The 144,179-nt window shown below is 38.7% G+C and overlaps 1 protein-coding gene across 1 annotated transcript; it reads right to left on the bottom strand.

Moving 5' to 3' along the window:
- Positions 1-39,345: 39,345 nt before the first annotated feature.
- On the bottom strand, positions 39,346-136,462 carry PDS5B (PDS5 cohesin associated factor B). Its single transcript, XM_081326784.1, has 35 exons — positions 136,279-136,462; positions 113,457-113,579; positions 111,833-112,036; positions 108,652-108,738; positions 108,357-108,454; positions 107,676-107,802; positions 106,370-106,450; positions 104,612-104,752; positions 103,857-103,972; positions 101,605-101,699; positions 99,686-99,831; positions 95,798-95,949; positions 94,417-94,530; positions 92,374-92,455; positions 68,884-68,932; positions 67,844-67,983; positions 67,647-67,762; positions 63,018-63,123; positions 59,724-59,884; positions 57,902-58,025; positions 57,609-57,767; positions 54,382-54,450; positions 53,023-53,159; positions 51,665-51,788; positions 51,306-51,510; positions 49,863-49,977; positions 49,561-49,693; positions 48,972-49,091; positions 48,443-48,505; positions 46,405-46,550; positions 43,865-43,964; positions 43,093-43,562; positions 42,914-43,015; positions 42,568-42,706; positions 39,346-41,920 (listed from the first exon to the last, which is right to left on the bottom strand). The coding sequence occupies exons 2-35, from the start codon at positions 113,562-113,564 to the stop codon at positions 41,885-41,887; spliced, it is 4,365 nt and encodes a 1,454-aa protein (XP_081182910.1). The 5' UTR covers positions 113,565-113,579; positions 136,279-136,462; the 3' UTR covers positions 39,346-41,884.
- Between the last annotated feature and the right edge of the window lie 7,717 nt (positions 136,463-144,179).

Genomic DNA, 144,179 nt, shown 5'->3' with positions numbered 1-144,179 from the left:
TCCCACAAACGCTGTCCTAAATCACATTCCCCAATTAATGCAAGACCCGGGCTTTTCTCACCGGCCCCTCAGCCCGCCAAAACCTTATCAGACCATGTCCTTGAGTTCCCACACTTGTACAATGACAGTCCTTTGAGTGTAACTCCACATTTTCATTTTCAGCCCATTTCCATCAGGGGTTCGCCAGGTAATCCTGTAGTAAGCTTTGATGCAGGCTCTAAAGAGATGTCTGATTATATTGGCTTTTCTTTGAGCTATATTTTGGGCTTCTAGTTTAATTATAATCGTTGGCAATTACTGTTTTACCATTTCCTTGTATTCTTCCTTTATGATGATGCACACCATGGCGTCACTCTTGATCAGAAATAGTTATAAGTAAGCAGAAATGCAAATAAACCCAACACAGAATCTGTTTGGGATTTTGGCTCAGTGGGTTAGGATGCTGAGCTTGTCGATCAGAAGGTCGGGATTTTGGCGGGTCGAATCCCAAGTGCCACGTAACAGAGTGAGTGCCTGTTACTCGTCCCAGCTTCTGCCAACCTAGCAGTTTGAAAGCACGTAAAAAGGCAAGTAGAAAAATAGGGACCACTACGGTGGGAAGGTAACAGCGTTCCGTGCACCTTTGGCATCTAGTCATGCCGGCCACATGACCACGGAGACGTCCTCGGTCAAATGCTGGCTCTTTGGCTTTGAAACGGAGATGAGCACCGGCCCCTAGAGTCGGAAATGACTAGCACGCATCTGCGGGGGAACCTTTACCTTTACCTTTTTATATATGGGTAATGAGTTGTGATTTGAAAAAGGACACATGGCATGGACATATTCTTTTAGAGAAAGGGGGATGTCCTCAGAATGATTTTCAAGTAAGTACCATCTGGTCATTGTCTATTTTTAGCAACCATATAGATTTTCCTCATGACCTGGTCTTTCATGTCTTCCAACTGTGCACTCATTTGCTACACTACAACAACAACTTTATTGATTAGCCCTTGGTCCATATCAAAGTGCAAAGTTCCAGCAACAAACCGTCACCAAAACTTGATAAAAGCAATCCAAAATGGAATTTGATAAAATACAATTTAAAATGGAATTAAAATAAAATACAATTTAAAATGAAATAGTAATGAAATACAGATTTAAGATATAGATAAAATATGATAACATTATATTTTGGAGTCACCCTTGCAATCTACCCCAATCAGTCTCACATATGCATATCTTAACCGGATCATTTTGTTTAAATACTGTGCTACGTTAAATGTTATTTTCAAGTTCTGACCGGACATAAGATAAGTTATTTTGATATGGGGATCCCAATGGGTCATTCATTTGGTATATAGACCAAGATACCTGTCTCTCACCCTCTTATACAGACAACAGTTAAATAGGATGTGAGCCAGGTCCTCTACCTCTGCCGCTCCGCAAATGCAGAGACGCTCATTGTACGGTATAGCATGAAATCTCCCATATCTGACCATTGTATCAAGCTGTTCGAATCTCGCTCTCGTAAATATCTCCCTAAGATGTTTTGGGAGTTGTAACTTCAAATAACTGTCCACTTGAAAAGTACATTTGTATTTACTCAGCCATTTCAAGTTACCCACCTTACTAAGGATAGCTATATCAGTTTGTGCTTCTATATCCTTAATTCTTTGGGCAACTCTTTTTTTAGATTGTTCTCCTGATACGCAAGAAACAGGAAGGCCACAGCTTCTTACAAAATTTGTTAGTTTGGTGATCCAGGAGATTTGTGACTGTAGTTTTATTTGTTCTAGTAGGCATAATTTGGGGAGTCTATCAGTCTCCATTTCATTAACTTTGCACCAGTAGTTATAAGCTCTAATTTTAGATAATGCCTGAATTGTATGAATTCCCAATTCAGCTCTAACTGCTGCAGCAGATGTTCTTGGATCTACACCCAAAATACATCTCAGATGCTGGGACTGTGTTTGTTCTAAAACTGTGGTTGAATAAAGACCCCAAATTTCTGCTCCATACAAGAGGGGGGGGTGGCGGGGGGAGGAGGGAGGGGGAAGGGGGGTTTTTTAAAGGAAAACTGTATTTTAAAACTTTTCAATAAAAAAAAGAGCATTGTCGTAACCTTAGCCTTATAAACCTTGAGTAATGGAGCTAGGGACCCTGGGTAACTATGGTTCTTTAGTTTGAGCAATAAGTTCAAACGGGCTTTTGCTCTAAATGTACTCTGTTGATGATGGCAGGCCCAAGATCCAGTCTTGGAAAAAGTTACTCCCAAATATACAAAGGTATTAACCTGCTCAATTGGTTCACCATCTAATTTATTTATTTATTTATTTATTTTAATTCCATTTATATCCCGCCCTTCTCCAAAGACTCAGGGCGGCTTACAAGCTTACAAGCTAATTGCCACTTATGTCTCTGATGGTTTCTTCCAAACACCATTATTTTCGATTTGGATTTGCTAATGATTAGGGAGTTATCCTGGCAATAAGAGCTGAATCTTCTTAATAGCCTACGTAATCCTACTTGTGAGTATGATAATAAAATCATATCATCAGCATAAAGCAAGCTGTTACAGTAAGTGTTTAGGATCATCGGCTTGTGTACCATGGTATCCTTCATTAACCCTGGCAAGTCATTGATGTATAAATTAAATAATAATGGGGCCAGGATACACCCTTGCCTTATCCCTTTATTTGTGTGAATCCTGTTAGTCAGGGCCCCATTAACCCCATACCGCACCCTCAAACAGGTACTTGTGTAAAGAGCTTTAATCAAGGCCAGGAGTCTGGGTTCTATTTTAAGAGATGTCAATTTACTCCATAGTACGTCTCTATTTACCATATCAAATGCTGCTGTAAGGTCTATAAAAGCAGCAAACAGGGGTCTCCTCTTATAAGCATATTTGGCAATTAGATGGTTCAAGACAAAGCAGTTATCAATAGTAGATCTGTTTTGTCTAAAACCTGCTTATTCTTCTGTGAGGATGTTGTTTTCCTCTACCCAGATTTCAATTCTGTTCAAAAGGTACCTAGCATATATTTTTGCTACAATGTCAATCAGGCTGATAGGCCTATAATTACTAGGATCCTTTTTATTCCCTTTTTTATATATGGGGACAACTATTGCCATCTTCCACCCATCTGGTATATGGCAGGTGTTATTTATGTCTGTAAAAAGACCTGCTAATACAGGGCCCCACCAGTTGGGAAATTTCTTAAATAATTCTGCTGGTAAAAAGTCCTCGCCTGGGGCTTTATTGCTCTTTAAGCTTTTAATGATGGACTGTATCTCCTTTTCTGAGACTGGTGGTCAAGGGGGGAGAGTTCTAGGATTTACCAAATCACTGTTTAAAAATAATTTCTTTACCGGTTCGGTGGGGGAAAACAAGCACTGATAATAATTCTCCCAGTCCGCAGCAGAGATTGGTATGTCAAATGCAAATCTCTGTTCCTTCAGGATACCTGCTACAGAGTGCCAAAATAATACTGAATTATGACTTCTGGCAGCCAACTCAAGTTCTGACCAGATTGAAATGGCAAAACATTTTTTCTTTAATGTTATAGTTTTTTTATATTCCCTTCTTGTGTGCAGCATCTTAGCTTGTATATGGGCAGTAGGATTCCTCTGGGCAAGCCTCATGGCTGCCTTCAATTTCTTTTTCTGTCACTGGCAATCAGGATCAAACCAGCGAGGTCTACCCACTTGGGCTCTTTTTGTAGTAGGTTTAGCTATTAGGTGTTTCTTCAGTATGTTACAAAGATTGGAGAATGCATTGAAGGCTGACATCCAGTCAGTAGTAGATGACTGTATTGTTCTAGCCCACTTGGTAGCATTCTCTGTTTTAAGGCATTCTAATATTGCCTTAGTATCAACTTTGGCCCAAATTAACCTTTTATTTTGGGTCACCTCTACCTTTTTGGTGAGCCATCTGTCAGCCATGTTATATGGTCTTAAATCTGAGCGGCCTCGCAATGTCACACTTACAGGCTGATGGTCGCTATTGTCGCTAAGGTGTTCTGTGACCTCTGAGAAGAGGTCAGCCTTATCTCTAGACACACAAAAGAGATCCAGTACACTACTTGAATTGGCTGAGTGGTATGTATAAGGGTATGTATAATTCTTGCCTTACCTCCCAAAATTTGGAGATTACCCTTAAAAATTAAGGAGACTAGGAGCAGGCCAGCGGCATTACTTTTACAGTCTCTCAAGAGCCACTGAGGAAGGTTATCAAAGAATTCCCCTGGGATTCCCTTCTTCTGGGCAAGCTTATACAGAGAGGGACCCAGTCTAGCGTTCAGATCTCCTAATAATACCACTATGGACTGAGGGTACAGTATAGATATATCTTCTAAGATAACTTCCAAGCCCATCCAATATTCCAAATTATAGTGCTGGGATGTGCTTGGAGGAATGTACACATTTACCAATATTAACTCAAACTGGTCATATTCAAATTTGACAGCTAGAAAGTACGGATACTTATCTTCGTTATATAATTTCTCTCCCTGCCATTGCAACTCTTGCTTTATAAGAATGCATAGCCCACCAGAGGGTCTCCCTTTGTTCTTTGTTTTTAGGGCTGGGGAGGCCCATCCCTGAAAGCCTGGCAATTGTACTGGTTCATCCACTTAGGTTAGCCAGGTTTCTTGAAAGGCTATTACGTCAAATCTAGAGAGAAAGCTCATTAGTCCACTATCAACCATCCCTTTCCAGCCAGCTATGTTCCAGGTCATCAACTGTATGGGGTTCTCAGAGGCAAGGTGGTCTGACTTGGTTGATTGGTTAGATGGTAGAAATGCCAGATGTCAACTTGACATTGGAGCTGGGTCAATATCATCTAAGCTTCCCATATAAACACAGTTGTTGTGAGGATCGATATTTATCCTCATGGGTTGCAGAACTTGCTGTTGCTCCTCTACATCTCGGCTGCCAGCGTGCCTCCGCTCTTGCTCCAAGAATGATCCTTTTTCCAATGGGCAGGTGCTCTGGCTTAAGTCTATAAATGTAGATTTATGTCCATTTTTGGAGGGGCATGGCTGAGGGTTCATCTTGTGGAAAGATGTTGTGGGAACTTCTAAATCAAATGAGGATGTAAGCTGGATTATGTCCTTAGTGTTTGCCAGCTTAGGGGGCACTGTGTTATGAAGCCCTTTGTCTTTCAGTTGTTTCTCAGAGGCTGGGTCAGTCAGTGCAGTTACTCCACTCTTAGCCTGTGTGACAACACCTTTTTTTACTGTTGAGGTAAAGGCAGATTGTTGATTAAATATCTTGTCACAAGGTTGCGTGGTTAGTGGAGCCAAATTAAATAGAGGCTTTGCTGTAGATTGAGTTGTTGTCAGTTCCTCTTTTAGGTCATCCAATCTTTGAATGATGTTAACTTGCTCAGGTTCTGGCAATGCACTGAATAGGTCAATCAACATTTCCTCTGGCACATCCTCAGCAGTTCCTGCAGCTGTGGGTAACACAGTTCGTATATTGCTTCTTTGCTTTCTCAGGGTCAGTTCAGTTGCAGCAGCCTCAGGCTTAGTAGTGTGAGGGCTGTTGCAGCCTAGATTTAAAGCGACAGTTCCCTCTTGATGACGCTGTTTCAGGAGTGGGCACACTTTTTCTGAACAAAAGACCCTTATTGGAAATATTGAGAAAATGCTCAGAAAGGGTTTCATTCTGAAGAGCATGGAGGGAATTGTGGGCTGCTTGAACGATAGGAGAATTCTTATACATTGTGTTCTTGCTGGCAGCCACTCTGCATGTAGTAGATCTATCAGAGTGAATTCACAGCGGAGCAGCTGGCTCAGGGACAGCCTAATAGCTTTTCTATTGCTTCAACGCCCTCTATTTACTCTCTTGTCATAAATTTGCAAAGTAATCTGGTTAGTTTGCAGACTGTAGTTATATTGGTCATCTCTTAGACCTTTGCCTGATTGAGTGTTTTCTCTGTAGGTGTTCAAATTTTTGGGAGGAGAACAAGGTCCTTCTCTACTTTCATTTTCTGAGTTAGCCATCCCATGTCTGTCCATGGTTATCCTCCCAAGTCCTTCTACAGTATTTGGGTGGCTCCTAGCAAACTTTGCAAAAGATTCTTTCAGGCAGTCGACCTTATTTATGGCAATTGACAAGAGATCATATATTGAGTTTACAGTTTGAGCTGTAAGCAAACATTGTCTAGAGAGGAAGTCTGTCACATTTTCCCCCTTCAAATTTGCTACATCTCCCTCCTGTGTAAAAAAGGCTGTTGCCGGATTCCAAGGAGGGGAGCCATTCTCCGAGAGGGAGGAGGACAACTCCACACGCTGTCTGCTCTCCAGTTCGGTTTGTAAGTCCCATTCCAATGAGTCACATAAATTAAATTTATCTGATAAGGTGCCTGAGAATGAGTTACTTACTGGAGCAGACTGTCTGTTTGCAATATAATCCTCCATTTTCTGCTGCTTCAAAGGCTTGGATATACTTTCTGCTGCAGAGTGCTGTCTCTTCCTTCTTTTCCCCATTCATGTTTGTTAAAACAGGTTTTTTAAAAAAGTTTAAAACTATGGTTTAAAAGGTTAAAATGGGTTAAAAAGGGGTTTAAAAAGTTTAAAAGGGGTAGGTTAAAATACAATATTAAAAGAGGTTAAAAAGTTAAAATAAAAATGAAGTAAAATAAAATAAAACTTTTACTTTTGGAGGAGCTCTTTACAGCCTTTGCTGCCTCTCCACCATCTTCTCATTGCTACACTAAATAAGTCTATCCACTGTTCCACTGGTCATCCTCTTCTCTTTCCTTCCGCTCCTCTTTCTCAGCATTAAAGCATTCTTCAGAGAGTGGGCCTTTGCATAATGTGTCTGGAGTAGAATAATTTGAACCCCTCCATTTGTGCCTCATGTGAGAATTCTGGTTTGATTTGTTCAATGATCCATTTGTTTGTTTTCTTATCTGTCCACAGTATTCTGAGGAATCTTCTCCAACACCAAAGTCCAAAAACATCAATATTCTTCCTATTTTGCTTCTTCAAGTTCCAATTTTCATTTACAGAAAGTGTCACAGAGAATACCATGGCTTGCACAGTTCTGATCTTTGTAGGTACAGACACATCCCAGCATCTGACTATCTTTTCCAAGGTCTTTATGCCTACCCTACCAAGTGCTAGTCTGAGGGGGCTTTCTTGACTGCTTCTTCCTTTACTGACAAGGTTTGATCCTAAAAGGCAGAGGCTAACCACATCTTTGATATTTTCATTGCCAGCTATGAGGCTGATTGTTTTACCTGTTGTGCTTAATTTGGTTTTCTTTATATTTAACTTTAGTCCTATTTTTTCATTGTGTGCTCCTTTACTTTTATCACTAGGTTTGCAGTTCCTTTGCATTTTCAGCTAAAAGTAAAGAAATCTGAGAAGTTAAGATCCTATGATAGAAATCTGAGCTACAAGGGAAAGGGAGATAAAATGAAGACAAGAAGACAAGAAAATGAGGGCAAGAGACAGATAAGGGTTAGAAATCCAGCATTTCTTCTTTGGGAACAAAGCTCTTTGAACTGAAACATCTGATTAAACAGACACTAAATCAGAAGATTTTGATTTGGTCATTAAATTTTGTGTTCAGCTATTGAATTAATTACACATAATAGAAGAATTTTATTAATTATATTTTAAGATAGAAATATGCAGCTGGCTAAAGTTAAGAAAGGTACAAGAAATATACATGGAAAGAAGAAACAAAGAAATCAAATGTAAAATATTTCTATAAAGCTCTGGTTTTGCAGTTGTCAGTTTGCATTCTTGTCAGTCCTGAAGATAGAAATTCCAGAGAATATGAGAAATTACCGGTATGCTATAAAATCAATTACTTTTATACCTTGTATTTAGCTCTGGGAAGTCGGGGATGGGGAGGGGGGAAGGGGAGGGGGGAGGGTTAGGGAGGGTGAGGAAGGGTTGGGTGGGGGGCGGGGGGGAGGGATTGTTAAAGATAAAATGTATTGAAAAACTTTTCAATAAAAAAAATCAATTATTTGTGAAGGAGGAAACCAAAGAGGGTTATTTTATCAGGGATTTTTATTGATTTTCATTAATAGAATAAATAAAATGACACCTGCAGAAATTTGAATTAAAGCAATAAAAAAGATGCAGTGGAAATTTGATGTACTGTAGACTCTTAATGGGACACCTCTCATGCTGTTTCTTGAAGCAGAACTTTTTTAGAAATTGAAAAGAAGAATTGGAAAAGAGTACATATTTTGGGGGAGATGGTTAATGCAAAACGTTTCAGCAATGCCATTAATTTACAGTGCAAGAATAACAAATCTTTTAGCATTACAGTTCCTCTTCACTGGTAGAAAGAATTCAGGCTAAGAGTTTCTTAAAGATTACAACAGATCTAGTCCTTATTTCATTTACCAGACAATTAAAAAAAAGAACACTAATGTAACACTATTTGTTCAACCATTGAAAAGTATGCGTTGAAAATTCTTTTACATAGATAATTCTAAATGCATTTGGTGCATGTAAAGATCTTTAATTTACTCAGGATTATTTAGATTGTTTTAAAACATTTTGATGTGTCTTTTATTCTAAATGTTTGCATACTTTTTCCTTATTATTGTAAACCAATTATTCCCAATGCAATAAGTATTTGAGGTTAATAAGCAATGAAACTTGGACAAGACATAGAGCATTAGGGTTATTTTAAGTTTTATTCGTAGCATCATCCTAAATGTGTTTGTTCTTTTGTTATTTTTCTAAATCTTTTGCTTGCAATGCATATAGAAAAGAGACAGGTGCAGTTTGATGTTTTTGGACCCTCAGTTCTCTTTAGGTGCAATGTCAAGAGGTGAAACTGTTAGGAGACCTAGATGGATTAAAAAAAATAAGAGTTAACACCTATCTATGCTAGATCTTCCATGCCATGTTTCAAAGCTTACAAATGGTATTAGTCACTCTTGATCTCTGCCCTTTTGATTTTAAAAATCTTTTTATTACAGGATTCTAAAGTAGAATTATATTTTTATTCCTTGCTCTATTTTATCTATAATTTACTTTGCCAATCTGTGCAAACCAGCAAGTAACACAAAGCTGCTTGCAACATTTTGATATCAAAAGTATTTAACAACTGCTATAATCATAGAAGTTTCACCAGTTACATGCTTCAGTTTTTATAGTACATTCAAACTCTCTGCAATCAAATCATTTTGCAACAATAGGAAACAGCAAACAGGAAGGTTGATTGCATCAAGCAATTTAAACTACATATTTCAAAAATCCATGATTTAGCAGCAAATATAATCATTCATCTTCCAAAAATGTTGCCATATTATAAAAAAACCCTACAAAATTAGCATCATGAGGCGTTAATAATGTTGCTAGGCAACAACTCTCTGCATCATTTCCAGGCTGGCCTGCTCATATTAATTCTGTATGACTTTGATTTTCTCCCTTGATTGCCTGTTAACATTAAAGCTTGTAATTGCTTGCCCCTGTCCTCTTTTTCTAAAACAGCTTCATCTTGTCTGAACTTGCCTTGTAACTGGAGGGACAGGATAACAGACAATTTAGATCCATGTTAACATGTTTCATTATAATTTTTTTCACTTTGATTCCACTTACAGTGGTAAGTGGCTACAAAGTATTGTAGTTCTTTTTAATAGCAATAAAATTATATGTGTGTCAGAATTGTGACAGAACTTTCTTTGTTTATCTTACAATAAGTAATACATCTGGATAAAAGTAAGAAAACTATATATCATATATCCAGTGCTTTTTTTGTAAAAGAAAAAGGTGCCGGAACTCACATATGTCATACAACCCACCTTGCCTTCCCTACAAGGTTCCATCCAAAAAAGGTGCCGGAACTCCGTTCTGAGCGTTCTATGAGAAAAAAAGCCCTGCATATATCTATATATGATAGTTTCTTCCATTGAAAAACAGTCTCCTCTTGAACTAAAACTGCGTACATGTCAGCAAACTCCTAAAAATCAAGATGTGTTTTCATGTTTTTGTTGATTTGTTTCTGTGGGATTTACATCTGGTTTTGAACTAGTAAATTTATTAAATGTACTGTATTAAAAAGGGACACGGTGGCTCAGTGGGTTAGGATGCTGAGCTTGTTGATCAGATGGTCGGCAGTTTGGCAGGTCGAATCCCGAGTGCCGCGTAACAGAGTAAGTGTGTTAGTCGTCCCAGCTTCTGCCAACCTAGCAGTTCGAAGGCACGTAAAAATGCAAGTAGAAAAATAGGGACCACTACGGTGGAAGGGTAACAGCGTTCCGTGTGCCTTTGGCGTCTAGTCATGCCGGCCACATGACCACGGAGACGTCCTCGGACAAGCGCTGGCTCTTCGGCTTTGAAACGGAGATGAGCACCGGCCCCTAGAGTTGGAAACGACTAGCACGCATGTGCGGGGGAACCTTTACCTTTACCTTTACTGTATTAAAAGCATTTTCTTAACTATTCTTAATTTCAAGCAGCATTCAAAGAGTCATAAACAGTGAGCTTCAGACATGTTTTTCTTGCAATGACCCCTGGCAGGCAGGGCGGAAAGAAAGTGGCTGGCCTATAGCCTCACTATGAGTTTATGTGCCTAAGATCTGATAACCCAGCTTGAACAAAATTTTGAACCAGAAATTTCTGAGAATAAGCTGATCCCACAATTTTTTTAATGATGTAAAATTCTGGGAGAAAGCGATTTGGAAGAATTTTTTTCTTTCACTTTTCTTCCAATGATTGATTTGAGTGTTTCATATTTCCTAGGAGTTCCACACTTGGCATATCTACTAACAACATTTTTGCTACTCTGGAACCCAATGGTCTCCTCTACTTCTTTCTGAAGAATTGATTACATCTATTCCTATTGTGAAGATGGAGAACAGGACCAGGCTAGCGATAAAACATGCTTTTAATACATATACAGTTCCAATGTCAGAATAACAGAATAACAAGAGTTGAAATTTCAGTTGAACCTGTTATGAATATGCAGTTATGATAATGATAACTCTATTGTCACTTTGAATGTACACCAATCGGCATACATCAAAATGAAAGTTCGTTGCATACAGCTCTCAAAGGGTCACCACCTCCGATATATACTTCTTGTTCGTGGCCCGCTCAAATTTCACATTGTCCATTTTAGTCTCTAGGGAGTGAACGATGGCACACAGGACAGATGGAAATGGGGCTCCATGTGGATTAGCCCTCAAATTCGCTTGTATTCTGACAACCTCGCCTTCTTTCCTTTTTCTGATCCTGACTCTTCCACCTTTTCCTTAAAGAGGCCTTGCTTCTTTTCGCCCCTGGAACACGCTGCCGCCGCCACCAACTCCTCCAAAAGCCTCTCTCTCTTCCTCTGGGCCTGCCGACAGCCTTATCCAGTTCCTTTGTTCCATAAGCTCCAGGTCCTCTCCTCCTCTGCCTCCTCTGGAAACAGCCCTGATTTGCAATACAATCCATCACTGGGCCAGCAGTCAGATCTTGCTGCTGGTAGAACAAATTCAAATATGATTATATTCAGATTCTCTGTCTATGGAGTTCCGTTGAAAATATCAGTCCTTTCCCCAGCTACAGACACCATTACAGTATTTAAGGCTTTTATCCAACATAAGCAAATTAACACAACAAAAGCATTTTTGAAAATATTTGTTCAGTGGCTGCTTGAGGTGACCTGAGCTCCCTGTGGTCTGGCTTGCACAACATATTAAGCTCTAATATTGTTTGTCTGATTTTTGCGTTAGAATGAACCTTGTCACTGCAAGTTGTAAACCACAGATGACCCACTTCCACAAGCTCTCAAGGCAGTTTTCCATCAGAGACCAATAAAAGCAATAGTCCATTAGCCTACTCTAACTAAATCAAGGTACCAGAACAACCCTTTTCAAGGTATTGTTAAAGGCCAGGAGGTGGGTGGTGCTTCTAATCTCAAGAAGCAAATGTTCCAAAAAGCAATGCCATTGCTAAGAAGCCATGTCAAAGCCTCCAATGCTGGTGAGATAAGAATCCTTGGGATATCTTCCCTCAAAAATTATGTGAGATATGCTGAATCTGAGTGGGAAAGACAGTCATAGAAGTACCCAAGTACCATGTACAGCATTAAAAAATGTTTAACTTCAAAAATTAAAAGCACTTAGAATTGGACTCAGTGACTGCTGCACAGTGGGTCTACAGTTACATAAGTGTGGTTACATTTTTAAACCATCCATCAGTCCATTCCATTCATGGGTTTCGTCCCACCAGGTTTCTGTAATGCCAACTATGTCATACCCACCCTCGTGTACTATTGCTTTGGGTATCTGCTTTTCATTAATTACATCTTGAGATATTCCTTTTTCTATCCCAGCCCCAGTGTTCTTACAGTATGGTTTCCTATGTTGTAGAAATCCAATTGAGATTTTTTTTCAGCAAAGCATGGTTCAGCACATGTGTGAACACACAGTTAAGACAGCAGAGAAAGGGCTTTGGCCTCAATTTTGCTGAAGTATAACTCTAACAGAATAACAGAGTTGGAAGGGTCCTTGGAGGTCTTCTAGTCCAACCCCCTACTTGGGCAGGAAACCCTGTATCATTTCAGACAAAGGGTTGTCCAATCTTGTCTTAAAAACTTCCAGGGTTGGACCATCCACTTCTGGAGGCAAGTCATTCCATTGATTAATTGTCCTAACTCTCGGGAAATTTCTCCTTCATTCTAGATTGGTTCTCTTCTTGATTAGTTTCCATCCATTGCTTCTTCTCCTGCCTTCAGGTGCTTTGGAGAATAGGTTGACCCCGTCTTCTTTGTGGCAACCCCTTAGATATTGGAACACTGCTACCATGTCACCTTCTTGTCATTAAACTAGACATATCCAATTCCTGCAATCATTATTTATATGCTTTAGCCTCCAATCCCCTAATCATCTTTGTGATCCTTCTCCATTGGTGAGTTTAGTTAGGGGTCTGGTAATTATGCTTTGGCAATATCTGGAGAAGTCTAGGTTTCTCATCTTGCATAAGAAGTCATAGCCCACCTGCTTCTCAACTTAAGAGCAGAACCATAATAATATCCCATGGCACTGTAATAATTCAGAAATCCAGTTATGAGGGCGTCAGCATAAATTTAATACAAGATTGGTTTTAGTACTCTTCTGCATTCCTGAGCCTGAAAAAGAGAATGATTTCCAAAGCTCACTGACTCAATACAAATATTTCAGCTATCCTATGTTTCTACATTAGCTGTTAGACATAATGCATCATGCTGCAGAGGTAATGTTGCTTAGAAACAGTTCTTTTTTTCTGCAACAGCTAGGTAACACATTAATACATACTGAACATGATACTGAAGCAGAAAGCACATTACAGAAATGTGAGGAAATATTTCTTGATTTTCAAATGTTTTTTAATCTTTAATTCAGAATAAAGTGGGAGGAGAATCAACCTGAAATATATAGAGGTTTAGTTTTATATTTCTTATAAGAATGTTCATGCTTATGTAGCAATAACAGGGATACTGACTAAAGAAAGAGAGAGTACTAAATTCTTGATATAATGTCAATATTGCAGAAATAAAGTGACATGTTTTTTAAAAAAAACTGTAATGGGCTAACAATGTTCAATGGCAGCTGAGCAGGATTAGTGATTATGGATAAATTTCAGAAGGAAAAGAACAAAAGATCAGGCACAGGAAATAAAATAGAACATATTGCAAGAGAGCATGGCTCGTGGCTGGCATTCTGAATAGGGGCACATCACGTTCCTTCATTTTCTTCCATATTCGTTTTGTGCAGTTCTATTATTAGCTTGCAAAAATACAGTTATGGAACTCTGTGGTGATGTTATTTGAAAGTCTTGGTATACAACCCTGAAGCTAAAATTAAAGAACTCCCTTAATAGTGAAAGATAAACCAAGCCAGCATATAACAACTGTAACTTCTTCCTTGTCTGAATATCTGCAAATAGCCCAAACCTGCAGAGATGAAGTCAGAAAAACTAAGGCTCAAAATGAACTAAGGAATAACAAAATAACAGAGTTGGAAGAGATCTTTGAAGAGATCTTTGGAAGAGATCTTCTCTCTAGACCAGCCCCCAATACCATTTCAGCAAATGGTTATCCAGTCTCCTCTTAAAATCTTCCAGTGATGGAGCACCCACTTCTGAAGGCAAGCTGTTTCACTGATTAATTGTTCTAATTGTCAGAAAAGGTCTCCTTATTTCTGGGGTGGTTTTCTCTTTGATTAGTTTCCATCCATTGTTTCTAGTTCTGCCTTCAGGAGCTTTGAAGAATAGGTTGCCCCCCCCCTCTTCTTTGTGGCAGCTCCTTAGATATTGGAACACTGCTTTCATGTCAACCCAGTCTTTCTTTTGATTAAATTAAATAATAATACGAGATTGGACCACTATTTATCTGAAATGGTATAGGGTTTCCTGCTTGAGCAGGGGTTGGACTAAAAAACCTCCAATGTCCCTTCCAACTCTGTTATTCTGTTATCCTGTTGTCCTGTTTTGGTTACCTTCCTTCTTGATATGTAGAGTTTTGAAACCATGTGGTCTTTCGGATAATCTGAAGAGAATTTTCTCATTTCTTTTCCTAGAAAATCCTTCAGGGTTTGTACTTTACTGATGTGGTTTCATCACATCCAAAAATTCCCTTCAAACAACTGGAATAAAATAAATAAGTTAAAGACATTTCTGCAACCATCTCATTCTACTTTCTATCCATTGTAAAATCTATTTAGTATTTTTATATTTTATCAGATTTTGTCTTGTATACCAATTTTTAATAGTTGGAATATTTACAGCAGCACCCAAAATTTCAGCATTCCTGGAATTGTACGTTTTGGTGAATCCCGAAATAAACAGAAACTGACATAACCTTTACATGCTACAAATTTAAACGTTACATATTTTAACAAATGGCAATAAATGCAATTTAGATTCAGAGGTTTATTTTTGTATTTTGACCCAAAATACAAAAATGATGAATATGGCTAGCACTAAATTTGCAATTAGGATGGTGATGAAAAAGTAACAGTGTGACCAATCCTCACTTTTACCTAAGTCATTGTGAGTCTTTGGGACTCATTTAAATGCCTAAATTGATTGGCATTTGATTGACCAAGTATACTACTGAGATTGTTTCTCCTTTGTACCTTCTGACTTAATTGTTCTGTAAAAACAGAACTTTAATGTTAAATCAAGAGTTCAGGACAAGCAAAAGTAAGTGTCAGTAGTCTAACCTATATCAGTACTCGGGCAACTGAAAATGTCTCCAGTTTAAGTCTTTAAATGCAATCCTAGATAAAACACACTACAGCAATTAGGAATTGATGTCACTCACATAGCTAACAGTAGCAAACCTGTTCAGTCAAGGAAGAACAGCAATTGTTTCTAGGAACCAGTTGTGTCTTGGATTTCTGCAGTTAGTACTGATTTTTTTTAAGTAGTGGTAAAACAAGTCATGGCTTATCCTTAGCCCAGAGGTCCCCAACCTTTTGGGCACCAGGGACCAATGCCATGGATAAATGTTTTTCTGTGGACCAGAAGGGGTATGGTTTTGAATACTGCCTGCATCCTGAGGGTGGAGCTTTGCTTGTTTGTGCGGCCCATTTGCTGGCATGCTGTGGACCGGTGCCAGTCCACAGACTGGGGGTTGGGAACCCCTGCCTTAGCCTTTTTTAGATTGTGAGTGCCCCAAGCACAAAATATCAGCTCATTTACTTATTCATTAAACTGCTTGTCAATGTCAGTCGATTTCAGAAGCCAGCAGGCAGTAAACACGGGTCTATTGTAAAAATTTTAAAAACTGAAATAATACAAATCATTCTGGAGATAATATATTTGAATGAGAAACACTCCTCTGTCCGACCATTTTAAGTATCAAATTTTTGTATGTGGAGACTGGAGCTATTGCCCCAGTCTAGAAAACTGCAAGTGTAGCTCAAGGTATGACCTCAGTCTTAATAGGAAGTGTAATGTATTGGGCTTTGTCTTACCAAAGAGTATCACGTGGGGTTAATTTCTGGAAGGTTGCTTAAGCAGGGAAGATGGCTAACAGCTCCCAGCTCCTCAGACAACCCGTCTCTAGCGCCGCCATTGGCTGCTTCTAGGGCGGCAATAGGTTGCTTTAAACCTATTGGCCGCCATCTAGGGGCCAGGGTATAAATAGCTGCATTCGCAGCCCTGTTTCTCAGTTCAGTTCCTGTAAGCAAATAAAGAATGATTCTTGCTGAACTCACTCGCCTCGTCTCTTCAATCAAGCACAAAATCCAGTATATAACACTGGTGACGAAGGTGGGATCCTGCTCCTCCAGAAGAGCTGAGAGTCACTAGGGGAGAGGCCGGAATGTGCCTGGCAGGAAAAAGCAATCCCCCTCTCTATGGTCACTCTAGCACAGCCACACTAGCGACCACATGCCCAGAGGACCAGTCCCTGGGCATTCCGACTAGAAGAGGTACCGGGGCCGCGGGGCAGTATAGCATAGGGTTTTGCTCCAGCTGCAGAAGCATTTGCTGCACGGGAGCTCGCCGCCCTATTAAGCTGAAGTTTAGACTTCAGGTGGAGCTCCAAGGGGTCCCTTGAAAGATGGAGCTGGACACGGGCTCAGCCGTCTCCATTATATCACTTGAGACATTTAATTTCATCTGCAATTGCAGCAAGAGATGGGCCAAGTTTAGGCCATCTGACATTATACTGACCGACTTCCAGAATGCCAGAGTCGCAGTCAAAGGTGAGGCCACACTGGCCATCAAATTTAAGGGGTTTTCTTGGCACCTGGACGTTGTCGTAGTAAGGGGTCACCGAACGAGCCTGATTGGGTTCGATTGGTTTGATGCACTAGGCATCCAAGTAACCGGAATCAACCGGACGCAAATCACAAGTCTAGCAACAGTATGCGAGGAATTTGCAGATGTGTTTGACTCAGGTCTGGGGATGTACACAGGCCCGCCAATAACATTTAAACTAGATCCTACTGTAGTATCGGTCAGGATTAAACCTCGTAGAGTGCCATTTGCTCTTAAACACATGATAGACACTGAGTTAGATAAACTCGTAGAACAGAGGGTACTTCAGCCCGTAGATGGGGGAGAATGGGAGACCCCAATCATCACGCCACTAAAAGCCAACAGGTAGGTCAGAATCTGTGCTGATTACAAATGCACAATTAATCTTGCACTCAAACAGCATGCGTACCCGGTACCAGGAGTAAGCCACATCCTGGCATCCTTGCAAGTGGTGCAATTTTTGCAAAATTTGGCTCAGGCCTACCAACAGCTTCCTGTGGACGAGGCCACAGCCGCAGCACAGACAATAGTAGCCTACACGGGGGCATTTAAATTAAAACGCCTGCATTTTGGGGTCAGCGTAGCCCCTGGCATTTTTCAGGGCATTATGGAGCAAATGCTCAAGGGCATTCTGGGGGTTTGCTCCTATTTTGATGACGTGCTCATTGCCGGTGTGTTCACTGAGGTGCTCGCAAGGAGGCTTAGAGCTGTCCTTCAAAGGCGAAGCAAGCCTTAAGCTTAAGAACAATTAAGTGTAGTAATGAAGTCCCTTCAACTGAGTTCTTGGGTTTCTGTATCGATGCCGACAGCATCCACCCTGCTGAGTCAAAAGTGAAAGCCATTCAGATGGCACCCAACCCCAAAATGATGGGAGAGCTTCAGGCATTCCTTGGCCTCCTAAATTTTTACCATGCGTTCCTTCCTAATAAGGCCGCAGTGGCAGAGCCGTTACACCAGCTCTTGGACAAAAATACTGCATGGAAGTGGACTAGTGTTCACGAAAGCAGCTTTAGGAATTGAAGGCTCTACTGTCCGTCAGTTCTACGATCACTCACTTTAAGGAATCGATGCTGGTATGCCTTGTATGTGATGCATCCCCATACGGGGTGGGGGCTGTCCTAAGTCACTTGGAGAGCAATGGGACTCAAGTCCCGATTGCTTTTTATTCCAGGACACTGTCCTCCGCAGAGCGTAATTACGCACAGATTGATAAAGAGGCATTGGCCATAGTAGCTGGAGTAAAAAAATTCCGCAACTACTTGTATGGCAGGGTCTTCACGGTCTTCACAGACCATAAACCGCTATTGGGGTTGTTCACTACAGACAGACACCCCACATCTTATCCCCTAGAATGTTAAGATGGTCCATTTTTTTATCGGCATACAGCTTTAAGCTAATTCACAAACCCGGCAAGGATATGGGCCATGCAGATGGCCTGAGCAGGCTTCCACTGCCTCAAATCAAGCCAGATCCGGCCCCAGTGGCCCACGTTTTGTCCATTCAGGACTTGCCGGAGTTTCCCCTCCACGCGGGGGACATAGCCGCAGAAATGGTGGCAGACAAGACTCTAAGCAGAGTGCTATCTTGGGTGCACACGGGGTGGCTAGAAAAAAGCCCTGGACCTGAGTTCCAGAGCTACTTCACATGGAGACACGAGCTCTCAGCTCATAAGGGTTGTATTCTATGGGGGAACAGGGTAATTGTTCCCACCTCAATGAGGGACAGGGTATTGCAATTGCTTCATGAAGGTCACTCAGGTATTGTTTGCATGAAAGCTTTGGCACGAAGCTATTTATGGTGGCCACGATTAGATAAAGCCATTGGAGCTGAAGTACACAGGTATTACACATGTCAGCAGTCTAGGTCTGAAATGCCGCACGCTCTGATTCATAGATGGGAGGAAACATAAACACCCTGGTTGAGGATTCATATAGACTTCGCTGGGCCCTTTCAGGGACAGCTATTTCTTATAGTGGTCGACAGCCACTCTAAATGGCTGGAAGTTATACCAATCGCAACTATGACTACTGCTAGGACCATCTAGGTCAGGGGTCAGCAACCTGAAACAGTGAAAGAGCCACTCGGAACCAGTTCCCTCACAAAAGGAAAAACTGGGAGCCGCAAAAAATGTGTCCGCATGTGCAGAACAGGGTTTGACTGAAGAGTGGAGCCAAGGCGAGATATGCACCTACCCTGCATATTTGAATTGATTGGTTGAACTTTTTTAGTCCCACTTTTTTTTTTTTTGGACTGCACATGGCAGAGGACTGGGAGCCGCAGGAGACGGCTGAAAGAGCCGCATGCGGCTCCGGAGCCGCGGGTTGCAGACCTGTGGTCTAGGTGCTTAGGAAACCCTTTGCAATGCACGGGCTACCGGACGTCGTAGTGTCCGATAATGGGGCCCAATTCACTGCAGCAGAATTTCAGGATTTCCTGAGGACAAACCTCATTAGGCATGTGACATCGGCTCCATTTCACCCATCTAGTAATGGGCAAGCCAAATGAATGGTGCGCACCGCAAAAGAATCACTGAAGCACATGGTGACTGGGGACTGGCACCACAGACTGGCTGACTTTTTGCTTTGCCAACATTCCACACCATGCACGGCAACGGGCAAAAGCCCAGCAGAGCTGCGCTTGGGGAGGCGACTAATCATGAAACTGGACAGGTTGCACCCAGACCGGATGGCAGCAGAGGCCTCTCGCCCAAGACCCCTGAGCGGGTTGCAAGTGGGTGATGGGGTGTGGGCCCGGAACTATGGGCATTGGAATTTGTGGATGCCAGGGAAAATCACCAAAACGTCAGGCCCTCTCTCATATGAAGTGGGCCTAGAGGGTGGGCGAGTCGTTCATCGCCATACAAATAAAATTATTATTATTATTATTATTATTATTATTATTATTATTATTATTATTATTATTATTATTTGGATCAGCTTAGGAAGCATTTTCCAGAACAGCCACAAAACGAGGACTTCGTCCCAGGTCCCATCCACGGACCTCAAACCGGCAGCCAGGCTGAACAATCCACATGCTCTGAGGTCCCAAGCAGTCAGAGCAACGGGGAGGTGGTTGTAGAGGGGCAAAACCCGGGAGTGCAACATGGGGCCCCTGATGGAGAAAGTCAACCAGAACACTACAGCTGCTGTGCTAACTCTGCAGAAGGATTAGACTCTGGGGTGGGCTGACCTGGAATGGCCGGCCAGAGAATTCCGAGTCAGCCAGACTCGCTCGAACTCATGGACCCTGGTCTATCCAGCCCGATGGGCAAGCTGGTAGACCAGGGAATACCCGGCTCTCCCAGGCATTCCATGAGGGTTCACAAGCCTCCTGCGTATTTACAGGATTTTGTTCCAAAATAACTGAGCTATAATGTTGTATGTGTCATTGAATTGCTGCTAGCCGGGAGAGTCTCTGTATTAGCAAAATACGGAACGTGTACTTTTGCATACTACTTTTGTATTTCTGTTAACTCTGTAATTGCTGTAATCATTCCTTTTGTTACTACAATGTGTGTACATTCTAGGGGGGAGGGGTGTAATGTATTGGGCTTTGTCTTACCAAAGAGTATCACGTGGGGTTAATTGCTGGAAGGTTGCTTAAGCAGGGAAGCTGGCTAAGGGCTCCCAGCTCCTCAGACAACCCGTCTCCAGCGTGCCATCAGCTGCTTCTAGGGTGGCAATAGGTTGCTTTAAACCTATTGGCTGCCACCTAGGGGCCAGGGTATAAATAGCTGCATTCGCAGCCCTGTTTCTCAGTTCAGTTCCTGTAAGCAAATAAAGAATGATTCTTGCTGAACTCACTCGCCTCGTCTCTTCAATCAAGCACAAAATCCAGTATATAACAGGAAGCACATAAAAAGAGTTTTTCCATTTCACGCCTGAGGCTGCCATTTTGATTTTTTGACTGCATCCTGCAAACAACCCTGCTGAGAAACGATCCCACTTAAGTGTTTCATGTATCCTGAAGTAAATAGGTGGTTATGTAATAAATCAATATTTTTAATTGAAAGAGGCTAGGATTTTAGTGAACCATGTCAGGGAAAATTAAGGATTAAACTAAAGATTGTTTGAAAGGACAAACATTAATAAGTTGCTTTAAGTGAATACAAAAAATCATACACTGTGTACTTGAAAGCTAGCAGAAATATAATGAAGGATTAAATACCTAAAATAAATACAAGCGCGATTAATAAACCACACAATAATCCCTTCTCTGACTTATTTATATTCATATTCCTTACTTTCTTTTCCCCCCAGCTATTTCTCCTAAAGTGCTCATTTGTTAACTTCATGAAAAGCTTAAGAGAAACTGTGCCAATAGCTGTCAAGGAGATACTGCAATTACAACTGATGCCAGCACTTCACGTTATTTTAACAATACGTTTCTGTAGACTGTAGTAAAGGTTATTTCTTTTCCTTTTATTTTGTTCCCCTCTTCCCCCAAATTACCAAAAAGAAATTATGCAAAAGACTCAGGACACCATCTGTCAGCAGGATAATTCTGTGAAAATTAAACAGAATGGGGCCAAACTTGGTGTGGCTGTAGGAGCCAGCAGAAGAATGATCAAATCTCAAAATGGGCTGGATCAGAAAGCATTTGAGCAGGATATACACTTTTAAATTATTATTCTTCAGATATTCTTCCAATACCCTTTTTCTTCTTCAGCCATTTGATGAACTTGCAGCAGTCCATACTTACCTATTTTCCTTGGTTATAGTCTGTCAACATCACTGTGAGCATGAAAGGCAAGATTCATTATCATTATTTTTCTGGTCTTCCTATTTGGGGCTTTTAGTGCATGAGTCCAGGCCATTATTCCAGCTGTGTATCCAATAACTGGAATTGCTCAGTATTAATTGCCTTGACACTATTTCTGCCACACAATTTGGACTTTAAAATCTTGTTCACTCTTGTGAGTTATTAACTTCCAGCCTTTCTTCTTGACTTCAGTCTGCTTGATGTCACCTGAAGGATGCTGAAGTAATTGACTGATTGACTTCATCCAGACTCTTGATGTTATTTCTGTAGGATATCTTGATTTTTTCAGTTTTGTTTTCCCGTTGATGGTAAGGGTGTCACATTTGTCAAGTCCATTGCAGTATCATGGCTGTATATAGTGTTGAGCAGTGATGCTACTTTATATGGTATTTTTCTATATAGCTTCAGATGGTCCCTGTAAAGGAGGTGTGAAAGCCTGACAGATTTTTTAAAAATGTTTGATAGCCATGATCTGACTTGTTCAAAATTGTTGAGATGAAATCAGTGCAATGAAAACAGTAGTGGTTATAGTTGAGTGTCCTTGAAAGATTCTTGTCTTGAGATTAAACTATCCCAGTATATCATCATTAATGAACAACGGTGATATTACTAATGCAGGATGGGAAAATTGAGACTACTCAAATATTGAACTATTTTTACCATGGCAGTTCAGGCAGAATAACTCATAGTGAGGGAGCAATAGTAAAATAGCTAAAGCTTATCTTATTTCTGCTTTAATAAAGCAGTATAAATGCAAATATTATAACAATTAATTTGTTAAACAATTGTTATTAAACAATTTAATTAACATTAAAATGCAATTGAAGCTTTGAGTTTCCAGTATTTGATATATCCAAACCTTGGTGTTGCCTGATTTTCTTTTGACAGCATTTCATTAGGGTGATGCAGCAGCATTTCTTCATTACTATTTACTTCAAATGTGGCATCTGTACTGATGCCCCAATCTTGTGTTAGTTTACTAGTTTTCTAGTTAACATTTTGCTGAACAGTAGTGTCTCTCAACATCTTTTAGCTCTCTTTGCTTAACTTCCTTAATACAAACAGCTTTCTCATTTCTATTATATAGTCCAATGCTGCTAGAGGAAAAGATCGAGTCAAGACAAGAGATGAGGATATTTTTAAAACTTTGTGTCCAGTGGATAATTACCAATTCAAATTCACAAATCTCATGAAGTCAATGGGAACAAATTACCCACACCATTTCAAGAGCCATTGCTTGTTTTTCTGCAATAAGTGTAGGGTTAAAACTCAATTATACACATAGGAATTCTGATAATTAGTTGTTTGAAAACCAACTGCTAGGGGTCAACAACGTAAGAAGGCTACACCCTTTCAGTCCATGTTCATGAATTCCCTGAATGCGTCTGGATGTCACCTGTGGGACCCAGAAGGCTGGACAAGATGGGCTCTTGGTCCCAGCCAGCAGGGCTCCCTTAAAGATATCTGGAGTGGAAAGTAAAATTCTAAGTAGCTGCTGCTGCTAAATATTTCTTCAATAATAAACAATCACTTTAAATTCAATAAGCATCTCAAGACTTCTTCTGAAAACATCTCTTTCATAAAAAAGTTAAATTGTTTTCAGAACAAAACAATCAGTCCTAGTATTTTTCTATGTAGCATTTCAGTCTTTATCCTTTTATTTTTCATCCTATGTTTATTTTGACTACATTAAAGTTTTTGCTGGCTTTGGGAAGATCACTTATTTATTAAATGGCACAATCAGTACTATTAGCTTCCACTACTAGAACTGTAAAATGTACAAGTAGCTATTTATTAGTTTTCTTAATTCAGTGTAAGATTCCAGACTCCACTAAGGTACAACAAACTGAAAATCAGAGAAGCACATGTATCTCAGTGTAGATCAATATTTGAATAATACAGAAGAAATTTACTATGGTTTTCTTCTGGAATGTTATTTTCAACCAGCTAATCCCTGCAATTTTCTGGTAGTCTCCCATTCACGTACTAATGAAGTGGAGCATTCCTTAGCTTTTGGGCCAAGGTCAAAAAATCTAACTAGATGTTGCCATTCTAAGTTTTTAGAAAATGCAATGTAGTTCTTTTAAAGTTTTATTCCAGGTCTAACAGCTTAGACCTCATTTAAGAGGATTGTGTAAACAGCCCCCCTTTTCCCCATTGTCAAGCCTGCAGCTTTTCTAAGTTGCTTTTGATTTACAAAAGCCAAAAACATGCCACCTATCATTTCAATTTCTATTTCCATATTTCAAGTGCATGACAGTTTGCTCTTTTTTCTGAGTTAAAAAGCAAATAACCGTTGCTGATTGATGTTATCACTCTAAAAACCAGTAACAGCTTCATCCTGTGTCCTTCACTTCATCATCACAAAGAAAAACAGCATCACTAGTGCTGAACAATTCACATCCATTGTTGACCTAGTTTCAATCACTCTTTTAAGACTGTGGGAAGTTAATATAATCAGCATGTCACTTGACAAGACATAAAGTAACAATTGCACAAAGTTGTTATGACAAGAGAAGGACAGAACTTAGGGTTAGGGTGTCAATGGGTGCCAGTGTGTTTGGAGATTTGATGCCTGTTAAAATTCTTTACTTGCTCTTGATTTTTTAAAAACAGAAAAATGCATGCTTCATATCAGAATATTGAGATCCCTTCAAACTTTATTACCAGGAAAGCTTTTGGAATTATGAGATGCTAGAGTTTCATCCTCAAGCATAGCTGAAAAAGGGGTTAGTTGGAAGCAGTGAGAAAGGAAAGCTTTATTTATTCTTGTGCAATGCTAAAGTAAGGGATGATGAGAACTGCTATTGAAGAATATCTGGAGAAGCACAGATCACACACTTCTGTTTTGAACCAAAGAGAAGGAATTTCATACTTGGATAAATCAGGTCACATGCAAAAACAGCTATCTTAGGCTGTCCAGAGAGTATTCAGAAAACTCCTGGTATCTCCTGCTAGCTGTGTACATCAATAGAAAGGAAATCATCTGAGTATGCACATAGCAGCTCCCTTAGTGACACAATTCACAGGTTCTTATGAAGATAAAAGGAGAGATTGTTCCATCCACTTCTTCACAAATATCTTCACAAATGAAGAGTATAATAATTAGCCCAGGGTTACAGCTGGGTGTCAGGTATATTAGATTTGTGCAGTGGTGGGATTCAAATATGTAAACAACCAGTTCTCTGTGTGGATGCCACTTCCGGAAGTCCACTCTGGGCCTGGGCAACAAAAAATTAGCTACCGGTTCAGCCGAAGTGATGCGAACTGGCTGAATCCCACCACTGGATTTGTGCCTGTATGATTTTTGCAATTTGTATCAGCTCCAGGGTTGGGGAGGGTGAGAATTTAATGGAGAATCAGAGTGGAGGGAAAGTCTTTTTATGAATATATCAATATAGGAAGTCCACTCTAAAGTAAAAGACTTTTATAGGGGAAAAAGCCACTGGGAATTCCTAGCCATAGAAGTCTAGCAAAGTAATTTTAACTGGACTGTGCTCTCATATTTGAGAAAAGGCAAAGGAGATGTAGTTAGGTCAGTTTCAAAAATGTTTTTGTGATAGTATTCCTCTATAAAATATTTGAAACCCAGCTTCAGAAATTCCCTGTATTTTGAATCCTATTTTCTGCTTATAGAAAAACAACAAATTAAAAACTACACCACCAATAATTCCAAGGTGGGTAGCCATTTATTCTTGTAGTAAAAACAGTACAAAAATTTTGCGTCACCTAACAAATGTATTATCACAAGCTTGTACTGTGTTCAGCCCATCTCATAGATGTCCAGGCCTCCAAAACCCATTCTGAGAGCTGAAATTTAACATCAAATTAGCAAGGCTGACATCCCATAGAGCTTTAGCTGTCAAACAGTTTAAGTAATGAGGAGAGAAAGAATGAAAAATAGAAAGAAAAACCACTGTTAAAAGGTTTACAATGATAAAGCCATTCTACACAATGAATGAGAGAGATACCTGAAAACAAACAAAAAGATTTTAATTATTGGGTCCAACCAGAACTTCTAGGATCTATTTTTGGGCAATGACACAATCTGAAAAGTGATAAATTAGCTCCTAAATATGTTTTTGCTCTAGACTGATAATGTTAAGATTAAAATAATTCATGTTAGTCTGTTCTCTGGCATTGTAGTGTTGGATAAAAATGATTTTTAAAGTTTCTTTTCTTTTCTCTGAGACCTGGACCTGGCATGAAGCTGGGGTGGGGGAGATGGGCAGGACAAACAGCAATCATTCCATTGGTGTGAATGATAACATCAGTGTTAAATGAAGGTCAGAAAATACAGAACTGATTAAAGGGAAAATAATTCAGACTCAAGTTTGCAATTAAGATGATAATAGCCTTGATAAAGAACATTGTGAAGGTATTTGGAACTTTTAACAGTGGTAATAACAAATTTAAACAGAAATATACTTACATCTCTTGTTAAATGAGAGTAATTACATTCACATTATAATTTCAGTGGCAAAATATAAAAAGTATTGTTGCTTGGGAAAAACAATAGTTTGGGGACTACTAGATTTTGCTTCTAGAAGTTCATGTTTTAAACCATATCAGAGGTATAATGTTATAATTTCTTCTCACCCTGGTACCTTCCCAATGAGTTAGACATTTAACTATTGCATTTTTTTAAAGTTCATAGAGAAATTACCAGTACACCCAGTCATAGTCAGCTGGGTTTGCAATTTTTCATTGCACAAATAGTTTGGACCTAGAATTGGGATGAGTCACACATTCACTTGCATTCAAGACATTTCTCTATGACTGTAGGGAAGTTATATATTCTTTTTTGAGTAATACTGGAAATTATAAAAGAATATTCAAATAAAACAGCACAAAATATTTACAGGGTAAAATAAAATAAGGTTTTGTAAAGTCACCTTGTAATGGAGATGAGTGGCATAGAAATTAAATGCATACATATATACATACATACATGCACGCACAGGTAAAATGAAGAGAATAGGCATTTTGCAACATCATTTTAAAGGGATGGTCTTTGAAGTCCCTCTGGCCTATAGGGCCCCAGACGTATCTGCAACATGACAACACTGAGCCAAAATATTTGAGGTTGAAAATTCACTGGTCCCTGCATTAGATTTAAGCAAGATGTAATGTACATAAAATTCTTCCATAAAGAATCAAGTTTAACTTGAATGAACTTCACCTTTACTCTGTTTACCAGTATCAGTAGTGCATTCACTTTGAAGTACAGAATTTACAACAGTGCATGAGTTGTAATGCATTGATTATAGATATACATTAAACAGCATCAGTACACATTTAATAGGATCACAAATTGAGCATAAACCATGAGTTGGGCGTTCAATGAACTCTGCAAGAAATCTTGCTTAAACTGATGTCACCACTTTTGCCTTCAGAAAAACCTGGAATTGGTTTTCATCATCACTTCAACGTACCACCACCATTCCAAAAGGAATGTTTTCAGACCTTTACCTGAAGTTTTGGTTCTGAAAAATATGGAAATTTGCTCCAAGACAAAGCTTTTGTTCACTTCAAAGTTTCTTTTCAAATTTTTACTGAAACTATTTTGTTTCATACTCATTTTTTCCATGAACAGAAATACCATTTTTAGAAAAGACAGAAATGTCATTTGATAGCTTGTTCCTTTTAAATATCTGCTTTAGAATATTTACATGTTTCTCTATATTTACCACTATATTTCTTACTTTCCTCCGCTAAATAAATAATAAACTAGAAAGATGCAGATGAGAGAGAGCACAGCTGAACATCTACCAAAATCATTCTGCTTATGAGTCCTATATCCTGTGTTTGCTTACTCTGTTAATTTAGTTTCTGATGACATGCTAGATAAGATCTGGCTTCTTTTTGCTCAGCAAAATATCAGTGGTCAAGGTCATCTTTTTGAGAATAAAGAAATGAAACAAGATCTTTGTCAAATTATTTTCTCTCCAAGGACATTTATGCTCTTTCACCATTTCTGAAAGATTCTTCTTGGACAGTAGTAGGAATTGATCATATGATTTCCTCCCATGGAACACTAGACACTGTATAACAATTTTTCCAAATCTTTATGAAACCTCAGTTTAGGCTTGTGGTTGCCGTCACTTTCTCTCAACCTTAATGACTCAATAGTGATATTGTTGAGCATGTGGATCAGGCTAATTCTCAGACATGTAAATTATGAACAGTGTCCAGAAAAAGGAGATTGTGAGATTACCCACTTGCACTCCAGATAGCTGCTTCTCATGAGTAAACTGCAGGAACCAAAGTTTTTGCAGTTGATTCACAAATTGAGCAAGGGATTCCAACTAAACTCACAGCAGTAATGTGTTTGCCAGACTTCATTTCTTAATCACTTTCAGAAAATGCTTCTTAATTTCTTTTTAACTATTAGAATCCTTCACAACAGCAAGTTTCAGAGCACTGGATGAGTTTCATTCAATTCTTCTTGAAAGAAGTTTTAAATAAGCTTTAACGATTATTATTTTTTTAAAAAAAACTTTTCTAGTGAAATGAACAGCAAAAATGTGATCAAAATGTTGATTTTGGAAAGTTACAAATGCATTGAGGGTCCAGATGGATTTGAAATTTTGAAATTAAGAATCCTTCCCCCCATGGGAAAATGCTGTTGTTCTGAATTCTCACAAAATGATAGGATAGGACTTTGAAGGCTGAACATTAAAGGAAACGAGGGAATTTACAACTAAAGGACAGGAACACTTACATTAGACTTACTAATACAGAATGGAGCAAAATATTTTAACATTGGATACACTGAAAGGTATCTATGAACAATGGACCCAGACATTAATTTTAAAAAAATCTCTGCCATTATAGATGGACTGTGTTTAAAAGATGTTTTGGAACAGGAACCTGTTTCACTGAACAAGATTGGATTGAAAATGGATTTAAAGTAACAGGCTACAAGAATGATACAGAAAAAAATGCTATACTGGATATACCAATGAAACTGGCTATTTCTTAATAATTAAAAGGGATATATACATAATAAAAAAGTTATTTAGATAACTTTCTGATATTGGATTTACAAAACAGTCATTAAAGTTTAGAAGGACTTTGTGAGAAGGGACAAAGAAAAAAATGAAAATCCAAGTTCTAGGACAGTATTTGAAGGGATTAAAGATCAAGATAGTTAAAAGGAAGGAATATAAAGTTGGTTTATTAGATCAAGTTTAAAACAGATGTTTTTATCTAAGGTAACTCTTGATGAACTTTTGCTGACCAGGATTGATTTGCAAGGCTTTAGAGATTTGTTACAGATAAGAGCTAAGATATGGAAAGAGAGCATTTACTTTAAAAGCAGGTGATAAATTACTAAAAATGTTTATACTCTTTTTCATTACTATATACTTAATTTTTCTTTCTTTTCTATTTTTTTTCCTTTCCGGTTTTTCTATATTATTGTTTTTTAGCTTGTATTAATTCTTAGCTTACAATTGCAATATTTATTGTTTAATTACATTATTTTAGAAGGCATAAATTGTGCTGAACTGCTTGCTGCGTGACCCTCACATATATCAAGGAAAAATCAAAAGTACAAGTACAGATTGGGAAAGACCTGGCTTAAAAACAGTAACTGTGAGAGGAAACTTGGAGTCCTAGTGGACAATCACTTGACTATAAGCCAGCAGTGTGCAGCAGCAGCCAAAAAAGCTAATACAATCCTGGGTTGTATAAGCAGAGGCATAGAATCAAGATCATGTGAGGTATTAGTACCGCTTTATAAAACCATAGTAAGACCACACTTGGAATACTGCAGCCAATTTTGGTCACCATATCACAAAAAAGATGTTGAGAGTTTGGAAAAAATTCAAAGAGCAACTTAAGATGATCAAAGGCCCAAAGACTAAAACATACGAGGAATGGCTGCAGGACTTGAGTTTAGCTAGTCTAGAGCAGGGCTTTTCAACCTTTTCATATTGTACTACTTTTGTTGTTGTTGTTAGTAGTAAAGTCCTGTCCAACCCATCGTGACCCGATGGACAACGTTCCTCCAGGCCTTCCTATCCTCTACCATCTTCTGGAGTCCATTTAGGCTCATGCCTACTGCTTCAGTGACTCCATCCACCCACCTCATTCTCTGTCATCCCCTTCTTCTATTGCCCTCAATCTTTCCCAGCATTAGGCTCTTCTCCAGTAGAGTCCTTCCTTCTCATTAGGTGACCAAAGTATTTGAGTTTCAACTTCAGGATCTGGCCTTCTAAAGAGCAGTCAGGGTTGATCTCCTCTAGGACTGACCGGTTTGATCGCCTTGCAGTCCAGGAGTCTTCTCCAGCACCATAGCTCAAAGGCCTCAATTCTTTGGTGCTCAGCCTTTCTTATGGTCCAACTTTCACAGCCATACATTGCAACTGGGAAAACCATGCCCTTGACTATACACACTTTTGTTGGCAGGGTGACATTTCTGCTTTTTAGTATGCTGTCTAGATTTGCTATAGCTTTCCTCCCCAAGAGCAAGTGTCTTTTAATTTCTTGGCTGCAGTCCCCATCTGTGGTGATCTTGGAGCCCAGGAAAATAAAATCTGTCACTACCTCCATTTCTTCCCCATCCATTTGTCAGGAATTGAGAGGGCTGGATGCCATGATCTTGGTTTTCTTAATGTTGAGTTTCAAGCCCACTTTTGCACTCTCCTTCTTCACCCGCATCAAGAGGCTCTTTAGTTCCTCTTCACTTTCTGCCATTAGAGTGGTATCATCTGCATATCTTAGGTTGTTGATATTTCTCCCGGCAATCTTAATTCCAACTTTTGATTCATCTAACCCTGCCTTCCTCATGATGTGCTCTGCATGTAAGTTAAATAGGCAGGGCGACAGTATGCAGCCTTGCCAGACTCCTTTCCCAATTTTGAACCAATCAGTGTCCAGTTCTCACTGTTGCTTCTTGCCCTGCATATAGGTTTCTCAAGAGATGGTACTCCCATCTCTTTAAGAACTTGCCACAGTTTGTTGTGATCCACACAATCAAATGCTTTAGCATAGTCAATGAAGCAGAAGTAGATGTTTTTCTGGAACTCCCTAGCTTTCTCCATGATCCAGCATATGTTGGCAGTTTGTAGTTCCTCTGCCTCTTCAAAATCCTGCCTGTACTTCTGGAAGTTCTCAATCCACATACTGCTGGAGTCTAGCTTGTAGGATTTTAAGCATAACTTTATTAGCATGTGAAATGAGTGCAATGGTGCGATAGCTTGAACATTCTTTGGCATTGCCTTTCTTTGGAATTGGAATGTAAACTGACCTTTTCCAATCCTGTGGCCACTGTTGAGTTTTCCAAATTTGCTGGCAAATTGAGTGTAGCACTTTTACTGCATCGTCTTTTAAGATTTTGAATAGCTCAGCTGGAATACTGTCACTTCCACTAGCTTTGTTGTTGCTTAGATTTCCTAAGGCCCATTTCATTTCACATTCTAGGATGTCTGCCTCGAGGTCCGTGACCACCCCATCGTGGTTATCAGGGACGTTAAGCTCGTTCTTGTATAGTTCTTCTGTGTCATTTTGCCATCTCTTCTTAATCTGTTCTGCCTCCGTTAGGTCCCTGCCATTTTGGTCCTTTATCATGCCCATCTTTGCATGAAACGTTCCCTTCATATCTCCAATTTTCTTGAAAAGATCTCTGGTCCTCCCTATTCTATTGTTTTCTTCTATTTCTTTGCACTGTTCATTTAAGAGGGCATTCTTATCTATTCTAGCTATTCTCTGGAATTCTGCATTCAATTGAGTGTATCTTTCTCTTTCTTGAAGGGACGCGGTGGCTCAGTGGGTTAGGACGCTGAGCTTGTCGATCAGAAGGTCGGCAGTTTGGCGGGTCGAATCCCGAGTGCCGCGTAACAGAGTGAGCGCCTGTTACTCGTCCCAGCTTCTGCCAACCTAGCAGTTCGAAAGCACGTAAAAATGCAAGTAGAAAAATAGGGACCGCTCCGGTGGGAAGGTAACAGCGTTCCGTGCGCCTTTGGTGTCTAGTCATGCCGGCCACATGACCACGGAGATGTCCTCGGACAAGCGCTGGCTCTTCGGCTTTGAAACGGAGATGAGCACCGGCCCCTAGAGTCGGAAACGACTAGCACGCATGTGCGGGGGAACCTTTACCTTTACCTTTACCTTCTCTTTCTCCCTTGCCTTTTGCTTCCCTTCTTTCCTCAGCTATTTTTAAAGCTTTCTTGCATTTCTTTTTCTTTGGGATGGTTTTAGTTGCTATCTCTTGTACAATGTTGCAAAACTCTGTCCACAGTTCTTCAGGCACCCTTTCAGATCTAATTCCTTAAATCTATTTGTCACCTCTACTGTATATTCAACAGGGATATGATTTAATTCATACCTGAGTGGCCTACTGTTTTTCCCTACTTTCTTCAATTTAAGCCTAAATTTTGCAACGAGAAGCTCATGATCTGAGCCACAGTCAGCTCCTGGTCTTGTTTTTAGTGACTGTATAGAGTTTCTCCATCTTTGGCTGCAGAGCACATAGTCAATCTGATTTCTGTGTTGACCGTCTAGTGATGTCCATGTGTAGAGCCGTCTCTTGGGTTGTTGGAAAAGAGTGCTTGCTATGACCATCATATTCTCTTGAAAAAATTCTATCAGCCTGTGCCCTGCTTCATTTTGTACTCCAAGGCCAAAATTGCCTGTTATTCTGGTTATCTTTTGGCTTCCTTCTTTATTTTATTTTATTTTATTTTAATTCCATTTATATCCCGCCCTTCTCCGAAGACTCAGGGCGGCTTACAAGCTTAGCAGTAGCCTTCATTCTATGTATATGCCTGCTTGTTAGGGCTTTCACACACACCCCAAGCGGCATTATTACAAAGTCAGCTTAATTGCCCCCAACAATCTGGGTCCTCATTTTACCTACCTCGGAAGGATGGAAGGCTGAGTCAACCTTGAGCCTGGTGGGATGCGAACCTGCACTAATTGCAGGCAGCTGGTGTTACTTAAGGAGGCATTAGCCCACTGCTCCACCAAGGCTCTTTAGCATTCCAATCCCCCATGAGGATAAGGACATCATTTTTTGGTGTTGCTTCTATATGCTGTAGGGCTTCATAGAACCAGTCAATTTCATCCTCTTCAGCACTGGTGGTTGGGGCATAGACTTGGACTACTGTGATATTGAATGGTTTGCCTTGGATTTGCACTGAGATCATTTTGGAGATTGTATCCCAGTACTACTTTTCCTACTCTTTTTTTGTCTATGAAGGCTACTCCATTTCTTCTGAGGGATTCTTGACCGCAGTAGTATACCTGATGGTCATCTGAATTAAATTCACCCATTCCTGTCCATTTTAGTTCGCTGATTCCTAAGATGTCGATGTTCAGTCTTGACATCTCTGGGTTGACCACATCCAGCTTTTATGTGTGTGTGTGTGTGATGTTTTCCATACAAGTGCTAAAATTAGTTCAACAGAATTCAATTAAACAAATTAAGCAAATATTTGTTCATTTCTTGAGAAAAATGATTCAAAGCTACATATTTTATCATTTGTCAGTTTCTGAGTTTTCTACACAAGAGTCCTGACAGCTTGATACCACATTTATTTCTTCTCAAATTTGGTATTTCAACCATTATACAGCTGTATTGAAATTTATTTCTATTCATGAAAGATCAATAGCCAATACTATAAGTTCTTGATGTAGTCAGATATGGTGTAACCGTAAACAGATTCCTTCAAAATATGTTTATCCTGATACAAACAATACTGAAACAACATAAACATGACAAAAAGTATAATCATGATTTTTAATTCAAATACTATTATTTGCAACTACTCAGCTTTCTAACTGACCCAAACTTCTCACTGTACCTTCCTATATAGTCACTTGAAAAAGTATCATTGAATTTTTAAAACTTTTTCAACATACAAAGATTTGGTTTAAATTTCTATAATACTGCTAGATAGGGAATATAACAATTATAACATAGTTTGAGCCCATGGAACCTGAGGAAGTAGACAAGGCCCTCTCAACTATTAGTTTGGCTACTTGTATATTAGATCCATATCTTTCCTTGCTTATTAAATCTATGCAGGAGGGAACATGGGATTGGGTCTGAATGGTAGTTAGCTCCTCCTTGAAAGTGTGTCCCATCAGCTCTTAAAATTCCCCTCCTCAAAGGATCTTGTCTCAACCCAAGTTGGAGTGTTTTTGCCTAGTTTTCCTTAAGCGTTGATCACACTCATGGATGACCTCTGGCGGGAGCAGGATGTAGTAGTGAATCCATCCTGGGTTTTCTTGACCTCTGAGTGGCATTTGATACCATTGGTCATGGTATCCTTTGGGACTGGCTCCAGGAATTGGGGCTGAGCGGCACTGTGTTGTGCTGGTTCTTCTCCTTCCTCCAGTGTCAATTTCAATCATTCTTGATAAAACAGGAGAGATCCAGGCCACAGCCCCTATTTTGTGGGATGTATCAGAGCTGTTGTCTCTCCTCTCCTACTTAAAATCTACATGAGACCACCGAGTTTAGTTCAGTTCAGTGTGAGATATTAATATGTGGATAACATTCAGGTTTATCTCTGTACTCCAGGCCCTTTGAGTCATGCTGTGCACATCCTATTCCAGTGTCTGGACGCTGTTTGGGCCTGGATGGGGCAAAATGGGCTCCAATTCAATCCCAGTAAGACAGAGCGGCTGTGAGTATTTGGATCTTCCAGACATAAGATTCTTCCATCTCTAGTTCTGGATGGGATGACACTAACCCAGACAGAGCCAATGTGAAATCTGGGGATTCACAATGTGGTTAGGAGCGCCTTTGCATACCTTTGGGTACTGCACTAGTTACATCCATTCCTGGACTGGGAAGCCCTGCTCACTATCACCCATGGTCTTGTAACTGTCTGCTTAGTTTACTGCAATGTGCTCTGTATAAGGCTGCCCTTGAAGAGCATTCAGAAACTTTTAATAAATGATGCCAGCTACATGGCACACGTAACGCCATTACTCTGTGAGTTGTACCGGCTGCCAGTGTGTTTCCGGTGCAATTAAAGGCTTTTCATCTTTAAAGCCCCAAATGATTGAGACTGGGTTACCTGGGGGACTGTCTTTTTTCCAAGAGTTTCTACCTGTACAGTCCAATCCAATAGACTGGACATTCTGCAGATCCCATTAAGAGTATCAACTGGCATGAACTAGATGGATATTTTTTGCTGCAGCCAGCCTTATGAAATATTCTTCCCTCACGAGATTAGAATGGCCACAATCCTAATGGCTTTTCACAGCTTTAAAAACTTGCGTATATTATACCTGGGCTTGGAGCATAAAATATGTTAAGGGCTCTGTTACTTGGCTTTATTATTAGTTGATTAATCATGGTTCACATAATCAAGGAGCTCACATGATAGCAACTTCTGGGTTTCTGCCAGTTTCCCTATTTATTTGTTTATGGAAAGCTAGCAGAGGTGGTTACAAATCACAATCATATGACTGCAAGTATGCTGTGATGATCTGGTTGCAACTACCACTTGTTCAGCTCTGTCTTAAGTTTGAATAGCATGCTGCTCACCTTCTAAATAATCTTGTACTGTTGTCTTTTACTTGGACATGCAGAAAACTGTGAATGTGACACTGACAGTGACTCCTCTGGAAGCTCCACATCAGCAATATTCAAGGAATCCAGACAATTCCAAGTAGCTGATACCAAAAAGAAACTGCCTTGTGGGTCCTTGGTGTTCTCTGAACTTGGTTGTTTTCTTGCAGACGTTTCACTACCAAACTAGATAACATCAGTGTTTACTCTTTTTCTATACCAGTGGATTGCCCTGTCAATATTGGTGGGAGTGGTCTTGGTGTTCCTTGATCCACTCTAATGTTGATCTTGGATGATCACTATTTCCCAGTTGAAACTATGATTAAGTCTCTCCATGTATTGTGAAATTAAGTTTTCATCATGCAGCAGTAACAGCCACTGTGTAGGACAAACCAACAGACTAGCAAAGCACATGCATGAACACCAAATAGCAGTCAGAAGACAAAATGAAAATTTCACAATACGCGACTAGATGAGCTAAATTACTTTATTGTAAGGCTACATCAACAGAAGCCTGCCAAATCTGAAAATAAAAACTTACCTCAATTTTTAACCCCTTGATCCATTAGGGCAGATCTTTTTTTCTCTGATTGACTGTGGGGTCCTGGCTCTTGATTTTGTTTTTTCCTAGACAGCATTTTTTTCTCCCCTTTCCTCAGTCACCCATAGATTCCATCACACCCTCAATGAACAGCACAAGTGTCTCTCTCCCAACTGAATTCCTCACCCATTGCTCAAACTATCAGAAATCGAACCTACACAAGGTCTCTGGCTGTGTAGTCCTGGAAAGTGACCATCCAGCTGAATTCACCTACCAATCGTGCTTCAGAATGATTAATAATGACTGATTCTAGGTACCTACTATTTTTTCCCCCAAATTTAGAGGTTATGTCTAAATTTGATAGCGATAACTTCCTAAGCCTGTTCCAATTAAATCTCCTCACTCAAGAGACATGTACTGAGAGCTGCTATCAATCTTTAATAACGCCAGCAGGAATAACTTACTGTTTATCCAAGTTGACCCTCGGCCTAAATCAAGTGATAATTGAGTTCCTCCCCTTAGATCACCTACAATGCCTTTAATCTGCCCAGACATCAGCTAAGTCACCTGATGCACTCTTACCAGGATTATAACAATCTTGCCCAAGTGCTCCACCAGGATCCAACCTGTAATAATAGCGTCCCCTGAGTCAACAATTGTACTACTCCAAAGACTGTACTAAAACTAAAAGATATGTTCCTGCCAGTTACTGGGCTTATGTATCCAATAATAAACCAAAACTCTGGATCTCCTCCAGCATAAGAGATGCTATAAAGAAAGGTGTCATTCTTAACTAAACTTAAAGCATCTAAACAAGAGAATGGTCTTTACCTTGGCACAATATCATGCCCTCCCCTCAATTGTCCTTGAAAGCTAATACAGCAGCGGTCTCCAAACTTTCCAGCTTGGCAACCTTGGGGGTGGGGGGGAGAGATGGTTCTGTGTGAGTGGCATGCATGCGAGTATCCACTGCTCATGCAAGTGGAGTTGTGTATGCATGCTTGCCCACCAGTTACGTGGCCCAGTTCTTGGGGATCCTTGTAAGGCAGAAAGATTCCTTGCCTAGAAAGATATCGCCACTGTGATTTTGGAGACACCAAAACAACAGAGCATATGCTTCTCCAATGCCTATGCTACAGAGACATTTGTACTAGCCTCATCTCACTATTACAGCATAACCATCCTGTTGCTTTCAGATACATTCCTGCTATAACATACAGGTTCTATGCAGCAATGCTGAAAATTCATTGAATGATGATCTGTACTGTAAACAAGATTTAATGAGCACCTACTTCTCTACATTAGAGTTCCTTGTACCTTGATAATAGTCCTCCACGTATTAACCTTTTATGTTTCCCTATACCCATCTAATGCTTCTACCTTTGCTTTATGTTAGCTTTTTCTTTGTGTTCCTTTGCTGCCAGTTTTTTATTCAGGCAAGGACTGCCTGAACAAATTCTTGCAATTGCCTTGGCAAGGTTTTACAAAAGTGATTTGCCATTGCCTGCTTTCTAAGGTTGAAAGAAAACAACTGCCCAAAAGTCACCCAGCTAGGTTCGTGCCTAAGATGGGACTAGAATTCACTGTCTCTTGGTTTCCATTCTGATGTCTTAACCACTACACCAAACTGGCTTAAATTCTTTTAGATTCTTCCTTTTTATATATACATTTTTTAAATTCATATATCTCTTTATCTTGTAGTTTTTCCATTTTAAGATTTAGATTTTTATTTTTACTCTTGATGTATGTATCCTTTTTTAAAGAGTGTACCTCATCTTTATTATGCTGGTCTATAACCATAATAAAAATTTGATTTAATGTAGCAAAAGCAGCCTGGGAATGAAAACAGCCTCGTTCCGAGATGGCTTATATTTTTGGATCTTTTGCATGAAAGCATAAGAGCTCTACAACTTCTGAAAGCAACATTAGGCTGAGTGAAGTAAAAACTGTAAAGATGCAGTAACAGTGGAACAGAAATATCTCCTGTAATTGTCTCACCTGCAGCTTTCCTTTTCTACCAAAGTGCAAGGAAGTTTAGCAATTTGTTTTGTGAAACCTCCAAGAAAATGGGGAGGATGTTTAAATAAAAAAAAGCGTACTTGTTCTTCTAGACAATATACAAATGTTCAATCTTTCTAGAGATACAGTAGGTTCAAATGAAGATTATCTTTTCCAACAGAAAATATATGCAGCTCACAACTGAACTGTTGGGTTCTTCATACTGAGCTTGTTTTCTTGCAGACCTTTCATTACCAGGCTTCATAACATCATCAATTAGAGGGAGAGTGGGGTTTGCTGGCCTTGTCAGTCTTAATGCTGAGTGGTTCCTCTTTCATGAGGGCACAGCCAACATAGGCGGCTGCAAGATCATATATGAAACAATAAGAATATAATCCTGGAATACAACAAATTGGCAGGAGATCTACAGCAGAAATAAATAGTAGACAAAGTAGAGAAAGCTGAATTTGCACAAATGTGACTAACACCTTCTGATGTAAATGATATTTTTTTTAAAAAAAATCCCATTTATATCCCGCCCTTCTCCGAAGACTCAGGGCGGCTTACAATCTAAAGCACAAATCAATGTGCTTAGCAATAGCCTTCATTCTATGTATATGCCTGCTTATTAGGGCTTTTGCCCCCCCCCCCAAGCGGCATTATTACAAAGTCAGCTTATTGCCTGCAACAATCTGGGTCCTCATTTTACCTACCTCGGAAAGATGGAAGGTTGAGTCAACCTTGAGCCTGGTGGGACTCGAACCTGCACTAATTGCAGGCAGCTGGTGTTACTTAAGGAGGCATTAGCCCACTGCTCCACCAAGGCACTGTTGAAAACAGTGAGAGGAGCCAGTGAAGAAATGGCCATCAGAGCAACTGAGTAAAGTGCTTATATCAAACAATTTCAAGACATAAGCACAAAGTATTTTTAAATGTTCTATATTTCAACAGGAGACAGTGTTCCCATTTCCGATTCTCACTTCTCTGAATTTTCAAGACCTTAAACTCAATTTATTTTCTAATGTTTTCTGCTGGAAAATCGCAGAAGAGTCTTAGCACTTCCTCAATAAACCCACTAAATAAAATAGAAGAGCACAACATTCTTTTTTTCAGCAGAAGTAAAAGCTTATCATTCTACCGCAATGGTATGAAAATAAAACAAGAGAAATCCAGCCCATACCTATGACAAGAAATATTTAAGGAATAAACTATTAAAACTACCAAGTAGGCAATAAACACATACCTGAAAAAATCAGGACTGACTGTTCAATATGTGTTCAGAAATCTCAAAGCTCTGTAATGCTCCTACAGTATGAACTGCTCAGTGAAAACCTGTACAATAGGAAACAATAAAACCATACTAAAGAAATGAGAATTACTAATAGATCTCAAGGTTGAGTATCATCAGATTACTGTAATCTGTTACCACAATAAATTGATATATTCTTTTATCACTGTGGCTGTGTGTGACTTGTACAATTTAACGGGACATCATCACCACAATCAAGTGGCCCATACTAAATACAAGGTTCAAACTGATGACAAATATGCTGTTCATCACAGGCATAACTTTAGGAAGATCTAATAGTAAGAAAATGTTTGCACTACCAAACATTGTATTTAAACAAACTATGATGGTTTTCGTCTGAGCATCTTCCAGTCTTCTCACTAAAGTACTTTTTTTTAAATTTCCTTACAAAAAGAGCATTAGAATCTAAACACTTGTCAAACATATTCATATCTTTTGAAACTGATGCAAAGAAAAATATTAGAAAAACAAGCTAACTTTATAAATTAAGCCACTCAAAGAAAACAGCCAATTTAAAAATAAAGTAATTTATATGTACAAATATGAAGGCTGCAGTTTGCAGCAAGATAACTTACTGTAATATTATAAGAATTTCATGCTTGAATTTAACAGTGAGCTCAAGTTTTGTTTAATGTAATACATACCAAAAAATGAACATAATGAAGAATACTGACTGAATCTTAGCATCCAGTCTCTTTATGTATTATTTTACTTCATTTACTGTATTAAAATTCCAAAGTGTTAGTACATAACATATGCATTATATTTGAGAATAAAACCTAAAAAGTTTAACATATCCCATCTGCACCTATTTTCCTAAGTACACATTATATTCCAAGAAATAAACATTTCAAATGTCAAATTATATATTTAATTTACATTAACATCTTATGATTAACTGATTTCAGCAATATTAAGGAAATGTGATCAAACTATGTTCATGCAAATAAATCTTCAAAAGTGAACAGTTTTTAATGTTTCATACTTCATATAAAATGGTTTAGATATACTCTGCAAAATTATGTCAGTGAAATGTTATCAGTGAAGATAATATCATACATTATGTTTTTATTTTGTAGATATAAAAACTCTAATTTGCACTGCTAAATTCTATGAACCACTGAGGTTACATTGTGTGGGCAATTTTCTAGGCTTCAGAACCACCTCTCGCTAATATTTTTTTGACTGTTGTTACCCAAAATTATGGGCATAAAAATACAATATAGGTCAAGAACAATAATTACTAGCTAAAAGAGCTACTAGAAAAGCACTTAAGTAGAACAGCTTGATAAACACAAACTGTTTGCCTTTGTCTATTGCTGTGGCTTAAAAAAAATCAATACAAATTATAATAAAAAAGCTTAGAAAAAAGTTGGTTTTCCTCTAAAAAATATACTTGCAAACATGTTTTCAAATCATGGTATCTTTTCATCTTTTCCCAGGATATATATATTCCCTTGGAATTATAACATAGATGTCTTTGTTAATTTATGACAATGCTCCATTATTTCATGAGATACAACATTAATAAGTTAAACTTGAATTCCTCACATACACTGCTACTGAACAGGAGGAAAACAGCATAGGAAACCATAAAATGTGCATGGCTAACCATCAATAGTAACCTATACATTTTGGTTCAAACACAGTTTGGAAAACTGCATACATGACAATGTCTTAAAATAGATTCTCCTCTATTTTCTGTAATTCTACCAAAGAAACAAAGTTCAATCACTTCAATGTAAAACATATACTGAAATGTCATACAAATTTTTGAATACCCTGACTGAAATATTTTGCAACTGATCATTCAAATGCAAACACATTTCTTATTATTTCAATCTTCCAACTGTCCATGCTTAGACCCAAGCACACAAACATAAAAATATTGGCTAACCCAAAAAAGGTACAATGGACTCTTGGCAAAAGTTTTTCTCATGAGGCAATGTAGCATCTTCTAGATAAGAATTTAAAAATTACATTGCAATTCCATTACATTTCTTTCGCAAACATGCAACTTACTGTGATATATAAAACACTTGGCTCTGAAGAAAAAACAGCTTTATAAAGACAGACTGCATCAATAAAATTTTCTGATTTACATGGTAATAAAACCTGTATTTTCACTAAAGCTCAGATATTAGGTCTCATATTATAACATAATAATTTGACGAACATAATGTTCAGGAGGGAATATACACATTGACATACTAGACTATTAAAAATTCAGTTACAGAATTTTATTGATACAGCAGATTAACAAAAAACTAATAAGGGAAAATATGAGGATCAGCTTTCGTTACATTATTTAATAACACATTTTAAAAATTAAAATAGTAAATTCTTTTAAATGCTCAATGCCACAAGAATTCCAGAGAAATCTGTTATCAATACTGAGGTGCATTAAAAGACTATTCTTTCACACATCTGCAGTTGGATATACTGTTTTATCCCACATTGTTTAAAAGCAATTTGGCACCTCCAAAGACAGACAACTGCCAAAGGTAAACACTGAATTAGATACTTAAAGAGAATGTATTTTCTTTTATTTTCTAACAAATAGTGTCAGAGCAGGTGTCACTATTTTGTCAAAGTGATTTTTTCACAGTTAAATGCCAAGAAAAATAAGAATACAGACACTGACAAATATTGCTTGATACCCATTCTTACTTTTTTTTGTCTTTTTTTCCAAATCAATAGCTCTACCAAACAGTCTGGTAGTGTTGTGTAAAGCCATGATAAAAGCTATACAAGCACTTTAAAGTCAGAAATATTTTTTTAAAAAAAGGATTATTTACAGACAGGTTTTTTTTAGTTCTTTTGTCTATATAGCCAGCATACGTTACATTTCACAAAACCCCATAGTTAATGATATAAACATATGTGTGGATTATGCTCATGACCTAGGAGCTTCAAAAAGCAGGGGCAGGAAATAAAGAGAGATTTAATTTCTTCAGCAATCCCATTGTGAGTATCAACAATTCTCTTCAGCCTAAAAGTTTGCAAATGATAAGAGTGACATCATTTAAAAATGGCAGGAACATGACTCTTCATCGCCTCTCCCTTTTAGATGTTCTCCGACGAACCTGAGAAAGCCAAAAATCAAGAATTAGAAGCCTCAAGTATGGTTTTCTGCGTTCATAAGTTCCACAAACACGACATTGGGTGCAACATCAAGAATTTAAAAATCTGCATAGTGTTGATATTTATCTAGCTGTTTTGCTCTGCTTTCAGTGGAAAATGCATTTCAATCGGCATTAATTGATTCATCAAGGAAATGCATCCATTAACTGGAACATCATTTAGATGAAGCATTCCATATGACCAGACAAAAAGGATTAGGCAGAAAAGCTTGCCCCACTAATTGCTAAGTTTAATTGCATTTAGATGCACAGTTGAATTCAATCAGCTTAAGCACAGTCTAGTATATGATGATCGTACTGATGGTTTAAAAATAATTTTCCATTTTCTCTGTATCTGGATAAAGGCTAAGATTTAAAATAAGCACAAGTAATGCATACTTCCCCTCCCCCACACACAACACACACATTTTGTTGTATTACATGAAATGGAATTGCCTATTTCTTCCCAAATGAAAATTGTCTCACTTTTAAAACAGGGAACTGATAATTCTGCTTCACTATATTTAGTAATGTCAAAGAACAAACTTTAAGTTTCAACAGTATGAAATGCATAGCCATTCAAATGAATCTATGTCCATAAGCATATTTACTCTGATTGAGGACACTTCTTCTTCCTCCATTGTTACTTCTTGAGAAATATCGTGAACGGGAGAACTACTTTGAAATATGTCCATCTCTTCGCTAGATTCATTTTCTTTGCTTGCTGTTTGTTTTGATCGTCCAGCTCCTCTAAAATAGCCACAAACCAAGGGATCACTAAAAACATTTCTTAAGTTTAAGCAATGAAGAAAGATTTGGGGAAAGGATTAGACTATCTTAACATCTAAGCAATATTATTTTTTGTGAATCTTATTGTACTCACAGGATCTTCTAAGCTATGGAACATTTTTTAAATTAATTTAATGAACCCCTTGTTAGATTGATATCACATCATACCCTTTCTTCTGCTGAGTAGGTGGAACTTTTGGTGGTCTTCCTCGTCTTTTTTGTGGTGTAGACTGGTTGGACTCAGCTGTACTTATTTCTGATGATTCAGATCTGTTTTGGAAAGATATGCAACTGTCACCTTGTCAATTTAAATTTAAAAACAGCAGACAACTGCACAAAGGACTTACCTTTGTTGTGATTTTTTGGGTGCTTTATACTGTCGACCTTTTGACTTCTGTTCTATGCTGTCTATTTGCCTTTCTTCCTCCTCCTCCTCCTCCTCCTCTTCTTCCTCCTCTTCTTCCTCCTCCTCCATAGGTTTAACTGGTGCAGCTTTTTTTCTCCCTCTTTTAGATGTTTTTACTGTTGATTCTTCTTTTTGTATGCTTCCTGTAGCTGCCTTTGGAGGTCGCCCTCTTCTTCCCTTCTTTGGTGGGCTGTTTTGTTCATCTTCACTTTCTAAGATACTCTCTTTTAGCCTCTTTTCCTCTGGCCACTGGGGTTCCTCAGACTCTGAAATAACTGCGGCTCTTTTTCTGCCTCGCTGACTACTTCTAAGCTTTGATTCTTGTCCTAATTTGCTCAGGTCATCCATAACCAACTTTTCTTCAGGATCTGTAATCGTTTTCTTTCTACTTCTGGGCTTTTCCAGCTCTGACTGAGGAAGAAAGAGAACACTACTTCATCCATCAAATATGTCTAGATCTTACATAAGAAAATACAAACTCATTCTACAAATAAGCTGAAACCCTCCATATTTCTATACTCAAGAATTGTATTTTTCCTCTATGACATAACAATATAAAAACTGACCAGAACGGCAGAATACGTTTTTAAGGCATCTTCCTAAACCTTGCTTTCAGATGAATACTCAACAGGCACATCTCTGATTGCTCACATTTTTAATTATTTTTTTAAAAGTGTTACAATTAATTGAAAAGCAATGCTATTAATTCTTACAATTTCAGAATCATCTCTTTTATCATTCTTCTTTCCTGGCAGAGATGACGTCATTGTATAGTCTTCATTTTCACTGTGGTCTAGTTCAGTGCTATCAAGCCTATTATAATTAAAATATGCAAAATTATTAAAATATATAATTTATAGCTGCTTGTATTTTGAAAATTGACAAAAGCTTCAGGGTAAAATACAAAGCAAAAAATGAAATAATACAATTATATTTTCATCTATATAAATTCTGCCTCAAAAATATCCCTATCATCATGAAAAGAAACAGGGCTGCCAAGGTCAGTGCAGTTACTTTATGTATTCTTACACTGTATTTTCACTGATAAACTATTGTCATTGTGGAGTGCTTTTTGCAGCTTGGTTGATTGCGTGTAGACATTTCATTACCTGAAAGGGAGCGAAATGATGGGAGGAAACCCCACGCTCACTAGCACTGATGTTACTTAGGAGGATAATAAAATGTCTGCAAGCAAACAACCAAGTTCAGAGAGCAAAAGGACTCCACAATTCAACTGAGCTACAAATATTCTCTCCTGTTAGAACTATACTGTTATTATTAAAATGGTAGTCACTCATCTATAAAAAATAAGGAAATGTGAGATAGTTTGGTGTAGTGGTTAAGGCATCAGACTAGAAACCAAGAGGCCATGAATTCCAACCCTGCCTTTGGCACAAAGCTAGCTGAGTGATCTTGGTCTAGTCACTTTGTCTCAGCCCTAGGAAGGAGGCAATGGCAAACCATCTTTCAAAGCCCTTCTCAAGAAAACTACAGGGCCTTGTCCAGGCAGTCTCTGAGAATTGGACACAACCGAACAGAAGAAAAGGAAAATGATCACCTTTTACAACCTTCTGACAAGCAACATCAATGGGAAAGCCAGATTCAGTTACTAACTTAACAGCTGCAGTGATTCACTTAACAACTGTGGCAAGAAAGATTGTAAAATGGGGCAAAATTCACTTAGCAAATGTCTCACTTAGCAACAGAATTTTGAGGCTCAGTTGTAGTCATAAGTCATGGACTACCTGTATTTTATTTCAGCATCAGCTTACAGTAAACTACTGCTATAGAGCCAGGCTGGTGTAATTGTTACGATACCAGCCTAGAAAATGGGAAACTGAATTCTAGTTCCACTTTAGGCCCAAAGCCAGATGGGTGATTTTGGGCCCGTCACTCTGTCTCAACCCTAGAAAGGAGGCAATGGCAAACCATTTCCAAAATCTTGCCAAGAAAATTGCAATGACTTGTCCAGGAAGTCACCAGGAGTCAACAACTTCATATTATAGAATATCTTACTACTACATCTCAAAACAGAATAATTATACTTTGTTCCTGAACTGTTCTTAGTCTCTTTTAAACATCACAGGAATATTGGATTATCATGTGAATCAATGTGATTTTACAACTTTTTTGTTGTACTGGTTAAGCAAATGCCGCAGTTGTAGAATGAACCAATGGTTCACTATGGTGCAATTCTGCTGAAAACTAGAAGTGTTGCTTTCTGTCAAAAATTGTTGTAAAATACAGTAACGTCACAGCAGGACACTGTTAATGGCTATAAATGCAACCTGGATGCTAAGTGCCCAAAGTGTGGTCATGTGACTGGCGAATGAGGTCTGACCGTCAGAACTTTGAATCCAGGTCACAAGTCCCCTTTTTCAGGCCAGTTCAAATTTCAAATGGTTACTAAGCAACCATTCGTAACTCAAGGACTATCTGTAAATGAACAACAAACTATTACCTTATGGTATTTAATTAACTAAATGCCAGCCAAATATTGTTAAATGTTGTATTCTTCTACCCAGCAGATTTGGGGCTCAGAAATGTTGTTGCTGTTTCATATAAATTCTGCTATTTCTTTCTTGATTTAAACAAAGTTTTTATACTGTTGCAGTTCATATCCTGGTTAGCTAAAAAAAACAAGCCTGCAATCATAATTTAGCAGTTTTAGAGCTAAAAAAATTTCCATTCAAAAGAAAGGCAGAAGAGGAAAAAGTATACAAACCCATTTTGTAATTAACAAAATATGTAATTAGTAAGATGCAATCCAAATCAATTTAAGCTAGTCAAAATACAAAACTATTTTCTATCAATTAATACAGCATTTTCTCCTTCAAAGAACTGTTTTTCATTTAGCAGGTTAATCTGGGGAAAAACAGTTTTCAAGGCAACCTATTAAAGCTTATGGAGAAATAGCTATCTGAATCCATGTAAAAATACAATAATACTATCATTAAAACAAGCTAACTATTCATGCTTATAATTCTTCAACATGGTTTTCTCAGTGTGAACTAAAGGATATCTGTTACATTAATTCATTCATTTTATTTATTGAACAAATGTTGAAATGAAAATCATGTAAGAAACAAACACAGAATTATATAAAAACAACATTCTATCATACTGCAAAGTATACAAATTACAGGATGGTGTGTAGGGAAAAAGACAATTACGGTAACCACTTGTACTATTTCAGATATCATTTTTATTTCTTGTTTATCTAAAAGCTATTAGTGACCTTTGTATTACTTGCCTTCCTTTGATTCTTCCAGGTGAGCTTGGGTTTGAATTGCTACTAGCATTGCTTACAGTTTCCATCCGAGAAGATTTAGATTGAGATTGCTTGCCTGCTGATGAAAGGGGCTTATTAACTGCCCCAAGAACATTGGCTGCTTTGGGCTGTAAAAGATAACCCAAAATAGTTATCCATTTAATCTATATATTCTATATTATGAGTATATTTTCTGAAATAAAGACAAAGCCTCAAAATCTAAGTTTGCAAACTCTTCAGAATATCTTAACATAATTTGAAAAAAGTTTTCAATTACAGTTAGTCAATAGCCTATAAATTAACGTTGGTCAACAAAAGATGAAATAGGGTTCTTCAATTAAATCAAATGTTATGTTAGAGTAATTACCTCCTTAAAATTCATTTTTATATTTAAAATTATACTGTGTATGTCACATTTCTAGCTATAAAATTATGAATGTATCAATTTTTTTGTAGTTAAGAATGCTTAAGCAAGATATTCCCTTAAAATGCTGATTAGAATGGCTTATTTCTAAGATGACAGCGCCTGGATCGGCTGCGGCTCCATTGGCTCTCAAAGATGAAAATTTTTTGGGAGGGATATAAGAGATATAGGCCACATGATCGGGAAGGTTTTAATGTGTTTGAGCAACGTGGGGGGACTAAGGTAACATACAACCAACAATCTTTGCTGGTATGGCGAGTTTTTAGCTGTTTTGGAACTGATGGTGAGACCGTTAAAAGTTGTTTGAGCTGTTTGAAATTGTTCTTCCAGCAGCAAGATCTGACTGCTGGCACAGCGACGGATTCTATTGCAAATCAGGCTGTTTCCAAAGGAGGCAGAGGAGGAGAGATCCCGGGTCTTATGGAGCAAAGGAACTGGATGAGGCTCTCGGCAGGCCCAGAGGAAAAGAGATAGGCATTTGGAGGAGTTGGAAGCAGCGGCAGAATGCTCCAGGGGCGAAAAGGAGAGAGGCCCCTTTAAGGAAAAGGTGGAAGAGACTGGATCAGAAAAAGGAAAGGAAGAGAGGTTGTTGTGCAGGTATACAAGCTAATTTGAGCGCTAATTTGTTCGCTCCCTAGAGATTAAAATGGACGTTCTGAAACTTGAGCTGGCCACAAACAAAGAGTGTATATCGGAGGTGGTAACTCTTTGAGAGCTGTATGCAACGGAATTTCATTTTGAGGTATGCTGATTGGTGTACATTCAAAGTGACAATAAAGTTGTTGTTGCTTTTGTTTCAGAACTCAAATTACATGTAATCCATGGAGCAAACGAGTAGTCAAGAACTCCAAGTGTTTCCACATTATTTAAATGTACTTATGTGCATCAACATATACATGTACAGTGTTAGAAGATCAGCAGTCCAGCAAGACACTACTGAATTTAAGCAGTATATATATATATATATATATATATATATATATATATATATATATATATATATATATATATATATATATATATATATATATATATATATATATATATTCCTGCAATATACAGTACTTTACTGTTAAGAGGCTTTCTTGAAGATCTGGCTAATTTCCTAAACATGTGTTTGATATTTAATAATGCCTTGTAGTTTAATTCCTGTCAATATACCCATATACCATGTATGAAACCAGCTTCAGTTCCACTAGATCTTTACTACGTGGAATAGTGCAAATGATCAATCCTGGAGTATACTAATCAGAATATTAATGGAGTATCCAAAATTCTGTCCTCGCTATTTCTTGAAAATCAATCAACCTGCTCTTAGGCTCCATCACTTAACGTTCTCAATTCTTCTATTATTTGAAGACTTTCCAGCACCTAAAGATTGATGGTCTTGCTTTGTTAAACCATGCCATGTAATCTCTGCAATGCAGTATATGTGGAACTGCCTTTGAGATAGTAGCTAAATTAGTAAATGGGAATTAACATAAAACATCAACAATCCACATTCTAATAGATAATTCCAAAGCAACTTTTTATTTTAAGAATTTTATTTTGGTTAGAATTATTCTGTACAGGTTCTAAAAATATACAAATGCCCACCTTTCCTGGAGTGAAAAATGATTTCATTTCTGGAGGCAGATAGTTTTTGGTATTACTGAAATTCTGCAAGTAAAGGAAAAATGTAGGTAAGATCCCAGTCTTAAAGATTAAACAAATTGCATAATTGATACTCTGCTGCATAACTGACTATAAAACTAGTATGAAATTATGCACAATTTGGTGTATAAGTTTGGTGCAAAAAGGAAACAGGACACCATTATCTCTAGTTCTCCTTCAGGCATAAAAGCCAGTTAGGTGATTTTGGGCTAGTAACTCTTTTTCAGCCCAACCCATCTTGTAGGATCTCTGTTGCAGAGAATATAGGAAGTTTTAGCACTGGCTATATATGCTGTTTTGAGTTGACTCCGAAGAAAAGTGGGATAAAAATAAAATAAACCACACAATACATTTCATATTGAATTCATAATCCTTTGGGTTACCTGGCTATATTTTGCATAATATTTACTTAAAACACAGTTTTTAACACATAATTCCAATGAAATTTCTAAGAAAAAAAAAAACACATTACTTTGTCAGGTTGAGTGAAATATCGAGCAGGTAATACAGGGTCTTTGGGAGATTCCAAACTATATGTTGTGCTCTTTGACATTATGATGTTCATTGCTATGTCACATACTGTATAAAGTTTCTGAAAGAGAAAGTGTGATTTTGTATCATGTCAGAAAACACTACTAATAAAAAGACCTGGAAAAAGCAAAAGGAATCTACCCTATGTTTGTATAAAAATTCTACAGTAATACCAAATAAAATAAACATCAATTTCCTATTTTAGAAGTATGTTATACTATACCAAATAAAAATGCTTTACAGTTGTTTGGAGAATTAAAGTATATATAAACAGTATACAATTACACAGCAACTTAGACAATTTCTACTAGTTATCATAGAATAGAATATAACACCTTTCATAGGAACTATCACAGACGTATTATACTAAATTCTGTTTTATATCTTGTATTCTTGGAGAGGACAGATTATGCAGAAGCCCAAATTTTTGAAAGCAAGAGAACTGATTATTTATATGCAACCAATTTCATTGACCTAGATAAAAATTAACTATTTCTATAAAGACATCAGCAATACTCAATACAACTTACTTCATTCATTTTTGTGTCTTCAGGTCCTTGAGCATCTTTAGTCTGTTTAATATTCTCTACCATTTTTCTGATAAATGCATGACTATTATTTTCATTTTTAGCCATTAATATTTCCAGTATGAACCACAGACATCTGATGAAACATAAAATATAGTTGTCAAATAACCAGTTGATTTTTCTGGAGAATAAATTAGGTACTGAATCTTGAAGAAACATTATCATAGTTGTGCTGATTTTTTAATAAAAATATAGATCAGTATGTTAATATACATTGACATATTTCATTTTAAATACATTCTTACTCTTTAATATCTTTTAATTGTTCAATGTCTTGGATTTTGACATAATCAGGATCATGTGCCAGAAGATGGATAGTATATGGAACAACATACTCTGGTAGAAGTGACAAAAGTTTCTCTGAAAGTGTAAATTGAAGAAAAAATTGTAACACTTGGATGTATCATTATAATAGTAATCAAAGAAATGAAATGTTTACATTAAATATATATTAGATTATAAATTATCTTCAACTGCATAAAATAAAGAGACAGTCATTTAAAGTTCAAGAAAAAATAGTCTGATGGATATATAGTTTCAATGCACAATCAACATGTACTGAAATTTACATGTTTTAATTTAAATAATTTCTTGGTTTGAAATTTTATGCCATGAATTTTCTAGAAGGATGGTTGTATTTATTTAAGCCACTCAATTGCAATCAACTGAATCTGATGAAAACAGCTTGAAAACAAGCTACAGAAAATAAAATTGTAATGTATCACACACCAAGATTCTATGAATTTGTCTTAGGCAAATCTGCAATGTATTTTTTTAAATGTGACTAGGCTTACAACATGCTCAGGCATTAAGAGAAGCAAGCCTTAGAGCAGGGTAGAAAGCATGCTCACATTACTAAACAAGCATATTTGACCTCAGAACTGCTTAATATCAAATATATTGTTTTTACAGTTACTGAATAGTAGAAGAAAACCATTTTAAGTAAAACTATAGATAGGAGACAGGAGAGGTTTGCCCTGGTTGTGGGAAGTTGCATTAAGAAATGAAATGGTGGAGCAGACATGCATATATGCTGTAAAAAGGCATAGAATGCACAGTCATGATGAGAACTAAATTTAAAATAATGCAATTCATGTTTATTCATAAAATGTATTTTTCCTAAATCAAGGCATGCAGCATAATTTTAATGTAAAAACAAAATATTTAAATAAGAAATCAGTTATAGTTACAGCACCAAAACAAGAACAAAGATCAAATAGCAGCAAGATCACAATAAACAAAAAACTAGATAGAATATTCAGTTATTTGGCGCTGCTTGCTATCTGATATCACACAATAGCTTTGATCATTTTTCATAAAAGCAGAATCATAATCCAGGTGCTTCTCACCGATAAGGGTGCTTTATGCATCTTACAAGATAATGGGATGCAGAAAAGAACAAATGCTACTACTAATACTAGGAATGCTCATGGAAGAGAAGACTGCTATCATAAACCTAAAGAAAGCTTAGCTTTAAAAATAATAATCAGCAGTGTGAATTGGGTTTAAAAGCAAATCAAGACTCAATGCAATCAGTATAATCTTGCTATTTCATAACCACATTCTTCCACTTCAGAAAAGCTTTTAAGGCAAACTGTATTGGTACAGAAAATGAATTTAAATACCATGAGGACATGGTGTTAATGTTGCACTTTCAATTATTCTGCTAGTGTTCCAAGATTTCTTACCACTAACCGCTGCGTGCTGCTTCAGATATTCTCTTCTCACATTTATGTTTTTTACTAGGCACTGTCTGGCATGAGCTCTTCTCTCCTTTACTGGGTCTTTTGCACACAATGCGCAAATAGCCATATATTCCAGTGGTAACCTGAGTCTTGATAGACCTTTATGAACTTTCTGAGCAAATGCTTGTCTAACTTGGTAACACTCATCCTAAAAAGAAGAAAAGAAATTTTATATAATAATGACTCTTCAATATATGTTTAGGAAATATAAAGCCAAACTGTTTGCCACAGAAATTTGAAATGTATATATAATAAGCATATAGAGCTAATGCTAATTAACACCATTCCTTCAATTTTCTTACATTGATGGCTAATGCACAAAGTTGGTACTGTTCTAATGTGATGATTTCATGATAACAAGGTTCCTGTGCCAATTTGACAATAGCACTAGCAGCAGCTAGCCTTAGACGAGACATATCAGGTTTGCTGAAAAATAAATAGAAAATATGGACTAGTTAGTATATGGATAATTTATTGAAGGCATTTTGGCTTATTTTTTTGTTGCCATCACAAAGTATACTGAAGATAGTGATCATTTCTATCTTTGAGCATACATAATATTTAAGATGGTAATGAGTTTAGAAGATATCTCATCTTGTTTAACTGAAATATAAACAATGGTTTTGCCTATCTATCTTCTCTGCATTTACTAAGATGAATCAAAAAGTTTCCCATCAATCACAATATCTAGTTTCATCTCCTTTAAAATAAATTGCTTTTGAGGTTATGATGGCAATTAAGACTAGAATTTCCATTGTTAAGCAATATGATTGTAAAGTGTGACATCATGTGATTGCATCACTTAGCAACAGCAATCCCAGCAGTCATCGTAACCTGCCATTGTAACCTCATAATCACACAGGTAGTTAAGTGAGGAACTAATGCGACCACCACATGGGAAGAAGTGAGAATCTCAGCCAAGCAGGCCAATGTGAAAGAGCTGTAGGTAGGCAGGCAGGTGCCATGGGGCAGGTTCTATGGAATGCAGGCAAGTGGGTGCCATAGGTGGGCAGGCACAAAAATGCATGAGTGGGTATGTGCTATGGAAAGGGGATAGATGCTCCAGGCTAATGCTACAGATCATGGGTGGGTACTATGAGCGCACAGTATAGAGCACAGGGGGTGCCATGGATGAGCACTATGGAGCATGAGCAAGCCGGCAAAAAAGTGATGGGAGTGGGAATGATTTGCAATCCCTGCCAGCTTTCCCATTGACTTTTGTTTGTGGGAAGATGGCAGGGTAAGTTGCAAATAGTGATCATATGATGGGATGTTGCAATTGTCATAACAGTGAGCTAGATGCCACATGCCCAAATTGCAATCTTATGGCCTTGGGAAGACTGCGACAGCCATAACTTTAAGGACTGGTCATAAGTCACTCTCATTCAGCACTATTGTAATTGAACAATCTCTGGTCATAATCCAAGGACTACTTGTGCTTACATATTAAAGCTACCACATTCTGTGGGAAATATTCTCATTTTCCTCCTTTATTTACTACTATTTCTAAAACAGCAAGACTTTCTGTTGAAACTGGAAGCTAGAGCTACTAGATTCGTCAATATAAGGCAGAGTATTCTGCTCAGAATGGCTCAGAAATATATTTTCATTTCCTGTATTATTTGAAAAAATGTTTGTAATATTGCTTTAAAAGTATTACCTAATTTTCCCCTGTTCAGTTAGATCTCCATCACTGTGCAAGATTGTTGTTAACAGTCTTAATGTAGATGTTCCTGATTTACTGTGGTTATTCTTCATGCCTAGTAACCATCGAACCATCATTTTAATTGCCTGAATCTGAAATAAATGTTAACAAATAATCAAGCCAAAATTTATCACACTTAGTAGATCATTATAACATCTCAAGAAATTTCATCTTGAACAGAGATTTTTTCCCCCCAAAGGCATTGTAAGAAAAATATAACTTTGGCAAGTGAGAAAGTTTCAAATTTATATTTTCCTTAAACCAAATTAGAAATTCATGCACACTGTTCTCCTTTAAAGGAACTGTTAACATTGTACAGGGAGGGTGCTCTACTTTATCACTGGAGAAAGATCCTCATCATCAGGGAAAGACCTGGAGAGCCTTAAAGACCTGGTTCTTCCCCTGTCTTTGCACTGTTGGGTGTATGATACCTCTTTTATGGTCAGTTTCGTCATCTGTTTGCCATTTTATGTAGATTGTTATTTTTTTATACTGGCTTTTATTGTGAACCACCCATTCAGTCTTCAGTAGGGTAACACATAAATTGAATAAATAAATGAAATTTATGAATTTTAATTATTTGGTGTTATTACTAATGCAGCAAGTATTGCTGTTATCATCAAAATACAACACAAGTTTGAAAAAATCAGAAGACTGTTTTTGACTCTGACTCTATTGTAGTATCTGTCTTTACCAGAAGGGCTATGCAATTGTTCCTGTTTAATTTGGAAGAGTGTTACAGATTCAGTTTTTAAAAAAATGCTCTGGAACTTAATGAAATTTCAAATTGTATAATAACTATTAATATTTGGCACTTTTGTAAATAAGGCAGGGTTGTAGTATTAGTTCATAAACTGCTAGTGAGAACAATTGTAGTTTTCTGTACCTGTAAATTCCATTGTTATTATAAGAATCAGCAGATAAAGGCTAAGTCAGTCCACAACTACAGGACAAAAATTACATTACTCCATATTATACTTCTAGACCTACACTTTTAAGTGTGAGCCATCTAACTGTAAAAGGGATGTCTAGAATTGTTCTCCTTAACAATAACTATATAAAAATAAAATAGATTACTGCAAAGATTATTTAAATTAGAAAAGCATGCAAATGTCAAATTAATCTCAATAGACTATCAATAATATGTAATTTTATCATTATTCTATTATATACAGTTACTTCATTTTTAGCCCAAAAAGTAAATGAAAATGTGCTACTGTAGTTACATCATGTTTTGAAAATAAGATTAAAAATAGCACTTTGGATAGGTAAAATCAAAGTAATTATGAAAATGTAAGTTTTTAACTAGTGTACCTTTACAAGAGTCTCAGGAGAAACTTCTTCATCTGGGACCCATAGCTTAGTTGTTTTTTTTCCTGGCACCTGAAACAAATTATATCAGTTGTTGCTTTAGTATCATAAATAATATTTATACATTCTCCCTTGAAAAATGCATAGCAATTTTTAAAGATAATTCAAGCTTTTTTCAAAGCCTAAGAACTGTTCACACATCTCCATAATATGTAAGCAGTCTCAAGCAAAGCTGTTTTAGAAGGTGAGTATTTTAAGGTCAAAAAATTCTACTTTCTTCAGCTGTTTTGGCAGTCCTACTGTTACAGCTCATAGACCTACAATAATTGTTATTGATTATAATTAATAACCATTATTAATTGTTTTGCAGTATTGCAGTATTATTCTGTATTTCATTTTGTAGCACAGCTTTAATATTGATACATTATGGTCTCTAATATAGACAGAAATGAAAGTATTAAGGTATTTGGTATGAATATCTGCCCTTAAACAGCTTAGCTTTTTGGTTGGAGCAAAACAGTAAACACTTTAAAGCAGAGGTGACAAACGCACATCATGTGACGTGCCATGATGTATCGCAACTTTTTTGCCATTGCCGGCAATTGGGTAGGCGCGGTTTCGCTATGATGCATCCACCTGCAGGCTGGCAGTTTGATATCCCTGCTTTAAAGACACTGAAACATTGCTAGGCTTTTTACTTTGATGATGAAAATGAGGTTTATTTTATGAAATTAAAGATATTTGCATTTGATTTTTTGGAATACATTTTGAAGAGATTAATCTTTAAAAGGCTAATCCTCACTTCCTCCTAAAGTAGAAGCAAGTCACAGAAGCAGCCGAATATTAATTCCGTATTATGTTTTATAAGAAAACAGTGAATGGTGAAGAGATGGAGCTTGCTGGGATGGAGAAACTCACAACTTTAATAAAGAACAGACAATGACTGGTTTTAATGGAAAAATGAAATTATGATATATGATTTTGATGATTAGAAAAAAAGAAAAAAATGAAAGTTGTGTTGTCACCTTAGAATAAGAGGGCAGTGTGACTTTATACTTATAACTGATGTAAAAAAATCAGAAGTCATTTCTTTATATTTCTTTTCTCATTCTTTTTAACTGCACTTCTGGTTTTGCTCTTTGTTTCTTTACTTTTTCTCTTTCTGTAATTATTAGTTACTGTTAGTTTTTATCTTGTTTAAACAATTAATATAATTATCATACAAATAAGAATACAGTATGTGAGATAATATTTAGAGAATCTTAACCAATCTTTGCCCTCCAGATAGCCTATAAGGAGTAACAGACATGGCCGAAAGAATTGGTACTCCTCTATTTTTAACCAACAAATTCAAACTTGTCATGGTATAAGTTGAAAGTAATACAAGTAAATGGCATCTACCATACTTTATTCCACAGTTCATACAACAAGCTTTTGATATATGACTAGATATTTTGCCTTGTAAACCGCCCTGAGTCCTTTGGGAATAGGGCGGTATATAAACCGAATAAATAAAATAAATAAATAAATATTCTTAAAAATTGAGGCAATAATTGCAAGCAGGCACTTTCTGAAACTCTGAATAAGATTTATAGTTCTCAGTCAACAATATGTTCCATTCTTGTCCCACCTGTAAACTGTTCCTATTGTCTTAGATTTAATGGCTTCTCTCAGTTGTGAGTTTCAGCTCTTTCCAAACGCATTCAGATCAGGACTCATAGCAGGACACTTTGGAACACTCCAATGTCTACTTTTCAACTTCTTGGATTGTATTACATGTATATTTTGGGTCAGAATCCTGTTGGAGAAACTATGACTGCAAACATAGCTTCCCAACACTGGGCATTATGTTTCACTCCAAAATGCAGTGATAATCTTCATTGTACCCTGAAGATTCAAGGCACCCGGTGCTGGGGGCAACAAAGCAACTGATAACATTATGGAGCTTCCTCCAAATTTCACAGTAGGGATGGTATTCTTTTCTTTAAAACCATTGTTTTCCCTTCTATGAACATAAAGCTGCTGTGACTTAAAAACACTAATTTTGTTTCATCTGTCCAAAGGACATCGTTCTAGGACCGTGGGTTGTCAACATCATTTTAATGAATTCCAGTCTGGAGTGGGATTTAAAAGTGGGGCTTTCCCGGGTCTGCTATAATGGAAGCATGTTCACTTAGATAGTGATGGTTGTTGTAACTTGCTGCATAGTTCTTGATCTTAGAGGTGAAATAGCTTCTGTTCTGAAGTTTTCCTTTGTTCTTACTCCATCATTCAAACTACCCTTCTGTTCTATCGGGGATCAATTTTCTTCTGATGGCCCTATCTAAGGAGGCAGATTACTATCTAAAACCTCTTAATAACATTAATACCTGTGGTCAAAGGAACAAGGAAGCTCTTTGAAAACAGTTTTGTACTCTTTAACTTTACTATGCTTACTATTATCTTCTTCCTTTCCTCCTCAGATAACTGTTTTCCTTTCTCTTGTCGATGTTCATTCACTGTACTGCACACAATGACAAAAAATATCTGAGTACTTTTCCCCATTCAAACAGGCTGAGTGACTGATTATGAGATTGAAGATACCCATGACTGTAATTAAAGAGTCTGTTAAGATATCATTAAAACCCAATAAAGTCTTTTGATTTCTAAGAGTGCCAATAATTTAATCATGTTCATATTATTTTCATTTATTATTTCCAATAATATGTTAAGTTTTATATCCAAAACAAAATGTACACTCATGGCATAAACATACACATAGCTGTGGCAGTTTAAATTTACTTCATAGGAAATTGGGATTCTTTGGGAGCAAGTGGAAGGTACCGATATTTTTGGCCATGTCTGTATGTGAATCCAAAACAACATGAAGAAAACAGGTGAGGGACAGCTAGATTACAATAGATACTATTATGAGTTCACATTATTTAATATAATAGTTCGTATACAAAATGTGTACATCTATTTTTCTAGAAAAAGGAAAGAAATTGAATAAACAGGAGGAAAAATTCAATTTGATATTTCTCAAGGAACTTATTACATTCTTGGTTTGTCTTCATTATTCTTCATAAGTTTACATTTTATGATTATTCAGCTCAGTATGCTGGACTTACTAAGAACTGTACAGCTATTGTCTCTTCTTAAATGAACACAATATAATGTACAATATACTATTGTATATTATTATTTTTCTCTTTGATTTTTTTTTACTGCAAAAAGCAAAACATTCTTACCCTGTCACTCATTAACAAATCTTTCACTATAAATGTAGCCACCAAAGATTTCAGCGGGGCAGCAAACTGATCAGGTGCCAACAAGGCTATGTGGCCAATGGAAACCAGCGGTGTAATCAGATGTTCCAGATTACTTGGATCGAGACTCTTATGTAGCGGCTAAAATATATAAATGATGATAAATGTTAAAGAGTAGTTAGCTGCAATCATTTAAAAGTATTTTAACCTTTTCAAAATTAAAATTCTTCAGAATTTTCTATGAATGCACTATAAATATAAAATTAAAAAAATACCTCAAATATCTGTGCAAATTGTGTTTCTTTACTGGAGAATATTGCATGGATGCAGTGAATGGCATATTTGGCCTGTCGAGGAGGACCTTTTTTAGCTTTATGTTGCAAAACTGGAAGCAAAGCTCTAGAGTAAAAAAAAATATAGTATATATATAAATGTAATCACATCACATGTTATGTTTGCCATGGCCGAATCTATTAAACATGTAGTAATTTCCAGATGTGTTAAGACAATAGGATGACAGCCATACACAAAGATTTAAGTTTCATTTCAGTACAGGTAATTCTTGGTTTAAGAATGAGTTCAATTCCCAAAGCCTGCCCTGAAATCAAATTTGTATACAAGCTGAAACAGTATTATTGTCAGAATCCATTTATATCACATTCATAAATGTATGTTTAAAACATTATCCCCCCTCCTATGGATTCTGCCATCTCCCGAGGAAGGAGAAGCATATGTGGATTCAGCTTGCCTTAGGTTATTTCAAAGGCCAAGGGAACCTTTTGAACTGGGGGGAACAAAAGGGAGGGTTAGAGAAGAAGGCATCTGGCTTGTTTCTTCTTTTAATTCTGGAGAGGAAGAAAGCAATAACCATAAAGATTCGAAGTTCCTTTTTCCCCCCACAAAAGGGATGACACGAAGTAGAAGGATGGGGGCTGACCAAATGGGGTTGAGGGAAGGGGGGTTGAACCGGGTACCCTTTATAAAATTTCAATTTGTAAAACAATACTAAGTCCTGTCTTGTATTCCCACAACCAAGCATGTCCTAGTAAAGATTCCTTTTGGACTAGAACTGACTCCAAGAGTTTTTGTTTTCCTAAGACGTGGATTGGGGTGGGTCCTGACAATTATTGTATAATACTGTATAGGTAATTTTGTTTAATGAACTTGAACCACTGTATATTTAACTTTAATCCTTGTGTATTTAATTACACTTTTGCTATGATATGCTCTGTTCCTAACTATGGGTCTTCCTTAAATAGGTGCATTCTTAACCTGGGACTTGCCATATTTGTGACCCACCATGCAACCCAAAACTTCAAAAATCATCCCATGATTTATATACATATGTAATATAATTCACTTCAGTTTATACGCCTTTCCAATCTCAATGACTCTGAATCCAATATTGCACTTGCACATGGGCAGCACCTGTCTTCCTGATTCAGTGCAAGCCATACCAAATGTGGCTATTTTAACAAATCTGAGGTGCTCAGGGTCCAAACTTTTTCTTCTAAATCATTTTTGAACCATCTACAATCCTGGTCTACAAAAAGCTTGTATAAGCATCAATGCGCTAACTTTTTAAGTACAATTTCTAAAATCTGTGACAACATATCTAATTCCTAAAGATAACTTTATACACACAGAGGGAAAGATTTCATTCTTTTTAATCATTATCATTCCTCAGCATTAAAGACAATGTAAATTCCAGTAACAGAAGCCTCAAGGGAAGCAGCTAAAAATATAACAGTAAAGTGAAATCTTTAGGGCACTGATCTTGCTAGGCAAACATACAGGAATGCTACTTAAATATACATAAGTATACTTTAAATATACTTATTTGCTTAGCCTTCATCTAGGGGGTAATGTGCTGGCCTAAAAAACAGGAACCCGCTCTAGTCCAGTCCCCTGCCTTAGGCATGAAAGTCTGCTGGGTGACCTTGGGCCAGTCAATCTCTCTCAGCCAACCCACCTCACACGGTAGTTGTTGTAGGGAAAATAGGAAGGAAAATATTATGTATGTTCACTGCCCTGAGTTATTTATAAAAAAATAAGATTGGGTGAAATTCTAATAAATAGAGTATAGAATGAACTCACGATCGTATGTGTAGAAAATTCTCCTCAATTTTGCTTCCTGTGTTCTTAAAAATCTGTAATGCAGCTTCGGCTACTTTTTCATCATCCATTTTTAAACAGGCCAGGAGTGACTCAAATGTTTCAGCTGAATGGAATGAGATAGGGTGGGTAAACGAAAGAACCTGCAAGAATAAGGATTAAAGGGGTTTTTTAAAATCATTCTTATGTTAACTTATGCTTACTGAATAAATTTCATTGACTCAATCTTGACAAATCTTTATGGATCTATGGGTAAACACCAAACACCCTAGTTCCAAGGGTCTATCTAAAAGGCTTATGTACTAATTTAATGAGCTACAAATAATCCTCATATAGTGACTGACTCACTTAGCGACCATTTGCATTTACACCAATTATGATAAAGTAACTTCACATTATGAAGGTCTGAAATAAGATAATAAGCACAGTTGTGGTATCACTTAGCAACTGCTTTGCTTAACAAATGAGTTACCAAACCCAATTCTGATCACTGAACAAGGATTACCGGTAGTATATTCTATAGCCGGTACAAAGATAGCTCCTGTACCAACAGAAGAAAATATTAGCAGCTAAGGGTTGAATTATAGAATCCTTGGAGCTCTCTGAGCTTGGTTATTTTTTTGCAGACATTTCATTATACAACTAGGTAACATCAGCAGCACTCAGAGCACCAAGGATCTCATAGCTATTGTGTTGATCCACTGCATTTCTGACACTTCGATTGAGAATTGAAAACAGTATTGTTTTAGTTAATTTAATATAAGACAATTAAATCATTTGAGATCAGACTAAGACTACTGCATCAAATGTGCTAATGAACATACTTGAACTATAGCTGCTTCTGTCCATAACATGTTCTTAAATATTAGAAATGTGCAATCTTTTTCAAATCAGAATATACTTGGAAACTGAATTTAATTAATTTTAATTTAAAATATGTATTATTTATTTGTGTATTTAAATATAGGACGTCCTCAACTTACAACCACAATTGGGACTGGAATTTTAGTCGCTAAGCTATGCAGTCAACACATGACTATACCTGACTTTAGGACCATTTTTACTGTGGTCATTAAGCAACTCACCTAGTTAAGTGAATCATGCAGTCGTTAAGGAAACCTGGCTTCCCTAATTTACTTTGCTTGTCAGAAGTTGGCTGGGAAGGTTACAAATTGAGATCACATGATCACAAGATGTTGCAACTGTCATAAATTAAAACCATTGCCAAGTGCCTAATTGTAAACACGTGACTACAGTGGTGATGCAATGGTCATAATTTTGAGGACAGGTCGTAAATTACTTTTTCTGAAGCTGTTGTAACTTTGAATCATTGTTAAATGAACCGTTTTAAATCAGAGACTACCTGTACCTGTTTTCTATCCATGGAATATACAGATACTAAATTACTCATGTAATATATTAAAAAAAAACCTTAGTAATATCTAGACTGATTCTGATACAGAGTGGCTCTGGCTAGTTGAACTCTGGCAAAACTGAATGGCTCTAGATTTTGGGGTCCACTGGTTCCAGGACTATGCCTTCTTTGGTGCTGGATGGGTTATACTGCCCCAAATAGACCCAGTGCACAACCTGGGGTCCTCCTAGACCACAGGTCTGCAACCCGCGGCTCCCAGTCCTCTGCCATGTGCAGTCAAAAAAAAAAGTGGGACTAAAAAAGTTCAACCAATCAATTCAAATATGCAGGGTAGGTGCATATCTCGCCTTGGCTCCACTCTTCAGTCAAACCGTGTTCTGTGCATGTGTGCATGTATGCGCATGCGCACATATTTTTTGCGGCTCCCAGTTTTTCATTTTGTGAGGGAACCGGTTCCGAGTGGCTCTTTCACTGTTTCAGGTTGCTGACCCCTGTCCTAGACTCATGATTCCTGCAAAAGGCCTTTGTACAGCTTCAGCTTGTATACCAGTTGCGCCCATTCCTTGATCAGTAGGCCTTGCCACAGTTACTCATGCTCTAGTCATCTCCAGATTGGACTACTGCAATGTACTCTATATGGAGCTACCCTTGAACAATATCTGGAAGCTTCAGCAAGAGCACAGGCAGTTATATGCGTTCTAAGAACAGCACGTTACATCTCTGCTCCATGAGCTGCACTGGTTGCCAGGGGTTTTTTTTGAGTCCAATTCAGGGTCCTGATTTTGATCTATAAAAACCTTCACAACATGAGACTATCTGAGGGTTTGCCTCTCACCAATTACATCAGAATGATATTTTAGAGCTGCCAGAGAAGGCATGCTGTGGGTACTAGTTTGCTAGTTCTGCTGAAGATACCATCAGCTGGGGACCTACATTTGGTGGTTCCCAGAAGAAGCCTCACAGCTGAGAAATGCTTCATAGCCACACTATTCATGGCTAGTAGATTTTTACTAATGTTTGATGACATTCAATTTTGTACAAATTTGTATTCTATCACCTTGTTATTTTATCACCTCCAATTTTTCAGAAAAAATGAGACCAACCAGCACTGCTGACCATACAAATTAGAAAAACCTTAGATTGAGAAAATAATGTGGATTTCTAAATATTATGGGGCAGGTAATACTAATAAGTGCCTATGGCTCCAACAGCGGCACGGACGGTCGGATTCGACCGCCGGCCCTTCGATCTCGTTGAAGCGGTGGAATAGCCGACGATCAGCTGTTCCGCTGCTCAAAAACCCCTCTCCTCGGGCAGAGGGGAGGGGGAGCTTCCAGGTAGGGGTAGAGCTCCCCTAGCACCCCAGAACATTTGTTCTGGGGCATGAAGGGTGAGAGCCCCCCCGAAGCCTGGGAATGCTCTGGAACGAAGGACTCTTCTGCTTAAGCAGAACAAGACGCTGAATCCACTCCTGCCGGATCTGATTGTCATCTTGAGTTATGGTAGCAGCAGAGCTGATGCAGGAGCAGTATAAATAGCAAGTACAAAGCTTTAACTCTGAAATTCAACTCTCTTCCTATTCCAACGATTGTTTTAAAGAAGGGGAAGATGGCGCCTGACGGACTTTTTTTCTCTAACTAGAAGTGAAAGTGTTTTTCTTCAAAGTAAAGTGACTGCTTGAACTGAGTGGGAATATGTAAAATGGACTTTCAAACCTTAGAAGAGCTTGCTATAATTTGGAGGTGCTAAAAAGTTATTTTCAAGATCTGGTTATTTCACAGTTTAACTACAAAGTAATAAATGGACTAGAAAGTGAAAGTGTGTATTGAAAATCATTAGTTGCAAAAATGGCTCCCAACCTCATAGACCCACAATAAAGTTTTCTAAACAGAAAAATTTACCTTAAGCAATTCAAGACCTGCTCTAATTGCCTGATCAGTAGGGACACCTTCATCTTCATCATCTGCTGTTCCATCTATGGATTTGTTCACTTGTTTAATAAGGGCACTAATAAAGGAAATGATAAGAATCATGCTGGACATTCTATTTAAAAAATGATCATGATCATGTGTAACCAGTATAATTGAGCAAGAAACATTTTTCCTTCAATAGAGCAATGGCACATATTTAAGATATACATTTTTCTTTTCATTAATATTTTTGTTGTAACCATTCAGTAATGTACGACACTTGGCGACTTTATAGGCAAGAGCTCCCCATGCAACCCTGTTAAGCACAGCTTCTTTCAGTTGTTGGGTGTTCAATTTTGAACCAATATATTGATCCTTTTTATATTCATGTGCCTTTTCTATCATCATCATCATCATCATTTTAGCCATTGTCTATCCACTGCAGGTTTCATTTTCATTTCATTTCATTCATTTCATTTTATTAAATTTATATGCCGCCCTTCTCCCTGAGGACTCAGGGCGGCTCACAACAATAAAAATTAAAAAAACATAGAGTAAAAAATTTAAAAGAGAATTAAACAATAAATACAAAATTATAAAACAATTTAACCCAGTAAAAGCCTAATTAAAAATCGTAGTCAGTCCAGGCCCGTTTGTTGGAACAACCACGTCTTCAGGTCACGGCGGAAGGACTGAAGGTCAGGGGCCATCCGCAGCTCTGGAGGCAACTCATTCCAGAGGGTTGGCGTGCCCACAGAGAAGGCTCTCCCCCTGGGGGTTGCCAGCCGGCATTGCCTGGCCAACAGAACCCTGAGGAGGCCAACTCTGTGGGAGCGAACCGGGCGATGGGAGGTTGACAATGGCACAGGTGGTCTCGCAAGTACCCCGGGCCTAAGCCATGCAGGGCTTTAAAGGTTATTACCAGCACCTTGAATCGCACTCGGAGGGTAACCGGAAGCCAATGCAGCTCGCACAGGAGTGGTGTAACATGGGAGTACCGAGATACTCCCATAAGCACCCGTGCAGCCGCATTTTGCACCAGTTGAAGCCTCCGGGTGCTCTTCAAGGGCAGCCCCATGTAAAGAGCATTGCAGTAATCCAGGCGAGAAGTGACGAGGGCGTGGGTAACCGTGCATAGGGCATCTCGGTCCAAAAAGGGGCGCAACTGGCGCACTAGGCGAACCTGTGCGAAGGCCCCCCTGGTCACGTCCGTTAGATGATCTTCCAAATTAAGCCGTGAATCCAGGAGGACACCCAAGTTGCGAGCCCTTTCTGAGGGGGGCAATACCTCCCCCCATCAAAAGAGATGGAACTTGTTGGACAATACGAGATGCCGGTATCCACAGCCACTCGGTCTTGGAGGGGTTAAGCCTGAGCCTGTTCCTTCCCATCCAGACCCGCACTGCCTCCAGGCACCGGGACATCACGTCAAGGGCATCACTGGGTTGGCTCAGGGTGGAGATGAACAACTGGGTATCATCCGCATATTGGTGATACCTCACCCCAAAGCCACAGATGATCTCACCCAGTGGCTTCATATAGATGTTAAACAGGAGGGGGGAGAACCGACCCCTGAGGCCCCCCACAAGTGAGGGGCCTCAGGGTAGATCTCTGTCCCCCCCTGCCAATACAAACTGCGAGCGGCCCGAGATGTAGGAGAACCACCGTAAAAAAGTGCCTCCCACTCCCAACCCCTTGAGCCGTCGCAGCAGGATACCGTGGTTGATGGTATCAAAAGCCGCTGAGAGGTCAAGTAGGACCAGGACAGAGGAACAGCCCCTGTCTCGGGCCTGCCAGTGATCATCCACCATCTACATGTTTCCAACCAATATGGTCCTGAGCTTCCTTTAAGCCAATTGGGCCCACAATACTTGCTGATGTCGTCAATCTATCTTGTTTTAGGTCTCTTTTGTGGATGCTTTTTATCAAGTGGGATCCATTCTATGACTGCCTTGGTTCACCTGCATCAGTTCTTCTTGCTATGAGAAAAGCCCTTTTCTATTTCAATTCTTTAACTCTCTTGATGACATTGTATACTTTTTTTTGTTTTTTTTCCATAATCCATCTAATATTGGCAATGTGATCTCGAGTGCCACCTCCTTTTCTAAAACCAGCTTGTATATCAAGTAACTCTTGATTGATGATATTCTGTAGCCTCTGTTTAATTATTTTTAACAAAATCTTGCTTGCATGAGAAATCAATGCAACCATGCAATAGTTGGAACATTTCCTTTCTTTACTAATGGGATAAAAATGTATCTTTTTCAGTCCTAAAGCCACTGACATGTAGTCCTTATCTCAACATAGGGCAGTGATGATGTAAACTGGAACTGGTCTTAGTAATCTTTTCCAGTTTGGCAATTTCTCTGTGGCTCATTCTACTTCTTTCAAGATGTTTGGTTCTGTATTAATTGGGCTTTCATCACTGTTATCTTGATAGTATGTCAAACTGCTGTAGAGTCCCTCTGTATATTCTTTCCACCTGTTCTTGATCTTCTGCTGGTCACTTAGTAAATTCCATTGCAGTCTTTAACAGTTCCTTGCCGTGCTGAAAAACTGGATCACATCATTTTCACTATGGCAAACATGACCTGAGTGAGTCCCTTCCTGTTAGCTTCTTCTAGATGTTGACACTATTCCTCCCGCTGCCTATTTTTGTCTTTCTTGGCTTCATGTTGGAATTTGCATTCAACTTTTTAACTTCATCTTTATTACCTTTGGCTTTGGCTGCCCTTCGCTGATCAGCTATTTTGATGGTATCATCAGATAAGTCACTTGTTTATTCTCCTTGGTTTTGACCAAAAAAATATTGTAATACCGTATGTGTACATAATTAAGTAGTTTTGACTCTGAATTGATGGTTTTATTATTTTATTTGACTAAGATTGAAGTCAGAATCCAAAAGCTCTAGGTTCAACTCCACATTCATCTGTGGAAATTAATTGGGAAATTTTGGGCCAAGTAGTATTTTCTAACCAATCCACCTTGCAGAGCTGCTGCTGTATAGAATAAATTTGGTAGGAGAAATGTACTGTATATTCCTCTGAGCAACTGAAGGAAATCAGGATATAAATCAAATCAAATCAAAACACTCAATCAAATCAACAAACCACCCAAATACTTATTTTTAGTTGCGAGTCTTTGATCATCATATCAATGTATTATTATCTATTTCATGTTACGATTATTTTTGAGTTTTGTATTATTATTTAATAGTAAGGAATAAAATCTACCCTAATCTCAGGTAGTTTGAGAATTTAACTTTGAAAGTTACGTAAAGGTTTTCTAAGACATCTATAAATAATTTCTTAATTATGATCAACTGTTCTCTTTGACATACAGCAAAGAAAACTATTTGGATGAAGGCAGTGGTTTTCAAAACTCTCTCTTTCAGGAATATTTAATTAATTTGCATGTCAAGATTCTGTAGGTTTTAGGGCCTTTTGAATCTGGGACTTTACCATCCTTTGTACTGGATGGGGTGGCACTAACCCAAACAGACCTAATGAATAATATGGGAGTCTTTCTGGATTCCAACCCTTTGCACAACTTTGGATGCTATGTGTGCTATCCTGTTCACTCATGTAACTGTGGTTTAGTGAGTTTATTAATATTTCCCAGCAATTCCTTTCACTAAAACACAAAACTGTCCCAATTAAGTCCAGCCACAAGCAGACTAATGCTAATTCACAGAGCAATGGCCAAAGAGTCCACAAGGCCCTTGAACGTTTCTCAATCAAAATAAAGCCACCAGGCAAACTTACATCCACAACACAAGAGAGTTCATAAAGCAACAGAAGTCCAGAGTTTCTAAGGCATGATCAAAGTCAAGGCACAATGTCAATCCAAAGTGAGGCAGAAAACACACAGCTAGGAAACAAACACAAGAAAAGCCTCAATTTGTCCGCTGTGCTAAATAGCCAGCTTCAGGTACAGCCCAGCAAGAAGGGTGAGGCTTTCTCCTCGCGAATAATCTGGCTGACCTTCTCTGCTCCTGCCTTTTCTCTGCCCTATGTGTTCTTGGATCAGGTACAAAAGGGTGGAACATTTAACTTTGTATTGGGTAATTGTTGCTTGTGTATCCAGACTTGCTTTCACTTTTGACTGTGCCTATAGTTTGTAACTAATAAACATGTTCTTTGAGGAATTTGCAACCCTTGGAGTTCTGCTTTATTCGTCTCTATCTGTCAGAACCATGACAGTGTCATTGCAAGCAAGAGAAAAATAGTTCAGAGTTATCGTTATAATTCCTCCATTGTCAAATCCTAACTTCTTTCCATAGTAAATACAGTCTAACATGCAGCAACCAAATGTTTTTCTCTTTCTTGACTAAGCTATTCCCTCTCCTTCTCACTTTGACAAAAAATGAAAAGGTTAGGAAAGGAAGTTAATGAATCATAAGCCTTCAATCAATATCAAGAGTAAGTTTGGTCTTACCCCCAAAATTTCCCCAATTATTTCTTTCTCTAATTACTTAGATTACTTTTTGCCCCACCCTACAAGACACATTACAATATAAGATTCAATAGGGAGAACACTACAGCATGTTAACTTAAAGGACTTTTATAGAATTTGTTTTCTCAGTTTCATTTAACTTCAACATAAGTGGAAAAAATATACCTGATGGATTCGGTATCAATGTGCACAGGAGCTATCCTCTCTAAAAGGAACTTTACCATTTCCAGAAAAGGGTTTGTAGGTTGCTTGGGATTGCCTAACTTCTTCGTAATTTCACGCTGCAATAGTAATTAGAAGCACATTAGAAGACAGACAATTTAATAGCTCCAAATAAGTTATGTTTTAACATTTATTCTTACCACACAACCTTCAGCTTGTTTGCATGAACAACTTGGACTAACAAGCATTTCCAACTGGTGTTTTATTTTGTCGTCATCTTCCAGAACTTGAGTGAATTTCTTCATGAAATCCTGTGCTTTGCCAGGATCTGGCAAATTTCCTTTATGGAAATAAAACAAGATTAAGTTCAACAGAAAGCTAACAATTAAACAAAGCTTTTCTACTATCAGTGGCATTCTTTACTGATAGGGTACAACATAAAAGTAAATTAATAGAAGGAACAAGGGACAAATATGTATGTAACTACATCTTAATAAATTTAGCTATTTCATAAAGTGAAATGTAAACAATTTCATATAGTAAAACAAAACAAAGGTTCTAGTGTTTTTAAAGCTTTTGCCATATAGCAAGCAAAAAAAAATTCATGCTTTGAATTTTATGTGTCTGAAGCAGCATGAAGGGCTAAATAAAAAAAAATGTAAAATGAGAATGGATTATATAAACAGAAAATATATTTCGTTAGATTATACATAATCCCAGAGGCTTGTGGACAGGTGGGGGCGAGCATTGAAAAATATGTTAAAATATTGTTTCCTAGCAGGATTTACCTAACATATTGCTATCCAGTATTTATCTGCCATTGTTAAAAAAAAAATCCTCCAACTTGGAATATTTAGTACAATATCTTCTCTGTATCATTCCAATTTTAGTATATGTGCTGCCAAAGCGAGCACTGAATATTTAGTACAATAGATCTATAGCCTAGATAATATTATTAGAAATTTTAATCATAATATTCAAACCTGAATATGTTGAATATCTTTAATAATTCCACACAAAATATTCAAAGGAGGCAAATTTTCAACTAAATCAATAAAAAAATTAATTCTATTAATGCTTTGATATATTAATTATATTAGGTCACAAGATAACAACAGTTTTATACAACTTGCTTTAATCAACTTCAAAGGTCACTTAAAGTTACAAAAAAATGTAATGATTGAAATACAGAAGTAATATTTCCTCAAAATTTAAAGTTAAAATACAGAAAAAAACTTACTTGTTATTACCATCACTTTGGAAAATATAGCTTTACTGCTGGCATCTGACTGGAAATTTAAAAAAAGTCTTCAATGACAGGCTTTATAATAAAATTTAACACTTTACACTTGTTCAGTAATAAGTAAGATAATTCCCTTACATTAATAATTATACAGAACTAGAAGTGTGTCATAATTTAGTTTGATCTATTGTACATTTTTCAAGTGAACCAGACAATTGTGCATTTGTAACTCATACAATTATTTTTATTGCAATTTTGAAAGAGTTCTGAGCTCAAAAAATAGCAGACGATATCTAATGTATTCATTAATAATTTTTGCACCTTTTCTATAGAAACCACCAGGCTAGTCTGCAACTTATTAAAAAACCATAACAAAAGCCAACAATAAAACATGTATTTATTTAAAGCAGGATGCATATGTTTCATATACAATACTGAAAAATAAAAAAATCCTGAACTAAAGTTTGACTTTTAATAATTTATTTATTTATTTATTTAGTTATATTTATATACCGCCCTATTCCCTGAGGACTCAGGGCGGTTTACAGGGAATTAAAAATCCAAAATACAAAAATTAAGAACCAAATTAAAAAATATTAAATTGACCCTGTAGTCGATTAAAAAGAACCCCAAATTAAAATTTCTCCTCAGTCTGGGCCCGAGAGCTCGAAGAGCCAGGTCTTCAGGCCCCGGCGGAATGATCGGAGGTCGGGAGCAGTCCTCAGCTCCACCGGCAGCTGGTTCCAGAGGGCAGGCGCCCCCACTGAGAAGGCCCTATCCCTGGGTGTCACCCGCCGGCAATCTCTTACCGGCGGGACCCTGAGCAGACCCTCCCTGTGGGAGCGCACTGGGCGAAGGGCGTTTGATGACGGCAGCAGGTGTTCCCTCAAATACCCCGGACCCAGGCCATGTAGGGCTTTATAGGTGATAACCAGCACCTTGAATTTCACCCGGAGGGCAACCGGAAGCCAATGCAGCTCGCGGAGTAGAGGTGTTACATGGGAGTATCGGGAGACCCCCATTACAACTCGCGCGGCCGCATTCTGCACCAGTTGAAGCCTCCGAGTGGTCTTCAAGGGCAGCCCCATGTAGAGAGCGTTACAGTAGTCCAAACGGGAGGTCACAAGCGCATGAGTAACTGTGCGTAGGGCGTCTCGGTCCAGATAGGGACGCAACTGGCGCACCAGGCGAACCTGTGCAAAAGCCCCCCTGGTCACGGCTCCTATGTGATCTTCAAAATTGAGCCGTGAGTCCAGGAGGACGCCCAAGTTGCGAGCCCTATCAACGGGGGGTAACACCTCACCCCCCATCGTTAGAGGTGGAATAACTTGGTTAACCCGAGATGCCGATATGCACAGCCACTCAGTCTTGGCGGGATTGAGACGAAGCCTGTTTCTCCCCATCCAGACCTGAACCGCCTCCAGGCACCGGGACATCACAGAGAGGGCATCGCTGGGTTGGTTCGGGGTGGAAAGAAAAAGTTGGGTATCATCAGCGTACTGGTGATACCCCACCCCGAAGCCACGAATGATCTCGCCCAGCGGCTTCATATAGATGTTGAACAGGAGAGGCGAGAGAACCGACCCCTGAGGGACTCCACAAATGAGAGGCCTCGGGGCGGATCTCTGCCCTCCCGTCAACACCGACTGCGAGCGGCCCTGGAGGTAGGAGGAGAACCACCGTAAAACGGTGCCTCCCACTCCCAACCCCCTGAGACGCCGCAGCAGGATACCATGGTCGATGGTATCGAAAGCCGCTGAGAGATCTAATAGGACCAGGACAGAGGAGCAACCCCTGTCCCTTGCCCTCCAGAGATCATTCACCAGCGCGACCAATGCCGTCTCCGTGCTGTGTCCGGGCCTGAAACCCGATTGGTACGGGTCCAGATAATCAGTTTCCTCCAGGAACAGAGGGAGCTGATGCGCCACCACACTCTCAACAACCTTCGCCAGAAAGCGAAGGTTGGAGACTGGACGGTAGTTGTCTAAAGCAGCCGGGTCCAAAGCAGGCTTCTTGAGAAGGGGTCTCACCACCGCCTCCTTCAAGGCGGCAGGGAAGACACCCTCCTTCAGAGAAGCAGTTATTACTGCATGGAACCAGCCTCGTGTTCCCTCCCGAGCCGCATAAGCTAGCCAGGAGGGGCACGGATCCAACAAACAGGTGGTGGTGCTCAGTCTCCGCATGATCCTGTCCACATCATCAGGGGAAACAGGGTCGAACTCAGTCCAGATAACGTGCTGAAGACCGCCTGATTCCTCCACATCAGACTCTGCCCAGTCAGAGTCCAGGCCGGTCCGGATCCGAACGATTTTGTCCGCCAGATGATGACTAAACTCCTCGGCTCGTCCCTGCAAGGGATAACCATGTGGTTTACTTGGCACCTGTTAAGGAATTTATTGTGCAGAGGTCTCCTTGTGCTACCAAAGAGTTGCACAGACAAGGAAGGGCACTGAGAGCAGTAAAAATCACACACAGAAATACACTGAGTTCTAAAAGCAAAAAGTATTTTACTTTGAGGTGGTGTAAGAACAAAAATGCACAGTCAAAAATAAACAGTCCAAGTCATACACAATAGCAACAGTCCAAGGAGTAATCCAAACTACAAAGTCTTCTTACCGGTCCAGAGGTCAATACACAGTTCAGGTTTACAACAGTAGTAAACCAACAGCAGAGCAAAAACAGTAATAGTAGAGATCAGTGAATTCGGAGAGAGAGAGAAGCTACGTTCCTAGCTTCCTCTTATGGCCATGAGAACACTTACACACCCATTGGCCAATTAACTTCTTAAAGCCATAGCATTATGGTTAATATATTTTCAACCCAACATTGTAGGCTAGCACCATATGCCTAACATTCTCCCCTTTGGGTAGAATAATATATAACTCTTACAATCTTATGCACATTCTTTCACAATTAGCATTGTGTTTCACAGCACTTTGTACCTTCGTAAAATGGTCTGCAATATTTACATCAGATGGACAATACTCTAACTGTATTAATTTATCTTTGACACATTGTCTGACATTTAAATAACGAAGATCAGTATGTTTAGATCTTGTTCTTACTGCAGCATTATTAGCCATCTTTATTGCAGCTTGATTGTCCTCATACACAATGAATGGATCATTTACATTTAAACCCATATCTAACAATAATTGTTTGTACACTAGCAGTTCTGTACATAACACTGATAGACATGAAAATTCAGCCTCCATTGTAGATAAGCTTATGTGTTTTTGTCTAATAGACTTCCATCCAATCAAAGAATCACCCAACATTACAGCCAACCCTGAGGTAGATTTACGAGTGTTTGTATCAGAGGCAAAACTCGCATCTGCATATGCAGTAAGGATTAACTCACGATTTGGCTCTAGATATAACGAGTAGTGAATAGTCTGTTTCAAATACCTTAATACTCGTTTAGCTGATTGCCAGTGTCTAACAGTTGGATTATTGTTGTACCTAGCTAATTGATTTACACAGTAAGAAATATCAGGTCTAGTCCAATTACTCAGATACATAAGACTTCCTATCAAAGATTGGTACATAGTCTTATCAAATACAGGACTCTCAACATTAGTGTCCTTAAAATCCATAGCCATCGGAGTTTTTGCTGGTTTACACATTTCCATATTGTATCTCTTTAATAACTGAGATATTTTACTGGCTTGCGACACCTTAAAACCCCTATTCGTTTTCACAATATCTAACCCCAAATAGTGGCTAATTTCTCCAAGATTTCTAATTGTGAATTTAGTTTGCAATCTTGAAATGATAGTTTGTGCTTCTAACTCAGTTTTTGTTATTATTGCAATATCATCTGTGAATAATAAAATAAAAGATAATGCTCCGTTGTGTTCCCTTCTAAACAAACAAGGATCAGCATTACTGGCTACAAAACCTATTGCACTTAACTCATTAACTAAACATGTATTACACTCATAGCCTGATTGTTTCAATCCATAGAGGCTTTTCTTTAACTCCCAACAATCATGGTCTCTATCACTGGTCAATCCTGGTGGTATTCTTAAATAAATAGTATGTTGCAATGGAGCATGTAGATATGCAGTTTCAACATCTACATGGTTAACCATATATTGGTTTTTAGCCGCCCATACTAAAGCTGCTCTTAAAGTAGTTGCCCTTAAACTGGGTGCAAACACTTCGTCATAATCCTCAGTAGTTTGGGCAAAACCTTGTGCAACCAAACGTGCCTTATGGGTTATAGTTCCATCTACTCCTTTCTTTATTTTATATATCCATTTACAACCTATAGCTTGCTCACCAGGTGGCAGTTTTGCTTTCACATAAACCTTAAGATCCTGCAAAGAATTCAACTCCCTGTTCATTGCAGCTTTCCATGATGCTTGTTCCTTTTCAGGATACATCCTGATCTCATCATAGTTAGATGGCTCTACACTAACTTGACATATTACACTTGCTTCATAGCGATCAGGTGGACGTCTGATACGCGTTGAACGCCAAGGAATTACAGGGCTTTGAATTTCTGTCTCCTTTCCTTCCTCTGATTCATCTATTATCTCCCCTATCTCCTCTTCATCTTTTATATTTACAGGAGATGTATTATCATTACTAGTTACGTTATCAGAGGAGTCCTCAAACACTAGAGGATCAGTATTAACAGTTACTTGCTCTAACCTATCCCAACCAACGTGCTCAAGGAATTTTGCACTAGCACTGTTATATACATTAGTTGTGCCTCGTTCCCAGAAACGATAGGATCTGTGATTAGCTTCATAACCTACGAAGTATAATTGCCTAGCCCTATGTTGGCCTTTACTCCTGAGTTGTGCAGGAATGTGGACCCAAGCTGGGGTGCCAAACGTGTGCAGGTAATCAAGGTTTGGTCTTCTACCATGCCATATAGTATATGGTATTTTACCAGTAGAAGTATTAACAACTATATTCAGAACATGGTTTGCACATTTTGCTGCCTCCCCCCACAGTCTATCTGTTAAGCCTGAATCTTGTAACATGGTTCTCATCATGGCTTGTAACGTTTGCCCACGTCTCTCAACAAATGCATTATGTTGAGGTCTATAAGGGGCTGAACGTTTATGCTCAATGCCAGCTGATTGTAGCATATCAACAAAACACTTATTTGTAAATTCAGTACCATTATCAGTAATTATGCACTGAACCTTTCTCTTTGTTTTTCTCTCCACGAACTTCAGCCAGTTTGCAAATTGTTGGAAAGTATCTGCCTTTGACTTAAGCAGATAACAAAAACCATATCTAGAGTAGTGGTCCAATATACTTAAAATATAACATGACCCTCCTAAACTTGGTTTCATGGGTCCAATTAAATCAGCAAACACAACCTCCAAAGGTACAGTTGTTTTGAAGCTGTTTATCCTGTGTGCAGGAGTTGCCTTACTCTTTTCCTGATTACAGGCATTGCAATTCAAATACTTACTACATGGCTTCAGTTTAACTCCCTCTACTAATTCCACTGTTTTACGTAGTGAGTTAAAGTTTACATGCCCTAACCGCCTATGCAATAAATGTATACATTCATCATGTGGCTTCTTGTTCTCACATATTGAGTTAGCTTTAACTGTACTAACCTGGTTACTTGTGAGAATGAATAAACCATTTTTCAAATTTGCAGTTACACAGGTTCCATTCCTCTCAATAGTGCATTGCTCCCCTCTGAATGTTACCACAAACCCAACTTTAACCAATTCCCTTACAGATAACAGGTTGAATCTTAGCTTAGGTATATATAACATAGGTAACTGTTCATTAATGCATGGACAATAGGAATTACCTTCACCAGAGGCCTTCATCTTCCAACCGTTGGCTAGTGAAACATATTGGTTGCTGTTTTTCATATTAATAAACCTCTTTTTCACTTTAGTAATGCATTGTGAAGCCCCACTATCAACAACCCACAATTCATTATTTCTGGATGTTGATTCACCAGAAATAGCCAAACCAATGCCCTTCTTAGCCTTCCCACTGCTATTCACATTCTGTTTTTTACCCTTTCTACAGAATTTGGCTATATGCCCCCTAGCCCCACAAGAATAACATTTCTTGACGTTGTAAGCAGTGGTGAATTGCTGCTTCTCTCGTGGCTGTGTCTCTCTCAGCTGGTCTCTGTCACGCCTTCTTCTGGACTCTTCCAGCAGTCTCCCAGTAATGTTAGTCAATGTCAGTTCCTCTCTGGTCAGGACTTCCAAAGAAGAAACATATCCATCATAACTCTCATCCAAAGATGACAGAATAATGTAGACCTGATGCAACTCTGAAAAAATCAGCTCCTTTTCATGAAGCTCTTGAAAAGTTGCCTTCATGTAATTTAAATGGGTCAGCATATCTCCATTCTTCTGCAGACGAGCCCTAAACAGCTTACGTGTAAGGTGTATATGTGCACCCACACTGTCACGAACATAAAGCCTTCGCAAAACATCCCAACACCTAGCAGCAGACTCCTCACCACGAATATGGACAAGCTGCTGGTCATTCAGTGTTAGTCCAATAATGCAAAGAGCTTTCTCATTGCTACGTTTAAAGTTGTCTAACTTCTTTGCATCCTCTTCGTCATCTGGATCCCAAGCAGTAGTATCTGGTGGGTTATTTACAACAGCCCATAGTCCTTCCTTGCGCAAAAGCAAGCAGCATTTTGTGGACCAGGAAACATAGTTTGTCCCATCCAACCGGGTTATCCAGGAGATGCCTGACAACTGTTCTTGTGCCATTTTACACCAAATAGCTAACACAAACTCAGCTAGGAATACTGTGTGTACTAACTCTCAGTACAGGCCTGGGCCCATAACCAGTGTTAAGGAATTTATTGTGCAGAGGTCTCCTTGTGCTACCAAAGAGTTGCACAGACAAGGAAGGGCACTGAGAGCAGTAAAAATCACACACAGAAATACACTGAGTTCTAAAAGCAAAAAGTATTTTACTTTGAGGTGGTGTAAAAACAAAAATGCACAGTCAAAAATAAACAGTCCAAGTCATACACAATAGCAACAGTCCAAGGAGTAATCCAAACTACAAAGTCTTCTTACCGGTCCAGAGGTCAATACACAGTTCAGCTTACAACAGTAGTAAACCAACAGCAGAGCAAAAACAGTAACAGTAGAGATCAGTGAATTCAGAGAGAGAGAGAAGCTACGTTCCTAGCTTCCTCTTATGGCCATGAGAACACTTACACACCCATTGGCCAATTAACTTCTTAAAGCCATAGCATTATGGTTAATATATTTTCAACCCAACATTGTAGGCTAGCACCATATGCCTAACAGCACCATTATGGGAATAGTTTGCCCATGACTTTTTCTGAATGATACCCTATAGCCTTGGAGTTCTGAGATGGTTTCCCCATCTAATCCTGCTTAGTTTCTGAGATTAGCAAAGGTCAGCTAGATGCTGCCACCTATTGAATCAAAGGATTTTAAAAATGCTGGAAAAAAATGCTGAAAACCATGGTAAAATTTCATTTTTATTTTACATCATTGATGGGAAACATGATGGAGCAGACATAGGAAGAAATATGTAAAAAATATATGGATCAGATGGATTTATCATACAAAGTAAACCCAAGTAAAATTAGAATTTTGACAAAAAAGCAAAGCTGTACTCTCTAAGCAGCGATTCTCAATTTTCCAATTCTGGGACTTGAAGTCTACATACCTTAAAAGTTGTGAAGTTTGAGAAACACTGCCATTGAGCATGCTAATACACTTCAAAACACTGAAGATCTACAGCTAGTTAAAGAATTCTGATTGGCAGGATTCAGGAAGAGAATCTTCACTGCTGTTGTCCCACCCCAGAAGTGAGGCTGGCTTCCATTCTCCTAGCCTTCTGAAGAGGAGTCAAAATATGGCTCTGCAGACTAGCATGGGGAGCCCAGAAGAGCATAGAGCCATGGGGATGTCTGGTGCCTAAGTGCCACCCACTTTCTTTTTTAACTAATTTTAACAGTGTTTAATCATCATCCTTTTCTATGGAGCGTCTTAGTCATCCAGGTCATGGTTGTCGCAAAGATGCCTTTTCAAGAAGCAACTGGACTTTGTTTTTCCTTGAAGACATTTTACTTCACATCCAAGAAGCCGAAAAAGCTTCTTGATGAGAAGAAAACGTATTCAAGGAAAAACAAGGAAAGTCCAGTTGCCTCTTGAAAAAGCACCTGTGGGACAATCATTATCCTGTCTCCTTATATAATTTTATTTTTATATACTATTTTTACATTTTAATATTTTATTGTACACGACCCAGAGCCTCTCTCTAAGAGAGATCGGCAGTTCATGAATGTGGAAAATCAATAAGTACAGTGATGGGGAAAAAGTATTTGATCCCCTGCTGATTTTGTATGTTTGCCCACTGACAAAAAAATGATCAGTCTATAATTTTAATGGTAGGTTTATTTTAACAGTGAGACACAGAATAACAACAAAAAAAATCCAAAAAAATGTATTTCAAAAAGGTTATAAACTGATTTGCATTTTAATGAGTGAAATAAGTATTTAACCCCTACGCAAAACACGACTTAGTACTTGGTGGCAAAACCGTTGTTGGCAATCACACAGGTTAGACTTTTCTTGTAGTTGCCATCAGGTTTGCACACATCTCAGGAGGCATTTTGTCCCACTCCTCTTTGCAGATCCTCTCCAAGTCATTAAAGTTTTGAGGCTGACATTTGGCAGCTTGAACCTTCAGCTCACTCCAGAGATTTTCTATGGGATTAAGGTCTGGAGACTGGCTAGGCCACTCCAGGACCTTAATGTGCTTCTTCTTGAGCCACTCCTTTGTTGCCTTGGCCATGTGTTTTGGGTCATTGTCATGTTGGAATAGCCATCCACAACCCATTTTCAATGCCCTGGCTGAGGGAAGGAGCTTCTCACCCAAGGTTTGACGATACATGGCCCCATCCATCACCCCTTTGATGTGGTGAAGCTGTCCTGTCCCCTTTGCAGAAAAACACCCCCAAAGCATGTTTCCACCTCCATATTTGATGGGGATGGTGTTCTTGGGGTCATAGGCAGCATTCCTCCTTCTGCTAACACGTCAAGTTAAGTTGATGCCAAAGAGCTCCATTTTGGTCTCGTCTGACCACAACGCTTTCACCTAGTTCTCCTCTGAATCATTCAGATGTTCATTGGCAAACTTCAGATGGGCCTGTACATGTGCTTTCTTGAGCAGGGGGATATTGGGAGCACTGCAGGATTTCAGTCCTTCACAACCTAGTATGTTACCAATTGTTTTCTTGGTGACTCTGGTCCCAGCTGCCTTGAGATCATTGTAGTTCTGGGCTGATTCCTCACCGTTCTCATGATCATTGAAACTTCAGAACGTGAGATCTTGCATGGAGCCCCAAACCGAGGGAGATTGATAGTTATTTTGTGTTTCTTCCATTTGTGAATAATTGCACCAACTGTTGTCATGTTCTCACCAAGCTGCTTGGCGATAGTCTTGTAGCCCGTTCCAACCTTGTGTAGGTTTACAATCTTGTCCTTGACATCCTTGAATAGCTCTCTGGTCTTGGCCATGGTGGAGAGTTTGGAATCTGATTGATTGATTGCTTCTGTGGACAGGTGTTTTTATTCAGATAACAAGCTGAGATTAGGGGCACTCCCTTTAAGAGAGTGCTTCTAATCTCAGCTTGTTACCTGTATAAAAGACATCTGGGAGCCAGAAATCTTGCTGACTGACAGGGGATCAAATGCTTATTTCACTTATTAAAATGCAAATCAATTTATAACTTTTTTGAAATGCATTTTTCTGGATTTTTTGTTGTTATTTTGCCTCTCACTGTTAAAATAAACCTACCATTAAAATTATAGACTGATCATTTCTTGTCAGTGACCTGAAAAAATCAGCAGGGCATCAAATAATTTTTCCCCTTACTGTAAATAGATAAATAAATAAACAAATACTGAAAGATACCCAGCATGATTGAAAAAATATTTTTAAAACGTTTGAATTGAAACCTGTTTTTCCTATGAATATTTCTGGAATAAATAGGCATAACAATTTATTATTTATTTATATATATTTATTCATCACATAATTTATATACTGATCCATCTCACAGTCATGACTGTGGGCGGTGTAAAACAATATATTAGAAGAAATGTAAAACAAAAATTAAAAACAATGTAAACAAAAATATAAATAAAATTGTGAGGGAATGGACTAACATCTACAGTGTAATCATTCCACCAAGCTCCCTATAATTCTTGGATCTCCAAGCCTGTTGGAAGAACCATGTTTTGAGGAATTTCCTAAATGTCAATAGCATAACATATATGCTAAACGCCATGAGGACAACTGTGGCCCCCAAAGAAAAAATATATTGACATTATCAAAACTGGAAATCAAACTTTGAAACATGCAGCAATAGTAAAATTAATAATATATATACAGAACAATAGTTTAATTAAATTTAAGCAAGAATGACTTCCCTCACTTGGCACATAACAAGTCAAACTTACTAAAAGTATGGTTTTAAGCAGGAAATATCTCATGTAAAGATAATAATGGGAGGAAAAAGAGGAAATATAGGGTGAGGGATACATCTATGTCTATTGTCATAAATGAACTCTAGCAATAAAGTTAATATAAATATGAAAAGAAGAAATCAAATTCAGTATACTTTGAGTAGTATATTAAGATACTTCATAATAAATGAATTTTCATTTTAGTAAATGAATAAAAGTTCTAGAGTTAAAAATAACTTGGAAATCTGCATTAAATGCAACACAGTTCTTAAAATTCATTGACTTTTTTCACTCTTTTTAGCTGTGCATCATACTACAAAAGCTTAAATATTTTTTCCTGTAAAAAATGGATGGTTATGTAATTATGATTGAAAACGACTCCTTGATTAAGTGGGGATGGTGGGAACATGCTATTAGGTTAGTATACCGTATAACAATCAATGTACATTTTAATTGATATGATCAGTAGCAGAAACCTGATGGGATTTCTTGTTATAATATCTTGCCTAACAAGACTGATATTAAATTTCTCTAAATATTAAAATTTAAATATCCTGAGTAAGGTACTCTATTCTCATATTTTCTACTAGCAGCAAAAGAGGAAAGAGACAATATTTCTATTAGCAATTTTTAATGTTTTGAGACCATGAGCCAAACTGCAGAACTGTTTAACAATGCAGACCATCATAAAACACTTATAAATCCTGAACTTGAAATAGAAAAAGATATCTCTACAAAGTCTTCAGGGGATTAAACATAAATGAGGTAGTTTCTTGGAATTAAATTCTATTCCTTATCAGAAAAGAACAGACAAAATAAAGCATGATTACCTGTCAGAATTCTGCATGATCTGCTTTAAAGACTTTCAGAGATAATTTAGGTACACTACTTCATGAATTCTGCTGCTTTAACAGGCTGAAGGACATCAAATATTTTTGACATTTCTATAGCCCTTGATAATTTCAGGAACATAATAAATGTGAAAATATTCCACATATTACTTTTGATCTTTGAATTCATAACAAATTCCCTTAATGTATTTCAACATGTCTATGATTCACTGATCAATGTATAAACATACAAATGCATATATGTGCTTTCACATGTTAAAATATCCTGTTATGACTTGACATCACCTGACTATAAATATTCTTAATACAGAAATAATACATATTGAATTCAATAAGAGGAAATAATATGGATAAGGACAGTTTTATATTATTGCTAACATGTAGATGAAATATATTAATATTACACTGAAACTAATCTAAGATCTGTTTCAAATAAGAACTCCAGAAGGCAGACATATTCTCAAAACTTTTTATTGAAAATTCTTGTTTAATGTGTAGTTCTTTATGGAAATTCTGAAGAGACTCTACTGGAGCGTGCTAAAAGTTCTAATATACCATCCCAATTATTATTATAGCTATAAACCCAAACCCTGGTAGACTTCAAGTTACAACAGTAATTGAGACTGGAATTTCTGTTGCTAAGCAATGCGGTTCTACAGTATAATGTCACATAACTGCATTGCTTAGTTATGGCAATCCCAGCAGTCCCTACTGCTGTTGTTAACCAAATCCCACTGTTAGGTGAGGACACAACATGATCCAAGTCATTACCAAGCTCGAGCCTCAGTAAGGTAAGGTCTGCCTCCTTTTCAACTCTTCCTACCTGCCTATATTTTTCACATAGCTGAGGACTGCCCCCAACCTCCGTTCATTCCGCCGGGGCCTGAAGACCTGGCTCTTCAAGCTCTCTGGCCCAGGCTGAGGATTAATCTTATTTTAACTGGGGTTTTATTTAGGCAGGGACACATATAATTTTTTTAAATTTGTTTTTAACTTTTGTATTTTGGTTTTTTAATCACCCTGTAAACCACCCTGAGTCCTTCGGGAAAGGGCGGTATATAAATGTAATAAAATAAATAAATAAATAAATAAAATATCCTTAGGACTTCTCAGCTGTGACACTGGGACGGAAGTAGAGGTCAGGGCTGTCAACAGTCTCAGCCAGATGCCACTGCCCAAAGGCCTCTACTTCAATCTCAGCACAGCCACCACCAAGCAGTGCTACCTAAACTCCCACACCACAGTCACCCAAGCATCACAGTGGAAAGTTCTAGTCATCCTGTGCTCTGCAGGCCCTGTCATGCTTAGCTGACTTTCATTGTCATTTTTCTGCTGCTGACAAGGAACACCTGACCTGGACCTGTGTGAAGCAGCTGTTGGCCATGCCAAGCTAAGCCATCTTCCTGAGATAGCTTGCACTGTTCTCCAAATAGCACAGGCCATTCTTGTAATGTTTTGTCAGGATTTTGAGGCCTTCTGAAACCTCACAAGAAGGCTGCATCTGCAATTCTCCAAATTGCCAATGCTGTTCTTGTGATGCTTCAGAAAGCCTTTGGAAAACTTCTGAGGCCTGAAAAATTAGAAGAATGGCATCCATGATTTGGAGAATGGCAGGTCCAGACATCTCCTGAAATTTCAAAAGGCCTCAAAATCTTACAAAGCAGGCAATTTGCCAAGGGCTGCCATTGTGACCAAAAGGGCAGAGATGGGGGGAAATAGGTGAATGGGGGAGTTGAAGTGCCTCTGTGGTTTTAAGTGTGGGCAGACTTTGATTACATGTCCACAGGTATGCTGCAATGACTGTAACTTAGACCAGATATTATAAGTGCCATTTGTTCAGCATCACTGTAACTTTAAATGGTCATGGAATGAACGGTCATTAAGTAAGACTAACTGTAACAAAGTATGAAGATAGTAGTCTCTTCCTGTATGATGTTTCAACCTATTACCTTGTGTTTCCATGGACATATAGCAGAAAACACATCTATAAAAATATCTGATTCTTCTTTTAAAGTAGCCTATCAGGCAGCTATTCTTTTTCCCATTCTAAAAAATGGATGGATATCACAATTTGCCACTAATCTTCTTGTCTTAGTCAGGTAGGGTAACTGCATAATTGGTCCTGGAAATTTTCAGCAATATGGTTCCAGGAGATATTCAAACTGGACGAGGGGATAGATGGGGAACTCATCAAATTTGCAGACAACACCAAGCTGGCAGGAATAGCCAACACTCCAGAAGACAGGCTTAAGATACAGGAGGATCTGGACAGACCTGAACACTGGGCGCTATCTAACAAAATGAAATTCAGTGGTGAAAAAAGTAAGGTTCTACATTTAGGCAAGAAAAACCAAATGCACAGGTATAGTATAGGTGGTTCCTTGCTCAATAGTAGTAATTGTGAAAGGGATCTCGGTGTCCTAGTGGCCAGCAGTGTGCTGCAGCTGCCAAAAAAGCCAATACACTGCTAGGCTGCATTAACAGAGGGATAGAATCAAGATCATGTGAAGTGTTAATACCACTTTACAATGCCTTGGGGTAAGGCCATACTTGGAATACTGCATCCAGTTTTGATCACCAAGATGTTGAGACTCTAGAAAGGGTACAGAGAAGAGCAACAAAGATGATTCGGGGGCTGGAGGCTAAAACATATAAGGAACGGTTGCTGGAATTGGGTATGTGTAGTTTAATGAAGAGAAGGACGAGGGGTGACATGATAGCAGTGTTCCAATATCTCAGGGGCTGCCACAAAGAAGAGGGAGTCAAGCTATTCTCCAAAGCACCTGAAGGCAGGACAAGAAGCAATGGATGGAAACTAACCAAAGAGAGAACTAGAACTAAGGAGAAATTTCCTGACAGTTAGAACAATTAATCAGTGGAACAACCTGCCTTCAGAAGCTGTGAATACTCCAACACTGGAAGTTTTTAAGAAGAGATTGGACAGCCATTTGTCTGTAATGGTATGGTTTCCTGCCTGAGCAGGGGTTGGACTAGATGACCACTAAGGTCCCTTCCAACTTTATTATTATTATTAAATATTCACCAACAATCAATATATCTGAAGTGGCTCTAAACTTCATCGCTCATCAAATATCCTTACCACCAGTTCCTCCAATGCATTAAAATAACAGATCTTGCCCAAAATGCTTTAGCATATTTTAACATTGTTCTGTAAGAAAATTAGAGAATGCAATACTGCTTCATAGATAGCAGAATATCTGGTTAGGTTTAGTTATCACTGTGGTCGAAGCAGAGAGAAAGCTTGAAAACTGGTACAGGTTTTCTTAAGCTGGCATTATTTCCAGCCCTTTACACATGAGAGACAAGCAACTGAAGGCTGGAGTGTACAAAACCCCATCTTATTGAGAATTTGAATCTCTATCTTCTTGGTCCTGTATAAAAGATTTTTAAATATAGGTTTACTATTTGAAAATAATTCTTAAGACAGAGTATTTCAAAGATCAGGCTATACCAAGCAAAAGAAAAATGGAACACTCCAATTTTCATTGAAACATAATGTATTGGAAAAATGTTTGCAATTCCCAAAATGTGCATGCCCTATTATGAAGTATCTCTTTATTTTATAGCACAAGTTGGGCATGCTTACAAAATGTCTGCCATAGAAGCCTTAATTATTCACAAAATGCCTTCCACAGAGAGAATATCCTTTATCAGAAAGTAATTACTCCCTAGGATGCTCCTGCTACTGCAGTGGATCTTATATTGGTATGAAAGTCATTGCTGAAGGTAGATATAACATTGGAGGTAGATGTGTTGCTTTACATCTTTCTATATAATTTTCCCCCTTCATGGATTACTGCCTTGTCGTGGCGAAGCTGCTTGCGTAATTCAATGAAGCTATGAGCTATGCCGTGCAGGGCCACCCAAGATGGAAAGGTCATAGCAGAGAGTTCTGACAAAGCGTGATCCACTGGAAAAGGAAATGGCAACCCACTCCAGTATCTTTGCCATGAAAACCCTATGGACAGTACCAAAAGGCAAAACGATATGACGCTGGAAGATGACCCCCTCAGGTCGGAAGGCGTCCAATATGCTACTGGGGAAGAGCAGAGGGCTAGTACTAGTAGTGCCAGAAAGAATGAAGCTGTTAGGCATATGGTGTTAGCCTACAATGTTGGGTTGAAAATATATTAACCATAATGCTATGGCTTTAAGAAGTTAATTGGCCAATGGGTGTGTAAGTGTTCTCATGGCCATAAGAGGAAGCTAGGAACGTAGCTTCTCTCTCTCTCTGAATTCACTGCTCTCTACTGTTACTGTTTTTGCTCTGCTGTTGGTTTACTACTGTTGTAACCTGAACTGTGTATTGACCTCTGGACCGGTAAGAAGACTTTGTAGTTTGGATTACTCCTTGGACTGTTGCTATTGTGTATGACTTGGACTGTTTATTTTTGACTGTGCATTTTTGTTTTTACACCACCTCAAAGTAAAATACTTTTTGCTTTTAGAACTCAGTGTATTTCTGTGTGTGATTTTTACTGCTCTCAGTGCCCTTCCTTGTCTGTGCAACTCTTTGGTAGCACAAGGAGACCTCTGCACAACAAATTCCTTAACACTGGTTATGGGCCCAGGCCTGTACTGAGAGTTAGTACACACAGTATTCCTAGCTGAGTTTGTATTTGGTGTAAAATGGCACAAGAACAGTTGTCAGGCATCTCCTGGATAACCCGGTTGGATGGGACAAACTATGTTTCCTGGTCCACAAAATGCTGCTTGCTTTTGCGCAAGGAAGGACTATGGGCTGTTGTAAATAACCCACCAGATACTACTGCTTGGGATCCAGATGACGAAGAGGATGCAAAGAAGTTAGACGACTTTAAACGAAGCAACGAGAAAGCTCTTTGCATTATTGGACTAACACTGAATGACCAGCAGCTTGTCCATATTCGTGGTGAGGAGTCTGCTGCTAGGTGTTGGGATATTTTGCGAAGGCTTTATGTTCGTGACAGTGTGGGTGCACATATACACCTTACACGTAAGCTGTTTAGGACTCGTCTGCAGAAGAATGGAGATATGCTGACCCATTTAAATTATATGAAGGCAACTTTTCAAGAGCTTCATGAAAAGGAGCTGATTTTTTCAGAGTTGCATCAGGTCTACATTATTCTGTCATCTTTGGATGAGAGTTATGATGGATATGTTTCTTCTTTGGAAGTCCTGACCAGAGAGGAACTGACATTGACTAACATTACTGGGAGACTGCTGGAAGAGTCCAGAAGGAGGCGTGACAGAGACCAGCTGAGAGAGACACAGCCACGAGAGGAGCAGCCATTTACCACTGCTTACAATGTCAAGAAATGTTATTCTTGTGGGGCTACAGGGCATATAGCCAAATTCTGTAGAAAGGGTAAAAAACAGAATGTGAATAGCAGTGGGAAGGCTAAGAAGGGCATTGGTTTGGCTATTTCTGATGAACCAACATCCAGAAATAATGAATTGTGGGTTGTTGATAGTGGGGCTTCACAATGCATTACTAAAGTGAAAAAGAGGTTTATTAATATGAAAAACAGCAACCAATATGTTTCACTGGCCAATGGTTGGAGGATGAAGGCCTCTGGTGAAGGTAATTCCTATTGTCCATGCATTGATGAACAGTTACCTATGTTATATATACCTAAACTAAGATTCAACTTGTTATCTGTAAGGGAATTGGTTAAGGTTGGGTTTGTGGTAACATTCAGAGGGGAGCAATGCACTATTGAGAGGAATGGAACCTGTGTAACTGCTAATTTGAAAAATGGTTTATTCGTTCTCACAAGTAACCAGGTTAGTACAGTTAAAGCTAACTCAATATGTGAGAACAAGAAGCCACATGATGAATGTATACATTTATTGCATAGGCGGTTAGGGCATGTAAACTTTAACTCACTACGTAAAACAGTGGAATTAGTAGAGGGAGTTAAACTGAAGCCATGTAGTAAGTATTTGAATTGCAATGCCTGTAATCAGGAAAAGAGTAAGGCAACTCCTGCAAACAGGATAAACGGCTTCAAAACAACTGTACCTTTGGAAGTTGTGTTTGCTGATTTAATTGGACCCATGAAACCAAGTTTAGGAGGGTCATGTTATGTTTTAAGTATATTGGACCACTACTCTAGATATGGTTTTTGTTATCTGCTTAAGTCAAAGGCAGACACTTTCCAACAATTTGCAAACTGGCTGAAGTTCGTGGAGAGAAAAACAAAGAGAAAGGTTCAGTGCATAATTACTGATAATGGTACTGAATTTACAAATAAGTATTTTGTTGATATGCTACAATCAGCTGGCATTGAGCATAAACGTTCAGCCCCTTATAGGCCTCAACATAATGCTTTTGTTGAGAGACGTGGGCAAACGTTACAAGCCATGATTAGAACCATGTTAAGAGATTCTGGCTTAACAGATAGACTGTGGGGGGAGGCAGCAAAATGTGCAAACCATGTTCTGAATATAGTTGTTAATACTTCTACTGGTAAAATACCATATACTATATGGCATGGTAGAAGACCAAACCTTGATTACCTGCACACGTTTGGCACCCCAGCTTGGGTCCACATTCCTGCACAACTCAGGAGTAAAGGCCAACATAGGGCTAGGCAATTATACTTCGTAGGTTACGAAGCTAATCACAGATCCTATCGTTTCTGGGAACGAGGCACAACTAATGTATATAACAGTGCTAGTGCAAAATTCCTTGAGCACGTTGGTTGGGATAGGTTAGAGCAAGAAACTGTTAATACTGATCCTCTAGTGTTTGAGGACTCCTCTGATAACGTAACTAGTAATGATAATGCATCTCCTGTAAATATGAAAGATGAAGAGGAGATAGGGGAGATAATAGATGAATCAGAGGAAGGAAAGGAGTCAGAAACTCAAAACCCTGTAATTCCTTGGCGTTCAACGCGCATCAGACATCCACCTGATCGCTATGAAGCCAGTATAGTATGTCAAGTTAGTGTAGAGCCATCTAACTATGATGAGATCAGGATGTATCCTGAAAAGGAACAAGCATCATGGAAAGCTGCAATGAACAGGGAGTTGAAGTCTTTGCAGAATCTTAAGGTTTATCAGAAAGCAAAACTGCCACCTGGTGAGCAAGCTATAGGTTGTAAATGGATATATAAGATAAAGAAAGGTGTAGACGGGACTGTAACCCATAAGGCACGTTTGGTTGCACAAGGTTTTGCCCAAACTACTGAGGATTATGACGAAGTGTTTGCACCCAGTCTAAGGGCAACTACTTTAAGAGCAGCTTTAGTATGGGCAGCTAAAAACCAATATATGGTTAATCATGTAGATGTTGAAACTGCATATCTACATGCTCCATTGCAACATACTATTTATTTAAGAATACCACCAGGATTGACCAATGATAGAGACCATGATTGTTGGGAATTAAAGAAAAGCCTCTATGGATTGAAACAATCAGGCTATGAGTGTAATAAATGTTTAGTTAATGAGTTAAGTGCAATAGGTTTTGTAGCCAGTAATGCTGATCCTTGTTTGTTTAGAAGAGAACACAACGGAGCATTATCTTTTATTTTATTATTCACAGATGATATTGCAATAATAACAAAAACTGAGTTAGAAGCACAAACTATCATTTCAAGATTGCAAAATAAATTCACAATTAGAAATCTTGGAGAAATAAGCCACTATTTGGGGTTAGATATTGTGAAAACGAATAGGGGTTTTAAGGTGTCGCAAGCCAGTAAAATATCTCAGTTATTAAAGAGATACAATATGGAAATGTGTAAACCAGCAAAAACTCCGATGGCTATGGATTTTAAGGACACTAATGTTGAGAGTCCTGTATTTGATAAGACTATGTACCAATCTTTGATAGGAAGTCTTATGTATCTGAGTAATTGGACTAGACCTGATATTTCTTACTGTGTAAATCAATTAGCTAGGTACAACAATAATCCAACTGTTAGACACTGGCAATCAGCTAAACGAGTATTAAGGTATTTGAAGCAGACTATTCACTACTCGTTATATCTAGAGCCAAATCGTGAGTTAATCCTTACTGCATATGCAGATGCGAGTTTTGCCTCTGATACAAACACTCGTAAATCTACCTCAGGGTTGGCTATAATGTTGGGTGATTCTTTGATTGGATGGAAGTCTATTAGACAAAAACACATAAGCTTATCTACAATGGAGGCTGAATTTTCATGTCTATCAGTGTTATGTACAGAACTGCTAGTGTACAAACAATTATTGTTAGATATGGGTTTAAATGTAAATGATCCATTCATTGTATATGAGGACAATCAAGCTGCGATAAAGATGGCTAATAATGCTGCAGTAAGAACAAGATCTAAACATACTGATCTTCGTTATTTAAATGTCAGACAATGTGTCAAAGATAAATTAATACAGTTAGAGTATTGTCCATCTGATGTAAATATTGCAGACCATTTTACGAAGGTACAAAGTGCTGTGAAACACAATGCTAATTGTGAAAGAATGTGCATAAGATTGTAAGAGTTATATATTATTCTACCCAAAGGGGAGAATGTTAGGCATATGGTGTTAGCCTACAATGTTGGGTTGAAAATATATTAACCATAATGCTATGGCTTTAAGAAGTTAATTGGCCAATGGGTGTGTAAGTGTTCTCATGGCCATAAGAGGAAGCTAGGAACGTAGCTTCTCTCTCTCTCTGAATTCACTGCTCTCTACTGTTACTGTTTTTGCTCTGCTGTTGGTTTACTACTGTTGTAACCTGAACTGTGTATTGACCTCTGGACCGGTAAGAAGACTTTGTAGTTTGGATTACTCCTTGGACTGTTGCTATTGTGTATGACTTGGACTGTTTATTTTTGACTGTGCATTTTTGTTTTTACACCACCTCAAAGTAAAATACTTTTTGCTTTTAGAACTCAGTGTATTTCTGTGTGTGATTTTTACTGCTCTCAGTGCCCTTCCTTGTCTGTGCAACTCTTTGGTAGCACAAGGAGACCTCTGCACAACAAATTCCTTAACAGAAGCAACTGGGCCAAAGCCGAAAGGACGCTCAGCTGTGGATATGTCTGGTGGTGAAAGGAAAGTCCGATGCTATAAAGATTTTTTCTCCATAGGAACCTGGAATGTAAGATCCATGAATGAAGGAAAGCTGGATGTGGTCAAACAAGAGATGACAAGACTGAACATCAACATCTTAGGTATCAGCAAACTAAAATGGACAGGAATTGGTGAATTTAATTCAGATGACCATCAGGTATACTACTGGGATAGAATCCTCAAAATGACAGAATGATCTCAGTTCGAATCCAAGGCAAGCCATTCAATATCACAGTAGTCCAAGTCTATGCCCCAACCACCGGTGCTGAAGAGGATGAAATTGACCAGTTCTGTGAAGCCCTACAGCACCTTATAGAACTAACACCAAAAAATGATGTCCTTATCATCTTGGGGGATTGGAATGCTAAAGTAGGAAGCCAAAAGATAACCGGAATAACAGGCAAGTTTGGCCTTGGAGTACAAAATGAAGCAGGGTACAGGCTGATAGAATTTTGTCAAGAGAATACGATGGTCATAGCAAACACTCTTTTCCAACAACCCGAGACGGCTCTACAAATGGACATCACCAGACGGTCAACACCGAAATCAGATTGACTATGTGCTCTGCAGCCAAAGATGGAGAAGCTCTATACAGTCAGTAAAAACAAGACCAGGAGCTGACTGTGGCTCAGACCATGAACTTCTCATTGCAAAGTTTAGGCTTAAATTGAAGAAAGTAGGAAAAAGCACTAGGCCACTCAGGCATGAATTAAATCATATCCCTGTTGAATTATACAGTAGAGGTGACAAATAGATTTAAGGAATTAGATCTGATAGGCAGAGTGCCTGAAGAACTATGGACAGAGGTTCGCAACATTGTACAACAGGTAGCAACCAAAACCATCCCAAAGAAAAAGAAATGCAAGAAAGCAAAATGGCTGTCTGAGGAAGCTTTGCAAATAGCTGAGGAAAGGAGGGAAGCAAAAGGCAAGGGAGAGAAAGAAAGATACGCCCAATTGAATGCAGAATTCCAGAGAATAGCTAGAAGAGATAAGAATGCCTTCTTAAATGAACAGTGCAAAGAAATAGAAGAAAACAATAGAATAAGGAGCACCAGAGATCTTTTCAAGAAAATTGGAGAGATGAAGGGAACGTTTCATGCAAAAATGGGCATGATAAAGGACCAAAATGGCAGGGACCTAACAGAGGCAGAAGAGATTAAGAAGAGGTGGCAAAATTACACAGAACTATACAAGAATGAGCTTAACGTCCCTGATAATCACAATGAGGTGGTCACTGACCTCGAGCCAGACATCCTAGAATGTGAAGTGAAGTGGGCCTTAGAAAAGCTAGGAACAACAAAGCTAGTGGAGGTGACAGTGTTCCAGCTGAGCTATTCAAAATCTTAAAAGACAATGCAGTAAAAGTGCTACACTCAATTTGCCAGCAAATTTGGAAAACTCAACAGTGGCCACAGGACTGGAAAAGATCAGTTTACATTCCAATTCCAAAGAAAGGCAGTGCCAAAGAATGTTCAAACTACCGCATCATTGCACTCATTTCTCATGCTAGTAAAGTTATGCTTAAAATCCTACAAGCTAGACTCCAGCAGTATATGGATCGAGAACTACCAGAAGTACAGGCAGGATTTCGAAGAGGCAGAGGAACTAGAGATCAAATTGCCAACATACGCTGGATCATGGAGAAAGCTAGGGAGTTCCAGAAAAACATCTACTTCTGCTTCATTGACTATGCTAAAGCCTTTGATTGTGTGGATCATAACAAACTGTGGCAAGTTCTTAAAGAGATGGGCGTACCAGACCATCTTATTTGTCTTTTGAGAAACCTATATGTGGGCCAAGAAGCAACAGTGATAACTGGACATGGAACCACTGATTGGTTCAAAATTGGGAAAGGAGTCCAGCAAGGCTGTATACTGTTGCCCTGCCTATTTAACTTATATGCAAAGCACATCATGAGAAAGGCAGGGTTAGAGGAATCAAAAGTTGGAATTAAGATTGCCGGAAGAAATATCAACAACCTAAGATATGCAGATGATACTACTCTAATGGCAGAAAGTGAAGAAGAACTAAAGAGCCTCTTGTTACGGGTGAAGAAGGAGAGTGCAAAAGTTGGGTTGAAACTTAACACTAAGAAAACCAAGATCATGGCATCTGGCCCTCTCAATTCCTGGCAAATAGATGGGGAAGAAATGGAGGTAGTGACAGATTTTATTTTCCTGGGCTCCAAGATCACAGCAGATAGGGACTGTAGCCAAGAAATTAAAAGACGCTTGCTCCTCGGGAGGAAAGCCATGGCAAATCTAGACAGCACACTAAAAAGCAGAGACATCACCCTGTCAACAAAAGTGCGTATAGTCAAGGCTATGGTCTTCCCAGTTGCAATGTATGGCAGTGAAAGTTGGACCATAAAAAAGGCTGAGTGCCAAAGAATTGAGGCCTTTGAGCTATGGTGCTGGAGAAGACTCCTGCGAGTCCCTTGGACTGCAAGGCGATCAAACCGGTCAGTCCTAGAGGAGATCAACCCTGACTGCTCTTTAGAAGGCCAGATCCTGAAGTTAAAACTCAAATACTTTGGCCATCTAATGAGAAGGAAGGACTCACTGGAGAAGAGCCTCATGCTGGGAAAGATTGAGGGCAAGAGAAGAAGGGGACGACAGAGAATGAGGTGGCAGGATGGAGTCACTGAAGCAGTAGGCGTGAGCTTAAATGGACTCCAGCAGATGGTAGAGGACAGGAAGGCCTGGAGGAACGTTGTCCATAGGGTCGCGATGAGTCGGACACGACTTCGCAGCTAACAACAACAAAATATAATTTTCAGGGCAAGGACATCAAAGAGACTTTGGTTGCAAGTTGCTGCCTGGATTTTTACCTGTTTATTTATTCATCTATAGATTGCCTTGAGAAACAGGATATTAAACTAAGCGATCAATAAAATAAAATAGGCTTAAAACAGTTTCCAACAAAATTAAGTACACTAAAATTATTTCAAGTATTTAGGATAGAAAACATTGGCATATAGCAAGGTTTCAGTTTCATATTATCATTTTAAAAAGAAATCCAGAAAGTATTCCATCAAGCTGAAGTCTTGAAAATATTAGTTACATATAAAATTTCAGAAGGAAATGAGCTTACCTTTGTCTGCTTGATTAAATCAACCAAATCTTTTACTTGATGCCTCAGTAAATTTTGACATTTCCACATTTCATTCAGTGCCCTAATCATAAAAATAACAAAGTAAAAAATAAATGATGTAACAGTCATCTTTGCAACTGACTAGACCTTATAAATTCGGTTAAGTGAGAAAGTCCTAAAAAGCAATTTAAACAATTATGGAACCAAATCTTTCCTGTTGCATGGAAAGATTATTATAATCCTCACTTAAGCATTTATTCACTGACTGTTTGTAGTTACAGTGTTAGGCAAATGGTGCTTATGCCCAATCCCCAAAGTTATGGCTGTTGAAACAACCCTACAGTCCCATGATCAAAATTTAGGTGCTGTGGCACTACTTGGTGGTGGCAGTAGGGCTGAAAAAAGGACCAGGAGTTGGTGATAGCTGACTGAAACTTCTGAAGGTCATGGGCTTCTGCTTCAGCCCCAGTGCTGCCACCACCATGGAGTACCACTGAGCAGGCAGCCAAAGTGGCAGAAATCACCTAATGACTGATGATATTCAGGTAATGACAAGAATAGAGACTACCAGGATTGTTGTTGCTAAGCAATGTGGTCAGATGACATTACGCTTTACAACTAGATTGCATAGCGATGGAAATTCCAGTCCAAGTTCTTAGCATAACTCGAGGACTACATGTACTACAGATAGTAGTCTCTAATTCATTCACTATCAAACTCTTTTTAAAAGTTGTCTGCTAGGTTCAACATATTTATTTATTTGTTTGTTTCGATTTATATACCGCCCTTTTCCCGAAGGACTCATATGTTGAATTGATGCTCCCATAATAGTGTAGCTAGTGATACAAAACCATGTATGAGAACTATTAAAAGGTCAGAGGATTCTACTGTTAAATAATAAATATTATCATCTTTTGGGGCTTATAAATTTAATTAGACAAGAAAAATAAGAGTGAGCGCCTGTTACTCGTCCCAGCTTCTGCCAACCTAGCAGTTCGAAAGCACGTAAAAAATGCAAGTAGAAAAATAGGGACCACTACGGTGGGAAGGTAACAGCGTTCCGTGCGCCTTTGGCGTCTAGTCATGCCGGCCACATGACCACGGAGACGTCCTCGGACAAGCGCTGGCTCTTCGGCTTTGAAACAGAGATGAGCACCAGCCCCTAGAGTCGGAAACGACTAGCATGCATGTGCGGGGGAACCTTTACCTTTACCTTTACTTATAGGTAAATATGATACCTACAACCAACTGAAGGTTTTGGAACAATGTGGTGCTTAACTGAGGACTACCTATAAGGCACTTATGTGGAGATATCTCCACCAGGCTCAAGGTTGACTCAGCCTTCCATCCTTCCGAGGTAGGTAAAATGAGGACCCAGATTGTTGGGGGCAATTAAGCTGACTTTGTAATAATGCCGCTTGGGGGGGGTGTGAAAGCCCTAATAAGCAGGCATATACATAGAATGAAGGCTACTGCTAAGCTTGTAAGCCGCCCTGAGTCTTCGGAGAAGGGCGGGATATAAATGGAATTAAAATAAAATTAAAAAAATGTTTAGAATTATAATCCATTAAAGAAAGCACACACAATATTCGAGTTACAGATTAAAAAATAATGAATGGTTCCTATTTTAATTACATAAGAGAATTAAGTTGAAACGAAGAAGTGGGCTATATGCAAGTACATGTGTTCATTGTTGCAACATACCCCATTGCCAAAAACAGATTTTCCATCTATCACAATTCTCTACCATCTGCCTCCTTACAAATCTATATATAAAACTAGAAAACAGGTGGAAAGAGGTTTTTTAAAACTGCAGAAAGATAAGTGCAGGATGAGGATATATCATACTTTTAACAAGGTATTTCATTTACTAATAAGAACTAAAAAATTAGTTCCAAATAGAAAATATTTGTTTTATGAAAAACAAAATAAACGCCTTTATAAAATTAATTGACTTTAACCTATATTCCTCTTAATCAAAATTATCAATTACATTTGCAATGAAAATATTCCATAGCTCCATATTTGTAATTGGATACATACTTAACAGCATTAGAATCAAGTGTTGCGTAAAGGTAGTATAAGCATTTCATTCTTTCATTTGTTTCCAAATTATGTGGAACCATATACTGAGCAAAGATGCGTTCTACCAGCAACCTAAAAAGAGATTACCAATAACAAGTTTCAGAAAAATATCGAAATTAATATTAAAGTCAAAACATAGGCCATGATCAATTGTAGTGGGGGAACAGCACAATGGAGGTGGTTGTTCAATAAAGATCCCACCTCTCCCCACTCAGCCCCTTCCTTCTGTATATGTAACTGTAGCTGCCCAGAATTACCCTACGGGTAGCCAATAAATTAAATAAATAAGTAAAATCAATTTGATTAATCGTTTTCTTTATAGAAGAATGACTATGATTCAATTAAGACTTAATTGAATTATATCCACTCTTCTATAAAGAAAATAAATCAAATTTACAAAACTGAAGCAGCTATATCTCACTAAATTATTTGCATGCAATGAATGAATGAATTTTAATTTCCATAAGTTTTGTTATAAACACTTATCATAGCTACAGTAATCCAGTATAGTTCAGTACCTAATTCAGGCATAAAGGAAATTGCATTAACTTGTAGAATTTGCTTGTACAAGTTATAGCAATTATCAATTTGAATAGGATGAGAAAGGGATTGGATAAAAGCAAAGGATACCAGTGACTGATGGTTATTATGTTCCTACAATAGGACTCTAGTCCTAATGCCTCAGAAACCCTCATTTCCCCCCTACTTTCACTCAATAACTAAGTCAAAAATTTACTTTTCTAAATTAGCGATACTTCTCAAAGATTTTAGGAGTGAATAAATTGCTTTTTTAAAAAGCAATAGTTAAAAAGAACAAGTTATTGTGAAATAATGATTTTATTGAATTTCAAATTCTGGCTTATTTCAAAATTATTTAAACAGAGTCAATAAATTATAGAGTTCCTTCAAACGCAATGGGAGGAAAAGTTAATATTAGCTTATAACCCTGATATTATAGCACACAAGCTCAGAGGTTGGATAATCTAGTTCATACAGTTGGAAACCTTAAGAATTCTATGGTATAGTTCAGATTACTGATTTTAAAAAAAGATTGTACATAGATTTAAAACAGCATTATAATATCTAATAACATGTCATGAGTCCAGAGACTTACTTCAATAAACACTTCTAAAATAGGCAATCATGCAATTTTCAGAATGTTGTTCAAAAGTAAATGAAATCCGTATGAATTAAATGATCTCCTGAACAATTTCACTAGTATATTTTTTTCTTGCATTATGTCTCATTTTTTCCTTTTTTTGTTGTTGTCATTATTATTCCAAAAGTAAACTTTAAGACAGAACTGTCTTCTTAATTTAAAAAACTGAAGATAACTTACCGATCATCAATACTGTTCTGGTAATATATATGCAACAATTTGTCCTTAATCCAAGCAATTTGTTTAGCAGCTTCTTTTCCAGCTTCTGACTGTAAAGAATATTTCTTGTAGATCTGTGCAAGTCCCATCATAGCTTCTTTTCTCACCCTCCACTAAAATAATAATACATAATGAGAGCCCCTGAACATTTTTAAACAAGCTACTATAAACATTGAAAACATACAGCAATATTTTTACCATATGTATAAAAAGAACCATGCAAATGGCCAGTTTTAAAGTTCATTCACTCAGAATTGTTCATTTCAAGGTCAGAGCATCCGTTTTGAACTTTTTTGCACACCTTTGGTAAACAGTTACTTTCAAATTTACCAGGTTTCAGAAAAATTGTTTAGTACAGAGAATGCAACAGTGTGGTAAGAGTAAAAAAAAGGTGATAACTTTTACTATTGATGCTCTAAGACAGGGGTGTCAAACTCAATTTCATTGAGGGCTACATCAGCATTGTGGTTGCCATTGGGGGGGCGGGTGGGTGTGGCAAGCATGGGCGTGGCTTACTGAGTGGGGCGTGGCCAGCTTGACATCACTCACATCAGGGACACCTGTGCGGGCCTGGGCAGGACTGGGGCAGATCCAAGGGTCTCCGGCGGAAGATAGGGTGGGACCGGGGCGAGCACTGGGGCATGGTCCATTGGAGGAGCTCACTGGGCCTCAGGCTGTGCATGAACTGGACGGGCAGCAAAGGTCAAGAGCCCAGCCCGACCCTTGAGCTCCCACAGCACCAGGACCCCACAGCCCTGCCTTGCCTAGCCGCACTTCCCCAAGGGGGCGCCCACCTGCGCTTACCTCCTCAAGGTTGCTGCTGCTGTCCTCCCTCTCCTTGGCCAGGTTGCTCATGGTGAGTACAGGAGGACAAAGTGCATGGGTCAAAGGGAGGTCCACTCCCTCTCCATGCGAGGATACCTGGCTTTGTAACCAAACCATCCTCAGCAAGAGGATGGGAGACCACCAGGGGATGGTGAAAGGGCAACAGGGCTGCTGGTGGCCAAGTGCTAAAGCAGGAATTCCCTCAGACCCTCCCTCCCTCTTATTCCAATCTCCTTCCTTCCTTCCTTCCTTCCTTCCTTCCTTCCTTCCTTCCTTCCTTCCTTCCTTCCCTTTCCTCCCTCTCCTCCTTCCCTGCCTCCCTCCTTTTTATTCCCATCTCCTTCCTTCCCTTTCTTTCTTCCTGTTTCCCTCCCCTCCTTCCTTCCTTCCCTCCTTCTCTCTGTGCCCAAGAAGGGATGAGGGGGAGAGGTTGGCAGCACTTCTCTCAAAGAAAAAGAGTTGGAGGTCTTTAGTCTTTGAGGTCCTTAGTCCAAGCCCCTGCTCATTACCATTCCAGACAATGGAATATCCAATCCAATCTCTACTTAAAAGCCTCCAGTGATGGAGCATCTACAACTTTTGAAGGCAAGCCTTTTCACTGGTTAGTTGTTTTCACAAGTCCTTAGTTCTAGGCTGCTTTTCTTCTTGATTAGTTTCCATTTATTATTGCTTTCTGATATGTTGGAAAATACGTTGACCCCTTCTTCTCTGTGGCAACCCATCAAATATTGGAACACTGCTATCATGTCACCACCCCTAGTCCTTTACACTAAGCTAGACATACCCAATTCCCACAAACATTTGTCATATGTTTTAGCCTCCAGCTCCCTAATCATCTTTGTTTACCATCCATTTAGGCCAGATGGTCCCCCTGGTTTGGTTTATAGAACAGTGGCCACAAGCAGAGCCTTCTTGGAGACAGCACCCCAATTATAGAACTTTCTCCCAAGGAAAATATGAACAGTACATCCCTCACTTGTTTAGAGGCAACTCCAAACACACTGTTCAGCCACGCATATGTAGAATAACAACACATTTTATGGTCAAACAGCACTAAGTACATTACTACTAATATTTTTCTTTCTTTATATACACATTTTTAATATTGTTTTAAGCAGTGCTAGTGATGCTTTACAATAGTTGTCTTTGAGAGTTTTCATTTAAACCACCCTGGATTTGTAGATTTAATAAATTAGGCAGAAGAAACAAATGTTTACATACATCTAAATCCCACAGACCTACTGCCGCCTAGGCGCATACTACAGAGAAAATAAGACATTGCATTTCTAGCCAGCATAGCCACAGGATGATGGGAACTGTGGTCCATGACATCCAAAAGATATTAGTTTGGGCAAGACTGGATTAAATTATAAAAGAGAAGATGAGAAGTAGAAGCAAGAAACACTTTCCAGTCTCTGACAAAATATTGGGGAGGGGGAGTTGACTCCGCCTTTCAATTTCAGCTCACACCAATTCCTTTTAACTTCCCATTCAATCCAAAGAGTTCTATTATTGCGTGGATTTTAGGGAAGGAAGGAGGCAGGAATAGACCACAAAGCCAATCTGTGAGTTTACTCTCTCCACTGTCTGCACACCACCTTCCCCAAGCAGCATGTGTATGTATGTGTGTGAGAGACAGAGAGAGAAAGAGATCCCCTCTTTTTGTAAGTTTGCTTACTCTGCAACACTCCCCTTCTCCACACTTTCGCTTCCCTGCTGGCGCTCTCTCTCTCTCTCTCTCTCTCTCTCTCTCTCTCTCTCTCTCTCTCTCTCTCTCTCTGAGAGAGAGAGAGAGAGAGAGAGAGACCCTTCCTGCTTTCTCCTTCTTCTCACCCTTTCTCTCCAACCACCACAGAGTTTCAGGCTGCGGCTCTGCCTGACTGCTGCGTTTCCCTCTCTGGCCCTGCCACGTGGTGGAGAGGGCGATTGGGAGCCAGCAGCTGCAAGCTCATATCTCCGCGCCTTTCCTCCCACAGGCTGGGCGTGCTCTGGGGTGCTAGGCAAGGAAGGAAAGGCCCTGCAAAAGGGGGCCAGGCATGGGGAAGCTGCCTGGCAAAGCAGAGTGACTGGAGAAGCCAGGCAAAGTGGAGCGTGGCTGGGTGTGACAGGGTTAAGCTGGGAGGGGCGGGGCGAGCAGAGGCAAATGAGCTATAGCTGCTGCTGCACACCACCAGCCCCTGATCACTCGCCATTTCTGTGTACATGTTTCAGGGCGCCCGGTTGGCTTGCGGTGGGCCAGGGCTGGGGCAGCGCGGGCCGGTTCCTTGCCATTTCTGGGACAGCCCCTGGGGGCCAAATCTGGGCCCTCCCTGGGCCGGATCCGGCCCGCGGGCCTTGTGTTTGACATGCCTGCTCTAAGAGAATGTACAAATCACAACTTAAAAAGGGATACACAGTTAATAACACAACATGTTGTTGTTGTTACTTGCAAAGTCGTGTCCAACCCATCACAACCCCATGGACATAATACAACATAGTCAATGTCAATTCAATAAGATTTATACATATAAAATAATACCTTGCTACTTGCTATATATGAAGGATATAATTGTAAAGATTCACAAACAGAAGGCCCTTTTGAAGATACAATGTCACTGAAAAAAGTGACTTATGACCATTTTTCACAAATTCTTCTAGTCATGTGATCAAAATTTGGATGCTTGGCAACTGGCATGTATTTATGACAGTTGCAGTATCCCAGGGTCATGTGATTGCATTTTGTGTTCTTCTGACAAGCAAAGTTAACCATCTTAACAACCATGTTATTAATTTAGCAACTGCAGTGACTCACTTTCTGTGGCAAGAAAGGTGTAAAATGGGGCAAAACTCACAACTGTCTTGCTTATCAACAGAAATTTTGGGTTCAACTGTGGTCATAAGACAAGGACTGACTACAAAAAGTATCCATGCAGAGTAGATAATCAAAGTATATGAACATGCTATTGAAGGTGTTAACAATAAAGTATTTTTAAAAACCAAATTTAATGAACTGATTAGTAGTCTGTAATTAACCAACAAACTTACCCGTTTGTCAAGTGTTCGTTCTCTCACAAAATTAAGCAGATGATCATTCACAAGTAGGAGATCTTTCTTAGCAGCAGTAACTATTGATACAATAACATCATGCCTAATAGCTTCTTCAGGGTCATGAGATCTCACTTTAAGATATTCTGTACATAATACATAAAATATATATTGTACATAAAATACACTTTAATTGAAATGCTGTATCATTAAGTTGAATGCTTGCAATATACACTTATGAAGATAATTATTCTAAAGAGTCATATGTTATAAAATATGCCATCATAGCCATGTTCTTTTTTCTCTAAGTAAAATCAACAATGTCACTAATGGGAAAAATAAATTAAGCCACTTGGAAGGAATTTTCATTCTCTCCCTAACAGTCTATAAGCACAAGAACCTATTAAAGGATTTGTGTTGCATGGTAATTTCCATCACAAAGAAAACTAACAAAGCAAAGCACCATATTAAACTTTTCTTTCTCCTCTCTCTGATAAATGTTTAGATTTATAGCTCCATAATTTATAGCTTAAGACATGTTTTTTCATGGGAATTAAAAAAATGTATCAGGGTGATATTATGATCTCTGTGTTTAATGTTAAACATTGTTAGGCAGAAACAATCTATCTCTGTCCTAAAATATCATTTGAATATTACATTTTTTTTTCTTGCACAAAATACCGGTAGTTTGTCACAGCACTATTTATTTTGCTAAAATAAATGCTTTCCAAGAGAATCGAAATATGAACTAAAACTGCATCCAATTAAACATTTGTTTGTGACATTAATTGTATTTAAATTTAGTTCTACATTTTAATTGTTTTACAGCTAGTCCTTGGTTAACGACCACTCATCCAGCAACTGTCTGAAGTTATGACTGCTCTATACACTTACAGCCTGCCCTCAAAGTTGCAGTTGTTGCAGCATCTGCACAGTTACATGATCATGATTTGGATGCTTGGCAACAACTTGCAATTACAACAGTTACACTATTCTGCAGTTGCATGATCACTATTTGAAGATCACAAGCGAAGTCAAAGGAGAATCTGGCAGGAGATGGTGATCACATGACATTGGGCTGAACATCCACACAGGATTCACATAGTGATTGCAACTGGAACTGCCATTGTAAGTCAGTGTGGTCACATAACATTGTTTTTATAACCACATCACTTAGTGACAGTTGCCAGTCCCAATTACCATCGTTAACCAAGGACTATCTATATACACTTTCACTGTAATTTGACTGGATAAAATAATTGAACTGAAGACAGAGAATTAACTAGTTTATTTTTTATGAAGAAATTTACAACAATTTTATTTGTTTGCAAATGTATGTATATTTATAAAGTAATGATGTCATATTCCCTAATACATATTAGTTGGATTATTAGAAACACAGAAAACTGGCAGCAGAGAAAGACCTAGTGGTCTATCAAGTCTGCCCACTAAGTTTGTTTTTTAATTAATTAATTATATTGTATTAAGCTTTGTACTTAAAGGGCTAAAGTATATTATGTCATAAACTGACATGTTTTAATCTAAAAAAATAACAAATAATACTCTTGAACAACTCTGTAAGATCTATGTAATAAAATTGTACTTCTGATGGATGGATGGATGGATGGATGGATGGATGGATGGATGGATACAGACAGACAACAGACAGCAACAGTGATAGAGAGATAACGTACTTACATGCTCATATTAAAACTGTATGTCCAACTTTAACATCTGACAGACTCGAAGGGAGCAATAAAACTTGCAGAGGTCACTAAATAGTATGACTTGAAGCACACTTTTTACAAAGATACCACTATATTTAAGTATTTTTATATTTTAAAAGTATGATGTTTTGTCATATAATTACAAATAGAAGAAAAAGGAAAAATTTCCTTTACTCTGAAGTTGACTGATACCTGTTAGATCTTTCGCTAGATCCGGATGGTTCATAAGGCAGTGACTGGCAAATTTCACACATTCAAGACGGATAGGTACATGTATATCATTAAATCTGTTTTTAAAAAAAATGTAATAACCATGTTGTCATTTCAATTTTCACCAAAATATTGCATCCAAAGTGAACCAAAAGATGATATATAGAGAATATTTCAACAAAGATTAGGTACAATTTTGCACAAAAAAAAGGACCCAGAAAAAACTTATCTCTTAAGTTATGTGCAAGAGAATACATAATTCACTATGATACTACTTTTGCTTAATTGAATTTTATTTTTCTCATCCAAGGAATGGATAAAACACCAGACTACAGGTGTTTTAGAGGGCCTGATTCTTCATCCAAGGCTTCAGTTAGAGTGGTTGAAGCCTATTCGGGTTAATGTATGTTTTCTGTTGTTGTACAGTTTGTGCTCTCTGAACTTGGTTGTTTTCTTGCAGGCGTATCATTATCAAACTAGGTAACATTGTTGGTGCTAGAAGGCAGTGGGTTTTGCTCTTTCTAGTGGTCTACTCTATCAATGCTGATGGGAGTCATCTTGGTGGCTCTTTGATTAGGTTGTTGTTTACTATTAGCTTGTTTCTCTGCACTGGTAGTTCCTTGATTGGGGTATTGTTTACTTCTTGATTGTTGTTCTAGTATAATCTTGATGTTAATCTCTGTTTATCTGATGTTGAGTTTTTGCTATATTCTGTTCCTCTCTTATTGTGATATTATTTTTCTGTACTTTTAATTTGTGAAACACCCAAAATTGCTGGGAGTTGGACGGTGTAAAAATAAAAATAATAATAATAAAATCTGTGCTTTTTTTTAGCCTGAATTTCTTTAAAAATTGTGAACTACAGTATGATTCCAGTTGTCATTTTAACCAAAAGAAAAACATGATGGAAAAGACATATCTATGTGTATTTCTTTGCATTATTTTTATTGTGAAATGTATTTATAACATATTTGCAATTCTACTAGTTAGTTTCTAATGTTATCTTTGAAAGGATAGTAGTATTAATGAAGTGCAATATATCAACTGAATTATACGTTTTGATATTTAGAATAGAATAGAATAGAATAGAATAGAATAGAATAGAATAGAATAGAATAGAATTTATTTTATTTTATTTTATTTTATTTTAATCCCATTTATATCCCGCCCTTCTCCGAAGACTCAGGGCGGCTTACTATTTAAGCACAAACCAATGTGCTTAGCAATAGCCTTCATTCTATGTATATGCCTGCTTATTAGGGCTTTCGGGGGGCCCCAAGCGGCATTATTACAAAGTCAGCTTAATTGCCCCCAACAATCTGGGTCCTCATTTTACCTACCTCGGAAGGATGGAAGGCTGAGTCAACCTTGAGCCTGGTGGGATGCGAACCTGCACTAATTGCAGGCAGCTGGTGTTACTTAAGGAGGCATTAGCCCACTGCTCCACCAAGGCTCCACCAAGAATAACAACTTTATTGTCACTTTGAATGTACACTAATCGGCATACATTAAAATGAAATTTCATTGCATACAGCCCTCAAAGGGTCACAAAAATAAGTAAGTAAATATAGAATTATGCATCTACCCACATATATTATATTTATTATTATTTAATTCTGTTGATAAAGAACTACATTATTCAACATAACTCAGTAAATTGAAAGACACTTGCTAGGTTTATATATTTTGCTGAGCTTCACCTTTGTACCAAACATAGTTGCCTGAACAGGCAGTAACAATGCAGAATCAATAAATGAACTAAATAATCATTGTTTGTTTTGTCCATTTCTTGCTTTCTTTTCCTTTTTTCTGGCATTGTGCCTTGTAAGGAATGCTCAGTACCTCAAGGCAAAAAAAACAAAAACAAGGAAACCACAAAGCCCACTAAGTCACAAATGCAAAAAGAAAACAAATGATTTATGCTAAAATCAGTGATTTCTTCACTGATTCCATTATTGTATTACCCAAAACCAAGCAAACCACATGATAGTTTAGTAAAATGTAGAAGCCCAAAGTTTACAGTTTAAAAACTAATGTAAGTTGATCATAATAATCTATGAAAATACAAATGCAGGTTAAACCTTTCTTAGGATACTTAAAAGTAAGCAGCATAATAGGCAATACTTAAATTTACAGTTCATACTAATATTTAAAAATATATTAAATGTTGAATAATTACAATATGTTAAGACTAAATTACAATTTAGTGAGAAACAAAGTAAAACAAAACATACCTTCCCAAGTAGCATTGCCAAAGGGGTTTGTTCTGAGCTGCCAGCTCTGAATCTTTTGCTCCAAACATTTTTGCAAGAAGTTTTACAACCTGAAGTCGTTCCTCATTGTCATTGCTCTAGAAAATAATATTTTTTAAAGAAAGTATATAAACCTACACAAATAAGCTTTGGAAAACTGTTTCTTCATACACTATAAGAAAGAAAATAGCAAAGAACTAAACTAAAATCAGAGACATGCATGTAGAACAGAAATTATCCTGTAAAATAAAACCAATGTCAGATGTACCATTAGATAAACATAGAATAAATCACTCCATGTGCAAATTAAATGTGATCAACAACAATTACAAATTTACAACAGCTTTCCTGTTCTATTTTGTGGATCTTTGTGATGGAAATGCACCATTCCGCTGATTTAAGTTAGAGCTACCAGATCTGGATTGTAAATAAATTTGTTTTTCGTATCTGTTTGCTGGTAGTTCTGAGGAAGGACAGTCACTTACACTGGAAATTAGAGAATTAAAAATATATTATTTTTATTATTGTTCAGTGACAGTTGAAAAGAGAAGTGCATTAGCATTCACTGAGATATTAAAACATATTTGAAATTTATAGCGAGGGACGTTCATCAGAAAAAGGACTGAAAAGAGAGGCATTCCCTAAAACAGAATTAAAGTTCTTATTGAAAAATGGTGCATCATCCATGCCCACTACACATTAATCTTCAATTAATGGCAGTGATATAATAGACTTACCTTAAGTTTAAACTCAAGCTGTGGCAAAACTGAGAGTAAAAGATGGCTGTCAATATTATATAGCTCCAAAATTAAATCAAAAACATGCTCTGAGAGATCACTGATGGATGTTTTTCCTAGCATAAGCACTTGATTAAAGAACTGTGAAAAAAAATCAAAATATGAACAGCAGGATAGAAACTATAACCTTTTAATTTTTTTTAGAACAATTCTAATTTTCTAACTAAACCAAGATTCCCTATGAAAAATTGCTATTTTCACAATTACATTTAATCCCATTAATACTTCATTCATTAAATTGGGAGCTAACTTTTCATCTACTTTGTCTATGCAATTAAATTCATTATAAGAAAATTAAAATATTAATGGTAATAGATATACATGTTTAGAAAGCTAGTGCCAACTGTATTCTGTACGTACTAAATTCACAATTTACACAAAGAATCTGACATTTAAATATCTAGAAATAACTGCATAAGTGTATAAAGATTCCTAATGTGAGCTGTTAATGGATCATCAAAATTGAGATACAATTTGAAATAAAATGTAATACATTGCTGTATGGATGGATCAAGAATATAAATGTCAGTTATCTATGTTGACAATTTATATACATATTACATTTTGAAAATCAATCCTTAAAATGATTACTGATGTTATTAAAATAAGTACTTCCTTAGTTTAGAAGACATGTAAGCCTTTGTAAATTGTAATGTCTGTTACAGTAAAAACTAGGTACTAGACCAGGGGTGTCAAACTGCCGGCCCGCAGGCCAGTTTCATCATACCAAAGCCACACCCATCCCATTGCCGGCAACGCAGAGTCGCGATACATCTCGTGACGTAGCGAGTTTGACACCCATGTACTAACTAGACAGTACTTCACTTAGCATAACACAGATTTATTCTATTACTATTTTGAAATACTTTAGTTTTCCTAGACCAATTCTAAAACAAACTGCATGAAGAAACAGTAGGAGAAAATTCTATCTCCCAAAATGCCTAACTCTTTCAAAAGATCATCTCCATATATACATTTCACATGATCAGAATAAAATATGAAAAGTAATTGGTACTTTTTGTGACTGGAATTACTTGGAAAAGCTCAGCTGCAACTATAGAGATGACTGCTAGAAGATAATCTTTTATCATCCAGTTTGTAAGATCATATCTTCCAGCAGATGCTGGAAAATAGCTTGCTTTGGGGGGGGAGGAATTTGTGGAAAAAATATACTGAATGAATATTTTTCATATATAATTTAGAACGTTCAGTGAAGTTTATTCTCAAATAATCATGCACTGGTTGCAGATTCAAACAGATGACAATCAACTCAGTGGTATTCTATTATTAACTTCTTAATTATTGCTATTATTTTACATTTTATCATGTGTCACACAGCTGGCTTTCACTCCAAAGGATGGCCTAGAACTCAGTCTCCTGGTTTGCAGGCCAGCACCTTAACCACTATAGCAAAATGGCTCTCAATACTAATTGAAGATTATCAAGAACTGAACATCTAATTTCATGCTTTAAAGCTATCAGTTACAGAAGGACAGTCAATAGAAACATAGCATAAGATACTCAATACATCTAACAAGTGATGTAATCAATTGCTGTTAACTTGATTTATGAAAGTTGCCAGTTCAACTATGATTTGATTGTAGGAAAGTCCTAAACTATTCAATGTGCAATATAAAAGTATATTAACACTAATGATATTCATTTTTGTCTGCATGGTCATTTTAAATTATCACTTACATTAGTAATGTATGGTTCAATAGCCTGGGCTGTTCTCTTCAGTAAAGCCTTTGCCAAGTCATATGCTTGTTTGTTTAAATTCTGAAAAGTATATTTGACACAAAATTATAGGTTTATTCTAAAAATGTTATACTTGATACAAATAAATAAATCAACATAATTGGCTTTTTTTCAAAATTTTAAAGAACAGGATGAGAAACATTGTTTAAATATATTACAACTACAAGCATTCCAATCACTATAGTTTGAGTACATAAAAATAAACATGTACATTAAAGTTAATATTGTGTACAACTTTAAAAGACAGCAGCACTCAAGCTCCATATCTCACACGTCATCTACTACTTCAGGACACCCCAGAAGATAGCAGAACGTACATCAGATTAAGATGTACAGGATTCCGCTATCAATCATATAGTTTGATTTTTATCCCACCTCCTCTTCCTCCTCTACTATAGTCTACTCTAGGGCCAAATTTTTATCTTCCATCTCACAATCTAATCATTTGAATTCATTCATTTTAGAATTCATTATATCTAATGTCAATATTCTACAAAGTTATTTTCATACACACATAATACATATGGTATATTCAAAATTCAGACTGGCATTTTTTTCTTATTTTAATTATAGTAAACACCTCTAAATTAAATTGGCTTAAAATAAAACCTACAATGCAAATTAATTAAAATGTTTCCAGATTCACTGTTGTCATGCCTCTTCTCCCACTTACTGCTATGGCAATGACAATATATTTCAGATTTTAGTAAGGCAAAATTTAATAATAAAAAATAATAACTATTTGATAGCGAAAGAAAAAGACTGCAAGTATGAATATAATTTACATAATGATCCTCTTCATTAAACTTAGACCAATATAACATTCTTTTATTTCATGCTTTAGAGCAGGGGTATCAAACTGCTGGCCCGCAGGCCGGTTGCATCATGCGGAGCCCACACCCACCCCAGCTCCGACAATGCAAAAGAAGTTGCGATACATTGCAACATGTCATCTGATGCAGCAAGTTTGACACCCTTGCTTTAGAGCAGGGGTGTCAAACTGCCGGCCTGCAGGCTGGATGCATCATAGCGAAACTGTGCCCACCCTATTGCCTGCAATGGCAAAAAACTCACATCGCGACACTTTAGAGATTCTCTAAGCAATAGGATAAAATATTGGCTAATTTCACAATTTCAAATAATCAATCTACTCTTTATGTTATAAACTCATGAATAAAAAGTATATTTCGTCAAATATACTATGTATCAATTTGCAATATTTTTGTGTTAAAATGTTAATTCTTACCTTATGTGCAGGGACTAGATTAACTAAAACGGTATCCAAAAGTTCTTGAGATACTGTATCACCTTCACAAATGATAGAACTCATCAAATCTACCATATGCATATGAACCTTCTGATTATGACCATTGCTAAAATGAGAACAGTGTCAGCTCAGCAACATAGTGTAAGTTATAATGGCCCATCTTAAATTAGAATTTGGATAATTGACAGTGCAAAACCATAATTCTTATCTGGCCCTCAAGAAGTTTCCTACTTGTCATTCTCCTCTTTTCATTGCTTTCCCCCCCCCCCATCTGCCATGGTGAAATAGGTGCATGTGCCATCTTTTCCATTCTGACCAAACCTTCAATAATCTGTCCCAAGCATAATAAACATCAAGTTCACTGAGAACACAACATAACATAACCTCCTCCAAGTCCATCAGTAATCCTAACAAGATTATTTCTACCTTGCTGCTAGTAATAGTCATTTCAACTGTATTTAAGTTACTGGCCAGAAGAGGTCTTAACTTATATCCTAGAAAACCCCACTTAGTCAAGATTGCAAGGAAAATATTTTGTGGGGTTAAAAATGTTACTCATCCATGCAACTTTTTTCACCTCCACTTTAAGCCTACTCCTAACAATTGAAACATTCTTTCAGTCCCACAACCTAGCAAAATTGCTGTTAAATATATACTCACTTGATCACAGAAAATAATGTTCTGTACAGTTGTGTAAAAATTTCATTGCTATCTTCTAGTTCAAAGCATATGTTGTAAGATTTAACCCATGCAATATTCTATTTAGGAGAAAAAGATACAGTAACTATAATTTAATAAAGAATTGGTAAAGTCAGTACTGAATAACTTTGCACCTTAAATACAGATGTTTCAGATATACTTAAAATGCTATTGTATTTTACGCAGAACAGATATTTGACTGACTAAAATTTTGATCAAACTAAGATGAACATGAATGAAAATTATTTATATTTACCTCTAATAAATAAAAATATCTGTTGAATTGTGGGCTTTTTGTATCTTCTAATCCTTTCAGTTGTCTTGTGATGAACATAAATATATCCTGGGGAGAAAATATAGTATATGTTTGTCATCTAAAGTAAATACTTCCTGTATAATCATTTAGTTCATTTAGCTGAACTGGAAAAAATTGTCACTATACTATATTTGAAATTAACCTTTTCCTTTTACAATCCAATGGTGGGAACATCATTCAAGATATTGAAGCATCAATTTCCACCCTCATTTGTTGATTTTATTTTAGCAGAATATTATCTTTTGAGTTTCCCAAATCTGTTACAGAAGATATTGATAAAAGTAGCTCCTGGCCATTCCTCCCCAACACACAAACATATTAATGTATTCCAAATAACAACCATATAAACATGAGGAATTTACTATGATCTTATGTTGGATATATTAAACATATAACATTGTTCATGGGTTTTATAAATAACCACGGTGGACCTATAAGCACTGTTTGCAATATGTTTCAATACTACAACAAAAAGCACTGTTTGAAAGAGTAGAAACTGCAATTCAACCAAAAACTAGCTTTGAAAATGATTCAATGGTTACTTTGGAAAGGTTTCTTGAACTCATTAAGAGGGACTCTGGGAGCAAGCAGCTCTTCTGAGTCCCATAGCTTTTATTTCTTCCCTCAACTATGGGGGGAGGGGAGGGAATATATGATTAAAACCAAATGAATCAGTCTCAGGTCACTTAAATTAGTTCATGTTTAAGGTAACTGGAATTCTTCAAATAATTCCCAAAAATATCCAAATTACATTCAATGAAAGACATTTGTATTTGTTTCAACATATCTTGAGCTAATAAAGCAATCAGTAGCCAAGAAAATTCATAGCCAACTATCCTTAAGATTCATCCATTAATATGTTTGGTTTAATTTTGAAAATTTCAATTAATTTGTTACCAACAGCTATATTCAGCTTTATTTATCTATATTATATTCTTAATAAATATTTGAATGCATATCAGTTAATTTACAAGTATATAATTTTTGTTACATTTCTTTTATTTCATATTTTAATTTTGTTATTCATATTTCTCAGAAAATCAGAAGCTATTATTATTGCTACTAAAGTAGCATTACTATAGTATACTGGTTACCATATAACCAGTCCTCTGGCATATACTATGCTCATTAACCATTTTTAGAATACACAGGTGTGTGACTTCTACCCCAACTTCATCAAATATTGCATTATGAACAGACAAAAATAGTTCTATAATAATAATGTATAATAATATATAATAAATATATATAACTGAAAAAGCATATGTAGATATACGATAATATACTTGTAAAATGAAAATATTAATCATAAAAAGCAGCAATGATCAGGTGTTTACTTGATGGTACTTACAAATAAAAAGGTAACCAAAGAATAAATTCATTGTTTTCTTTTGTGGAAAATAAAATATATAAATTTTAACGTTATTACTAATATAAATACTAATTTTATTCCTACAATTCCTATATATAAATACTAATTTACAGTGTCAGCTAAAAAGATCAAAGTCACTGATCTGTTAACCTGTTAGACAAATTAGATATTGTATCATATACCAAAGAATAATTGGAATAGTTTATGAAAAAATGCATAAAGTCCACTATATTTATGAATCTATAGAAAACAAAATAATAAAATTTCCCATTATCACATTTCTTTAAAATTCACAAGGAAGATTTCTTAAATCAACATTATCCAAACACCACCACTAGGCGGCTTTATTTCAAAACCCTTGTTCATCCAAGCATACCATACAAGTCAGTATTACAAATCAAGAGAAGAAAGCAAGAATTAAGGGAATAAGAAACAAGAAAGAACTAAGAAGGAAATGGATAAGAAATGAAAGACTGTTCATACTATACACACGGTATCTTTCTACAAATTGTACACTATCTTGATGAACATTATATGAAGCATTCTTTTGAAACTCCTTTGTACATCAATTCTCTGTTCCTCTTTTTCTAAAAAAAAAAGCTTCTGAGGTCTCTAGCAATTCCAATAACCATACTTACAATTCTATAAATGTGCATGAATGTGCAGAAATCCTTTTCTAATGAGAATCAAGGCTGGAGGATGAAACAAAGTGTTTCAATCAAGCACATTTTCTTTAGACTCTTGGTAATACCCTAACTGTGGTGGAAAACAATAATTGCCTGAAAGTAACCACATTGTCTTAATGTAATGGCAAATCACTGTTTCGTTTACTAAATTACAATTTATTTGAATCTCTGAACTTACTCATATTGATCAACCACAAAATTTTTTAAACAGGATTAAAAAATGCAAATTTAAATTAGTGCTATCTGCACTTAGTCTCATTTGTGTTTTTTACAGCTTCTTTCACCAATCCATTCTTCTTGCCCACCTGGTTAAGAGGCAAAAAGAAACAATGGCTTAAAAATGAAACTAAGTTGCAGCTAAACAATTCTTACTACTATACTTCCTTCTCCCTTCTTTTTCAGTCTACCTCCCTATTAATAAATGTTCCCTCTCCAGTTCTGTTTCCTACTACTTTAGTGAAATGGAAGGGAAATCAATTTAAAATAGGCAGTATTATCAATCAGAACTAAAGCTTTCATTGGCTGCTTTCTCCTTTTTTGAAAAATCAAATGTTTCTTTCTGTGTGTGTGTGTCTCTCTCTCTCACACACACATGCACACAACCAGAAACACCAGAAAAATAAGAGCTTAATTTAAAGCTTAATTTAAAGGCAGAACTCTGATTTTCATTTTTAATTTTATAGTTCCCCTACTGAGGGAGGATTTGAACACCCATTATTTAAAATTAATATTAGGAATTTGGCACTCTATTTTGCTGTAAGTAGCATATAAATAAAATCAGATAACAAAGAAAGCAATATGTACAGGACTACGTTACACTACTTATAATATCAGATATGCTAAATACTATGCAAAAATCTACCAAACTGAAAAGGAAAGAAAGTTTATTATTTAATTCACATTAGTTGCAATGCACATCATAAAACATACAATACAGAGTTTCATATGCAATTGAAAACTATGATCTACTAGGCAATTGGCTTTTAGTTGTTTAGAAATAAATATAAAATAGCATTGTTACACACCCAGATTCCAAGAAATTAAGGAAATCACACAGCTTTACCTTAAGTTTATCAGGTGAAGTATATGGTGCTTCAGGAGCATATATTCTAAAAATATCTGCAAGACAACATGCAACAAGCAAGCGTACATCTTTGTCAGGATGCTTAAGAAAAAAATCAGAAGCAAGATGTAAAGCAAGATTGAGATACAACTCTTTTTCCTCTTCAGAGTCTTGGTCCATATCCATAAAGGTTTTTACAACCATCTGCCAAAATAATGTTCAAAAGTTAGCAATAATTATAAATAAGACATTTCGTATACATGCATACATACATACCCGTTGTTGTTGTTTTAACCATTTAGTCATGTCCAATTCTTGGCGACTTTATAGGCAAGTATACTCCATGCTACCCTCTCAAACACAGCTTCTTTCAATTGTTGGGTGTTTATCTTGTATCAGATTTGATATTATCAAGCCAGCAAGTTCTTTGCTTGCCCCTTCATGGAAGCGGCATCCATACAAGACAACCGGTCATTCACATATTTGAATTCCACCACTGGACTAGCCCCCTCCTCCCAAAATAATAACCAATACCTCTGAATGGCTGAGGCTGGAAGTGTCCTTCCAGTCTTAGGCTAATAACTATAGTACTAAAGATATTTACTACATTGAAATCGAATGCTGTCCATAGTCAACATATCCAATATTGTCCTGATTTCACAATGTCACTGACAAATCAATTTCTTTAGAATATTATGGTTATGTATTTAAAAATATAATTATTGAACATCTCTTAACATTTATGCAAATATTCACACTTTATTTTAAAAAAACCAATTTATTATATCAAACAACTCCACAACAGAACAAAAATCACAGCCACACACATACTGCCCCATATAGAAATCCACTAGTACAAATCCCTGATAGATGGCCCCTTCAGCTTCTGTTTAAATACTTCCTAAAACAGTGTTTCACTGCTAAACAGCTCTATTTGAAAATGGTTTTTTTTCCTGATGTCGAACCATATTTTATTATCAGTTGAGAAGGAAATAAAATCATGTCTTTAAATCATAACTTTCCTAGTATCTGCAGTTATTGTTCTATTGTTTTCCGGGTTCCTTACCTAGAATTATATTTTATAATTGTCAAAATTGAATAACCACCACCCTCCAAAAAAAAGAAAAAAAACAGCAGAGAGATGGGAAGTATACTATTCCTTCCTTCTCCAACAGAAAAGTTCTTGTTCACAAGAACCACTGTAGCTATGATATTTTGTGTTTATTTAAGTAACCCTACTTTTAGGATCTATATAATAATATAATCAATTTTTCCTCTCTTATCTAATTAAAAAAGCTCAAGGAATCAAACATATTTACTTAGAAATATTGAACAAAACAAACATTAACATAAAGAGCATGAGGCAGTTTAAAAGTTGTTGGATGCTCTGTTTATTTTAGGCAGGAAATGATCATCACAATTCAATTTAACAAGCAACTAAAAAAGAGATTCTTATAAGGAATTTTGTTTCATTGAATTACTTCTGCTCATCAGAAAAACTTCCAACAACATGCTGTTATTTACATCATTAACCTTTTTGTTTGAAGATAAACAATTTCACACACATCCAATTTTGAGCTATCCAAATATAAACTTCACAATATATAATACATTACCCACTCACTTTTAATCTTCGTACCATCTCTTCTTTTGAAATTTTGTCAGATATTTCTTTAACTCCTGGAGGATATGTAATTTTTCCATCATTGGCTCTTGTCTTTGAATGAGCCATAGTGCTATTTTAAACCTAGTAAAGGAAAAATTAAATATTGATCACAAAAATATCATTTTAAAATAAAAATACAGATCAAACAGCCAATAAGCTGTATAAGAAGTTGGATGTGTGTAGCATAGATTCATAGTTTGGCTTTAAGATACCTTGTCCAGGTAGAATCCACCTAGTCTAATAAGTTTGCAGGCAGGCAATTTCAGCATCCCACATCTACATGAATGCAAGGAGACCCCATTCCTTAAACAGTCTTTTTCCGCTATTGCCTCCATATTATGAAACACTTTGAGCAAGAGAATAATCTGGCTCCTTCCTTATTAGTTTTTGGCAAGATGTTCAAGACTATTTATTTATGCAAGTATCCTAGGATTAAATACTGACAGCTGATTATGCGGGCATCTATCTCTTCCTATAGCTAGAAATATATTATGTTGATTTTATGTTGACTTTGCATTTTACATAATCCACCAGGTCTCAGTTTCACCTGGGTATATAAAAATACCTTATATAAATAAATCCAATAATTATTTGCAAATTATTGTACAGGAATTTTGTAATCAACTGCATTGCTGAAATACAATTATAACATATCCAAAATATTAGATTTAAACTATCAAAATCTTTGTATAATGGGAGACTTTAATGCAGTAACAGATGGAACTTTGGACTATAAAAACTCCAAACAAGGGAGGAAAGGAGGAAATACATTACCTAAAGCATTTTTAAAAATGGCAAACTTTGTATCCAAGATATATGGAGAGAAAAAAATCCCCAAAAATACAATATACATTTTACTCAAATAGACATAGATCATGGTCTAGAATTGATATGATATGGACATCTTTGGAACTTAACACAATGATACAGAAATTGAGATAGAAACTAATGTTTGAGCAGATCATAACCAAATAAAGATGACTTGGAGAGGAACTAACAAAAAATTAAGATGGTCCTTGAATACTATACTGAAAGAAAAAGAATTTATACAACTAGAGACAAAGGAAATGGATTTTTTTCTTCCAAATAAACAAGAAAGAAGAAACATCGCTTCAAAATGTGTGGGATACGGCTAAAGCATATTTCAGAGGGTTGGCTATAACCGCTAAAAACAATAAAGAAAAGAAACAACAATAGTTAAAATTGAAGGAAGAATTCAGAAAGTTAGAATCAGAATTACAAACAGACCTAAAAAGAAAATACTTAAGAAACAAATGGGGATAATAAAACATAAATTAAATTTTGCCAAGATGGAAATGATGGCTCAACAGATTAAAAGGGCTAAACAGAACTTCTTTGAAAATGCCAAACAAAGGGAGATGGTTAGCATATAGATTGAAAAAAGAAAAAGAGAAAAAAACTGATAAACAATACAAGATACAAGAGGTGAATTAGTTTCAAAATGATACAATTAAAAAATTATCAAAGATTATTATGAGATACTTTACAAAACAGAGGAAATTCCAAAAGAAAAAATACAGCAGTATTTTTAAAAAGCAGATTTACCAAAAATCTCAGAGAATATTCAAAATATACTAAATGAAAAAATATCAATTATGGAGATTATAGAGGCCATAAAAAAGCAAAAAATGATAAGACTCCAGGTCCAGATGGATTACCTGAAGAGCTTTATAAATCATTACAAGATGTATTAAGTCCTACTTTGAAAGAACTGTGTAATAAAATACTCCTGGAGGCTAAAATACCAAATACATGGACTGAAGCCAACATTACTTTAATACCCAAAGAAGACTGATCTAACGCAAATAAAAAACTATAGACCAATATTACTATTAAATTTAGACTATTTGATCGAATTTATACATATAGATCAAAATGGTTTTCTACCTAAAAGACAGATAAAAAATAAGAATGATTCTTGATGTGTTAAGAGTACTATGAAATTCATCCAGAGAAACAGATGGCTTTAATATTCTTTGATGCACAGAAAGCGTTTGACAATGTAAACTGGCAAATCATGTTTCAGCAACTTGCAGAAATGGACTTTGGAGAAAACTTTATAAATGTAATTAAAACAGTTTATCATAAACAAACAGTCAAAATAATTGTAAATGGAGATTTCACAGAAAACATTATCATTAAAAAAGGCACAAGACAGGGATGCCCACTATCTCCATTGATATTTATACTAACACTGGAAGTATTGAATAGAAACATCAGACAAGATATAGAAATTAAAGGACAAGATAAAAGATGAAAAATATAAACTACAAGCATTTGCAGATGACTTGGTTTTTATATTGGAAGATCCATTGGAAACAAGCACTAAACCTATGGAGAAAATAGAAAAATTTGGGGAAGTGGCAGGGTTGAAAATAAACAGAAAAAACTAAAGTGTTAACCAAGAATCTAACAGAAAAACAAAAAAAAATCATCTAACAAAAAAACCCAAATCTTCAAATAGTTAAAAAAGTTAAATATTTGGGAATTTATCTAACAGCAAAATGTGTAACAATAAAAGAATATAACTATGTAGGAATGCTAAAACAAATAAAATTGTATCTGGAAAAGTGGAAAAACCTACAACTTTCAATGCTGGGGAGAATAACAACAGTGAAAATGAATATCTTACCAAAAATACTCTTTTCATTTCAAACGATTCTTGTAAGGCTCGGAAAAGCCTTTTTTGATGAACTGAATACAACAATATTGAAATTTATCTGGCAAGGAAAAAAAAAGCCAGAATTAGACTGAAAATGCTACAAGAAGCGAAAGAAAGTGGAGGATTTGGACTGCTGGACTGGACGTTATACAACCAAGCATCTATTTTAACATGGCTTAAAGAATGGATAATGCTTAGAGATAAGACTATTATACCTAGAGGGACATGACCTACAAATTGGTTGGCATGCCTTTCTGGGAAGAATAAAACACATAGATACTTTCAAAACCACTTTATAAGAAATGCACTTCTTTTAGAATGGGAAAAAATAAAAGCAAAAATTTATATTAAGATACCTGGATGGCTTTCAACAATGGAAGCTTTCACTTATCCAAATTTAATTAATTTTTTTTATCCCATTTATATCCCGCCCTTCTCTGAAGACTCAGGGTGGCTTACAATCTAAGAAGCACAAATCAATGTGCTTAGCAATAGCCTTCATTCTATGTATATGCCTGCTTATTAGGGCTTTCGGGGGGGGGGGAGCGGCATTTTTACAAAGTAAGCTTATTGCCCCCAACAATCTGGGTCCTCATTTTACCTACCTCGGAAGGATGGAAGGCTGAGTCAGCCTTGTCACAAAGTTGTGACTTATAAAGATATTTTGGACAATGAAGGAAAATTGGAAGACAGACAAGACCTACAAGAAGAAGGTATTGATCTACCATGGTGGCCATATCTGCAGATTCAAACGAGATATGAAAAAGATGCTAAAACAATGGGATTCTATAAGGAACAGACAGAATTTGATCAGATATTGTTAAAAACAGATTAAAAGCTGATTAAGAAACTCTATAAATTTCTGTTAAGATGGAGGAAGAACAAGTTAAAGAAACGATGATAATATGGGCAAAGAACTTTGGATATAATATAGAATTAAAAGACTGGCAAAAGTTATGTGAAAGAAATGTAAAATTAACTAAAGCAGTGATATATAAACCTATATAAAATGTTTTACAGATGGCGTATGACTCTGGTGAGATTAGCAAAAATGTTTAAAAATACTTCAAACAAGTGTTGGAAACGCAAACAAAGACCAGGTTACTTACTATCATATCTGGTGGACATGCCCAAAAGCAAAAAGATTTTGGGTAAAAATACATTTATGGTTGGAGAAAATGACTAAAAAACAAATAGACTTTAAACCAGAATTATTTTTGTTACGATTAATAGCAAATTATGAGAAAGATTGTATATATTTCATTTTACACATACTAACTGCAGCAAGAATTATATTTGCTCAACATTGGAAAAATGAAAATTTACCAAGTGAAGAAATATTAAGAAAATTTTAGTTTGCAGAAATGGACAGATTGACTTTAAATAGGGATGTCAAACACAAGGCCCATGGGCCGGATCCGGCCCAGGGAGGGCCCAGATTTGGCCCCCAGAGGCTGTCCCAGAAATGGCAAGGAACCAGCCCGCGCTGCCCCAGCCCTGGCCCACCGCAAGCCTCTCTCTCTCTCTCTCTCTCTCTCTCTCTCTCTCTCTCAGAGCGCCAGCAGGGAAGCGAAGGTGTGGAGATGGGGAGTGTTGCAGAGTAAGGGAAAAGGGAAGGAAGGAAGGAAGGAAGGAAGGAAGGAAGGAAGGAAGGAAGGAAGGAAGGAGATTGGAATAAGAGGGAGGGAGGGTCTGATGGAATTCCTGCTTTAGCACTTGGCCACCAGCAGCCCTGTTGCCCTTTCACCATCCCCTGGTGGTCTCCCATCCTCTTGCTAAGGATGCTTTGGTTACAAAGCCAGGTCTCCTCTCATGGAGACCTCCCTTTGACCCATGCACTTTGTACTCCTGTACCCACCATGAGTAACCTGGCCATGGAGAGGGAGGACAGCAGCAGCAACCTTGAGGAGGTAAGCGCAGGTGGGCTCCCCCTTGAGGAAGTGTGGCTAGGCAAGGCAGGGCTGTGGGGTCCTGGTGCCGTGGGAGCTCAAGGGTCAGGCTGGGCTCTTGACCTTTGCTGCCCGGAGCTCCGGGCAGTTCGTGCCACCGTACAGTTTGTGCACAGCCTGAGGCTCAGTGAGCTCCTCCAATGGACCATGCCCCGGTGCTCGCCCCGGTCCCACCCCACCTTCCGCCGGAGACCCTCGGATCTTCCCCCGTACTGTTCAGGCCCGCACAGGTGCCCCTGATGTGACTGATGTCAAGCTGGCCACGCCCCACTAGTAAGCCACACCCATGCTCACCACACCCACCTGGCCCCCCATTGGCAACCACAATGCTGATGTGGCCCTCAATGAAATTGAGTTTGACACCCCTGCTGTAGATTTACCTTTTGCAACCTAAACATCTCAAAAAATCCAGAATTAATCTTATTTTTCAAATATTTTTAAATTCTGTGGGAAGTCAGCTCCTCAGAGAAGGGTAGAAAAATATATTTCCTCAAAGGATCTTAAAGAGGCAGGAAAACATGCCCAGTTTTTCTTGATAGCCCCAGGTCTCCCTCCCCCAAGCAGAAACCAATTCTGTACCAATGCAGATGTAAACCATCAGGAAGGTTGCAGCTAGGAGATTAAGAAGACAAAGACCTAAAATCTACATACCTCATCCAGAGAGTCATCAACCCATCCCCAGGGAAGCAGGGCATGACCTTTGGACATAATAGGATTAACCCATCACCATCAGAATACCAGAAAGTCACCCTCAGACTCAGGTCAAAGGTTCATGACACAGGAAACAGCCTCAAACAGGAACAGGAAATCACTCCAAACAAAAGGCTCAAGAGGGTATTAAAACCCACTCCCTACATCTGCTCAGTCCTTTTTTTTTTTTGCAGACCATCTTCCTGTCTGGCTCACCTCTTCAATAAACTACAACTTTCTTCCTAAAGCAGTCGCCATGTTTATTCCCAGCTTGGATGGAACCATGATGAAGACTTTTCTTCCAACAATTCCTTAGAATCAATTCAATTCGATTAATTTCTCAATCTAGAACCTTAACATCAAATTCCAAATTTGTTTTACAAATATCTGTTAGTTTTATGCTTACAGATCAAAACTAAGATAAACACTTGTGCTGAGTGTATGTTCCGAATTTTAAAGAAATTATTTTTATTTCATTGGTTAATGCTCCCTTGCCTTCAGGCAGTCACAGGAAAAATTGTTAAGTATTATCATTAGCAATTGCACTGGCTGAAAAAGTTGTGGCTGCCTTAAGGGGAAAAAAACCTGTAAAAGACTGATATAAAATGTAGCTCAGAGTAATGTTGATGATTAACAGATACATTAAAATGTTTTATCAGGCATTCCCTTTTCCCCTAACAAGGTACACTGGTTCTCACCTATAAAGCCCTACATGGCTTAGGCCTGGGAAATTTGCAGGACCATCTGCTGCCAGGAACGACTTCCCATCGCCCGGTGCGCTCACACAGGGAGGGCCTCCTCAGGGTGCCGTCGGCTAGACAATGTTGGCTGGCGACCCCCAGGGGGAGGGCCTTCTCTGTGGGAGCGCCTGCCCTGTGGAATCAGCTTCCCCTTGAGCTCCAGATGGCCCCGGATCTCCGGTCCTTTCGTCGCGACCTCAAAACATTTCTTTTCCATCAGACTGACCTGGACTGATGATAGGGGTTTCTTAAAAAATGTTTTTAATATTTTATCACTGGGGCTTGTTAGTTTAACCTTTTTTTTAACATTTGTATTATTGTGTTTTATTGTTGTTAGCCGCCCTGAGTCCTTCAGGAGATAGGGCGGCATATAAGTCCCAATAATAAATAAAGAATAAATAAATAAATTATAGGTTAGTCAGCTTAACATCTGTTCTAAGCAGAAATGGTAAACAAAGAAAAAATGAGGTACACAGAACAGGCCTCCCCCTCCAAAAAAATCAGCATGGATTCTCACCAACCTTCTAAAAAACTTTGTTAAGGGTCAACAGGAGCACAGATAAAGGTAATCTCCTACTGACATTGTATATTTGGATTTAAAAAAATAATACTGATTTAATTCCTCCTGAATCAAAGCCCCCTGAATATACTTTACAGTCATGGAATGAGAGATCCTACCTTTTATGGACTACTAAGTTCTGTTTAAAAAACAGAAAGCAAATAGGACTAAATGAACAGTTTCAGCTCTTCCCAAAGGAAGGAAAGAATAGAGCTCCTCAAGGTTTTGCACTGAGACTAGTGGTTTTAAACTTCTTCTTTCATGATCTTGATTCAGAGCAAGCTCACAAATCTACTTCAGCATCAGGGCCATTCCACATTCTTCTCCTTCTCTACTTCACGACTGGGTCTTGCCAACTCCAGGCAGGGGAATTTGTTACTCCACCCACCAAGGAAGTTAGTAGACCTGTCACAAAAAAGGCAACCTGAAGATGCAATAAGCACTCTTGAGCAACAAAACAAATGGCTGCTATGTCCCTTTCTCTCACTTACCAGGTAGATATATTTTTTATGGGATGGATGAATTTGGGTGGTGGTCCAGGTATGGCCCACACACAAGATTGCAAATCCTATAAATTATTCAAGGTGATGAAAACCACAGAAGAATCCCAATTAACCGGAAAGAAATAGCCAAAGAAACAGAAAATGCAGTTAAAATTTAAATTTAAAGTGATGCCCTTTGGAGGGAAATCTTAATTTTACACACACACATCCTTGTAAGGGTTATAACTTATTAAAATATATATTTGACTCGCAGAAGATAGTTCAATAAACTTTCATTAAAAATTTAAGGCTTTTGTATAAATAAAAATGCATCCATATCTGAATATTGTATATAGTTGTATTTGCTAACTGTAAAGTATGTGACAGATTTGGGAAAAGTACTAAAGAATGCAGCCAAAATGAGGAGGAACTTGAGCACCTTCCATGTAAGAAAACACTGCAGAATATAAGCATTTTAGCTTGGGGGGAAAAAATCAACACAGAGAGGATATAATGACGTATACAATAATGCATATCATGAAATTAGGCAGATGCATTCTTTCCCTGCCTCAAAACCCCAGAACCAGGAGTTATCCAGTGAAACTGAATGGTAGATTCAGAACAATCAAAGAATTTCTTCCATGAAATTTATTATTATAAAATATGAAAATGGACACTATAATGTGGACTGTATAAATACAAGGAGCATCACAAGATAATTTTGTGACTGGGGAGCAAAATGCTGCCAAATATCGATTATAGAACAACTACAGCAGGTGGAGGTAGAATATGCGTCTACATCCTGCTTGTAAGCAGAGTAAAGGCATTTAGCTGGGCAATGAGAGAAACAAAATGATGGATTAATATAAGCTTTCTACAATCCAAGAGGGCTATTCTAATATTCTTACATCTCCAGGAAATAGCTATCCTCTAACAGTGCTAGTCTGGCATACTGGTATGCTGCTGTCAAAAACAGGACTTCAATTTAACTATCACTGCTAAGGAATAAGCTAAATGTACATGGAAACAAGAAACCAGAATTATTTTGCACCTTGATCTGTTGGAAATGAGCTACAGTAACATATATTATCAGGGACGCGGTGGCTCAGTGGGTTAGGACGCTGAGCTTGTCGATCGGAAGGTCGGCAGTTTGGCGGGTCGAATCCCGAGTGCCGCGTAACAGAGTGAGCGCCTGTTACTTGTCCCAGCTTCTGCCAACCTAGCAGTTCGAAAGCACGTAAAAAATGCAAGTAGAAAAATAGGGACCACTACGGTGGGAAGGTAACAGCGTTCCGTGCGCCTTTGGCGTCTAGTCATGCCAGCCACATGACCACGGAGATGTCCTCGGACAAGCGCTGGCTCTTCGGCTTTGAAACGGAGATGAGCACCGGCCCCTAGAGTCGGAAACGACTAGCACGCAAGTGCGGGGGAACCTTTACCTTTACCTTTACCTTTAACATATATTATATTTCTCCCTGCTAGTCTGCCTACTATTCACTGCCACTAGTTCTACCAGCCAGGATTTTTTTAAGTTAGCAATTTGCTCTTCAAAATTTGGCTTTGCTATATAGTTAACCAGCATATGTCTTGCTAGAGTTTCTGCTCATTTTATCTTTGTCATTTGGTAGCGCTTTATTTGAAGAGCCTTTAAGCAAGACATAGTATCTTTTCCAGCCTACTTGACTTCATTATTGATCATTTTAGGAAAACATCTGCTCTAACTATAAATGAACTTTCTTGATAATTTTCCAGTCATTTAAATGTTCACTGGTGTTATGGTCACTGTTTCTAAGCAGTCTGATTTTATCTTACATCAAATCCTGGATATAATTTAGGATTAAATAATGTCTCTTCTTAGATCTAATCTACATATATTTATTGTGTCTCTGTAAAATTTTATGACTATATTGCCATTACATTTCTCGGGCAATTTTATAGGGTCAGTTTCTTACTTCTCTAATTTCATCCATCACCTTTAGCACTTCTGTTTTACTAAATTGTACTTGTGTCATAGAGATAATGATGACATTAACACAACCCTGCTCAATTCTTAAGAGTTTATCATTTGTATAATCCCAATAGAGAACCTATGACCCATTGGGTCATCTTGTGAGAGAAAGGAAGTGTATCTGATGTGACCAGAATGAACATTAAATTTTCCCATCCAATTCTTGTTCTCTCTTATCCTGTTTTCCCCACAATATTTGGTGTCATCTTTTGACTATGACATCCCCCCATCTTTTTACGTGACATAATTAGACTGATCATAATTTTACCCCAATGTTGGACATTCCTGTCATCATTGCAGAAGGGTAACTATATTATACAACTAGGCAGATGCCGTAGTGGGAAGGTTGGAATAAAACTGGTCTGAACATGGTGGAAGTTTCTATTTAACAAGAGTAATGGTTCCCAGATTTTTTCCTCATTCTTTAAATTAGTACATCAGACAGAAGAGTTTTAATAGTATATAATGTGTTATTTCAGCTTCAGGAGTCCCTATTTTCCTATTCTGACTTTTACCACCTAGGATTTAGAAACCTATTCCTTTCTAAACATAAGTATCCCTGTAATTTTCATTTCAGACTATAGCACCTATATATACTTATACGGGATTAAATCCAAATGAAGTTAATAGGACTAACTTTAGAGTAGATATGAACAGAATCCTAAATTCACTGTGCTTCTCAATCTTAGACTTGCTATCAGTTTCTCAGAACTGCTACTTCTATTTATCTAGCCTTATTCAAAGCAAATGACTTCAAATATGTATTTTTTCAATAATAATAATAATAATAATAATAATAATAATAATAATAATAATAATAATAATAATAATAATAATAATAATAATGAAGTTGGAAGGTACTTTGGAGGTCCTCTAGTCCAACCCCCTGCTCAGGCAGGAAACCCTATACCATTTCAGACAAATGGCTGTCCAGTCTCTTCTTAAAAACTTCCAGTGTTGGAGCATTGACTGCTTCTGGAGGCAGGCTGTTCCACTGGTTAATTGTTCTGTCAGGAAGTTTCTCCTTAGTTCTAGGTTGCTTCTCTCCTTGATTAGTTTCCATCCGTTGCTTCTTGTCCTGCCTTCATGTGCTTTGGAGAATAGCTTGACTCCCTCTTCTTTGTAGCAGCCCCTGTGATATTGGAACACTGCTATCATGTCACCCCTCGCCCTTTTTACATCATGGTGACCAAAACTGGATGCAGTATTCCAAGTGTGGCCTTACGAAGGCATTGTAAAGTGGTATTAACACCTCACATAATCTTGATTCTATCCCTCGTTAATGCAGCCTAGCACTGTGTTGGCTTTTTCGGCAGCTGCAGCACACTACTGGCTCATATCTAAATGATTGTCAATTAGGACTCCGAGATCCCTCTCACAGTTACTACTATTGAGCAAAGTACCACCTATACTATACATGTACATTTGGTTTTTCTTGCCTAAATGTACAACTTTACTTTTTTCACCAGTGAATTTTGTTAGATAGCGCCCAGTGTTCAAGTCTGTCCAGATCCTCCTGTATCTTAAGCCTATCTTCTGGAATGTTGGCTATTCCTTCCAGCTTGGTGTCGTCTGCAAATTTGATGAGTTCCCCATCTATCCCCTCGTCCAAATCGTTGAAGATGATGTTGAAGAGCACTGGGCCCAGAACAGAGCCCTGGGACACCCCACCACACACTTCCCTCCATGTAGATGCAGTTCCATTTAGGACCACACGCTGAGTACAGCCGGTCAGCCACCTACGAATCCATCTGGTGGTGATGCTGCCTAACCCATATTTTCCTATCTTATCAAGTAGTAGGTTGTGATCTACTTTATCAAATGCCTTACTGAAGTCCAAGTAAATTATATCCACAGCATTCCTCTGGTCCACTAATTTTGTCACTTGGTCAAAGAATGCAATAAGATTTGTCTGGTATGATCTGTTTTTGACAAACTGATGTTGATTTTTGGTAATGATTTTGTTTGCCTCTAAGTGTTCACTGATTCCTTGTTTGATTATCTTCCCAGGTATTGAGGTCAGGCTGATACGTCTGTAGTTTCTAGGATCTATTTTTTTCCTTTTTGAAGATGGGAACTACATTGGCTCTTTTCCAGTCCTCTGGTAGTTCCCCAGTGCTCCAGGATCTTTGAAAAATATTCTTCAGTGGTTCTGAGATCACATCTACCAGTTCCTTGAGAACCTTGGGGTGTAATCCATCTGGTCCTGGTGATTTGAACTCGTCTAGCCTGGACAGGTGCTCACTTACCATTTTCTTGCCTATCTTGTCTTTCTAATCTGTTTTTTATGGTACTGTTTTTGATAGGTTGGACTGTTTTTTCCCTTTGTGTAAAGACAGATGCAAAAAACAAGTTAAATAGTTCTGCTTTATCCCTGTTGTTTGTCACCTTCTTGCCACTTTCCCCACTAATGGACCAATCATTTCCTTCACTTTTTTTCTTGTTTTTTACATGTTGAAACTTTTTTTGTTATTTTTGACTTTGATCGCAAGCCTTGGTTCATTTTGAGCCTTAGCTTTCCTCACTTCATCTTTGCAGGCTCAGGCTATTTGCTGATATTCTGCCCTAGTTATGTGCCCCTCTTTCCACTTTTTATACTTGTCCTTTTTATCTTTCAATTTATCAGAGTTCTTTATGCAGCCATGCTGGTTTCTTTTGAGAGCTGTTATTTTTCTTCTTTGTTGGTATTGTGCTAGACTGGGCTTTTATTATCCCCATTATTGTGATGTGCTTCCTACATACCTTAGTTAGCTGACTAGCAAAAAATGCATCTATTTCTTCTGTTTGGTTGGGTGGCCTATAGTATACACCTATGGCAATGTTTTCCCCCCTCTTATATTGACCCAAATGCATTTAAGACAGTTTTCATCATTGTTGTACTCTATTTCTGTAGAGATGTAGTTATTTCTTATATAGAGAGCAACTCCACCTCCTCTATTGTTTGGTCTGTTTCTTTTAAATAATTTAAATCCCTCTAGCTCTGTGTTCCATTTGTGGGTTTCATCCCACGTTTCCGTAATGGCAACAATATCATATCTGCCCTCATTTACCTGAATTTCTAGTTCACCCTGTTTACTGTTCATACTCTGTGCATTGGTGTATAGACATTTGAGTCCTTTATGACTGACCCTGTGTTTACTTTCTATATAACCTGTGTGTTCTTCAACTCTAATAATTTCCACGAAGTCAAGTTACAAGTTGCTTTATAATTTTTTTATTTCAAGTCAAAGGTATCATTAAAATCCATAATAGTTGATACTTTATAAAACATTTTGATTTCTTAATCAATACCATTTTTGTTACATGTTTTGTGCCAGCCCATGGCAGTTCCCCAAATAGGTCATCAGATGGAGCAAAGAGGCTTCTTTGCTCCCCTGCAGCAGCCCCATTGGCGAGAGAGTTTTATGGCTAGGGAGGGGCCGAGACCCCCCATAAATACCTCTGCCCAGGGGCTGCTTCTTAGTTCTGCTTCTCTTTTCTATCTTCTCACTTGCATGCATTCTCTATCATACAAGCATGGATGCTTCCATGCCATATAGCTCTTTTTATATAACCTGTCGATGAATAAAGCTTCATAATGACTGCATTTCTGCATTCTGCCTATTTTACTTGGAAGCACCTTAACGTCCCATCGATCTCTCGTGAAACCAGCAACCCCAAGTTGGTAGCAGAGAGGATGGTTAAAGGGAACGCTTCCAAGCCTGCAGCTAATGCCTAGATTTGAAACTGAAATGGATGGCCGTAGATCCCAGATTGTGACCAGGAGTCTTCAATCAAAATCAACAGCCCTAGCCCCTGAAGCAAGCTCCGCTCCAGGTGAGAGCACAGATGGCTTCCTTCTGCACGCCACAGAGGGAAGCTTGGAAGTTTTACAGTCCGCCCAAGACTGTCAAGATGCAGCAGAAGTGCTCCGGGCCCAACGCAAGCAACGCGTGGATCAAATGTCTACACCGGAATGCAAGGAACTGCTTCTAAAACTCCTTGAAGTACAGGAGACCCCACAAGCCTCTCCACGAAGGACATCAGTGCAGAAGGACTGTGGATGCCGGGTAAGCCCCCCCTCAGCCACCACGAGGCCCCTCAATATGGCGCCTGCCACCCTGAGTAACCCCGGGACCCCAGGGCTTTCGGCGCAAAATCCCCTGCCTAACTGTGACCTTCAGCTTCCTGGGGCAACAGGAAACAAGATGGCTGCGCCCAGGGAGACCGCATGGCCCGGCACAGGAAGCAAGATGGCAGCCCCCTGTGCGCCCACATTTTCTAACAAAGAAAGGCCTCAACTAAGTCTGGAGGCCCAGCAACCCCTGGCATCCAGCCGTAGCAACATGCAAACTCCTGGGCTCTCTCCAGCAGAAACCCTCGTGACCTATGATGGCAATAAGACTGCTCATTACCCTCCAAGGCCCCCGACCCTCTCTCCGGGGCCCCCAGTCTTCCTTTCGCCCCCGCCCAGGCACTCTCCTTACTTGGCCTTCGGGGGGGGTTGGCCCCCTCCTCCAGCATCGGCTTTAGCCATCCCCAAGGTTTTCAGGACCAGCGATGGGCTTCTCAAGGCAACCCAGGGCCGGGGGGGCTCCAGAAAGGTTTTCCAGAGCTTTTTCAAAACCAAGTGCCGGCCGGCAATCTTGGGCAACGCCCACCCCCTGATCACATGTTTTCCGGACATGCCCAGTACGGGCTTTTTAACCCTGAAGGGGGGCCATCTGAAAATCAGAGAAAAATACCGCCAACGCCCACTAGAGGGGTACCTTTACCTTTTTTTTCAATGCAAACCTCCCAAATGCTACAGGAACTGGACAAAACGTTTCTCCCTGTGTCCACGTTGCCTCTTAACTTTGAAAAACTGAAAATTGGGGGGGAAAACTACCACAGTTGGAAGAGAAATTTGCAGGTATGTCTATTAAAGGATGGGACTCTTGAAATGGTACTGAAGCCCCCCCCTTTTCCGTGGAGCTCACGAGAAGAGTGGCTCCATAGACAGGCTTTTTCTACTCTGATGGGTTCTATGGATGATAATTTGTTCCCAAGCATTCCAGATGGACTCACAGCTTGCGCAGTTTGGCGGTTATTATACAATTTATTCAACAGCAAGAGCATGGGTTCCCTCACCAGACTCACAACTGAGTTTTACAACACAAGACTCAGGTTTGGGACCAGCATGGCAGAACATCTCGGAAAATTAAAATCCCTCAGGGCGCAACTGATGTCCAAAAATTACCGAATACCTGAAGAGAACTTGGTCGCAGTTATCGTGGCTTCCCCGGACAAAAGTTGGAACAATTTTATTATTTCCCTGGAAGGGGGCAGGGATGAATCCATGCCTCTGTCCTATCTCGAGGGCAGACTCATTGACGAAGATAGCAGACGTAGAGATACGGGAGAATACAACAGTCACCAGCCAGCCAGCCAGCAGACGACACCGCAACTCAGAGCAGGTTAATGCTCTACTCAAGTGTTTCACCTGTGGCTCTGAGGGGCACCTCAAGAAGGACTGCCCCCATTTTCAACAAGGCCCCAAGCGTGGTCCCAATCAAGGTAGGGGCAAGGGACAAGGAAGGGGCCGTGGCGGGGCCAAAAGTACTAACAATTTTGTGTCTACCTGTGCCCCCACCACAAGAGCTGATAGCTCCACTGACTTATGGTTACTGGACTCTGCCCGTACCAACTAGTACATGTTGATTTGGTCGGGCCTTTCACACCATCCCTAGGGAAAAGTCAGTATTTTCTCACTGCAGTTGATGTTTTTTCACGGTATGGCCACGTGTATATCCTCACAGAAAAATCTGAAGCCTTTGACGCCATAAAATCACTCTACAACTTTGTAGAGACCCAGTATAAAACCAAGATCGCACAACTGCAGAGCGACCACGGGGCTGAGTTCATGTCCCGAAAATTCCAGGACTGGGTAAAGCGTAAGGGCATCCGCCATTTTCTTACCGCGCCTTTCACCCCAGCTCAGAATGGTGTGGCAGAGAAAAGAAATGGAGTCCTACAAACTATGATGCGTAGTCTGATTGCAGACGCAGGGGTCGCAGAATCATACTGGGCAGAAGTGGTAAAATACGCCAATTACACCTTAAACCGCACTTGGAGCAGTGTTGTGAACCAGACCCCATATTTCCTAGTTCATGGTAGGAAACCAAATCTGGGACATTTACGTGTGTTTGGGTCCTACGCATGGGTTCACATCCCCAAGCAGCTGCGGAAGAAGGGGAGATCTGTCTCCCAGAGACTGAGGTTCTTGGGCTACGCTCCTGGCTCCAAGGCCTACCGTTTCCTGGGAGAAGGGGGCAGGATTGTGACTTCTCAATCTGCCTCCTTCGAAGAGGACTCCAATTGGGCCCAGATACACTCCAATGATCTGAGCCCATATATCAACCGTCCCAGCAAGGGCACACCGACTACGACATCACCTGAGACGTCCACATACCCTGCCACCGACGAAAGTGTGGAACAAGACGAAAATGTCATCCCACCTGGTTCAGATGGGAAGGATGAGCCATCCAGTTCCCCAGCAACGCCTCAGAAACCCGTGAAAGAAAAAGGCGGTGAGTGGCAGAAGGTAAGAAGGTCAAAGCGGTCCAACAAAGGCATCCCGCCAAAGAGAATTGACATTGGGCACATCGCGTCTGTTAACAGCGTTGTGGTCACCCCAAAATCCTTCTCTGACATCCAGGAGCTGCCCATCGAAGAACAGGAGAAATGGCAGCTCGCGATGGAGAAGGAAATGCAGAGCTTAAAACAACTCAAGGTTTTCACCCCGCAGCAACCTCCAAAGGAGAGGAAAGTCATTGGCACAAGGTGGGTTTACAAGGCAAAACCACTTGCCAATGGCCTCTACCTGTATAAGGCCCGTTTGGTAGCTCAGGGATTCGCCCAATGCTACATGGAAGACTATGGGGAGACATACTCTCCAACTGTCCGGGCAGAGAGCGTCAAGACCGCCCTCGTGACTGCAGCCGCTCTGGGGGAGGAAGTCTTCCAATTCGACATCCAGACGGCTTACCTCCACGCCAACTTGGACCGGCAGATCTACGTGAAGGCCCCTCCTGGCTACCAGCAAGAAGGGGAAAATACATGGTTACTCCACAAGGGGTTATATGGTCTCAAGCAGTCAGGGAAACTATGGTATGACTGCCTTAGAAAAAGTTTAGAACGAGTTGGTTTCACTGCATCCCGAGCAGATGAATGTGTTTTCACACGCAACTCAAAGGGTACCACAGAAAGGGTGTTAGTTTATGTGGACGACCTACTATATGTAGGACCTGACAAGGAAGGGTGTGATGAATTTGCCAAGGCCCTGGAAGAAAAGTTCACTTTGAAATCTTTGGGGCGGGTTGATAAGTATTTGGGTGTGCATATTTTGGCCACTAAGGGGGGTTCGCTCTATCTCAAAAAGAAAAGATAGAGGAGTTATTGGCCAAATGCAAAATGGCAGAATCTAATCCCACGCATAGCCCAATGCAAAGCGACTTTTACAACCATACTCATAAGGACGGTCCTGAGTTCACAGATAATACGCTTTACAGATCTGTGATTGGCTCCTTGCTATATATCAGCAATTGGAGCAGGCCTGACATAGCTTTAGCTGTAAATCTATTGTCCAGGCATGTGGAACACCCAAAGGAATTCCACTGGACTGCTGTTAAGAGGATACTTAGGTACCTCAGGGGCACGACCGATGCCCTCCTTGTGCTGGAACCAGAGAAGGGGAAGACGGCCCAGCTCTCCGCTTACTCAGACGCAGACTGGGCTGGTGACACCAAAAGTAGACGGAGCACCTCTGGTTTCCTCATATTGCTAAATGGCTGCCCAATACATTGGCATGTTAGGCAGCAAAAATTTGTTTCTTGCTCCACGGCCGAGGCTGAATATGCCAGCCTGTCAGACACGGCCAATGATTTGACTTGGTTCAATGATCTGATAACGAGCATCTGGGCAGCTCCTCCTCTGCCCATCCAAATTCTAGCAATCTCGGAGGCTTATGCAGTAGGCTCTAGATCTCGCCACATAGACATACGCTATAAAAATGTCAGACAGCTTGCCAAAGAGGGTTTTATACATGTTGAGCACTGTAATACAGCTGACCAGATAGCTGATCTGTTCACCAAACCTGTCCCCATTGACCGGCACAACCTTCTGTGTAAGCGTTTGTGTTTGGCCTTCTGAACGTTTTTATACATGTCTATGACACCTGCTCGCCCCCTCACACACATTCACTGGTCCCTGTCATTGGCTGGCAAGAAGGGGAATTGTTACATGTTTTGTGCCAGCCCATGGCAGTTCCCCAAATAGGTCATCAGATGGAGCAAAGAGGCTTCTTTGCTCCCCTGCAGCAGCCCCATTGGCGAGAGAGTTTTATGGCTAGGGAGGGGCCGAGACCCCCCATAAATACCTCTGCCCAGGGGCTGCTTCTTAGTTCTGCTTCTCTTTTCTATCTTCTCACTTGCATGCATTCTCTATCATACAAGCATGGATGCTTCCATGCCATATAGCTCTTTTTATATAACCTGTCGATGAATAAAGCTTCATAATGACTGCATTTCTGCATTCTGCCTATTTTACTTGGAAGCACCTTAACGTCCCATCGATCTCTCATGAAACCTGCTCCACAATTTTCTCTCTCATCACTTTCCGACAAATGCATCATTATGGATCCAATACATTATTTGTGTGTCTATGCATGCATGCTTACCTTCAGGCTTTTTTTTTAATACTGTAATGATGTCTTTCCAAACTTCATCACAAAAACCAATTCCACTGTAATAAGACTGGGGAATCTACAATTCAGATGATGCTGAATCCCATGTCCCAGTGTTAGTGGGGAACAGCAACATCTAGAAAACTACAGATTTCCCAATCATAACTATTGGCTTTCTTTAACCAAATTTAGTAGCATATACATCTCATAATGCTGCTATACACCTTCATAGATAAGTCTGTAATTAATGCAATCTATAATTAATCTTAATATAATTAAATGGATCTTCCACTTTGAGGCTCATTATCAGTCATTACAAGGGCTCACTAATTATCAGAAAAATTATAGTCACAGTCAAATCTAACATTTGTTATATTTTTTCTATTCTTTATAATTAGATACATTTAAAATAAACAAGCACAAGGCTATACTGTATAATTTTAAGTTTCAGCAAGCAACAGCTGTCAAAAGAAAAATCCATAAGCTGACAGCAATACAGGTGGTCCTTGACTTACAATTCAATGACCTTTTGAAGTTACAATGGTACTTTAAAAAGTGACTTATGACCATTTTTCACTTATGACCATTGTAGCATCCCCATGGTCACATGGCTAAGATTCAGATGCTTAGCAACTGACTCAAGTGTATGACAATTGCAGTCTCAGGGTCATGTGATCATCTTTTGTGACCTTCTGGCAAGCAAAGTCAATGGGAAGCCAGATTCACTTAACTTTGTTACTAACTTCATAACTACAGTGATTCAATCACGGTGGCAAGAAAGGTCGTAATATGGGGTAAAACTCACTTAACAACTGTCTTGTTTAGCAACAGAAATTTTGGGCTAATTGTGAGTTGAGGACTACCTGTATAGAGGAAGTACAATGAACATGAGAAAAGCAAGAATTTGATACTGTATACTAAAAAGTGTTTTCAAATATAGATTTTTTTAAAAAAGCATTCTCTTCGCAGTATGTTTAAATTTGGAAATGTTCTTTTACAGTATCTGTTACTGCCATAAAAGTCAATACAGGATGTTGGTTGTGGCAAAGATGTTGTTGCTGTCAGTTGCGAAGTTGTGTCCGACCCATCGCAACCCCATGGACAATGTTCTTCCAGGCCTTCCTGTCCTCTACCATCTTCTGGAGTCCATTTAAGCTCACACCTACTGCTTCAGTGACTCCATCCAGCCACCTCATTCCCTGTCGTCCCATTCTTCTATTGCAAAGACTACAGAATATTGCACTATTAAATAGATTATACTAGCTGTATCTCTTCGAGTTGCTTGGATTTGGCAACAGTTATCCAGGTTTAAGTTGCAATCTGTCTCAACTACTTGAACTTGTTACATTTGGAGCTACCCTTGAAAAGAATTTGGAACTTGCTGTTAGTACAAAATCTGACAGCTAGTCCACTAATTAGTGATGATACTAAGGACATAGTTTTCTGGTTATGTTGACACCAATACATTATAATATCTCATGGCTGCTACTTGTATGCAATTTCTTTTTTGCATAGTTTTAATTGTTAATTGTTTATACAATTGTTCACTGCCCAGAGTTATTCAGATGGGCAGCTATACAAACTGAGTAAAAATAAATATGTACTGATAATGTACTGATCAAATAGACAGGCTGATAACACTTTACTAGACCCAATTTAAGTTACTGGAATTAAGCATTATCACTCTAAACTGTTTAGAGATTGATTATTTAACAGAACACTTCCTTTCTTACAAATCTGTCTGTTTATTAAGATCTCCAGGAGAGTTCCTTTGGTAACATCTCCATTGCCAAGTGTCTGTTTTTCTGACATACCGTACATTGCTCCTACTCTCAGATTTGGTCTTCGTTCTTTCAGAATTTAGAAGATATAAATATGCATCTCTTTTACCAGGTTTTCAATTATAATATTAAATTAGTGTTTATTTTTAAAATTAGTGTTAATTATGTCTTTAAATTACTTTAGCTGCCTGGAATGTTTGCAAAAGCAGGAAGGAATGGCATAACAATATCTGTTTAATAGAATATCATAATAAAATGCATTATGGGTAAATTCTCTACAACGCTATACACTTACAAATTTAAGTACTTGCATACAGTCACATTTTGTTTTCACATGTAAACATTTCAACCAATATCACTTGATATTTTTACCCAAAATATGAAAATGCCAAATTATTCAATTCTTATTAGATACTAACAGGAAAAAAAACCAGAAAAACTTAATTGAATTTGGTAACTTAGATTTCTTTAGTGCAGTTTAAGCAGGTAACATTAATTTATGAGAAAAAAAGCATGTAATATTTATATTTATATTTGGGAGCACAAAGGGAGGCTCAGCTAATCTCAATGTACACATAGTTGTACTTTGACAATAAAGGTTCATTTCACTTAAAGAATGGAGTTAGAAATAATTATAAAACAACAACCAGACTACCTTTATATTCAGAAAGGAAACTATTATATTGCTAGCTTCAAGTCTTTAGCAAAAACATTTTTTGTAAGTTTTCTTCTGTTTTTCAAAATAAAATACAGTACATAATAATACTTCAATAAAATACAGGTTAACAGCAAAAGGTAGACTGGACAACTCAGATCTAATCCTACAGGCAATTAAGAATACATTACAATTTCTTGGAAAGTCTTGGAAAGTAAATGCCATACAACCACTACCAAAAAGCCTTCTTTCTTGTTGCAAGAGAGAGAAAAGCTGCATTCACAAGCTCTATAACTGCAGTTTCAATTCTTTTATGTTTTCTCTGCCAAGCAGATACAACAATCCTTACTATAATCATATTTGCTCGCATATGTATCAACTAACAATAGAAAGGAAGAAAAGCATAAGAACCAATATTCCCCTTCAAGGAAATGCAGTATGAATGCATGTACAGTCCATTCTGTAAAGATTTCTATACAACTTAAAGATTACAAAATATTTTGGAAACTTTCCAAATAAAAAAAAATAATTATCCTAACTTCTGAGTTTTGAAATCATGCATTAATTTATAGTTTTCACTATAAATTATTATTATCTAATTAGCATAAAAGACTATACTGAATACAGGGCGATTAAACTCCCAAAGATCACATTTCTTCTTCAAAGACTGCAGATACATAACATACAGGCAGGCAGTCCTTGACTTACAACTTCAACTGAGCCCAAAATTTCTGTTGTTAAGCAAGACATTTGTTAAGTGAGTTTTGCCCCATTTTATAACCTTTTGCCATAATTGTTAAGTGAATCACTGCAGTTGTTAAGTCAGTAACATAGCTGTTAAGTGAACCTAGCTTCGCCACTGATTTTGCTTGTCAGAAGATCACAAAAGGTGATCATATGATTCCAGGACACTGCAGCTGTCATAAATATAAGTTAGTTGCCAAGCACCTGAATTCTGATCACATGGCCACAGGGATGCTGCAACACTTTAAGTGCAAAACAGTCATAAGTCACTTTTTATCATAAGTCACTTTTTAAAGTGCCATTGTAATTTTGAACAATCACTAAATGAACTGAGGTAAGTTGACACCCCCTGTATAGGTCCAATAACATGTACACAGGTTACACACATACTATGGACAGAGAGAAAACCCACACCACAATCTTAACTTCCATTCAATTTATCATGTAGGTAACTAGCCTCATGCGTTCTTAATGAAACTGTAAATATAATGAACATATGGTTTCAACCATTATGGGAACTATCTAAGCACAATAGAACAGCAAAGTACACAGTAAAATGCACTAACTTTGCGTTAATAACTTGTAACTTTATATTATACCTCACTGAATACTTCTAGATCCCCCCACAAGCTCCAAATTCTTCAAACTGTGAATTGCATTCGTTTTAACAGCAGATCCATAGCCTACATCGGCATCGCTAATTTTACACTGGAAGTTTAGGAAAGCCACCAATTTGCTTCTCTCCATAAACAATGAAAAGAGATCCTGAAAGACTCAGGTTAAAAAAATATATATACAATCTTCCTCTTTCAAAGAAAAGCCCGCTAGAAGGCTTTTGTCCTAATGTTTAAAATGCCCGCCCCCTTCCCCCCCCCCAAAAAAAAAGTGTGGCGGCCTTGTTTAATGATTGAGCCAACTCCCAAAACTGCTACATTAAATCCAGGAGAAAGATTGGGGTGTGTTATATTCCAGGCGGTCGGCAACCACTTTCCCCGCCCCCCCCCCTCCCGCCCCGTCGCTGCTGCTGCTTCCTCCGCGAGTAGAGATGCCTCCAATGCTTTGGCAAGTTGAGAGTATAAAACGGGGACGGGGGAGCGGCTAAGTTGAGAGAGCCCCCTTTTCTCCAACAGGCCCCAGCCAATGGCAGCGGGCAAGGGGTTGAGCTGGGGCAGGGTCCCTGGGCGAGGAACTAGGCCAACTGGGACGGGCAAGGCTCCAGAGCTCTCCGAGCCATTCAAGTCTTTGCAGAAAAAGCGGCTCCGAGGGAGGGAGGACGGGCGGGCGGAACGAAGGAAGGCCGATTGCAGTAGCGCCACATTTGAGGGAAGGAAGCGTCTGCTGCCGCCTCCTGTCGCGGCCGCTGCTCCACCTCCTCCACCGCCTGTCTTCCCTTTAGGAGGCTTCAAACGGAGACCCCGAGCACCAAGATACAGCGCCCGCGGGCAGAGAGGGACCCCTACATTTTCTGAAGGAAAAGAAGGCGCTTCAGACAAGGTCACCCCCCCGTTACTTCTCGTCCGCCGCCGCCGCTCAAAACAACTCGCACACAAAATACCCACAATCTCACCGCGGAGGAAAGGGCGGCAAGTTCAACATGCTCATTACGGTTGAGCGAGGCAGGGATGGCGGCATAGAAAAGAAACGGCGTGAGGGAAAATCGGGAGGTGAAGAGGAAAAGCACTCGGGCCACAATCCGCCTCGCTTTCCGGATGCCTGAACAACCGAGAAGCAAAGAGAGAGGCGGAGACGTGCAGGACCCAAAGAAGCTCTTCGCCCCTCCACCCTTACCTTTCCGTGGCTGACGGCCGCCGTCGCCGTTTCTGCTTCTTCCACCAGCAAAGACAAGGCAGAGCGAGCCCGTACGCTCCTCTCCGGCCCGCCGCGTTAGGCTAGGCTAGGCTGGAGCAGCAGCCGCTACCGCCGTCGCTCGCCAACGCAGCCAATCGCCTTCCGCAGCTCACCGCGGTCCCCCCCTTTCCGTCAGCTTCAAAATGGCGGCAACGAGTCCTCCGTTCCGCGAGACCCCGCCACCGAGCGGCGGGGAGAGGCCATCCTCAAAGTAAGGTAGCAGCGACCCCTGCAGGATCCGAGGAAAAATTAAAAGGCGCAAACCAGCGGGGAGATGAAAGGATGCACCCGATCCCCTCGCCCCAAGCCGCCTCAGGAGCCGCCATAAAATAGCGGGAGACCGTTTTTCTTTCCTCCTTCCGAGTGAGAGTAAATAGTGCTGCAAAGTAGTGTTACACAATACCGGTAGTAGTTTGTAGTACATGGAAAACTTTTGGGCTGCTATTGTTGTGCCGCAGAATAGGGTCAAGAGTTAATAGGGAGTGGACAAGGAAGAAGAAACAGGAGTATCAAACTTTTAGGACATTCCGTATCATCATCCGGTTTTCAGTAATCTGACTTGGAAACTAATCTTGCTCCTTATAATGTAGATTACTGCCAGAGGCATAAGACTGCAGTTCTATAGGTGTGTTTCCTTAGTAATAAAAATGTTTAATATAATATGTTTAACATAATACCTGAATAGATATCACTCGGAGGAAGGGAAAGACCTGTCCTCTACTCCGAAAATGCAGGGCACAAAATAATAAATTTAAGTTAATTTATCAGTGGAACCAACTTTCTACGAAGGTGGAAGTTCACATGGAGGCTAGAGAGGTACCTGTCAAAGATGTTTTAATTTGAATTCTTGCAGGAGTAGAAGATTAGACAAAAGGCTTCATGGTGTCTTGACTGTTATCATTCTAAGGAAGAATGTATTAAATTTGTTGTTGTTAGCTGCGAAGTCGTGTCCGACCCATCGCAACCCTATGGACAATGTTCCTGCAGGCCTTCCTGTCCTCTATTAAATACTTGTTGAATAATCACAGTAACTATGTTTAATTTCAATTAAATTTATTATAAATGAAATTTTGTAAACCACGCAGAGTTGTTGGGAATTGGGAGGCATATATGTTTAATAATGACAACAATCTGCAAATACAAGTGGAAGGTGATACCAGTAGTAACAGGAGCCTTGGGTGCAATCCCAAAACATCTGGAGCTCCACTTGAATACCATCTGCATTGATAAAATCACATTCAGTCAATTGCAAAAGATACCTTTATTAGGAACAGCTTCCAATACCTTTAACACCATCAAACAGCAACATTAGTCTATCCTAGATCCTTCTTAAAAAGACCACACATGGATCACAGCAAGTGCTTAAAGACCACATGTGACTTGGAAAAAGATTAAGATAGAGGGTAATTAATTTAAAATATTTGTATGGCTGCACATCTAAAAATACAACTCTCTCAGTAGTTCACAAAAACAATAAAATCCAGAACTATTAAAACTACAAAACCCAGCGTCTCAGTCATCTCCTTGGGATGCCAGCAACCAACAGCAAATATATTCAAACATGGCAAAAGCCCAACTGACATATACACAATGTTCATAGGCAATTTTCAGTGTTCTGGAAATTGATGTCAGAATAGCTTGTCTAAGGTTTCTGGAATGTTTTATAATAGAACATTTTAAACATCCCTAGAGCTCAAAAAGTATAAGTGTACCTTGTACACAGACAAAATTTGAGAGTACAGGCCAACCTAAAGGAGATGAGTAACTTAAGTTCTTGATATTTGTCTTATAAAAGACTAAGGAAATAAGTGCATGCTTGTGACATTCTATTACCTACACTATAGGTATGTATGATAAATTTCTAGCTAGAATATGTAGCTATTAGGATGAAAACAGTTAACAGAAATATATAAAAAGGATGCTGGGTTAACCGTTAGGCTAATTGTCATCATGAGTTTGCCTGGATATCCCATGAACAAGCTCAACTACTTCAATTTACTTCTCAGAAATTAATGACAGGAAACTTTTTGTTCTCATACAGGTATGATTACAAGAATTGTGCAGCACTTCAGATTTGACATGCCCAAGCTGCTTTTGAGCATGCTCAGGAAGAAATATCACACCTGTTGGCAACATATTAAAGTTGCAATCACCTAATCTGGGAAAAGAGGCCACTGCTTTTAAGAGATTGGCCTCTGGGGTTCCTGGTAGTCCTTGACTTACAAACAACTGTTTGAAGTTACAATGGCTTCAGAAAGTGCATTAAGGGCCATAAAGCACTTCTAGCCATTGTAAAATGTTGTGCCTCCCCCCCCCCCGTCATATGCTAGCACACAGGTCGGTAACCCACGGCTCCGGAGCCGGATGCGGCTCTTTCAGCCGTCTCCTGCAGCTCCCAGTCCTCCACCATGTGTAGTCCAAAAAAAAAAAGTGGGACTAAAAAAGTTCAACCAATCAATTCAAACTTCTCATGGAAAAAAAAACACTTGTGAAGTTTGAATTGATTGGTTGAAGTTCTTTGGTTTGTGGGACTGCCCACAAAGCTCTTCTTCTTCGGACTGCACATGGCGGCAGCGGAGGAAGAGACGGGAGGACTGCTGGAAAGGTGAGTGGGTCAGTCAGATGGGGCTTGCGGGTGTGGTGGTGGTGTTTCTGAGCAGCATATGGAGTCTCGGGTGCTGCCAGACCCCCTCCTTCTTTTCCCCCTTTTCTCTGTGTGTGTGTGTGTGTGTGTGTGTGTGTCAGACCCACGGGGAAAGGCTGATAGGGAGGTGGCAGTCCGGCATTTTCCCCCCTCGTTTGTGTGTGTGTCAGACCCGTGGGGAATGGCTGGTAGGGAGGTGGCAGTCCGGCATTCCCCCCTCCTTCGTTTGTGTGTGTGTGTGTCAGACCCGCGGGGAAAAGCAGGTAGGGAGGCAGCAGTCCGGCGTTTTCCCCCCCCTCGTTTGTGTGTGTGTGTGTGTGTGTCGGACCTGTGGGGAATGGCTGGTAGGGAGGCGGCAGTCCGGCGTTTCCTCCCCTCCTTTGTGTGAGTTGGGCCCACGAGGCTCGACACACAGAGACGCAAACACCGGACTGCCACCGCCTCTACCAGCTGTTCCCCGCAGGTCACACACACACACACACACAGGAGGGAGGTAAACAATGCCAGACCGCCGCCTCCCTAGCAGACCTCCCCTGCGAGATGTGCCACCAGGAAGCCAGGCTGCCCGATGAGTGGACCGTGGCCCAATGGCTAAGGCTGGGCCAGCTTTGGGATGCTGCCAGAATTTTGTTTACTTTGCCCGGACATACCGCTGCTCCTGCCGCCACAACCGCCAAAGATGGCAAGTGTGGTGGCTCCTTGCTGGGGGGGGGTTCCTGTATTCCGCGGACCCTTGGCAGTCGGACATGATAGCGTGCAAGCACAGTGCTACCAGTCCCACCTGCAGCCTCCTCACGAAGTAAATTGGACAGGGAGGCGAGAAGCGCCCACCCACTGCCACCAAGGGAGGCCGCGCCTGCCATTGGCTTCTCCTGCGGCGGACGCTGGGCTAGGCAAGCCGGGAGGGACAGAAGCGGGGGCAGGGAAAGTTGCTGGCTCTGCCATGCAATTCCCTCTTGGCCCAGGAGTTTGCGCAGGACTGGCGGAGCCAAGAGCCAAGGCGCAAGAGATATGTAGGCTGATGCTGGCTGGGCAAGTGTGGCACACGGTCCAGGACGAAGGGCTCTTCTTGCGTCCATGCCTTTCCTTGGCTGAGCTTCGCAGGCTGAAGCCTCTCCTCAGAGTCCTCGCCCTCCCAGCCCAGAAGGCAGAGTGATGAGTCCGGTCTCCCGTCAAGTCCCAGGTTGAATCAGCTTCCCCCAGCTTACACCCGCCTGAAGGGGCAAGGAGGGATGCCTGGCCCGACAGTTTGACTGCATGCAGCTTTCCCTGGAAAGGCCAGCCCTGCAGCTGGCGGGCTTCACCGTCCTAGCATGGAAAGTAGCCGGTGTAGGGCGAAGTGGGGGGAGGGGGTTGTTCAGAAGCGTTGAAGCGCCAGAACCTAGGCATGGAGCTTGTTTTTATGGTGTGGCAGGGAGCTGTTATTGGAAAAGTTTGAAGGGGAGGGGATGATTAAGGAAAGTGAGGGCTTGCCATCTTTGGCGGCTGTGGCAGCAGGAGCAGCAACAGGAAGGCGGCGGCGTCTGCTGTTGGGGCGGCCTAGTGCCCTTGCTGTGCCTGGCAGGCAGTACTTGGCAAGTAGGCATGGGTGATGCGCTGGCAGCTCCCGCCCCTCCAAGTACCAGGCGGTGCTGCCATGACACACCGCTGCTCCTGCCGCCACAGCCACCAAAGACGGCAAGCCTTCGCTTTCCTTAATCATCCCCTCAGCGGTGCTGCCTGGACACACCGCTACTCCTGCTGCCACAGCTGCCAAAAATGGCAAGCGCGGTTGCTCCCACACCAGGCCTGGAGCACCTGCAGCATTTCTCGATGAGGGCACTAGGCCGCCCCAACTGTACCCACCACCGCCGCTGCTACCTTCCTGTTGTTACTGCCCAGTAGACAGGCAGTGCTGCCTGGACACACCGCTGCTCCTGCCGCCAAAGACGGCAAGCGCGGTGGTTCCCAATCTTTGCTTCTTTCACTCTTCAATTAAGTTTCCTGTTGTGCGCATACACAAGTGTGAGCACATGTGCGCACACTTTTTATGGCTCCCATTTTTTTGCTTTTGTGAAAGAACCAGTTTCGAGTGGCTCTTTGACCCATTCAGGTTGCTGACCCCTGTGCTAGCATTTTGAATACTTGGCAACCATCTTCTATTTTTTGGCTGGTTGTAGCATCCAGGTCACATGACTGATATTCACAGTGTTTTGACTAAATGCCCATTTAAGGGAACTGATTTGGTTAACAACCATGTGATTCCTTTAATGACTGCCATAAAAACACTAAAAATATTGGATCCGGTTAGGGTGACTTATGATGACAATTCTGGTCCCAATCTCATAACTCTGAAAACTACCCGTTCTCACTTTTGCATTTGAAATACTGAATCTGAAGCACTGGTCAGCCCTAATAACTGTATCAGCGTACATTTAGCGGCCATCCATTTAGCAAATATTCAATGTTGTAGCAGGACAACACCCCCCCCAAAGAAATATTTTGGGGAATATTAAAAAGCAGAATATTATATTTCCCAAAGGAATACAGTAATGGAGAAAGAAAATCTTAAAAGACAGAAACCAGACCCAGCCCTTTCCCTGGGCAGAGGCCAGGTCTGTAGAAATGCAGATTTGATAATCCTATTCAGAAAGGTTGGAGCCAGGAAGCTAGAAACTGATGACATAAGAAACACAAAGAGCCCTAAAATCTACATACCCCACCCAAACTCAAGACGTGACCTTTAGGACATAATAGGATTAACCCACCACCTTCAAAATACCAAAAGGACATACTCAAAAGCTCAGGTCAAACTTCATGCCACAGGAACAGGAAACAACCTCAAACACAAAAGCCCAAGAAGGTATAAAAACCCACCACTTCCAGCCACATGTGGTCAGCTTTCCCAGAGCCACATTTCTGTCTGGCTCTGCTCTTCAATAAACTACAACCTTCTTTTTAAAGCAGTCTCCATGGCCATCCCAGCAGCCCTGCGGTCATGAAATTGCAATTGGAGCATTTGGTAACTGGCTCACGTTTACAATAGTTGCATCACATACTTAGATGTTCATTATTTTTTTTAAAAAAGTATTTCATGACTGCACATGATTTTTACATTGGTAGTACTAGAAACCTTCAATTTATAAGTGCCTTACTCTAGGCATACAATATGCCTTTCCTTCCGTACATAGCAAACAGGCATTCATCCTGTTCTGTGAAAAATTAACCTCTAGGAAATGAAAATAACTCAAATTTCACTAGTACAGTTTACTCGTCCTAATTAAAGGAGATCACTAATTAAAGCTTTTTAAATTGGATAAGAATGTTACTCTATAGGAGACTGTGCCTGATTATCAGCAACCATTCTACTTTAGATTTTGATATTTTGAAAAGAAATTCATTTCTGCTCTCTTATTTTTATGTAATATTATTTCTATTTTAGAGCTGAGAATTCAATCACATACTGGCCTATTGGTTTAAATCCTACATTTCCCAGTGAAGCAGAATGACAGTGCTTGTATCTACTGTATGTGTGGAAATAGCTAGGAGCAGCTGCTGAAGTAGCGACCAGTTTAGAAAAGGACATGCTTCATATTTCTTTCTATAGTTCCAAAGCCCTTATTTGAAAGAGTATTTATAGTCCTATTGCACACCAGTAACATCTGGCTAATAATTGAATAAAATGGTGCCACTGAAATAATATTTTGATTTTTACTAATAAGAGAACTAAATTCTGGCAAGAGATTATTGATGAACCTGGTTTCCATCTCTTGCAGTGTTAGAATTCTAGATCAGGGGTCCCCAACCCTTGGTCCGTGGACTGGTACCAGGCCGCAGCATGCCAGCAACTGGTCTGCACAAACAAGCAAAGCCCCATCTGTGGGATGCAGGCAGCACACAAAACCATGCCCCCTCTGGTCCGCAGAAAAACCTCTCTCCATGGAACTGGTCCCTGGTGCCCAAAAGGTCAGGGACCTCTGTTCTAGACCAGGGCTTTTCAACCAGTGGTACGGATACCACCTGTGGTACATTGGCAGCTGGTACGTGGCCATCCTAGAAAAGTGGTAGCGGGGGAGGGGAATGAGCTGAACCAGTGGCAGCACCGTACAAGCCTAAGCAAGAGATGGCTGGAGCTAGGCGACTGGTGGTACTTGGATGGTGCCATATCCTAAAAGTGGTACAATGGGTGAAAAGGTTGAAAAGCCCTGTTCTTGGCAATCCTATGAAATTAAAAATTGATTGATTTGGGCAGGGGAATGTACAGCAAACTTCAATAATTCCATAATAATATCAATATGCAAATGTTATCATTATTTACATCCCAACATCTTAGATGATATTTTCAAATCATCTTACAAATAGTATCATTTCCCCCTTCCCATGCATATCCATATATATTTTGATTCTAAACATAAAGGAAAAAGCAAATTCAACCTCTATGAATCATTAGTGAACAACAGCAGAAGAATGTTTGCCATCACACTGCTTGTGAATTTGCTGAATACATGCTAGACTAGGGAGGCTTTGGGCCTATGATAAATTTATGTTACAGGTAGTCCTTGAATTACAGGGAATGTTGCAAATGGCAATGGGATGCTGCAACCATCATAAGTACAAGCCAGTTGCCAAGTGCCTGAATCATGATCAACAGAGGTGGTGCAATGTCCAGAATGTCAAGGACTGATATAAGTACTACTTGTTTAGCACTGTCACAACTTCAAATGATTGTTGAACAAGCAGTAAATAAGTGAGAAATTCTGTATGTTCTTACGATATAGAACTATATAAAAACAAAACAAAGCATATTTTGCCAATTAATTTATTTGGGACTTGTTTTAATTAGATTCTAAATTATCTGTAGCGCTACCCCCGAAAGGGCCGCTGGAGTCTGGGTTCTTCTGGCTCTCTTGGGCTAGCTGCCGGTCCACAGCAGTCCCTCACTTACACTTCTGCTTGGCTGGAACACATGATGAGGTGGTCAGTCTCTCTCAGCAGAGAGGTCATGTGATGGGGTGATGGTCAGTCTCTCTTAGCAGGCAGGTAACGTGCAGGGAAAGTGTTCAGGTGACTGGTCAGCTCTTCTTCTCTCTCTCTCCCTCTCTCTCTCTGGTTTGCCCCATAGAAGCCTCTCATATCCTATACCCCCTTCTCTCCCTCAGGCGTGTCCCACAGAAGCCTCCCATATCCTATTCCCTTCTCTCCCTCAGCCTTGCCACAC

The sequence above is a fragment of the Vipera berus genome (assembly GCF_964194415.1).
Source record: "Vipera berus genome assembly, chromosome: 4".
NCBI lineage: Eukaryota > Metazoa > Chordata > Lepidosauria > Squamata > Viperidae > Vipera > Vipera berus.
The sequence above is the reverse complement of the archived record's forward strand: the minus strand, read 5'-3'. Positions and strand labels throughout refer to the sequence as shown.

What these genes read in the sequence shown, in the direction of transcription:
- PDS5B (XM_081326784.1), bottom strand. Translation starts at nt 113,564, where the DNA reads ATGGCTCATTCAAAGACAAGAGCCAATGATGGAAAAATTACATATCCT. An exon ending in CATTTTTCACTCCAGGAAAG is followed by an intron (nt 46,551 to 48,442) that starts GTGGGCATTTGT and finishes TATCTTTTACAG; the next exon opens with CCCAAAGCAGCCAATGTTCT. An exon ending in CCTACTCAGCAGAAGAAAGG is followed by an intron (nt 42,707 to 42,913) that starts GTATGATGTGAT and finishes TGGCTATTTTAG; the next exon opens with AGGAGCTGGACGATCAAAAC.